Below are 101,595 nucleotides of genomic sequence, written 5' to 3'. Positions count from 1 at the left end.
TAATATTACATTATATCATCTACACATAACATTTTCATCAATATTAAACCAGTATCAACATCCCGTCAATCAAATTAGTATCAATTTATCAACGTCAATTAAGAATTTGAGACTCGGTATTAAAGGCGCGTTTTCTCTTTATGAAACCTCTACTTTGATTTTCCTCTTTATCATTAAGAATGTGATATTTCAAATAGATGACACCACTTTTAACTTCTTCCTAATCCATTACTTCAACCATATTTGAAATATTATTAACCTCGGTTCAAAAGGCAACAAACCCTAGAATATATCAAACTATCAATTAAGCCTTCGAGATGGCCATTCTCCCATTTTTCTTTCTCTTACTTTATAGTTTTCTTTTACGCTATTGTAAAATAAATAAAATTCAATAATATTGTTTCTTGTCTCAAAAAAAAAAAAAAAATTGTTTGTCTCGATCAAAAGCTTCAATGATATTATGACACGTAGCGAATCAAATCCCATAAGTTCCATCATGTATGTAATGGCTTTAATTTTATGCAACATATGCGTATGGTATGCATTGCTTTTGCGCCCATTATTCTATCCACAATACTCTGCGCTTATAGTTATCGGCTGTTAGAAACTAACAGTTGTACGAATAACCAAACTAATACTATAAGCCAAAAATAACTAGTTGGTTAGAAATAATTACAAAAAAATTACCTCATAAATCAACATGAATAACTCCTAAAAGTTAAGGACAGTCCCCACACTAGAAAGGTAGGTGTACTTGGTTATAGGCAGGGGTTTTTTTTCTGTAGGGTTGGAATTTTTGCATCATGTGTGTTATATGTACATTAGCATTATATATAGGCCTAATTAATGACGACATTTAATATTAGTGCAAAAGGAAAGAAATAAAACGGGAAATTACTGAAATGTTGTTTTCAAAGGTGTTCTAAATTTTTCTTCCTCTTTTTCCTGTGGTACTACAAATACTACTTGTGTAGGCTTGTGTCTGGTGTCTCTAAATACTATCCATTCTCATCATGGTGTACGCTCTCTTCGTCTCAGATTAATTGTTACAGTTACACACTTACACCATCCTTTTTACGAGTAGTTTTATATGAAACAATTACACTACTATATTTGAAATGTATATAATATTCCTTTGTTACAAATAATAAGAAATAGAGGTAGTATTTAAAAAGCAAAAGGACGCGTGTAATTCACTCCATTCCCCTAGAAAGCTTTATACATTAATACATAATTATTAGTAGGTTTTTTTTTTATTTTTTTATTTTTAATTTTGCATTGCATGGACCACGTTGAAAATTTGTTCTCAATTGTAATTGCGCCCATCCTATTCTCGTGAACCCCCCCCCCCCCCCCCCCTTTCATCCTCACCTCTCTTAGCTTAAGTGTTGTACATATCGTCCCCCGTAAAGACCACATGTAGTTACCACACTATTTGTCTTGGTTGAATTTGGACCTTCACATGAATTTATTACGTTATCGATCTTCATTTATACGTCTCATAAGAATTTAATAATCATTTCTTTATTCATGCTAATCCTATATATCTATGGGGTGTCTAGATCATATAGCTTAGCTTAGTTAAAAGTTTTTGGAAAAAAGTTATCCATAGTTAACTTAATAAGATCTTATTTGATTTTTCTCTCCCTTACATTTTTAAACGGAAATGAGTAATGTTTAGAAAAACGCCAAGAAATAACGTGATGAGTGTCCAACAAGATGATTGGTATAACCTGCACTAGTCAGGTCCAAGCTAAGGACTAGGCTATCAATTCTTCATAGCATTCTGAACAAACTAGTTGTCTGTGTTGATTCTGTGATGATAGCTTTAATTTATACGGTAATTTAAATTCAATTTGAATACATCGATTCTAGTGTAAAACAACGTGATTAAATTCTAGGGATCATAAATTATTTGAATCGATACACACTAGCTATCTTATAAACGAACTATATGTGAATTGCAAATTCTACCCCTTAGACATGGCAAGAGAATGAGTTGTCCCTAAATTTCATAACAAAGCATAAGTCCTAAGACCCATTTGAATTCGAGAAAAAATTCAAAAATTCTTTTTGTAAATCATCTAATACTTGTAGTACATGAAGTTCATATTTTCTCCTCTTATGTATGTTAAACTATACTATTGTATTTATATGCATGTAATACTGAAAAGCAAAATGATCTTGCATTGCGTTTTATATTTTCGTTTTGCATATAGTTTTTATTGAACCCTGTTTAATTTTGAGCATAAATTAGTTGTTACTCCGTATAATCATTCATATTGCTCACAAATTTGCATGCTCACAAATGTTATTAGTTTATTATCGTTAACCTCCTTTTCTAGCTAGATTTTACACTCCTCCTAAAATAGCAAAGATACTAAATTTTAATGATGATTATGAGTGTGATTAATTACTAATTAGTTCTTAAATTTGATGGTGATTGATGGCCCATTTGTCTCGAATAAAATTGACGACTTGTTTGTAAAGCAACAACTAACAAATTTAAGCCATGCTATCACTTTGGGGACCGAAAGCTAACTATCTATACATATATTAATTACATAAGTAAAATAAAAGAAAAAATCCAAACAAAAAAGAATGTAATGGAACTATCAACTACGTACATAAATTTCTTCTCACTATTCTTTATTCAATTTTTTGTCAAAGAGATACATACTAGTGTATATATTCCGATCCTTTTCCCTATTTTTGTGAGGAAATCTTTATTACTCATTTATTCGTATTACACTATAACTTTCACTCCAGAAAGTAATCACATGTATCAAATAACATTAATTAAATCACTTTGTATATATTTTGGTACGTGACTTAATAGTAAGTGGGAAAAAATTATTGGAACGAACGGGATGAGTAGCGGACTACACATTACTAAAAAGAGAAAAGAAACAACATTAGGGATCGAATAGCTAGAAAACAATCGAGATTGTATCAGTTATATAGTCAAACAAAGTAATCTAGGTATGGGATGAAGTTTGTAAAAAACTTCACCATAGTTAGAAATTGGAAATTAGGTTTTAATGCAACAGTACAAAATTTTCAAAAGCAAATAAGAATATAATGAACAGTGTACTACAATGTCATATTTTAGCAATTAGGTATACCTCATTTCTACTGTATACCCATGCATTAAGAGAAATGAACAGTGACCCTTCAGAGAAGAAAAAAAAAACCACACTTTTATTATTTTCGTCCTTGATTTATAGTAATATGTTGCTAGCTTTCCAAAAAAAAAAAAAAAAAAAAAAAAAAAAAAAGTTGCTAGCTAGCAACACAATGCAATAACTCCGTAGATACTTAGTTGTCGATTTACAATTTTACTTTGGAAATTTGGTTGGGCTCTCATTCTCTGTATTGTTTCGACTTTTATGACAAAAGAAATTTAGCACGAGCTTAATTTTTGAATTGCGAAAATTATAGGATATACACGTATATATGATATATCCTTCACATGCAACTCTCTAATCAAATACTCCCATGCATCGATCATGACTTCATGGGATAGTTGAGGTTGGATTATGTATGAGAAATTAGTCATTAAGTATAGGTGTGTGAGTATTAAGTGCTGGACATTAAAAGATATAGTAAAGAATGTTCACTTTACAATCCAAGTGGGTGAATTATTTACTTTTCCTATTTTCAATTGGTTTCATGATGGAACCTTAGTATAATGGGTCCTAGATGCTGTTGGAAGTTCTTGAAGTAAAACCAAGAAAGTTACGGTGTTTATTGTTTTGATTGTTGGGATTTAATGGCTGTTGGAATCCCTTAATTTTAGCTTCCTCTTATTGCTAATTTAATGGGCATTATTGCTGATTAATGTTGTTACTTAAAACTAGCCGTTACCCTTTTAATGTTGATTAAAGCTAGCTCTTATTGGGGATTAATGGGTGGATGTTACACCACTTGATTGATGACCATTTTCCCCTTAATTGCTGGTTGTTTTTACTCCCTCCATTGCCTTATAAATCAACCTTATTCACCTCCGAAAGATATGACAACAAAACCATCCATCTTTAACTTTTTACCTTCTCTTAAAATATATCCCTTCGGTTTTTGGGCAAGTATTCTGAATTCCAGTCGGGTTTGTGAGTGCACACAAATTCCGGCGCCGTGCTTATCCTGGAGGGCGACCGCTTGATGTCTACTGCACCGGGGTAGCGCGGAATCGTCTTTTAGGTCAGTGGTTTACCACGACGCGGCAATTTTCAATTGGTCTACACAACATTGAGATAAGTATTTTTTCGTTTAATTTGCTCATATACTAACAATCTAAAAGACGATTGATATGATTTCTAAATACTTGAATTTTTGATATGTCAAATTTAGACAATGTTGTGATTCGGTTTTATTCCGACCAATTTTTGTGTATAATGTTCCTGCTGTTCATGATGATGAATAAAGCAATCCTTATTATAGATGGTGATATTATTGCTTTATGTCCATATCATGCTATATATATGATTGTTAATTTTATTTACAATGATTAATATAATGGCAATTATGTTGCATTGGTATTAATTTGTTACATATGTAAGCCGCCTGCTTGCTGCTTCAATACCAACTTTGGTTAGTAGAGAATTGTGAGTATGTGTATACTATACATTATGTTATGTAATATGTATGTACTATGTAGTAATAATTGGACACCTATTTTTAATACTCCAAGATCCTTAGTATACTCTACTTTAGGCGATGGTTGGGTGATTTTAAGGATTTATTTTTTGCTAATGTTTTGAGATGGTGAATGTTGGGATGTTAATAAGTATACAATTTTATTTTATTTGGAGCAATTTTTATGCTGCGTAGATATGTTGTTAGACTGATGATGAAATAATTTCTTTTTATAATTGATTGTCACTTACGATGAGAAGGGTTGCATTGTATTCTGGAAAGTTAGGTTGGGATAATGGGATTTTGTCCTCTGAACTTTTCAATTTGATGGTTCGTTGTTGCTGGGACTTTTCTTGGGTAATACCAAGCATATGTTTTTATTTATTTATTTATTATTATTCATGAATTTTTATGAAGTATTGTGATACAGTATTGCAATGAAGGTTGTATTGTTGAGATGATTGTAAGCAATATTTTAGATTCCTTGTTTTTGTATTGGGCCTAATGTTCTCATATTTTGTATCTCAATTTGGATTGATTTTGTTTACATATGGTTAGTGTGTATTTCCTAAACTTTGATTTTCATATTGGTTTAGTCCAATTACAAAGGAATGTTTCTTCCTTGTAGTTATTATTTTCTAATGCCTTTGCAAATATTTTTGAGACTTTAGGACTTGTTTGTTATTCGCGGATTTCCGGGAGCAGTCCCAAAGATCACCCCCGATCAAAGGTCATCCTTGGTCGGTTTGGGCTGAAATTTTAGGAGCATGTTTGGGACACATGAGGCTTATTTTTCAACGGTTGGATTCTCACTAGCTGCTCAAATTAGTGAGTTATGATGACATCTTGAGGCCCTTATTTACAATGAAGACGGTTGGACATCTCATAGAGGTCTCACACATGTTACTTGATTTAATTCAAGGGAGGTTCATTCTAAACCAAGTCTCATGATATTATGTTTATCATTTGGATTAATTCCTAGTAATCATCTTAATGAAATATGCTTTTGTTGTGGTTGACAAAGTATGTTGAATGTTGAATTTGTCAATTAAATATTTGTTGAATGATTAATAGAAAGTAAAAGTTATAATGTTGATATTTTATGAGCATGACATTATATTGCATATAATCAGTTACCTTTAATTTGTTGGTTCTACATTTTGTGGATTAACTTGTTATTCAGTAGGATGTTTTGAACAATGTTTTTTAACATGTTTTTGAGGTGCATGTATGTACTCTAAGTACTACTTTTTAGCATGATTCATCTATGGTGTTGAGTATGGAGTTGAGACATACTATGTCCATTGATTGAACCCATGATATGCAATACTCGTATTGAGAAGCTTTGTTCTCATTTGATTCATTACCTTATTTTCGGTATTTCATTAACATGTGTAAAATTTATAATTCTCAAACTAGTTGAGTTTTGTGAAGGGAAATTATATGATAATTTTTCTGTAAGGATATTATATGACTTTCTCTTTGGAGGATTTTCAAGTAAAGTATATTTTGGGAGTTAGACTACAATTTTTTCCAATTTTTGTGATTGTTTAGTGTTACCGCCTATAACTCTTTATTGTGTTATAATTCTTTATGGATAAAGCATGAGTAATTTGTAAACGCCCTGAATTTCATATGTTGGCATGAAAATTTAATATTTTGAAGTGTTGTTGAATTATTATCTTTAATTAATTCAATGTTTTAAAAATCTATTTTTACTCATGTTATTACTCCCAAGTTCTATGACATAGTTGTGGTTTTTTTTTTTTGGATTTGGACCTTATGTTTTTATGTGGGGGTTATAAGTTTTTGAACTTATAAAATTTCTATATAAGGAGTTTATGTCATCATTAAAGACCCCATATGAATTTTGGAGGGAGTTTCATTCATTGAGAATGTAGGTTTTAGGCGTACTGCTAAGGGCTTTGATCTGAATCGGACTTTGTTGTCCAATGTGGGGGAAATAATAAAGAATTAGTGTTGGACTCAAAGTCTAGGCTCAGTTTTTGCTTGGTAATTGCATTTTAGTTCATGACTTTTTATGCGAGTCTTGGAGTAATTTTATCCTGAGCCTGATTGATCCTTTATATGGATAATTTGTCTTTGAGCATATATGTATGTTTGTTAGCACTATGTTTCAAGTGATTAGATATGCACAATGGAATGCCATATGTCTTTCTTTCTTCTTTGAGCAAAGCCTGAAAATGCACATTAATGTTAGAGTTTTCTATTGTTTAATGCAAAGCCTGAAAGTGATTAATTGTGCTAAAGACGGGTTTTAATTTGATGGTGTTTGCCTTACAAATTTGTTTTGGTGTCTCTATGTCTTTAGAGTATCTACTTTAAATCAGTGGAATATCATGAGTGATTGTTTCCATGGAAGAAGTCATTGAATATTAGTTAGATTATGTCTAACTATGTGTAGAATATTACAATCTTTTTCCTGGGATTGTGATGCTTAATATCTCTTCTATGGATTGTGTTGCTAATTCACTGAGTTCTCGTTGGAAGTCTTTAAGGCTAAACATTTTATTTGGATGAGTCATTGCTATCAGATAAATTTTTTGAATTTATTGATTATATGGGAGCAATTTGTGTCCATTTAGTAGTGTTATATATGTTTCTTGGGAGCTATGCTTAATCTAACATTGCTTATTATGTAAGTAGATTAAGCAGGTCGAGCAATGATTATTAGATCGTTTTGAGGAGGTTGCATAGATACTTGAAAAGTACACAAGATTAGAGTTTGCACAAATGCAAGTTTCCATGAGTCTTGGAGTTCGACGATGAGTTCAAACTCAAGCGGTTATGTCTACACCACTAAGTGGTGGAGCTATGTTTTGGAAATTGTGCAAAGCAACCTTGTTTTGCTATATTCGTTTTGGAATAATCTAAATTTATTGCTTTTGAATTGACAGGTTATGAGGCAAGATGGTCAAGGGTATATGGCTCTTATGAGCACATGTGCTTGCAAATGTCCCATTGAAGGAGAATTCCTTGTGATTTGCAAGTCGTGGTTACTTTTGATTGAACCATGCCTATAATGGTTGATGTCAAAGATAAATTGTCGAATAGGGTGATATCACTAGACTAGAAAAAGTCTAAAAGATATGTTACGGATCCGTTAAGTAAAGGCCTTGTACAAAACTAGTTTTGGTAACATCGGAAGGGATGGGACTAAAAGCCCAAAGTATGAATTATGAGTAATCAACTCCTACTCATCATGAGTTCAAAGGGGAACATTATGAAATAATTCGGAAGCACAAAATTTTATTTTTGTCCATCCCTAGATGTTTGATTTGTGCTTGCTACAAATGGAAAGAGGATGAGCAAATGGCTCTTAATGAACCCATATCCATATTTTTGGTGGTGTGTTGTAGCTCACACTTGATGGGATTCACCTACTTAGGTGTGGAAGTGTGGCCGCTTCCTATGAGTATTGGGTGGGCTAATACTCTAGAGCACCTATGAGCATCCAGGCTGGACGTATGGCCAGTATAATGCGTCACCTTTATTCGCGGAATTTCAGAATATTATACATGTTCAATTGTGTGACTCAAAGTGACGGGTCCCTAACTCCCTATTCAGTTCAAGACGAAGGTCACTTGGTAGGTGAGGGATCATAGCTTGATGTCCACTATGTGTTAATTCAAGTCGCGAGACATTGACACTTATGCAATTGTTTTGTTTTGCCCAAAACCAATTTTCTCTCTTTCTTTCTTTTCACTTCTTCGAACCTGTGGGGGATTGTTGGAAGTTCTTGAAGTAAAACCAAGAAAGTTACGGTGTTTATTGTTTTGATTGTTGGGATTTAATGGCTGTTGGAATCCCTTAATTTTAGCTTCCTCTTATTGCTAATTTAATGGGCATTATTGCTGATTAATGTTGTTACTTAAAACTAGCCGTTACCCTTTTAATGTTGATTAAAGCTAGCTCTTATTGGGGATTAATGGGTGGATGTTACACCACTTGATTGATGACCATTTTCCCCTTAATTGCTGGTTGTTTTTACTCCCTCCATTGCCTTATAAATCAACCTTATTCACCTCCGAAAGATATGACAACAAAACCATCCATCTTTAACTTTTTACCTTCTCTTAAAATATATCCCTTCGGTTTTTGGGCAAGTATTCTGAATTCCAGTCGGGTTTGTGAGTGCACACAAATTCCGGCGCCGTGCTTATCCTGGAGGGCGACCGCTTGATGTCTACTGCACCGGGGTAGCGCGGAATCGTCTTTTAGGTCAGTGGTTTACCACGACGCGGCAATTTTCAATTGGTCTACACAACATTGAGATAAGTATTTTTTCGTTTAATTTGCTCATATACTAACAGATGCGAACATCGTTCAATTCTAAGCATACCGTTGATTCCAAATTTCCAAGCATCTCACAAGTTCACAATATAGAATTTTTTTTTTTTTGCTGGAAATGATACCAAGCCTGGGCTGATCTCAATATTAACATGTGTAGAAGCAAGCAGAAAACAATCGTCAAATAGTGGACTATAGCTTGGGCCTAAATTTCTAAAATGTACTTCGTATGGATTTTCTAAATAATGGGCTTATGCAACTCTTCGCAATGAACGTGCAGTTTTGGGCTCGAATCACTTGGGCTTACTGGACCCTCATCTCATATTTGAGCTTAAATTAATGATTTGGTAGAAAACATTACCATTTAAAAAAGTATACTGAACTCCAACGAAGTACCAAATATACTGTAATATATATACTCCGTAATTTTATATGTAAGAAAAAACATTATCATGTGAAATCTAGGTACATTTTATTTCAGAGTGTACGGTCATAGTATCAACCTTTTATACTAAGCTAGTAAGTTCTATTAATATTATAAAACAGGAGATAATGTAGTTAATGTACTGTACTTATTAAAGACCAAACAAATTGCAAATGATAAAAGTTACTTAGAGAAATGGCGCACTGACTCTACTAGCTCTCGCTTACAAAGTTAAAAGATGCAAAATAATAGCTTAATATATTGATTTTACCAATAGGAAGAATTACCCTATGTAGAAGCTCTTGATGATGATCAGCACTCAGCTATATAGTTGTTGAGCCTTCATATAATATGAGGTTTCTTTTATTTACTCTTCTTTAATAATAATTTTAATTTTCTTTGATGCTGATATATCCTGTTAAATGTACATTGTTCAAATATTTCAACATCAATTATCAACATCCAATACCATTTAATTGTTATTTTAAATTATGACTATCACACTCCATTACTTCATTTTTGAATATAATACAAGGTTTCTTTACCTTTTTGTGACCCTATCAAATATATTATATGATCTTAGAAGATTTTTTTCCCCTTTAGTTCATTCAATCTATTTTTTTTTTTTTATAAAAATAAATAGATATTAGATGTATAGTCCCTATAATTCATCTTTGGACAACATAATGATGAATTTCTTGCCGTCCTCCACAATTGAGTGGAAAAATTATCAATTCTCATTTATATGGATTTAATAACCCAATAATTCATATCCTATCCAAAATAAATTAAATAAAACAAAATACAAACTTTTAGCAAACTAAAAAAAAAAAATCAATGCTGTAAATAGAATGAATAGAATGAGTAAGCCCACTAGCATCCTGACCCTATCCAGCTCAAAGGAGGAGCCTTTGGCCCTTAGGTAGTTAGGTCCGCACCTTAGAGGCAAGATGTGGGCCGGTGTATGATCTTTTGTTGACGAATCAAATCACAAGGATTATTATACAAGTATAAGCTCTTTTTTTTTTTTAATTTTTTTATTTTAAGTACAATTTGATCTAATCTTATTTGAATTTTGAATCATAAATTTTTATGTGTGGTCAGTCATCATGAGGGTTACTTCATTACTGTTACAGGGGTTACTCGGTCTGTGTCAAAGTTACTTGAATGGTGTTATATGGGTTATTTGGCCCGTATTAAAAGGTTACTCGATCAGTGTTATAAGGGTTTTACAAGCGACCACATGGTATAACCAACTACACACAAAACATGTTAATATTGGCATTTTTTGGTGAAATCTTTTGTTTCAGCCATAATATAACATCCCAAATCAAAATCATTTTTGTATTTCACCCAACACTCACTTTTGTATACACCCGGTTTTCAGTAATTTACTGTACATCGAGTTCACTTTTGTCAAATTTAGTGTCACTTTTGTCAAATTTAGTATCACTTTTGTCAAATTTATCAATGAAGCATAAATAACTCTTATATATGTCAGAGTAACTTTTGTGCGTTTTAGTGTAACTTTTGCACCTTTTATTTTCACTTTATAACGGATGTTCAGTAATTTACTGAACATCCGTTTTATTTAAAAGTTTGTGTTCACCCAAAGGTGGGTTTGGTGACAATGTAACATACATATTAATCAAGAACATTTTTTTCTAAGTTGATCAACAATAACACCATACATTTTTGTCACAAGAGATGCATAACACATAACTATATAGGAACTAAATATTCCTAAACTCCTATGTACTCTTTTCTTTTGTTTATAAGAGATCTATAGGAGTCACAAAGACTAGTACATCATATAATACATACAAGTAGCTAGTACATATACATGATCCTTAGCTAAATGAGATAATAAATAAAGATGTTACAACATTATTATAACTACATGACGGTGCAAGCATTGACATTATCATCATTAAACATGTTACTAACTCTATCATCTCCACGAGAAGAAATTGGAAGGGAGCCATGCTTATCACCAACATTGTAACCATGTCGATAATAATTGTAGGTCTCTTTGTAATCATGGGTCATGTCCTTAAAGTAGTTGGTGGCAGATGTGAAATAGAGAGGAGGATTCGGGTAGGGCCAAAACTCGGCCCGCTTCCCCGCCCTTCTTATAGCTTTTAACACCTTGTTACGATCCACATATCCTATAACTGTCACCTTTTCCATTGGAAGCTCCACATCTATCGAATCCACTCCTGTAAATCAAACAATATACGAGTAAGCTTATAGTCATTATTTGTTACCTAATCACTATTTAAAGAAAGTATTTAAGTTCATCCTTTGGGCTAATCCAGATTTGGGATTCAGTTATGAACGATTAGGTTTTAGTTCTCAACTGATTAAATATACAATTATAATTATATAGTAGATTATTCGAAAAACTTAAGTATTTTACTAGTCAAACTATAGTTAGCTACTTGCCCCCTTATGTTTTATATATGAGCCCACTAGCCGAAATGTAGACATTAGTGATTTAAATAGGAAGAAGTGGATATGATCATCATTCTTCAATCCACTTATTAGTTACTTTCCAATTATATTAAATAGGAGGTTTCATTCATAACCCTATAATAAGGAGCTTTTAGTCTAGCCATTTAGTTAATTATAATAAACTATTAGGCTAACACTATTATCTAGGCATATAGTAGTCTAGCACTTATAATTATCTGCAAATAATAGTCGTGATTTTACTTTGTCAAATCTATTAAAAAGGAGAACTTTATTTGAAAAAGGAATAGTAATTTGAATAACATGGCACAACTGTTCTTTTTGGGTTCTCATTTTCTAATCCCTCTATAATTTCTTGCCAAAAGTGAAGGAAAAAAAAAAAAAAAAATCAATCACTTATTATTTTTTTCATTGTCCATAATTTATGTGAACTTATTATTCTAGTTGTATACTTGTATTATAAAGAAGATAATTCTTTTGTGAGAATATATGTTGCATAATCATCCTTTAAAATTAAAAAATGGTTTATAACCAAACATAAGAATAAAATAATTGGATTTCATCGTGATAAGAGGGAAGTCACATTGCACGCTTATTTCTTAATTTCTTCCTTTATAATATCTTATATTATCACAAAGAATAGCCCTCAATATTAAACTCTTTATTATTTGAAATTTTGAAGGAATCTTTAAAAATGGTCTTTACACCAAAATACCTACACTAAGAAGAATCAAATTAAAAAAAAGACTAATTTTTGAGATATATAACAATGTTCCTAATCCAAAACAAAGTATATGCAGGAGAAAAATATGTAAATGTTGCATGGAATCTATGCAAACTTTTTTTTTTTTTTTCTCCAAAAAAAATTACTAGTAGAACATAAACAAATGTTTTTCTGCTAAGAATAATTTTAAAAAGGACAGTTGTCTTGTTGTCGATCGTACTTGAATGGTAGAAGATTCTAATTATATATACTAAAAGTGTAATTATAACATAGTCCATTGATCTGTGCTTTATATATATGTGAGATTATTTGTGGGGTTTGTGTTCTGTTACTTTCGGTAGGCAATAATCATGATCTAATTATTTAATTTAGTCTTTGCTTAATAATATTTTGTACTTGAATTGTATTGGGTATTTCTAAGGAGAATCTATTCTTTGCTTTTGGTTATACGTTTTCTCCCCAAGTGTATGTACGTGTGCGACTGATTTAAGAATTTGTAGTCATGTCACGTACTGGCTTATGAGGTATACATGCACGGGTGTATTATGTAAGCAAACTTTTAATAAACATAAACGACCTTATACGGTGCAAATAAAGTAGAAATACTAAACATTAACGTATATAATTTAATGTTTATGGTATTACCTCTAAGTTTCAAAACGGCATCCTTGACAACCCTTTCACATCCGGTGCAGCACATACGGACCTTTAGTTCCACGGTCTGCGAAACAAAAAGTAGGATAACAAGTGTGATGAGTGTCGTGTGACATACTCTAAGATGCTTTCACAAATCAAAGTTAAAATTCTTTATTTGGATTCTAATAGTAACTTTGTGCTATGTTTGCTTAAGTCCCTTTTGAGTTTGCATTTGGCAACTACCATTAACCCTTTACTTCTATGATTCTAGAACAATTCGGATAATATTTGATTCTTGTTTAACTTTATAAGCTCTATGGTACGTGACTAAAGGAATGAAGAATTTGAATATGATTCTTTACTACTAAATATGCTCTAAATCTAATTTATTCATTAGGTTCTAATTAATTATTGTTTTTCTTAATTTTCTGTTGCACATGGACATTAATTCACATTAAGAAAATGAATAACTAATCTCTCTTTGTTACCATAAAAGGAAAAAAAAAAACATTGCAACATAAAACTAGGTAAAGTTCAATTGTAAGTACCAAGCAATTATCCACAAACATACAAACTTAATGCTAAGATTTTGAATATGCAAATAATATATTTATGTTATAATCATATAGTGGAGGGTAGGAGGTAGAAGCATATGACTAGTAGACGCGCCTCTTGTACATGTCTATTACTTAAACTTTTTGCAACTTTCTCCATGTATTTTGGCCACTTAATTAAGTGAAGTTCAAAGTAAATATTTTAGTTTGCAACATACTAAAGGTACTCACGGGAAAAAAAAATTGTATAATTGGTCACGGCTATACTTTTGACATTCAATATATATATATTTACTATTACACGACAGTGTATTTTTTAATGAGAATTATATTACTGTTATAAAGTATATTTTTATTTATCAAGTGATGGGTGAATTTAATGTAAAGTTAAAAAAAAAAAAAAAAAAATTATGCCGTCATCGTGATGAGTAAACAATAGATATACTAGGTACTAACTAGAATTTTTATGGAATACTTATTGTATGGTAAAATATCCAAAATTAAAGTCCCTAGTATATAATTGCATGAGAGCAAGAATAGCTTAGTATAGTATTTTGAGGAGGTTAAGTATATATGAACAAATAAACAAGATAGATAAAAATGACTCCGTACAACATACTACAACGACCAAAACATGCACAATAGAGTTAAAACAGCTTAAAATTTTTAGGAGGTTATTGAAGAGGAAGGAGGCAAACCTGCAGAGACAACGGGCGAGACGACTTAGGCATGTCGTAGGAGAAGTACCGAAAGTTGCTGGTAAGGCGAACGCGATTATCAAGACTATGTGTACGACGATGAGTATGCTTGTAACCAAAGAAACAACAAGTAATGGAGGAGAAGAACAAAGAAAGGGCTCTTTTATAGGGTTTTCCCATTTCTAAACGTGTAGGAGGTGTTTGTATTTATACGTACGATTACGAATCGTATAAATCTAAGTTAAGTAAGCTTATATTATAAACAAAACATAAAATTATGGGCTCACGATATATGCTACAAAGATAAAGGTTAGACGACGACAACAACGACAAAGACGATGACTGCGAGGCTGAGGATGAAGATATTCGATCTTTTCTCCTGAACTTGCAGAGTATCGCTTCTTCTTCCAGCCCCTTTAAATTTTTACCTGTAATTTATATTCCAAAAGTCTTGTCAATTTGAAATTTGTAGTAATAATAAGTTGCTATATATTGAAGAATAATAATGCAGAGAATTGAAGGGTGTTACTTGTGTTGGTTTTAATTTGGGCTATTTTTAAAGTGGGGCTCCCACGTGGGCCGTGTTAGACAATTTATTCATTGTGTTTGTGACATTGTCATGGCCTACCTCCATGGTATGGCATGATTCCTCTATTATTTATTGTGTACCCTTTTGGCTATTATGTCGGAAATTCGACTATTGGTCTTGTTTAATGCATTTTTGTTAAAAAAAAAAAAAAAACAAGGGTTCTATAAGTTATGATTGTATCTTTGTAGTCGGAAAAAATTTTAGATAAATTGATCGATACTGTGTTCTATAGTGTTTAATTCTCATTTATAAAAATTTACTAACGTATGCAAAATATCGTTGTTTGTCTTCTGAAAAAATTATGTTTGAATTTTGTGAGTCAAACATTATTCTCACAAAATAAATGGTTAAAGTTGATGTAGTTGGTCAACAAATACTATATTGACCTATTTTCAAGGAAGGGATAAATTTTTTTAATTTTAAGGTATTTAATTTGTACTAAATTTCTTTCCATGGGGTCATGCAACCAAAAGAGTGGTTTAGCACACGCAGGCTAAACTCGTGTTTAGGGCCTTAATTGATTTACTAAACTGAGCTGAATTGAACTGAACTGAATTGATTGAAGCTGAACTGAACTGAACTGAATTCTTTATGAGAGAAGGAAATTAAGAGTTGAACTAAACTGAACTGATTGGAACTGAACTAAATTGAACTATAATTAAGCTGAAGAGAACAAACCCTTAGTCATGTCATGTTTTAGGCTGGACCAACCTAGTGCTAACTCGATCTTCCTGATTAACATAACTAATCGATCCGAATTGTACAATACATACACAACACTTGATAAATAGACCAACATTAAAATTATTTGTTTCAAAATAATCTAATGATCAATAGACCTAAATTTAACCTGACTTTAGTCAATTTAAGTAGATTGGAATGTGGCTACTTAAAAACTGATTCATCAAACTAAACTTAATCCGAAAGACCTACTTACCACCGATGAACAAGAATCAAATACATGAGGAACGTTATCATCTCTTTTGATAACAAAAACTGAATATCATCTCCCAAACGTTTGATTATAGGCTAAGTAAACCAATAATAATATTGTTTCCATCCAAATCCAAATATAAAAAAATTGAAGAAGTTGATCAAAAAGTCCTAAAGAGACGGCAGAAAAGAGGGAACCAAAACCCCTTTAGGCAGGGAATAGTATCCCACAATAACGTTATATGTATATAAATTATACTTCGTATTTTTTTTTTAATTTAATTAAGAAATAAATCAAATTAAAGTGGTGTGACAATGGAGATGGGAACAAAAGGGGTCACAGAATATGAGGGTCTTGAAAATATTTAAGATATGAATGAATAATAATAAATTAGTAAATAAGAAAAGAATTTATGAAAGAATAATAAATATGAGATTCGGAAGTGTAACATATATATTCTTTAATATCTCTTTTAGGCGACACCTATCAATAATATTTCAATCCATGAAACTCACTACACTTAACAAGCACCATCTATATTTTATCTACTCACTCTTAAAAGGTAATATTCCAATTCTTTTTACAAAAATAATTTCACCTGTAAAAAAGGCTTTATTTTGTACTATTATTGTTTGTATTTCTACTAGAATTGATCACTCAAGTAGTCATGTTAGATTCTTATTCTTCTTCTATATGACTTTGGTTTCCTTATATAAATATCCAACACATTTGGTGGAAGAATGGTACTTTAACTAGTAATCAAAGTATGTTAGAATGTAATAATTGGATGGTGGATAAGTTTATTACCACTCTTTTATCTATGTGATAATGGTACTGTAATCGAGCAAAATGTTTTATAATTGATATAACAGGGTTTTAGTGTGTGGTCTGAACGATGTCCCAAGTTATTACTTTAAACATCATATCGTAGTAAATTCGATTAACATTTCTAAATTCATAAAGTGCATAATAAAAGTATTTCCTCGATCATGTCTCACTAGGTTTAAAGACAGACGCTTTCACAAAAGCATAATTAAAAAAATTGTACAAATATAATATCGAGTAATTTTATCAACATCATCGACCACAAAAAATCATACTCCGTAAGTCTATAATGTCCCACGCAAATCAAATTTATGCTACATAGTCACTTGGAAGGAACATAGTACTCCTTTGTCTATATTACAATATATAGGGTGCAAGTGCAATAATTTGAGCTGAGAAGCTTATATAGATGGACAAAAACTCCAAAAGAAACACTTGAATTTTTACCATGCAAGTATGGAAGAAGCTAGGTTTGGTGCAACAATATGGGCTATTGAGAATTTTTAGGCGCGTAATTATAGTATTGAACTAGTCGTCATAGTTGTCAGAAATATAGGATTACCATTTTTTTAATTAATTTATTATTTTTGACAAAAATTATAAACTTGTAATGCTATTTAGATTAATTTTTCCTTCCTAAAAATGGAAAATTGGATAAAAAGGAAGGAAAAAAACTAGAGAAGGAGCGTTTTTTGTTGCGTACTTATAACTTGATTATATTACTGCCCTCTTATTTTTTTCTTCCTTCCTATTTTCTCATTATTATTTTTGCCACATTAATCCTCTCAAAAAAATTTACTCTGCTAATTATTATCCTTTGTATACATTTTTTTAAAATATTGTTCTTAGAGAAATTTTAATTTTATATGGAAAATTTATATATTGGGTATAGAAGTATCAATTTCTTTTTTTATTTCTAACATGATCGCGCCTTGTACTAAAATCAATTCCAACATACTGAATTGAAATGGAGTACTTGTATATGTTATAGCGAAAAGAAGTGATTTTTTCGGAGTTTTAAGGTATGTAAATATATTGGTGTTTCAATCCATTTTTTCATATGTTGCTGAATTATTAATTAATAAAGTTTTGTATTAATTTCAGCAAAAAAATCATGGAAATTGGGTTATAAATATTTGTTTTGAATAATTTAAGGCTTGTTTGGCATTGTTTTTTGCTTTTAGTTTCCAATTTTTTTGAAAACAAAAAACTAAAAACAGGAAACAAGAAAAAGGTGTTTCCACTTTTCTGTTGTCAGTTTTCATAATTATCATGGTTTTAATAGTTTGTACTAATTTTTTATTCATTATGTGACATATATCATATGATTTTAAAATACAAAAAACAGAAAACCACATTGATGCCAAACAAACCCTTAGCTAGCTATCTTTGTTTCAGGGTGCTAGTGTTTTAATTGATTTGTTTTATATCTTTTCGTTTTTGTTTTATGATGCTAGCTAGAACCATACATTCCATTTCCTAAGAAAACTAACAAAGAATTTTTTAAAAAAACTTTCAGTGTATGATAAACCTTACGCATTACATATACATGAAAATCATTAAAAGCTATTGTAAGGGGAAAATAATTATGTTAGTTTTGGGCCATTGGCTCACAACGATGTGAGCACACAACAGAGGTTTCAATATTTTTTTTTTTTTTTTTTCATCTTTTACGTAATTTTGTGTGGTGTCATAATTTATAGATGGGAAGTATGTGAAATAAAATGAATGGACATAAATCCTAATGCATCTATGTACTTCATATTAAACATTGTAATTCTATGCGAGTCTACAAAAATAGTTATTTACTTCATGTATTGTAATTTTGATATCTTCACATATTTATTGAATGAAATCATGCGCATAAAATTTTAATATCTTCACATATTTATTGAATGAAATCATGCGCATACACTTAAAACTTCAAACGAAATATCTCATGCTAATTTCCATAATATGATACTATCACCGTGTATCAAATGGTTTTCATTATACATTTTAGATACAAATGAAAGAATCAATTATATCATTTGGCAACAGAGTAATTGAGAAGTAGCTCACTATCAACTTCACATATTTTTTTACATAATTTCATGTGATCAATGTCCTTTTCCTTCTAAAATCTCTATATAACAACAACATTTTTCATTAACATTGTTTCAGAATCAATGCACAAGACTTGAAGATTTTGAATAATGTTTTGATCAATTCTTGTAAACAAACAAAAGTCAATAATATCTCTTCAAGCAAATCATAATATTTGTTATAGAAAATGGCAAGGGAGCATGGAGGAGGATCTCCAAAACCCCACCATTACATAGAGGCTAAGAGAAAACGCCTTACCTACATTTTTATGGTCAGTAGCCTTTGTGTCCTGTTCTACATCCTCGGCGTTTGGCAAGGCAAAACACTGTCTGTTGCTAATAAGTTTCAACGGTTAAACAACAACAATGGGAAGATTGAGTGCACAAATAACGCGTCCCCTGAAGTTTCTAAACTAGGAACCAATTCTCCTTCAACAGGAGTAGCAAATCTAGACTTCGAAAGCCATCATCAATTACAAATGAATGATACTAATGATGTAGAAGTGAAAGAGTTTCCGCCGTGTGACATGTCTTTAAGTGAGTACACACCTTGCCAAGATCCTAGGAGGGGAAGGAAATTTGATCGTTACATGTTGAAGTATAGAGAGCGACATTGTCCTAGTAAAGACGAGTTGATGCAATGTCTAATACCGCCTCCTCCAAAGTATAAGACTCCTTTTAAGTGGCCTCAAAGCAGAGATTATGCTTGGTATGATAATATTCCTCACAAAGAGCTTAGTATTGAGAAGGCTATTCAAAATTGGATCCAAGTTGAAGGTGACCGTTTTCGGTTTCCTGGAGGAGGCACCATGTTCCCTCGTGGTGCTGATGCATACATTGATGATATCAATAATCTCATTCCCCTTACTACCGGCAAGATTCGAACTGCCATTGACACTGGCTGTGGGGTATGTTACACAACCTTCTTTTGTTTGTTGAGTATATCATATACTTGAATATAACTTGCATTGTTTTTTTTATCATGATGCAACTGTGTTTTAGAAATTCTCTGTTGTATATTATGAAAGGTTTAAGTACCACACCGCCTTTTTGTTACAATAAGTGAGACCGAGCTTAATCCTATAATTCAGCAAGAACTTAGAAACACTTGGAACTAATCAACTAATAACTGATAATTATTGTGTAGTTTGTTAGAAATCTGGAAACTGAAAGCAGTTTACATACATCAATTAGTGCCATTATAACAATAAGTAGAGCATATTCTATGATAGTGTTAAGTTCATTTCTACTTGATTAAACAATTTTATATATGCTACAGAAGAACAGCCTGAATCATTTATTTGTTGGATGATGAAGGTTGCAAGTTGGGGGGCTTACTTATTAAAGAGAGACATCATTTCAATGTCTTTTGCACCGCGAGACACACATGAAGCTCAGGTGCAGTTTGCCTTAGAGCGAGGAGTTCCTGCTATGATTGGCATCATGGCTTCCCAAAGGCTTCCTTACCCTGCAAGGGCTTTCGACATGGCTCATTGTTCCCGTTGCTTAATACCCTGGAACAAGTATGGTAAGTTTTCTCTTAAACTTATCAACATATGTAATAAAACATCAAAAAAAACTGCAATTCAGGCTATTGAGAATACTAATGCAATATCTTTTAAAAAACTAGTACTAAAAAATACATATATGATCTGTGTATTTGGACCCTTGCAGATGGATTGTATCTGATGGAAGTAGATAGAGTATTAAGGCCAGGAGGCTACTGGATTCTTTCTGGACCTCCGATCCGCTGGAAAAAGTACTGGAGAGGTTGGGAAAGGACCCAAGAAGATCTTAAACAAGAACAAGATTCAATCGAAAATGTTGCAAAGAAGTTGTGCTGGAACAAGGTCATTGAACAGGGTGATCTGTCCATTTGGCAAAAGCCTATAAATCATGTTGAATGTATTAAGAGCAAGAAAACTTATCCCACTCCACATATTTGCAAATCAGACAATACAGATGCTGCTTGGTATACATAACTATAAACATAATTTTCGCTATCTTTTCCAAGTTTATCTCCTAAGTAATTTTAATCTTAGTTTTTTTTACCCCTTGTTTATGAAATAGGTACAAAGATATGGAGTCTTGCATAGCCCCATTACCTGAAGTAAGTAGCTCAGACGAAGTAGCAGGTGGAGCTGTCGAAAAATGGCCTGAACGTGCACACGCCGTTCCTCCTAGAATAAGCAGCAATACTGTTCCAGGAATTTCTGCTGAGAAATACAGAGAAGACAACGATTTGTGGAAGGACAGAGTGGCATATTATAAGAAGATTGTCCCTCCTCTACCGCAAGGAAGGTATCGAAATGTGATGGATATGAATGCATACTTGGGTAGTTTTGCTGCAGCTATGGTTAAGTATCCTGTTTGGGTTATGAATGTGGTTCCTGCCAATTCAAATCCTGACACTCTAGGTGTAGTTTATGAGCGCGGTTTCATTGGTGTATACCATGACTGGTGTGAAGCATTCTCTTCATATCCAAGAACTTATGACTTAATTCATGCTGCTGGAGTTTTCAGCATCTACCAGGACAGGTAAATTCATAAGTTGATTGTATTACGTACTAAATTCGTTACACAACCATGTAGGCATGTAGCACTAAGTCAGCTAAGCAATTTCTTGTTGTAGGTGCGACATTACCTACATATTGCTCGAGATGGACAGATTACTGAGACCGGAAGGGACAGTGATATTCCGAGACACAGTAGAAGTTCTAGTGAAGATTCAAGCGATAACAAAGAGAATGAAGTGGAAAAGCCATATTGCAGATCATGAAAGTGGTCCATTCAACCCAGAGAAAATTCTTGTTGCGGTTAAAACATACTGGACAGGCGGAGATGCGCAGCAAAGCAGATAAAGATTTGCTCTTAAACAAACTCTTAATGCTGTTGCTATTGATTTAAAACGTTATATTGACAGTATCAGATTCTATAGGTTTACTGATTTTTGTATCTCCTATTGGAAAATCATTCTTGTTAGATGTTATTTCACATCCAGTAAGTGATAACAGATTCGAGTAGAGTTAGCCTATTCCAATCTCTATTAAAAGCATAAATAAATGCTTTTAGGAATTGATGCTTTTTTGTTACACAATCTTTGTTTGCTCCATTATTTGTAACATTCGCGATGTCTAGTAAAGAGATTTTTTTAGATCAACCCACTTGCTATAGAAATGTGTACACCCCTTAATCCTTATTTCGGGGTGTGCCAAATTGCCAATACGTACCCAAACAATTAAACTACGTAAAAGTAAAAGTATACCTAGAGAATAAAGATATGCGTATCAGTCCTCGTCTAATCGTTTATATATCACACCATCTGACAGTCGCCACGATCGATGCCAAATCCGTCAAATCTACTCCATAGCTAAAATCAAATAAAAAGAACAAAACCTAACCTTTCTTTTCTTTGAATGCTCCAAAATAAATTAGCAGCAATTCTTTTCTCAGGTAAGTAATGCAGAAAACACTGCTCAGAGGAACCAGGACACTTGACAATAATCACCTCCAAATAAACTCTCTCTTTCTTCTTTCTCTCTCCTCAATTTCTAAAATTCCTCTCAATTTCATCCGTAGATATCATTCTCATGATACTAGAATTTCATTTTCTGGGGAACCTGCAACAATCAGATGGGACACCAAACCAGATGGTCTTACATTGGTGCAGATTATTCGAAGTTGTATCAATAATGGCTGTGTTTTTCATGGTAAACAGCTTCATTGCTACTGTTTAAAATCTGGGTTCACTTCAGATGTCTATGTAAATACTGCTTTGGTAAGTTTTTATGCCAAAAATGTGTCTTTAGAAGATGCCCACAAAGTGTTTGATGAAATGCCTGAACCAAATGTTGTCTCTTGGAATGCTATGATTTCTGGGTATGTACATTCTGGAAAGTTGTGGAAAGCTCTGACACTATTTGTTCAGCTCAATCAATCTGACGTTCGAGCTAATGCATACTCTTTTACTTCTGCATTGGCTGCATGTGGTCAGTTGATTTTGCCGCAGCTAGGCATGTCCATACACTCGAGGATTGTCATGGATGGACTGGGATCTAGTGTTGTTGTTGCAAACTGTTTGATTGATATGTATGGAAAGTGCAGTTCTGAAGATTGTGCTATCAGTGTGTTCGACGAGTTGAAAGATAAGGATGTGATCTCATGGAATTCAGTTATTGCTGCGTGTGTCAGAAATCGAAGGCTTGAACTAGCATCTGACTACTTTTATCAGATGCCTGACCCTAATACTGTCACCTATAATGAAATGATAAATGGGATTTCGCAGTTTGGTGACATAGATGAGGCTATTAAGATATTGAGGAGCATGCCAAAACCAAATTCATCATCATGGAACGCAATTATATCAGGATATGTAGTTAGGAGTAGAATAGGGGAAGCTCTTGACTTCTTTGCTCAAATGCATGCTGGAGGAGTCATATTGGATGAATTCACATATTCGAGCATTTTGAGTGGGATTGCGTGTATTTCAGCTCTAAGATGGGGTACCATAATCCATTGTTGTGCTATCAAACATGGTTTGGTTACTTCAATGATCATCGGGAGTGCACTGGTTGACATGTACTCAAAATGTGGACAGGTAAAAGATGCAGAAATGCTATTTCAGTTCATGCCTAGAAAAAACATTGTTACTTGGAATGCATTAATAGCTGGTCTTACACATAATGGGGAATCACACAGGGTGGTCCAATACTTTGAGGAGTTGAAGGATGTGAAGGGATTGAAACCCGATGATATCACCTTTGTTAATGTTCTGGCAGCATGTTCACATAGCCAAATGCCATTGGAGAAAGCTTATGAGTATTTGACATCTATGTACTATGATTATAGAATCAAACCAAATCCTGAGCATTTAGCTTCTATTATTAGACTTATGGGATATCATGGGCAGCTATGCAAAGCCGAAAAGTTGATTTATGAGCTAGGGTTTGGGTCATGCTCATCCGTTTGGAGGGCTTTGCTTGGTGCCTGTGGAGCTAACGGGGATTTGGATGTTGCCAAGGTTGCAGCTGCAAAGTTAAAGAGATTAGAGGGCAATGAGTTAGGCTATGTAATTTTATCTAGCATAAACAAAGACCGAGGCAATTGGGTGGATGCAACTGCAGTTTGGGATCAGATGAGAGGTCAAGGGGTGATGAAAGAAGCTGGGTTTAGTTGGGTTGAAGAGAGAAGATTCACATGACGCATTATGTTATGAGAGCTGGAACGATTGTCATGTGGACTTTAACAGATGAAGGCTGAGAAAGGCGTCTTCATCTGATTAAGTACCAATCTTAGATACTTTTGGAGCATGTTTTGCTGTAACCATGTTCTACATAGGTGAGTCCTTAATACAATGGTGAAGCCATAAAGGCCACAATGTTGTTATGGGACAAGCAACGAGACAATTGAGTAAGAATCTAAAGGTTGGTGGGCATATGCATATAGTCAAAGACGAATAGGGATTACGTGAATCCTGGGCTTAAAGTACCAGCCAAAGTCGGTCAGAGGAGGATGAGTCTCATTCTCCTGTTAGTGAATAATCGGGAAAGTTCCCAAGCGCAGGGCTAAAATTCTGTCAATGTTCTTACATTATTTATACTCTTAACCAAAAGCTAACACTAGCTTAAAGACCGTGTATAGATAAAATTTTTGTGGTGATGTTTGGTCTACCATGTTCGACAAATATAATTTTTGTAGGACTGGAAAGTCAAAACAAAGAAAGCATGTACGGAGTACGTAGTAATTGAGATTGAGAATAAGACGGTGACAAATTATGCTCAGGGTAACAAAACAAAAACCACATTATTTCATGATTTAAAATTTCAAAAATAAATACCTTCACATCCAATATTTGACCGGCAAAGAAATTCAATAATGCTGAATGCTGATAAGAGGATTTGTACAGTTTACATTTAAAATTTTGGCAGCAAAAAGTTGTGTTTCCAATCACATGAAGACGGCTTCTTGAATTAGCGATGAACTGCTAAGTCACCTGGGTACGGACAAACCAAGCTCTAGAGCAAACAAAAAATAAATTTTGATCAGAAACTGCTATGAGAAGTAGCACTTCAATATGCTAATTATGCTTGAATGTATTGTTCGACTTAGATCGAGTAAGCTGTAGTCACAAAGAACACAAAAAGGGTTTCATCTGCATTGATACAAATTTGCTCCAAAAAAATGTACACATATGACTTTTCCATCAGACATACTATATCCGTGTTGTAAAATCATTATAGCTAAGGAACATGGAAGCACTGGTGAAATGAGCAACCTTCAAACCTCTCACGTACCATCAGTTTCATCTGGGAAAAATAAGCAGGTATGTCACTACAACATCCTCATGGATCTAAGATCAGTTATTTACAGTGAAAACAAAATTTCAACTACATTTAGTACATAAGAGGATGCATTTTGATTTATTAAGGTAAGTAGTGTTGGAGGATTGAAGAACGGATTGTCTGCAGAGAGGGTGCAAAGGCATGTGAAGTTGAAATAAATTGTCAACCATTGCATTGATAATTTTACTAGGAATCCTCTTTTCCTTCTAAAGATAATGATAAATCGGAAATTAATCAAGTAATCTACCTAATTGCCTTATCCTCATCTGAATGATCTATCCTAGATCAAATAAGAACTCAACAAGCCAGTGTGGGAACAGCCTTTGCATTTTTCACACCTTAGACACATCTAAATCTCATTGAGAAAATATTTCTTTAATGAAACTATGACTATGCAATTCCCAAATCTATTTAAATCATGCAAAACATAAAGCTAATCTAGTTTATTACATTCCAAGCAACATGATTAAATCATCAATCAAAGAGACAAGTATAGAATCGAATATGAATAAAGTTCACCAACCAACAAAATAAACTATACTACCAATACTATCAACTGCTCTAAATATGAGCCATTCAATTACAAAATAGAAAGGGTGTATTCTTATATAAAATGACATATTTTGTCTCTATAAAAAAGCATTTATAGTTTCATACTTGAGAACGATGCAGGGATTCATGATTGGCAAGCCCCAGGACCCATACTATTTCTTTCAAGCATATTGACATTATGTGCCTGCAGGAACCAAATACTCTAGTCAGCTTGACATATGAATTTTTGCCCTCCCATCACAATCAAAATTTACTCCCTCTTCACACAAAAGTAAACAATCAAAGGCTTGCAGCCTAAAGCTAATGCTAAACCCAAAACGATCTCACTATGGAATGTCAATCTTACTTCACCAAAAATCACAAGGCACAGCATTGCTTTAGTCAGAAATGATAAGTTACCCACACATTTTGCTCTCAAGTTGCCATTTCCTCTCCCCAATAAACTTCACAAATCCGAAAATAAAATGCTATGCAAAGTTTTCACTTAATTTATACTCCATACTGGCTAAAGTATCATCATTGGACAAAACCACAAGAAACAAATGCACACATCAAATACACTCATTCATTAGATAACATATCAGATATTACACTTCACAGTGCATACTCCAAATAATGCAACAGCATCACAGTTTACATGATGCAATCAACTAAGCTAAGACCAGCTGAAGAAATTATCAAAAGGTGGTTTCTTTCGATGAATCGGGGGTTGTAAGACTGTTGCAATGCTAATGTGATTCGGCTGATTAATGAGCAATGTCCCGGTACACATTACTCTCTTATCTCAAACATCAACCATCTATCTTATAATAAGGTAAACTAAGATTGAGTCCCCTACAACAATCTCAATGCTGATCAAGTTCATTAATAACTAAAATTAACAATTATATGATTATTTTTATTAGGGGAGCAAGGAAAACCTAATCAAATTGAATTTAATTATATGAATTTACCACATAATCAATCAAATCCAAGATGCACAAACCTAAAAATAAGAATATTAGAGGTCGGGAGAGGTACGGCAGAGTGTACCCTGAGAGAGAGCTCTGGAACTCCTCGAAGTTGTGCTTAAGCATGACGTCAGCCTCGCAACTGCTACGGCGCTGTGCAGCGGCAACAGCGACTGCGCTCCACCCAGTTCCTTCGGCAATCTGTCGATCGGAAAAGTATAAATCGAAAATTAATTCAAAAATATGAGAGAAAATCATAATTAATTCGAAATTAGGAGAGAGAAATTGACCTTGTGAAATTGATTCGAGGAAGATTTGAGGAAGTGGATCTAGGAAGAGCAGATGCAGCAGACCTTGGAGCAGATTTAGTAGCAGAATTAATGGAGGATTTGAGAGAAGATAGTGATGCTCTGTTCATGAATCTACCACATTTCGACGCCATTGATGAATTTTTGATTGAGTTTGAGCGAAGGATTGAGAGATTTGATAATGGAGATTGAATTGATTTTGGAAGATGAGAGAGAAAGAAAAGAGGGGTTTAGGGTTTAGTGGTTGTTGATTTTGGGAATTTTGTTATGTGGGCTTAGTTTAGAAGAAGAGCCCATGTTCAATTTCTTATGTAGCCATGGGCTTGAAGACTTGAAGAGATGATTATCGGTCGTATAAACTGGTTTGAGTGTGTGACTAAGGGTCTGTTCTCTCACGTTGAAATTCAGTTCAGTTCAGTTCAGCTCAACTCAGTTTAGTTCAGTTCAGTTCAGTTCAGCTCTGCTCTTAATTTCCTTCTCTTATAAAATAAATGTAATGCCAAATTGAATGGCTCCACAGTCCACATAAATGAGGGGTAATGCGAAAATGCACTTTGGCCTCATGAAACATCACATATGATCGGATTAAAGATGAACCTTACATGTGAATTGAGAGAGAATGTTGATGCATAGTCTTTTTAAACAACATATGTAGTTGTCTCACTTTGATTAAAAAAAAAAAAAAATTAGAGAATAAAACACTTTATAAGGCTAAGGTGGCCACTCCTTATATTGTCATATGGTTATGGGATGAAATCTTCTTATACTTGTAAGTTGACGCTCTCTATTGATTATGGGTGCGGCCAGGCGAAACTCAAACTCAAACTCGTATTTAACATAGCAAATATCAAGTGATGAAGAAAACAAGGTATGTTATTCGGGTGAAAAACTCATTTGACTTGAATTAAACTGTACACTTATTTATCACTTTTTTTTTGTTCTTATATATCCATTATATAAGTGTCCATATTTCTTCTTACGAGTATATTTTAACTACCTTTGTCTCAAACCCTCTCGCCACATTAGTACTCTCTTTATCTCTCTCGCTCTTGCTAGAGGTGTATGATATTATGGGCTTTATAATCGGGAAATATTATAGTTTCCGAATTTTACCGATAACTAGTTTACTATTTTGAGTAAATACTTAGATTTTTTTTTTTTTTACACAGAATAAATACTTAGATTGGCTGAAAAATATATAAAAAGAAGTATTTCATTGCATTTTACCTCATAGTTATCAATTAAAATATACTTCGTATCAATTCAAAAAAAAAAAAATATAAAAAAAAATATATATATATATACTTCGTATCACACAACTATAAACAGTATACATCTTCCGATATTAATCATATCTCATACTCTGTAAATTTAACAAAATATGTAGCATTAATTTCAACCACATTCAAATTTATTCGGTGTCACTTCCATGTAAATGAGTGATGAGTTTATTTGCGTCATAATAAACCATGTACGTCCACATATGATTATATCACCGCTATGGCCTTACGTCCTCTCCCCCGCCAGTCGTCTCCATGCATTCGATTGAATACTGCTCTCATTAGAACGTTGACAATTTGACATGACTCATAATTCATAATCCAAACCAATTAATTGATACGGAGTAAGTAATTACTAAGAAACTTTTCTTTTTCTTTTTTTTTTTTTTTTTTTTTTTTTGACAAGGATTATTAATTAAAGAAACTTTAACTAAACTAAAATTAGTGATGATTTTTTTGCAAGGTCAAATTTGGATTTTAATAAATTCACTTTTAATAATTTGTTATTAATAGATTATACAATAATTAAGAAAATTTTCAATCACAATTCATTCATCTCTAATTGTATGAAATGAAAACGACAGTACACTTGTCAACTCAGTTAGAATATTCAAAGTAAATTCTTGAAATCAACACGCATCAAATTAAACATTCATAATTTGTTACTTGTATTTGACTTATTCCAAATTACTAATTGGAGTAATAGTAAATAACAAAAAGCGTGATGGATCATTATTGATCTTTGACTATAACCAGATTAAAGATGAGACTAGAGGAAGGATCAGACATGAATGCATGCTAATTAGATCAACAATGAAGTATACACAAAAAAAATAAAAATAAAAAAAATAAATAAAAAATAATGTAGAAATCTGTACATGTAAACATCAATTTGATAAAGAATGAACTCCTATCTCTTTTTTATGTACTTCAGTTTATATAACAAATAAATAAGATTGAAAAATTCTATAATCCAAAATCTGTAACAACTATACGAGCAACCAACATCAACTAACCCACGTATAAAAATTAATTAAAAAATTAATATTCACATTCGATCCTCTAAAACATACCAAGTATAAGTATGTCTTTTTTTTTTTTTTTTTTGAAGGCCCTAAAAATAAATGAGTTGAGTTAAGCTAAGAACAATAGTCCAAAACCACCACGTCGAAACACCGAAACCTTTCCTATATCCACCACCGTCACCGGCACCGCTGTTAGAAGTTTCCCGATCGGATTCTAACAACGACCCGTAATTAAAATTCGGGTTAGACCCGTACAAAGCTTGAACCCCTTCAACATCATCGACACGTAGGTCCACTTTCCGACTCCTTGGTCTTAAACTCGGGTACATAATAGCATCACTAACAGAAGAATGGGCTAACCCAAGCACGTGACCAATCTCGTGCGTTGCCACTGATTCCAAATCAATGGCTACATTTGATCTTTGTCTTCCAAAATCAACGGCCCACGTTTCAGCTGCATCTAAATGAAGTCTTCCATTCTCAGGTGAAAAAGCATGTGCTAAAACTCCGAGTTCGCCGTCGAATGGCTCTCCGTCACCGTGATCGCCACTATGAAAACCGATACGAATATCGGCTGTTCGATAGCTTTGGGACTCCGTAAAATTTACGGGAATAACCTCGGACCACCGCGTAAAGGCGCGTGAGAACACCGCCTTGATTTCTTCCGGTGAGATGTAGTCTATCATATGGTCCGGTGAAAAAGCATAAGTCAAAGTCATGGGAGAGTTATGAGTCCACCGTGGTTGGCCGTTAAAGTAGGCGTAACGGCGTGTTTCGTGTAGGTTTGTGATGGTGGTGGTGTTGTGGCGGAGGTGGGAGTCGTCGAGGCCGCAACGTGGAGCCATGATGAGGTCAATAGTCTCGGTGTCGAGTTTTCCGGTGGGAGGTAGACCGAGGTTTTTTTGATAAGTTAAGATTGCGGATTCGAGGTCGGAGTCAAAGTCGTTGGAAAAGTTCCCCGGCGCCGGCGCCGGGAGGTAGCCGAAGCGGTTGAGGTAGGTCTTGAGATCACATATCCCGGTTACGTGGCTGCCCTTCTCGAGGTTGGCGAACTTCGCGAAGTTCCCCCACGGGGTGGAGGAGGAGTTAAAGGCGGCGGCGACGGAGGAGGAGGTGTTGTCATTGAAGTTTAGGATAGATGGTTGAGGGAAAGTTCTGGCGGGAAAGGCTGACGGTAGTTGAAATAGGAAGAGCAAAAAGGGTAATAGAAAGTGCATGGCTAAAAAATGAACAAATAAAAATAGAAAAGTTAGTTATGTTGGGAGTTGAGCCTTCAAATCTAAATAAATTGTTTGGGTTTATTTATAAACAAGTTAAAAAAATTAAGGGAGTAATATAAGAGAAGAATGTGGGGAGGGTGGAAGCAACCATTTGGAGTTTGAAGGAGAGAGAAAGTTTGGAAGATTCTGCCGTGCTTTGAATAACATTTCAAATATGGGGATTAAGCAAAGTTTGATGATCTAATGTACATTGGGTGGGTGAACAAACTACTGTTTGCAATTTTGTTTAATCCACTTCTTTTTACTTGCTTTTGGTTGCTTTTGTGTAGTAGCTTTATGTCAACTTAGCATCTTTAATCATTAATTCATTCATTAGCATCAAGATAAAACAAATAAATCAGATATATTACATATTTATAGGTCTAATCAACCAGTCTTAATAAGTCCAGTTCAGATAGAATAAAGTGAATAGATCATACCCTACATATATACGTAGTGTTATATGGAATCACGGAGTATGTTTATGAACAAGAAATCACGAAAAAAAGTTGATGATATAATGAACGTTGAATAAAGGAATGGGATGATGAAATCATGAAATAACTAATACACGGAGTATATATGTCTTAAAGTTTTTAATATTGATTCTTCTAAGATTGTATGCTATAGAGTATGTGTCAAATTGGAATAAGTATAAGAATTAGTAAATAATTAAACAAATATTAGTTTAATATAGTTGCATCTGACTCTGTTTATTGTTGACCAAACATATTAAAAGAATGACATTGACAAATTCTAAGACTTATTAGAATTATAAGAACATACATTTGGGAGGTTAAAGAAGACTTTTGTAAGAGGGTTTAAACTTTAAAATGTAGGGTTTAGACTTGTCAGGTTTAAACTTTAAAATGTAGGGTTTAGACTTGTCAAACACGATAATTTGATTGGTCTAAGAAGGGGTATACCTTTTTGAAGACTAACGGAATGTCTGAATAAGTTTGGTATTTTTGGAGGAAGATGGGATCACCGAGTCAATAGGCACGAATTTGATTGATTTTTTCTCAACGTACTTGTAAATTTCCTAGTCGCATACCTTTAATATTTGTTGTTTGTTGATAGTTTGCATCTTATTACTCGCATGAGTAGGAGAAACTTCCGAGAGATGTTCTAATTTTTGCATCTACTCTTACTTGATTGGCTCATATTAATAACTAGAGATGAAGATTTAGAAAATTAGATCGATCTCTTCAACCTTAAACGTTAGATCCAATCTCGCGTAGTTTTAGTAATTTGTACTGGGTACTCTTAGTTAAGTTTTACAAATGACAAGAAGAGATAGATATACCTTTGTAAATTTAATAATAAGGGTTAATGCATTCTGATAAGGGGTAATTAGTGATAGAGAAACTTATTTTACAACAAATATATACTTTAAGTTTTAATAATAGTGTGATCAAAGTATTTTTTATTTTTAATTTATGGTCACATTTAAAAGTAATTTATATCATACCATTGTTATGATTGTAAATTTGATGACAAAAATGTCTTAAAATGATATCATTGATTCGTTTGTGGTATATACACCACGACTGGTCAACAATTTCAACAAATCTAAATATATCTAATGTTAGAGTTAATTTGTTTTGATTATTAATTACTTACTAGTTACTACTTAAATTTTTTATTACTGTATAATACATACAATACTTAAAATTTAGAGTTAAAACTTCGATAATATTTGAGTAAATCTTTATAAATAGTACTTTTCATACAAGAGTATTTTATTATTAGATAGAAATAAACAAGAGTGTATTGTTATTAAGTCGTTAGTTGGCATATAGTGTTGTTAATCAATAAATCATCATCATGCATGTCAAAGTCTAGCTCTTGCACTTGCACATTTCACTTTTCAGCTACCAAAACCTACCAGTAACAAGTGTTTAATGTGCATTTAATCTCATCATGTTTCTGTCTGAATCCGATTGCCTAAGAACTCAAGCTCGAGATCCTGATACTCTTATCGGCAAGCTGAGAACCTACACAATGAAGAGAAGTTAGCTAACCCCGGGGTGATCCAGGGATAACCACTCCAATGATAAAGTCAGAATGTATTTAAGAAGAAAAGAAGATAAGTATGAGAGAGAAAGTAGAGAGAGAGAGAGTAGAGTGTAATTAATACCCTCATTAATGAGGTCTTACCTACTATTTATAATGATCTCCCTTGACAGGTGGCTCTCAACCATGCAAAGCTTCTTAAGCCAAGTGTTAAGTTTCTGTTGCCACGTGCCGAATTCCGACAGGCCGATATGTTTGCTTTATGGTACATATTAGCATACTTTAGTAATTATCCTGGGTTTGGTCATGTTCTTTAGGATATCGGCCTCGCTTCACATATCATCCCATACACATCATATACTAATTGATTTAATTTTTGCGACATATATATAATCTAATTGGTGGATCACCTGTTTTTATTTCATATTATTATGTAACTATCAATTTAGTATTGCTGCAAGTTGAAACCATAAAAAGACCTGAAAGAACAACAAATCAAATCAAAGAAAAAAAATTGGCGGCTCTTGTCTTTGTGGATATTATTTTCACTTTTATTTTACGGAACTAATCAATATAGCGATCTACATTTGTATGTGTCTCTTTCAGTCAACATTATTATATTAGATAGAAAATGTCAAGTTATTTGGTTTATTGGTGATGTATAAGAAAATTCTATTAAAAAATTATTATTGGTCAGAAAATTACCTAATTAACTTAACTGCTCTTCTTCTCAAATTTCAATTATATTATTCAAATTAGTTATGTGTGTTTACATTATTTATTAATAAGTCCGTGTACAATTATAAAAATTAATCTATATTCATAGCTATATCTGATGTAAAATTATTTCTAGATGCATATTGGTTGTGTCTTCATCATGAGGCCATGCCACTTCTTTCAATTCATGAGATCAAGAGTTTGAATTACAGATCAAAATCGACAAGTCAAAATAATTATTCTCATTTAGCTTTCAAATATATACCATGATCTATCCATGTTAATTAATTTTCTGGTTTACAACTCTGATGGAAGCAAATTTTTACTATTAGGAGTAATAAATCACAGTGTTTCGATATAACATATTGCATATGTCCCAAAATTATAGAGCATACGTATGTTTTACTTATTTTTTTTTTTTTTTTTTATCAAATTAACTCGTGGACTTCAATATTTGTTTTCAAAAAATGTTTACCATGCAAACCTAAGCTAGCTGATACGTAGGGTCTGTTCTCTTCGGCTTAATTTCAGTTCAGTTAAGCTCCAATAAGTCCAATTCAGTTCAGTTCAGCTCTTAATTTCCTTCTCTCATAAACAATTCATTTCAGTTCAGTTCTGTTCAGTTCAATTCAGTTGTGTTCGGTTCAGTTTAGCAAATCAGATTAGACCCGTAATAGTCATAATTTTCTAATTCATCACCTTCTATTCAGAAATATAAACAAGTCGCGAACTCATGAATTATGAGAAACTGAATAGAAAATGAAGCGATACTTAATAAGTAATGGTGTACTAATGATACAAGTTAATTGAAAGAAGAAGGTTTGGAGCAAGATAAGTTTAAGTAACTCATATCATCACGAAAATGAATCAGTTCTCTATACTCTAAGAATATCTTGGCAAGCATTACATCAAATTACTAATTTTAACAATTAGTAGCTTAGATTGACAAGTAAGAGATATGAGCTTCAAGTTAAGCATTTAACTTTTTTGGACTGTCATAGCCGTTGAATCTCCAACTAAATTTGGTGCTTGCTCACAAATCAGGAGTTAGGAATTGGGCTGTTTGATGCATTTTAAGTTGGGCCTTTTTTTAATAGGCTATCTAGCGCTGCCTAAAGTAATGTGTGGTGTTGTAGATGTGGATCAGTCCAAACGAAAATTGGGCCATAAAACTATTATCCATTACAATGGCAAGCCCATTGAATCATGTACATGAAATGTAAAAGGAAGTGTGAGTAATATTTTTTTTTTTTTGAAACTAAGCTGCGAATTTCATTAAAGTAGATCAATTTCCGCCAAAGTGATCAAGCTTTGGGGAAAAGACCCAAGAGATACAAATTCATTACATCCTCTAGTATCCCATCTAGCAATGTGATGGGCTAAAGTATTACCCGCACGCTTAATATGAGAGAACGAAAAATAATTAAAACATGAAGCCAAGCTATTTATATCATCATAAATTAAGAAAATAGGTGAGAAACCCTTTGCTTTGGACTTAACTGCCTTCACCACTTGCTCAGCGTCAGATTCAAGAAGCACCTCTGTAAAACCCAATCTCTTTGCCAATTGCAAACCAAACCTACAAGCTGTAGCTTCTGCAACATTCACCTCCCAACCTGCTCCCACCTGGCGTACTGCAGCAGCAAGAATACCACCCTGCTCGCTTCTTATAACCACTCCCAGCCTTGTGTTTGCTCCAATATGTGCGTCACAATTAACCTTCACCATACCTGCATTCGGGCAGCTCCAAGAGCTCGGGGCACGACACACCACAGCAGCAGCCCTGTTGGTGACTTTCGCTATATATTCATTGCTAACTCGCACATAATTCATCCAACCTCTAGCAACATCAACCGCATTAAAGCTCTCATGCTCAAACACACCCTTATTTCTACAATGCCAGGATGCCCAAGCTAGCGTAGCCATAGATAGGAGATCGTCCCTCGAAAATTTTTTTGAGCACCATAGAAAGCGTTCCACAAAGCTAGTAGCAGGGGCAGATAGTACCTGATTTTGTAATGGACTAGCAGCCCAGATTTCAGCAGCCGCGTTGCAATCGAATGTGGCATGAATTATTGTCTCCTCAGGGCCATTACATATACTACACGTTTGGGTTGGAAATGGGTGTGAAATCAAGGTTTGGGACGAAGCTTGGCTACCAGGGAACTCTTCTGCCATCGTTCCTACTCCTACTGCTACGAGTGATATGGAGCTTAGAGTATGTGATTTAATTAACCATGATTGCGGGGAGTGGGATATTGATGCAATAAAGAGCAATTTTGATGATGGTGATGCTGCCAGAATTCTTGCGATCCCTCTGTCAACTCGAAGCCTCCCTGATAAAATGTTCTGGTGGCCTTCAAAGGACGGTATGTATTCTGTAAAATCTGGCTACTGGTTGGGTAAAAATGTATCGATTGAGCAAGGGCCTGACTTGAGTGATGTTTGGAAGCTGATTTGGTCTATGGGGTGCCCCCCAAAGTTGAAGCACTTTTTATGGAGGGCTTGCAAAGGCTTCTTGGCTGTTAAGGAGCGTCTTTTTCATCGCCACATTGTCTCCGATAAAAAGTGTGAGTAATATTGTACAAGTATAATCAATCCAAAATTGGGCCAAAAGAGAATTTTTTTAGGATTGTGCTCTATCATTTGGGATAGCAGATCTTTGGTTCTTTGCAAATTACTTACTTGTACAAAGCACTCGATACTCTCATCAGAGTCATCACTCATCTTTGTAGCTCTCTAAACATTAAAAAAAAAAAAAATAATAAAATAAAAATAAATAAAAAAATCACTGCAAATGTATGAAGTACTATTTTCTCGAAAAATTTGTAAAAAAGTACTTATTAATTCAAGTTTTTGTGAGAAAAAGAGAACAATCTTTCAAAAAAAAATGGCAAGAAACTACCTTTTAAGACATTTTCTTTGTGAGAAGGCGCCCCTCTAACCCAACTTTCAAGCATTGACCATGGGTGGGTCATATGACTTCACCAAGACCCATTTTCCCCCAATTCCTCACCCTTTCCCCCATTTTTTTTACTGTTCTCCTCTCCCTACATTTACATCTACATCTACATCTTCCCTCTCATGGGCCGCCTTTATTGTCGTCCTCATTAAATTCATATTCTCTTTGTTAACTATCATCATAATATTTACTTTTGTTTTTATACTCTATATATTTAGAGTCAAATTTGTGCATTGATAAATAGTTCTATATATTATCAACTAGTTTATAACATGTGTACTAAAACATGTATGTATGTACAAAATTCAACAGCAATACAATGTCATGCCAAAACATATACACACAAATAACACAATTAATAACTCACAATTCCTATCCAAAGATTATTATTAAAAAAAACACAATACTTCTTCCATTACATATTATAAATCAATTAATAACATGTATATAGAATATTACTAATATGTACACAATACTTCTTCCATTATACATTATCATGCCGAAAATGTACTCGTATACACAATTAAAAACACATAATTCTAATCTAAAAGGTTGTTATAAAAATATTATCGAAAATAACTTTGACCATGGAAGGACCAACGTTTTTTTTTATGAATTTATGAGTCTAGATGCTCCTACTTCCATTACTTATTTACTTGCATGCATACGGCCAAAGTAAACAACAAGTTCAATTTTGTCTTCTCTACTGCCATCAAAATATAATACTCAGTAAATAAATAAAACAAATAAGATTTGTCTCAAAATCTGTATGGGATACGTAACTACTTACAAACAAGATTAAAATATCCTGACAAAAAATAATAAAAATATGTAAGTTGTCTATTTTTAGAATAAAAATTTGTAAGTAAAATATAAAGTAGGGTTTATGTGATAGTGAGATTGTGTGAAAAGAGTCTCATACTTCAAGTACAATGATTCGATGACGAAAGGAAAAAGACACAGACACAAATTATTGTAGAATAAGCTTGATATGTCTCATACTTCATGTATATATTAGACTCTAATTAATTGGGCCGTCAAAATCATCTTACTTACTCCTTAGAAATTATCCATATATAACCCTATTAACAAACTCACCTTTATGTTCAAACTTACTTTAGAAAATTTTAGAATTGACCTAATAAAAATACATTTAAGGGTATGACGAGGTTAGGTTCCATGTCATTTTCGCCTCCTTAATTTCATTATCGATAATTTTTTTTATACTCTAAATCTTATAAAAAAAAAAAAAAGTCACTCATATTTCATTTTATATTATATGAATCCTCTTACCAAAAATTATAATTTATACCGTATATGAATATTTTCAGCTAGAGTATGTTTACCTAGTTATGTCAAAATAAAATGGTTTAAAGTACTTTAGTGTAGGTTATGTGCAAGACTTTGTTGACAATTATAGAACACGGGTGAACAAAATTGACATGTGTTTCTATATAAGTTTGTGAACAACTATGTACATTATATTCAAGGTAGTTCATCACATTTTGGAGTCATAAAGCTTGCAAGTCCTACATTCCCTCTATCCTAAAAAGATGTTTTTATAATTTATAGTTATTTTATCTTAATAATGAAATTAAAACTCCATTTTTAAAATCTCACACATCAATAGGGTCTATTTTATATATTTAGGGCCCGTTCTCTTCAGCTTAATTTTAGCTTAATTCAATCCAATTCCTAATTTTCTTCTATCATAAACAATTCATTTCATCAGGTCTATTCAGTTCAATTCAGTTTCAGTTCAGTTCAGCTCCAATAATCAGTTTAATTCAGCTCAATTATTCAATAATCAGAATAGACCCTTAATTAAAAAATACTTCATACATGTGTATCTGAACACTTTCTCTTTTCTAGTTTTCTACCAAAAAAAAAAAGTAAATAATACAAATTAGATTGAAGTAATCCATTTGTTTGATTATATTTTTTGTGTGTGTAGCTATTGGTAAAAAGAAACATATTTTTTCCCAAAATAGAGAGAATAACCAATGACCTTAAATTATAGATATACGTGTATTAACTAAAAATACTTTACACTTCTATAAATCTTATTAAAAATCTTATCGACATTGTTTCAGCTCTTAAAAAAGTCATGATTATAAGATTTACAACATGACACAATCTTATTAAGAGCTTAAAACTTTTACGTATGATTAAATTATGGATGGATATTTTATTTTGAATTAAAGATCAAATTACTACTATCTTAAAAAAAAAGTCAATTTTTTCTTGGACATCATAATACTGAAATAGTATATGTACAAAACTACACTAATTGGATAAAGTAATATTCAATTGGATGGAGTATTCTATGATCATTCAACCTAATAATTTATGTGACTAGTAATCCGTATAGCTTATAGATCAGATAATGGAATTTTGAAGTATCCACCCAAAAAAAAAGTACTGGTTCTGCAAGCTTTAATATGCAATTCATTACTTCACCAGTTCACCTAAAAAGTAAAGATAATATTAATATTAAAGCTATAAAAATTAATGTATTTTTTCTAGAGGTATCATTATTATAGAGAAACAGTAAATCATACAAAAATTATTGCATGTGGACATACCAAACTTAATTAATTTCAGAAATTACTACTACTAGTTCAGAGCAAGCTTAGAAAGTGACCCATTGACCCTATTTCAATGGCCATTGGGTCTTTTGCCCATGTTGTGGGTTCCTCAATCCCCACTGCTTTCTTTTGGACTTTTGGTCCCTTGTATGCCACTATTGTTTCTGTCTCAAGTACAAAAAAAAGTTCTACTCACTTGTTATTTTAAATATTTTACGAAATACAATTATACAAGGTTTATTTTATTTTTCGTGTTGAAATGTTTTAGAAAGTTTAACTCATTATTTATTAGTTCATATTTTATTCTCTTTATTTTTTTTCTTACACCAACTATTTGATTTAGAAAAATGCTATACACAACCCTTAGCTACAAATAAGAGTTAAAATGGAAAAAATAAATTACAAATATAATGTTAATTATACTGATTTACGTGTGATTTTATCATGTACATTGCTAATCTTTTTCATATTCTCACTCATTTTTTCTCATAATTTTAATAAACAATAATAGTACAATAAAATGAGTCATAATTTCGAAAATTGAGTAGAATAATGTTAATGTGTAATCACTTTCGTAATGTTTTGGCTCCAAAACAAAAACAAAAACAATATGGGACTACTAGAAAAGGGACAAATTGGGACCGTATGACGTGATTGGTTGATCGGTCACTTGATTGGGTCACATAAAAAGCAGCAGTAGTACTCATCAATATGAATATGAACCTAAAGATCATTCAAAGTTGTTTAAAAACATTAATTATGGATTATGTTAATATGTTTAGTTATATCAGATTTAACCTTTCATAGCAACATTAGTACTGTATGTCTGTATGGTCTGTGTCTATCTAACTGACGTATTTGTTATCCAATTTCGAATTTTTTTTGAGACTTATGTAAGTGTGCGTGTTTATATTTTATAATCTATCTTGTGCTTATTAATATAGTACTCAACTACTTATGACTAAATCAACTACTCCGTATAATAAAGTATGAGATCGACTTTTATACACCTTGGAATTAATACGGGGTAATTGAGCCACAATTTTAGCGTTTTGTCACTAAGGAATAATCCAACGCAATCCTTAGTCAAATGTCATGCATTGTCTACTTTCAGCCTCTCATCCTCACCATTTAGGCATTTATACTATTCCCACCTGGCTTTCTCAAAGCCCGACTACCACCCCCCCCCCCCCTTCACTCCCCACCTCCTTTTCCCTCGTCCCATTTCCTTCTCTCCAATCTCCATTATCAGTTGCCAGCATTCTACAAAGCACAGCGTTGCTAATCCACGTGTCACCAAACCCTAAATTGCCCACATCTTTAGAATTTTTGAGAGGACAAACAAAATTAGAGAATTATGACATTTTGCCTCTAGGATAGACGGACTAGATACAAGTCCCGCCAATGTATCAAATTAAATATAGGTTTGGTATGTCAAGCCTCGCTAAGAACCAAACTAAGGGCCTGTTCTCTTCAAATTATTTTCAGTTCAGTTCAGTTCAGTTCAGTTCCAATAAGTTCAGTTCAATTCATAATTTCCTTCTCTCATAAGATATTCAGTTCAGTTCAATTCAATTTAGTTCAGCTCCAATAAGTTCAATTCAGTTTAGCTCAGTTCAGTCAATCAGAACAGGCCCTAAATATAGGTATCACATGTACTTGACTCTTGTGTTATACACGCATCACATTTTTCCATCCTACTAAGTAATTTCCTTTCATCAATCCGCCTCGTCCAACGGTCCGAGGATGTTGTACAAGATGGGTTTTATACTTTTATGTCATCTGGTTTAGGAAAAATGATTTTTGTACCTCTGTTTAGTTGCCTTGTAGGAGTTGTAGCGATGGACTTAGTTTAGTGCTTAAGAGGAAAGGACCACCTTTTAGAGGGTACTTCTTCATACAACGTCTACATAACATGGAAAGTCAAACTATTTATTACCCAAAAAAGTCAAACTAACAACTAACATGGAATAATAAGGCCTAATATACCGGACATGATTGTAAACCCAGCACACTGTACATATAAAGAACATGCTCTATATGACTATATCTATATCCATTATTTTTATTTATTAATTTTTATACAACTATCCATTTTTTTAATAAAAGAACATGCATTAAGTCCAAAGCAATTCATCAGCTTGACATCTATAAAACCACATGCACCAACACTATAATATACTCTGTAAGTGCGGATGATTGAAGCAAATTTATATACTATGATATGATAATTATTTAAGTTGTAACATGATTTGGGATCTAAATCGCATTTTTCAACCTTATATGTGATGTAGATCTTCATCACGTTTTCACATCTTAAGGATCCTATTCCTATACCTAAGTTACTAGCTGTTGAAAATGTAATTTGTACACCATACTTGAAATATCCCATTTTCAATTCTTTATATGGCTTGTATAATAATGAACATCCTTGTTAAGATCTTAAAATGGCATCTAATATGTATCTAAAGGTTGAGTAAAGTTATCCGAGAATAACCCGACATCTAACTAGATAAATAGAGCAACATCACATATAGATAATGCTTTTTTTTTTTTAATTAAAATTGAATTTACTAACCATTTTGTAATTTGATCAATATAATAATTTTGTAATGTAACTGATCATGTGACAATATTGATAATCAATGTTAAATATTAATCATAATATCCATATAAAATATTCAATATCCGATTCAAAAATTCAAGCTATCGAAATCTTATTGATTTGATTCATACTTATCATTTTTATCGTAATGGGTTATCATATAGTCCGTGTTCATCAATTCAAAAACAATAGCGATTCGGGTATTGGATTCATGCAAAGCCCTACCTAACACTCAAGAACAAAACCAAGTCTTATTAGGACTCCTTAAAAGGTTACACCTACACCCAACAAATAAAAATGACCATCACCTTTTTCAAAAATATCCCTTAAATAAATGGGAATAAGCATAACTTCCACCTTGAGTTATTTCCAATTTGCATCAAATTAAATAAATCTCCTTTATATTTACACCTTTTTTTTCTTACTTAAATGCGCCTCTTTCTCTCTCCTCTTCCAATTTCTACACTCAACCCCAGCTCCTTCACTATAGATCATCTCCATTAAATTCAAACCCACAAAAACCCAAATTAATTTAATAAATTCGGCAGTTGTTTAAACGCTCTTCTTCACCATTTCAGTGCCACCCCCCAATTTCATTAATTAGGGTTCCAAATTCCCAGAAAAACCCAACACATTGATAAGTTTATCAAATTTGGAGGAGAAAATTGATTAATTGCAATCTTTGTTGATTTGGGTTTTGAAAGATGGGTGTTGGGAGCACTAACCAACCCTCTGTTGAATCTGGGTTGGTTAATGCTACCACAATGAATGGTAATGTAAATGTTAATATTAATATTAATGGTAATACAAATGATCCCAATTTCATGAAGCTTCAAAAACATCATATTTCTTGTTGGAGATCTCAGAGAAAGCCATTATCATGGTCGTTAATTTGTGGGATTATGTTGTTTGCTCTTGGTTTAATCTCTTTGTTTACTGGGCATGTTGTTTCTGATCTTGAATACTACTCTCAGCGTTTGATTAAGCCTCACTTGATCACCAAATGGGTAATTTCTCTCTCTAAATTCTGTGTGTTTTTCACAATTTTTTTTGCTGGGTTTTTGAATTTTTTGCCTTATACCCTAATTTTGGTTGGTGGGGTTTAATTGATAATTTGGAATTTTGGAAGATTGAATCAATGTAATGCTTAGCTGCTTTATTGTTTCTCTCTCTAAATTTCACTTGATTTTGTTGTATGTTTTACCTTTTCTGTTTCTGCGGTAATGTTTGTTTTTTTCTTCAATTTAGCTTAATTTTATTTTGTAGCTTCTGAATTTTGAATTTTGGGTTCTAGTTTGGTTAATATATACTGAATTTACTGTTTATGGCAATTTTAAAGTAGAATTTATTACCCAAATAAGTCTTTACTTGTTTAGAACTGATTTGGCCAGGCATTCTACAAATTGAAATTGAGATTTTCTTTGCTCCAGTTAAGATATACAGTATGAAATAAATTTATGTATTTACTTATTATTAATATTATTTTCATTTATTATTTATTTATTTTTTATTTTTGTTTTTTTATTTTTTATTTTTTTTTTTTGTGGGGAAGAAAGGGGTGGGGTTGGGTGGGTGGGGAGCTAGGAGTATTGTAATAAGTATTTTACAAATGATTAAACATTTTCTGGAGTTACCTGAGTTTGATGATCCATTTTCGCTCTTGCTAGAGATTCTTTTGTGTTGATTATGGAGAGCAAGCACATTGACTGGTTTTGGTGGGTTAAGCAATGTGTGGTAGTCTACATGCAAAAATGTGTTTGAGGGCGTAATGTAGGCTTTTGAATGCCCTAGACGGAATCTCTTCCTTCATTTAGTTGGTTAGCTGATTCCAATTGAAGCAAAATAAGAGAGAATGATGTAGTCTGAGTGTTTGACCTTGAGACATACTTTATTTTTTAGTCTATCCACAATGTGCATGTCTTTTCCAGTGTTCAGCCACTGATCTACATCTAAATTTATTTATTTTTCTTACCATGGACAACTCAATCTAGCTTTGCAAGGGGTTGTGAGTAATTATTTTGCTGTGTTTTGGAGGCAATGTATGTACAAGTTTATTTAGCATTTTAGCTTATGAAAAATTCTTATCAAGGGGATAGAAGTATACTATTGTTTAATATAGCCTTGCAAGAGTTAGACTGCTATGTACAAGTTTATAATGTAAACCTCTTTTGCTTTGTTCTCTAGGCTGCAAGCATTCATGAACCAATTAACATATGGAAATCAAAATATATGGATGCTTACTATGGATGTAGTAGAAGAGGCCGGCATTTTCGTTGTAAGTTTTAATCATTTCCCCAGTAAATTTGTTTTGATTTAGCTTCTAAAGACTTAAAGAACGTTCACTCTATAACCAGTCATTTTATTTACATTTTTTGGAAAATGTACATCATATTATGGTTTTGAACTAACTGGAGGAGCACATTGGTTATTCCTGCATTTATTCTGCTCCTTTTCTCTGCCTCTTGTTTTCAATGTTTATTGCAAATGAGGGCAAACTACAAATATTTGGTTCCTTTGTAAAACCTATTCATTAAGTTTATGTCTTTGCTATGAAATACTCACTGGTTATGGTGATTTCACCATGCATGCAGTGTAGATTAGCTGACACATCTGTTTGTTTTACCTATCACATCTGGCATAAGCCTCACGTATATCTATGTATCTAAGCTTTTCTTTCAGCACTTGGCAGTGCAGATTTCTGTTTCAATAATCTGGCTGAGTTGGTTTTTTATGAATTACGATTGTTAGGGATGCTATTTCACTAAGATTCTCTATTTTTGAGAACTTTGTAATGACATTTGTTAAGTAATGCTCCATATATTTTTCAATGATGATAAGAAACAGAGGATGTTGGAAAAATATCTTCTGGTAAAATAAAGCCTTGCCCTTTTGTTTGTGGATTGCCGACTTTAGCTGTTTGATTTCTTCCCTATCAATTCACCCTGCATCATTTGAACTTAACTGTACAATTTTCATCTTCAAATACCTCTTTGGACTTGGATTATTGTGAGTTTTCTTCAACATGCTATCTCACATAGTCTTAGTCTCATAGACTTCGAAATGGCTGCAAGTTAAATCTGAAATCGTATAAATAGTTATTATGAGTTAAGTTCGGGTTTGATCATTAATGTACCTCCTTTAATACTGCCTGGTTCGATGCAGCTGCTATCCCGCAGCGATTTTCAAATGGCTATCTGCTTATCGCTACCAGTGGAGGGCTGAATCAGCAGAGAACTGGGGTAAGTGGAGATCTTTCATGCTTTACTCGTCTTGTTTCCGTATGCAGGATATTGATTATACTCGTTTACTTTTCCTATTATTGTTATTCTCCTCCTATTGGGATTCATAGTTTTCTTTTTGGTACAGATAACAGATGCTGTAGTTGTGGCTAGAATACTTAATGCTACTCTAGTTGTTCCCTCACTGGACCACAATTCCTATTGGAAAGATGATAGGTTCGTGGGCTTTTTTTTTTAACTAAATAAAATGAAGTTTGTGTCTTTCAATACTAATATGACCATTAATTGATTTTCTCATGTCTAAAATCCTCCATGTGCAGTGACTTTGCAGACATTTTTGATGTTGATTGGTTCATTTCTTCTCTTGCGAAGGATGTGAAAATTGTGAAAAGAGTTCCAGATAAAATCATGAGATCTATGGAAAAGCCCCCCTATACGATGCGAGTGCCTAGAAAGTCAACCCCCGAAGATTACATAGAGCTAGTCTTGCCAATACTTATGAGACGACGTGTAAGAAAGCTTCTTCTATCTTCTGATCCCTGCATGTTTTCAAATCATATTTTCCATTATAGCTGAAATAATAACAATATATTGAATGAGTGTTTTTTATGATTTGGAAGTTTCTTTGTTTCCTTGTTTTTTAGTTATAAGGGTAGCCCAGTAATGTGCATAATATGTGCAGGTTGTTCAGCTGTACAAGTTTGACTACAGACTAGCAAACGACCTTGATCCAGAGCTTCAGAAGTTGCGTTGCCGAGTTAATTATCATGCACTGAGATTTACCAAACCAATACAGGAACTTGGTTCGAAAGTCGTGTTGAAAATGAGTGAGATGGCTAAGCGATTTATTGCAGTTCATTTGAGGTTTGTTTGATTTGTAGTAAAACGTTCAAAATGGAAATGAGGCTTTGTATGTTTGTGTGTGCGACTGTGCTCCTTGAATTCTCTTGACTCTGCTGGTAAAACTAATCCCGCCATTAAAATAAATCTCACTGTTGGAGAAGGTCCCTAATAGCTGCTCATTTCTTCCACAGAAAGATTTCACACTTAAAATCTTTTCCTTTTATTCCTGATTTTTGGGAAGAAAAGGATTTTTTTGCTACTTCTTTGCAGCCTTTGGTTTTTATTGATTGATATTAGTTATTAGTTTCTTGATAGGGTAAAGTTGAGTTCATGCTTTGCTGTGCTTAATTGTTTGTGTTCTATCCTTTATGGCCATAAATAAATGCTTACATCAGTGACATCTTGTCAGCTTCTCTTTGCTCTTTTATGCTAATAAAATTAAATGTGAACTTTAATCGAGATGATGCTATTTCCTGCTACCAATATTCAATTATTCAACATGTGCAGGTTCGAACCTGATATGCTTGCATTTTCTGGGTGCTACTATGGTGGAGGTGAAAAGGAAATAAATGAACTTCGTGAAATCAGAAAACGATGGGACACATTACCTGTGAGATTTCTTTCTTTCTTATTGCTTTCAACTTCACCATTTTCATTTCTTGTTTTTGTCCTTAATATCACCTACTTGGGTGGTAACCCCTACTATTAAGTTTTGCTAGTACCTATAAACGGTCAGTTACCAACTGTTAGATATGAACTATAGGCAACTCTGGTTTCTTCACATACAGTAATTGAATTATGCTTTGAAGTGATTCCAATTTTGCTTCCATGGGCATCATACCCAGTTTTAATTCCTGAAAACCCTGTCCTCGATCTCCTATATGGTGTGTTGTGATCCTGTCCATCAACATATCTTCTTTAGTAAAGAGGGAATTTAACAAAGAAGCGTGACCCAAGAATTACCTATATAATTGCGTTGGAGTTCATTTAGTGCATATAAAACCTGCAGTTTCTGCAATTTGATAAATTACTCATCCATGACTGTGTGTTCGTTATTGACAGTCAGTGTAATACCCTTTTTTATGGCTAACAATTTAAACTAACCTTAACATATTTAGATGCTATAGACTACATTTCAAGGTTTTATGACCAGCATATAATCTGTAAAACCTGATACATCTTGCATATATAACTTATTTGCTCATTAAGTTTTGTGAAGCATGACACCACTGATAATTGCTCTTAAGTGTTGGCTACGATTTTATCTTGATTCGTCTCCTTAATATGTTTCTTTATTTAAAGGTACTTGACTTTGTCACAAATTTTGGTGATCTATGAATTCAGGAGTTCATCATTGTAGTGAAACTTACTGATTCTAGTAGAACCAAGTGACCATATGTCATGCATTATAATTATAAGCATTACCTGGTCAACTTACTTAGAATGTGGATATTGTTCGTTCTTGTCATTAAAATTGAATTATGACTTTTCTGTCTTGGCCATAAATCTGACTTAATTCTAACCTGCTTCTTGCTAATTGCCTCTGTTGTTAGGATTTGAGCCCTCTTGAAGAGCGTAAAAGAGGAAAATGTCCACTTACTCCTGAAGAAGTTGGTGTAATGCTGCGAGCACTTGGCTATAGGAATGATACCTACCTTTATGTGGCGTCTGGCGAAATATATGGTGGGGAGGCAACTCTACAACCTCTTAGGGAACTTTTTCCTAACTTTTACACCAAGGAGATCCTTGCTGGTGAGGAGTTGAATTCGCTTGTGCCTTTCTCTTCTCGTCTTGCTGCCATTGACTACATAGTATGTGATGAGAGTGACGTATTTGTGACCAACAACAATGGGAATATGGCAAAGATACTAGCAGGTCGCAGGTAAGATTCAAACTTTCCAACTTATAGGGTAAATAAAAATCTTGAATTTCTCTGAAATCTTTTGACGGAGGCTTTTTTGTTTTGTGATTTGCAAAGAGTTTAAACTGCTGATAGTGTTGACAGCAGATGCTTGCAAGAAAATTCTTAAGGCTTATAGTATGCTTGTAAACTTCTCTCTCCGTATCATTTTTATAGTTAGGTTTCGGATTTTATGCAGGTATTAAGAAAAATGCTTTGGGGGCAGGTAAAATGGGAATATTTGTTTTGGGAGTTGGTAAATATTTGGTAAATGGGAGTACTCCGTATTTGCTTTGTAAGTAGGTAAATATTTTGGTAAATGGGAATAGTTGTTTTGGGATTATGTAATTAGTTTGGTCAATGAGAATAGGGGTGAGTGTGTAAGAACTTTTTTTGAAGTAGAAGCGTAACCAAAGAGAGGAAACGCTCAAAATGGAAACGTAGCCATAGAAAAGAAACAGAGGGAGTACTTTGCTTCATGAAAATGGCTTGGGGAATAGAAATTTTTTGAGTTCCAAAAATACACCCTAATAATCAGTTGGCGCAGCCTGGGAGTTCCGTATCACCTTATTAATCATGACTTGTGGAAATATATTTTTATAAGAACTAGGAAAACACCTCTTTGAAACTGATGTTAGGAAATGCTCTAATAGTAATAACTGGACAATTTTTGACATGGACAATCACATAGGCTAAGATATAAGCTCGCAAAGTAATAACAGAATATAAAGGGAATAAGCTCTCAAAGTAATAAAAGAATATAAGCAAATATAAAAGGTAGGAGGAAGAGAAGGGGGGTATAACATATAAGAACTTTGGACATGGACACCTCACATAGGCTAGGAATTGTATAGGCAGTTGAACTAACCTTATTGTCCAATTATACTAGATTATTTGCAAGCACTTGGCCATCCAATTCAAATGCTACTTATTTACCTTCAAGCAGTTGTGTGACCTCTTGTTTGACAATATGTGCATTATAGTTTCCCTCTATGTAACTAAGGTTACCCAGAATTTTTGTGGAATATTAACTTAAATGCTTATACTGCATCCTTTTGACTGTACTTTTCTCAGTGGTTGACTGACATAGAACTAATGTTTTCTTGATTGCACCAATAAAGGTTTTCTTGACCATGCAAATAGAATGTTTTCTTTGCATGTCATCGTGTTATTGTTCATAAGTTGTGTGCTATTATGAAAAATAATGTTTGTTGTCTATTATATTTTTTTTTTTGGAAAACTATTATTAGAATATTATTTGATTACATATAGAAACAGCATAGTCATTGACATCTGGTGCTGAAGTAGTTTCAGCGCAAATGAAACTTGATGAACATTAAAATGTTATGAAGTCTTTCTATGTTTAAGCAATTTCACCTTGTAGAATATGTCAAAATCCTCTGTTCGCTAGTTCAACTTTTGGTATGCAACTTTTCATGCAGTAAACTTGTTTTTTACCCTCAAAGACCTTATTTCTAGCAATCTAATTTCTTTTTTAGGAGGTATATGGGCCACAAGAGGACAATTAAACCAAATGCAAAAAGGCTTAGCGCTTTATTCATGTCAAGGGACACAATGGATTGGCGTACATTTGCTAAAAAGGTCAAATCAGCTCAGAGGGGATTCATGGGTGAACCTGATGAAATGAAGCCAGGAAGGGGTGAATTTCATGAATTTCCAGCCGCTTGCATATGCAGAAGGCGAAGTCGGAGAACTACTAACAACACTAGTGAAGAACTTGACATTTCTGAGAGTGAGAGGTGGCGAAGATCAAACAACACAGATATTACAGAACGGTTGGGGTCTTCAGAAGATGATGAATTTTTGCCTAGATTGTGATTGTGTTTAATTTTCATCACAGCCTCACGGTGATATCATGATAGATTCAATTTCCTTTGAGTGGATATTGGTCAACAAAATTCAAGCTAGATTGATGTAAATATCAGTTAGAACACTCTGATGACCTCCAATTGTTTATAAATGTTTTTTGCAGCTTATGTAGCTAGATCTGAAACTGATTTTTTTATTTGTGATTAGATCCAAGATGTGTGACCTAGCATTAGGCCTTTCTCTCGGTTGTTTGACATACTCGTTGCTAAAGCAACATTTTGTATTGATGTGTTCATTCTTCATTCTTTTAATCCATGGTTCGTTAGTTGAATTACAACTTCTTATTGGTCCTTTCTCTTCAAATACGATCAAAAAGTATGTTTCACAGTGCGGCAGACGAAATGATTCAGCAACCGACCCTCATACTCAATGTTGTTGTCATAGGGATTTTTTTTGATTGCTTTTAGTTTTAGACAAGCCCTAGAACTCTGTAACCTGTCAAGGCTTAGCTTTACTGCTTTAGCTTACACGTTTTTCACTTCATCAAACCAAGGCAAATGCATTGTTTGGCACAATCATATTAACAACACCTTGGCCAAGTATAGTCATATGGTATCTACACAAACAAGTAAAATCTGTTGGTAATTCATAGTCTTCTAATTAGGTCGAAAGTTTAAACCTTAGATTTCAAAATTTACTAATTATAGAATTGATGTGAATTTACAGTAATTTGTAAAACTGTCGTTTGAATTCCAAATGGATGATTTTATTTATACCAAACATGGATAATTATTTGCATACTTCAGTTCAGTCAATTATCAACAACCAGCTATATAGCGCAAATTTAGCACTACTTAAAATATATTATGCAATTATTACACCCGTAAGTCCAACCTTTGCCTGATTTACCATACCATATCTTATACTCGTGCAAAGTATATAATTTAGGGCATAATTGACCCAACACATCAACCTTATTAAAGGCCCACCCATTCTCAAAGATATAAAGCTTCGAATCCACAAAAATATACTGAAACATGAGATGACAACCATTGAAAAACTAAAATGCTATAGAAAGGCATCTTCAAGCCTTATACCAAGCTCAATCATGTACAAATGTCTTTGAGTGAGGAACCCGAGAGTAGGATCCACATTTTAAAGACCTACAATCAAATATAAACATCTACAGAGCAGATTTTACAACCAAAAACTAAACTGAGAAACTCCAGTCCTAGCTCCTAACAAAGTAACTATAAATATACAGACTGCCTGTGGACTAATAATCAATCAGTAGCCTTCTTCGCTTCCAGAATTGGGTTGAACCTCACGATAGAATATCTCCTAAAGTTATTTTCCTGTAACAATGGAGGTCAGTTTCATCTCATTAAGACATCGTACAATTTTGCACTGAGAAACAGAGAATATACCTCGCAAATTCCTCCGACCTTTGTCATGTGAAACAGAAGGCATCTTGGGAATCACCATCGAACTTTGTAGACCTTCTAATAGCTGCAAAACAATAACTTCAGTGAGCCAAGCAAGTCTTAAGCTCATGCATATTCACATGCAGCCAGCCATAAGTAAGAGAGACTTATTCAAAGTCGGTGCTCATATTTGGATGTTGAGCACCATCACGTAAGATACAAACCAGGTCTGTTAATGGCTATACATAATCAGCAAGGAGTAAGCCTTTTGGTTCACCACCAACCCAAATACCCAATCCACAAGAGAGAGGTATGCCCTTTAGTTCGGCTAGTATCGGCCCTCTCAATCTCTCATGGACCAATAAAGAGCAAAGGGAACATTCACTTTTGCTCAATTCCAAGCCTTCCTGAGACCAAATAATCACAAAGAAAAGTGTACTAAAAGCCAACAGTGCATTTTGGTGTATAAAACTACATACCAGTGAAATATACCCTATCAAAAGGCTAGGATCTTGTTTTCACTATAATGAAATCTAACTATAGGAGACAACTAGCAACACAAGAATAACACCTTTCCAGATTTTGATAATCAAACATCTGAAAGATATGTCAAATCAAAAATACTTTACAACAGGTCTGTTAGACATGTATCTAGCTCCTCCCCACTAAAAAACATCAATCAATCACCTTTTAACATTCATAGAGCAAGTAATCAAAAACACAATGTACCTTTAATCGTGCATCCCTCATATACCCTGTGCATACTGATGAATTAAAATGCACATCTGAAGCACACAGCTCAATGAGCGATTGCCCCCAGGTCCTCAACGTGCTGACATAAAAGAGGGGTACCTCCTAGCCCATTCTCATGTTAAAAAACAGTGTCCTATATTTAGTGATATTACAGTGCATAACTTGAAAATATTAGTGTTGAATATGATTCCACTTAAAATAAAAATTACTATTTTGTTCCTGAATAACCATGTATAGCTGTAACTAGGTTCCAGGACTATTATCAATTCGGTAAACCAAAGAAATGAATACTAATTTGACATTAAGGTGACAGATGACCTCCTAATGGAAGACCCCACAGAGTATAAAGATGCAGCCGTGTAGGCAAACAGTATGGTATGGATACTAGAAAAAATTAGACTCTCCAGTCTTCAACTACAGAAAACTATATAGAAATCTGAGAAGCCATAAGATTCCCCTAAATTCAACAGCTCATGTCCAGCAGATTGGACAAAAAAATGGCCACGGAATACATTTTCCCTCTTCCTACCGATAAACTAGTCTTCAATTTTGCAGCAATGCACCAAACCCCATTGCAGAAGAGTAACAAGAGATTATAGCAGAAGGCTTAAAGACCACGATTTGAAATAATATTCTAGTTAAAAGAAAAAACAAAAAAACCCGACTTCAGAGAATGTTAGTGAAACTCCATCTTCAGAGGAATCAGAACAGCTCACACTTATCCATATATTAGTGCAGAATCAAGTTTGTCTGGGTCATTATTTCTGGATCTGAAATTTTTGGTTTCACAATCTGAGGCATTATATTTTCTATTGTGTTGCGTTAAGGATATTTTAAGAACTTTCGCCAATACTATACCCACACCTGATGCAGAAATAAACACAGTTCGCAGAAATGCAGAACACAAATTCGGATACATTTTCAATCATTCTCTATGGATGCAACTATGTATGTATGTATGTAAGAGTTCCAGTATAGAAAACTTACTCTATGTGTTGGCTGGATTCTGCGATTAGATCTACGAGGCTCGGAACCATCCATGTTTGATTTATCAGTATTAGCAGAGTAGGCTTTGTCCTCCTCAATTTTACTCAACTTTCCACCAGAAGGCCCTAATTTTCCTCTATTTAGTCTATCAGGCTTGGTATTTGATGAAGGGATCTTCTTAGATCCAGTGCTCTGAGAATGAGGAAGTAAAGATGACAAAGGAGCTTCTGATGTATCTTCACAGGCATCCGAGCTGTGGTTTATCAACTTTTCTGATGTATTATCATGACCAGCAGAATCCTCCACATCAGTTCCATGATCTATCGAATTCTCAACATCGCGAGTCAGTGTAGACCTAAAGTTTTCTTTAAGAGGCAGGGTGCGATGATGAGCATTACGAGTGCTGAGAACTCTAGACTTGGCTTCAGCTGTTCGTTTTTCCTTGGAATCATTTCTTGACGGACCTTTCCATCCCCGTGAAGCAGCTCCCGCTGCTCCCTGTGGCACCAAGTATTTTGTGAATTTGACCTTGTCGTTTACTTCAATACTCTTATTGCTTTTAGTTGCAGGAAAATGTTTGCTGACTTCCATGAATTTCCTCTTCTTTCCAGTTGGCTTAGGCACTCCAAAAACTACTCCTCTAGATCCCTCCTTTTGTTGGTTTGTTCTCAAAGGTCGACGCACAGCACGCTTGCTATCATCATTTGTAGTTTTACCAATGTCAAAAGTTCTATCACTAGTAGAAAAATTAAAAGACTTTGACAGTTCATGTTCCCCCTGAGCAGCATCCACACTATTTGATTCTTTATCTTTAGCTTTAGTAGCTCGTTGTGGAATTTCTAGCTTTTGACGTTTCTCCCGTGGTGTATCATTCTGCACAAAAGTATTAACGAATCCATCAGAACGATTAAATTATGATGACAAAAATTGAATCAGAAAATATCACTCAAAATTAGCTTTATTGACAAACAGAATTTTGTCACATATTTGCTTCTGACAACGCGGAGGAGAAACTAACAAATGGAATAAAGCAAGAGCAAAAAACTCTCTATAAGGTTTGATTGATAATAAAAATAATCATCATTGCTCAACATTATTTCCCTATTCATGAATTTAAATTTTTTTTTGCTAACTACACCCTAAGTCCCTAACTTATTCCCCAAGCTACTCATAATTAAATTGTGAAGATACAGCCCTGAGGGAATGAGGTTTAAGGAGAACATCAGATAAATATCCTAAAATAGTTGGAATTATGACATTAATTCATATGATATCGCATGCTTAAGTATTCATAGGCATAAGAGCTATGCTTAGAAAATCATTAAAATAATACCTGTTCAGAAGCATTTTGTCTTCTTGAAGAGGACCATTCAATCCATTTCCCATTACTCCATGAAAGTGATGCCCGTAAATTCCACGCCCTAACAGTTGAGGTCTCTCCTTGGGCTGCAGCAAGTTTAATAGTCAGAATAAAGTAATTTCCTTAGAAAAAACAAGGCAACAATGACATATAAATACAATAAGAACCTGGAATATGGACTTTTAATGTAGTTTCATCCTTTTCATTTTTTTCAGTCACCACACCTTCCCACCAGCTGAAAAAGGAGGGGTAATAAATAAGCATAAGAACCTATCGTATTAATGACGGAGATTTGCACTAACAAAACATAGCACAACGGGTACAGCAACAAAATTAATACAGAAGCTAATGAAGATTTGTTACCAGTCATCAATCCACACATCAACTCTATCTCCAACACACCAAGCATAATCTCCAAGAGCAGCCCTGCGTCTCTTTCGTGTTTGTTGATATTGCAAAGCAGTCGAAGGATGGGCAGCACGTATAAGAGGCGCTTTATCCCCTTCACCTTCAAGAGGTACCCATTCCCGGAGATTTCCAGATCCTAAATTAAACAGTTCGCAGATGAAAACTACAATATAACAAAAAATACAATGTTGCTAAATAGATGACAGCTTAACACCTGAGAGAAAGAAGAAAATTTTTCAGAAAAACACTTAATTAAAAAAAATATATATATAAGGGTTGTAATATAGAGAAAAGTTGTTTCAAGATTAACTTCAGGAATAATATGAACAGAATACAGTGGAAATATACTCCATTCAAAAATTTATCTAGCTTCTAGCCAATATGTGATCAGCCACTGTGAAAGTTCAAAAACATTTCACAGTACAGCAATTAAAACCTAAGATTCATGCTTTAGTTATTAGGCTAATAAGTACAACTGTATTATATTAAAAATTCCTTAGTAAAATATTAGCTTTCCAAATACACAGAACCTTTATTTCTTAACAATCTAGTGCAACTAACAAAAAAATTGAATCCCTTGTATGACGAAGTTAATAAGATAAGGTACTTGATTAATCATGCTAAGTTGCTGATACTGCAACAGTATTTTTACATAGCCAACATGGAAAGAAAGGACGAAAGGAAAATGGAGGTGAGGTGAGGGAAGGAATGAGCATGCATCTTTCCGTCCAAATCATTCCAACAATGGAAGTTTGCGCAAGGTCCCTACTCCCTAGTAGGGAATGGAACATGGATCCCTCCCATTCTCTTCCCATCTCCTCCTCCAACCGCCCAAATAAAATAAAATAAAAAAAATAAAAAAATAAAAAAAAAGTCATCCAAAAACATCATCCAAGCACACAGTATCTAGCAACCAATATACAATCACAACCTTCCTTAAACTAGCACCATGTGCAAATCTCTTAGGCCCACAGAGGTGCTCATCTTTAACAACATCACATCTACACGCATCAGATGCAAAGGTTTTAGGTGTTTGCTTGAGTAGTTCTCGTAAATTTTCTTTACCTCTCAACACCCCACCGCCCCCCAAAAAAAAAATATACACATTTCTCTTGCCACTTCTTAAAAAATGACCCAAAAATAAGAGCATTTTGTGAAAAAATATGCAAAATAAGATTACAAGATATATGGTCTCCTCTGCCACCCAAAAAAAAGATAGAAAGAAAGAGCATCCGCATAATTGATGGACTTGCACATATTAATGCAAAGACTACCATCGTGACCAAGACTCTTGCCTCATTATCTAGTTGCACACGGTAGCCAAATCCTTTAACAGATGTAGGTACTAGAAGCAACTGAGACCCATATATCAATATATTCCACATTGAATCAGCACAGAGCATATATTATTCGGCAAAACATTTCATTTTCCATAGTCAGAGAAGCTCTTATCAATATTGTTTCTGCCAGGGAAAGTAACAAAAGACATAGTGTGATACGAGATATAGGGTATACCTTCCTCGGACAAAAGATCGTTGTAACATACATAAGCTTTTCCATCTTCTAAACTCAAGACATTTGCAGAGTACCAGGCAGACTTGAGGCCATTTCCAGGCTTGAACACCTTTCAAAAAGGAGAAAAAGACAGAAATAAGGAAAGCACAGAGAGGAAGCTAAAACAAGCCAATGGCCCACAAAAAAAAAAATTATTAGTGATTCTAACAAGTGCAAGTTACTCAAACAAAAAATAAGGGTAATCTAGATTGCTAAACATCAGAAAGCCAGATACTTGGTATTTTCATGCATATGCAACAAACGAGAAACGAAACTCTAATTGATACAAACCTCAACAGAAGAACCCTCCTTGAATTCTTCCTCAAGGGTACCCACTTCGCACACATTCTTAAAATTAATGGTACCCTGGGAAGCATCGGGTTCCGAAGCCACTCTGCCAGATTTTGACGCGTCAGGAATATTACGGTTTATCCGGGACCTGAAGTCCATTTTATCCGTATGTTTGGAGCCCATTATGCCAACTGGTGAACTCAGGCTGACATTCAAGGAATCATTCAATCCCTCTGTAGAATGTATATCATCCATACCTACAATCCTGGATCTTCCCATCTCTACAGACTGTTCTGCAGGACTACAGGCAGGCACATCAGCATTGTTTTCAAAACTAACAGTACCTGACTGTTCAGCATTCCCATCCCTTGCCTTTTCCGCCAACACTGCAGAAGGTTGAGATGATTTCCAGCAGCCTTCTGGACCAGCTTCAATCAAGTCGCTCAAAGGTAAAGGCTCGCCCATAGCAACAATTTTCCCAGCTTGGGACACTGCAGCTGCAGCAAGCTCTGCAGCTTTCACTATAGCATTCAAATTTTCAGCTTGTCTGGATGCTGCTGAAGCTGCTTCAACCCTCTTCTTTGCAGCTTCCTTTGCAGCTAGAAGAATTGAGCTTGATTGACTACCGACATTATTACTCTTTAAAATAGATGTTGGTGTAGCATTTCCTATATCGTGCACATCATTAGAAAATTTTCCACTGGACGGCTCCAAACCGCCAGTTTTACTGGAATTAAAAGCCTCATCAGCCATAAGCTTTGCTTGCAGTGCAGCATTACAAGCAATCTTTGCAGCCGCTGCAGCTGCTTTAGCAACTGATGCAGCAGCTGCAACTGCAACTGCTGCCGAAGCTAATTTAACTTCAGCTTCTGAGGTCAATCCAGAGTCCTTCTTCTTAGCCAATTGGCTCCATAGATCTTCACAGTGATTAATAGCAGCAGCGGCAAGATCTGCAGCATTCTCTGCTTGACTCTTAGCTTCTGCAACCTTACTCAACGTTTCTTGTGAGCAAGAGACAGCTTTTCCTGTGTCTCCATCGACTTTTTTTGGTGGTTCAATGGAAGAAACTCTAGAAGCATCAACAACAAATTTGCTTAGAATAGCATCTGTAGATTGACAAGCAGGAGGTGAAACACCTATAGATGAGGATGGAAATGTAGCCACGTCTGAAATTACTACTCCTGTTTGAGTCTCAGAGACTGAGGAGACCTGGCCAGGATCAGAAGCAGGGGCCTTTTTCCTCTTCCTAGGCTTTGAATCTACAATATGCTGCTCAGCTGAGGCCATTATCTTTGGATCTTGAAGTGGCAACACTCCTCCCAATAAAGGGCTGGAACTCACATTTTGAACAGCAGGACTAGAAGTTGTATGCTTCGCAGTAGAAGTTAACACTGCTGAAGTATCATTGACGGGAGTTAATTTCACTGTTTCAGTCATAGTCACCGGATGAAATCGAACACTTGAACTAAAGGCAGCAGTTTGTGGAGAAGCCATCCAGGGAGCTGGGAAGCATGTCTGAGGTGGCCAAGATGTATGAGCAACAAAATTTCTTAGCGGTGGAGTCTGAAAAGAATGCACAGGTGTAACTGATTGCTGAAAATCCACAACAGGGCCTTTATTCATAGCATTTGACATCAAGCTATCACGAGTTGGTGTCGAAATGTTCCAAAGTGGTGATGATAGAGGAATCATTGGATTAACAACCGCTGCAGGGGTGTCTTTGTTGGTGCCTCTACTCACAGGTGTAGCTAGCACTTTGCTTGAATGTGAGCCATGTTTAACACTATCTGAGCCTCTAGCACCTAAGGTGCTCCATATTAGCATCAGCAAAAAAAAAGGATGAACTTAAAAGAACAAGAATTAGAAAGCATTGACTCTAACTACTGTACCTGACTGTGAACGGGAAGGTGTTTCAGCAGCACTGGAACTAGATTTTTGATTTCGAACCCTTTCAACAGCAACTCGCCAAATTTGTTCCCAAGAACTACGTGCTCCATCTATAAGAGACACGTCAAAAGCAACATGTCAGAAGCCACTATAATTCTATCGACCCATGAAGCTATATTTAATATATTTGTATGAGAACCTACCAGATGGTCCAAAAGCCGAAATCATACAGGCCTCATCAGGAGCAGTCCCTTGACTGCAACAACCAAATTAACCATATTATTTCAGAAACCAGATGGTAATAAAAAGCTCTTTTTTTTTAAACCATAAAAGTTTATTTAATCAGAGTGATCTGTAATTAGATGGGCAGAATAAATAGCTTCCAAAATTCATAGCCCCAAGCATGGCAATAAATCAACATAAAGCATAGATGGAACATATAAAGAAAAAGAAAAGAAAGAGAAAGAACCAACATTAGAGATCCATAAACAAATATCTGTGCGCGCAATTGAACTTGTTGCATGTCTGTGAAAGACTGTCGAAATGAAGCTGATGGAGAGGCAGTATTGTTCAAAGCTGAAGTATTCAAATCTGGTAAACTTGATGTAGGAACAGCAACCACCCCAGAAGGCTTTTTGATACTTCCTTCAATATTACCATAGGCTTGCATTTGCCCAAACTGAGCAAGTGGACTGCTAATTGGTGAGCTCAACTGCATATTGGAAACGTTGTCAGCGTTCATGGATGCATTCTCCTGAATTGGACCCTTCAATTGATTCCCCTTCTTAGAATTCTCTTTGGCAGTTCCTCTTGCAGATCCTCGACGTCCTTTACGTTCAGATGTGCCTCTAGAGCCCCCAGGTCCACTTTCTCCATCAGATACTCGAGCATTATGGCGAGGAGTTTTCTGTAATGTCGTTCTTTCAGTCTTACCTTTGCTAGGAGGTGCAGTCTCCTCGACAACCTTATTAGAAATTTCAATAAGCAAAAAGGTAATTAGTTGAACTTATTTTTATTTTTTTTAAGGCCGAAAACATGTACCTTTCAAGGATTCTACAAAAAAAATGATCTTTTATAAACTCTTCCTAAAGAAGCTGATATTGAAAGTATGGCAATCCAATAGATACACTTGGAAAATAAAAGGTGTCATGGACCGTGGTATTACCTTGCGTTTCTCAACATCAGGGAATGGAGACCAATTCTTTGCAGGTTCTTTCTCGGTCGTATCTGGCAATACGTTGACTTTAAATGTGAAGCTGCTATCTTCCACTAATAGATCTTTTCTTTTTGGATCCTCAGAAGTGGATTGAATATCTTTGAGAACCTCGTCAGAGATATGACTCCTACCTTCCTCATGGTTATCCTTCTCCGTTTGAGATGGCTCACTTGAGCTGATGATGGTCGGAGAACCACAGGAAGTCTTATCAAATTCTGTGGAAAAAGATTTCAAATTTTAGAAAAGAGAGTCAATTCACTTGAGAAACTGTAAAAGACATCCAGGCATTTAGCTATCCATCATGGAAAGGTTTCACTTCAAGTCCACAGTAGGTGCACATTCAGATTTTCAGAACATGATGAGGACATTTAAAGAGGCCTAAGCAACAAGGTGTAAGGACAACAGGCAATAAGTGTCCAAGTTATGAGCACAGCAAGGTGCACATTTCTATGCTCAAAAACAGTCTTCAACACAACAAACTTTAGACAAACAATAAATAAACTAAAAAAATCACATGATGTGCAAATATATTAAAAAGGTCACAAAACTTTCCATAATAATCCATCAATATGACACGGAATAAAATAAGAACACGATCTTGTATCTTAAAAAAAATGAAAAGATGGTCGATTGTCACCTAACAATACACTTCTCATTTCTAAGGCAGCCTGTAGCACCCAACATATACAAAGTCTCAAAGCGCATTGGGACAACATGTGTGCGCTTCATCAAAAAGTAAATTTTCTTATTAAAAAAAAGTACTTGTGCGCCCCAGAGCGCCTAAGCACACCACATCTAAATCACCTCACCTAGAATAAAGAATAAAATTAATATGCATGGCCCAGATCCCCAAACACCACAGTGTCTAGGCACGCCATTAATACACTGGTTGCGCCTGGAAATCACCCTTTGTGCTGCCGTGTATTAGCTGTGTGCTTATTTAAATACTAATCAACACATTTTTAGTGCGCGGTTGGATGTGCAAATCACCTATTCAAGGTCCAATGTCCAAAACTTCCAAGCTTTCACAAAATTACCTCACTGAAGGAAGATAATACCAGATAAATAGTATTGTATATGGGAGTAAGAAGCATCACAGCAGTTCATTCTTGCTGCATTGTTAAACTCAAATAGTAAGCAAGAAGCTAAGGAAAATTCCGATAAGCTTAAGAATATTACCCTGTACGAAAGAATCTGTCTCCATTCCCCAACTAAGACCATCTCCAATGGTGAGACTCATTGAAGTTTTTATAGGAGAGACAGAGAGAGAGAGTATATGTTAAATAAAGAATACCAATACGTTGGTATTTAAACATAGATATCCAAAAAGAAAGTTGCTAAGTTTACATATTCCACTTTAAGTCTCAATTGACAAATATGTGGGCCCTTATCAATAATAAATATTTTTTTTTTAATTTAGTTTCTAGTCACAAAAATCATTAATAAAAAATATAAAAAAAAATAAAAAAGAAATTGGATATGATGGGTCATATTGAAAAGTGACATTAGTATACTTAAGAGAAACACACCATTGGGATATTATATATCACATGAGTTGTAACTTGAGAAGTGGGTTGAGCATCACCATTGGGTGTGAAAAACAACTCATCCGTAATTCAATACTCAAAGTTGAGTCTCACCATTGGAGATGGTCTATTGAAGTTTGAAAGACGAAAGGCTCCTATTAATTGCATAATTTTTTTTTACCATCAGCATGGAAAACAATCAAAGATAATATACAAAAGCAGGTAAATTGATCCACAAATGATAGAAAGCCAACAAAGAATGCTACCAGCTGACCCCATTCCTTTTATGGTCAAAGGGTTCAGGTTTCATTCAAAGGCTACAGTATAGCTGGAGTGAAGTGCAACTTAAAAAATAAGGCAGCCAATTCCTCTCCTTTTTTTGTTTATAAATGAGAACTAAGGCGTAATATTGGCACTTGGTTCTTTCATGTTGCAACACAGGAGAGCTGCACAAGTATTAAAGAGACAGCGTGATGAGGAGAGGCAGAGTGAGATATTTGTTGGGGTGCTTTTTTTTTTTTTTTTTTTTTTTGGGGGGGGGGGGGGGGGAGACCTGTGTGATGCCGAGAGAGAGAGCCAAAATCCAAAGGAAGTAACTTTGCAACTGTTTTAAATTTACCAAATTTCCTAAAAAAGAAAGTATTGCTACATATATAATCTGAGGGAGTATTCATTAAATTATCAAAAAAATTATATATAGAGACACAAAACAAGGCATGGCCCCAAAGTGGGTATAAATTTAAAGGAATATCTCAATGTGTCTAAAATCAATGACATCCCTTATAAAAAAAAGGGGGAAAAAAAAAAAAATCAGTCTAACAATATGTAAAACATAAGAATGTTTTAACTAAATTCACATAGGGAAAGGGTCAGGACCAAAAAGGTGAAAGGAAGAAAGTAGATTAAAACTAAGGAGAAAGAAGTGCACTATAAATTAAAAATTATCTAATATAAAGTAGTACATATGAAAAATTTCCAAACCCTCCATATCACTTGTCGGCAATTTTAAAGAGACCACGAGATATTATACTCAAGGTGTTTTTACAAATACATCCCACAAACAAACCGTAAGCAAAACCCAATGTAGGACTTATTCATCGAAATGAAGTGTTCGTCAAGATTGTTGAAGGATGCTGTCAAAAAACCTTTTTTTTCCTAATACCAACCCAATATGGCCATGTGCTCCAACAAAAAATGGATAAAGCTCTAAAGGAACCAGAAAAGTAACTAAACAGACTACTCTGCAAGGAAATTGACAAGATAAAAAGGACCTAGCACAATTACAAAATAAACATACAAACCTGAATTTGGTGCAGACTCCCTTTCTTCCTCCTTAGACATTGCTTTCTCATGATTTTCACCGCTGACCAAATGAGTATCAGCACTCTCCTTCAAACTTGACTTCATATTGCTATCAGAAATAACCTGTAGATGATCTGAGTACAAACAATTCACAGCTTCTGCTGATGAATGTTCACTGCTGCAAACATCATCAATTTTATTTACAGGTTGCAAAGACTTTGCAGCCATTTCAGAAATCCCATTAGAATCATCAGCCACTCTAACTTCAACATTAGAAGTGCTATCAGCTTCAGCTCCTATATTTGTATCATTAGATTCTTTCGTTCCGGCTTCTTCACAATCATTGGCTGAATGGTATAATCCAACTGCTGTAGGCTCCCTTTGTCCAATTTCAGGGCAATCATCTAGTGCAGTGGAAGCACTGGTTGTTGCGAGAGGAGAAATGTTTTTTGCTGAATCAAATGAGCTTAGGTTAGCATATGAAACTGTTTAGGGCCATAACCGATAGCAATTCATCGTACAAATATTGCCTAAACACTTGTTAAATATGTTGAAATACAATAGTGTCAGCACATAGTATCATACGCTGTGTGGTACCTGATTCCGGTTCGCCTATTTCAAGAGATTGAGTTCTGTGGTCATATTTTGCAGTTCCGGCATTCTCAGACTCAATATTCCCAAGTTCAGTAGACACTTCTTTTTCTGCCTCTTTTATTTTACAATTATCCTTCTCACTTGCAGAAAAATCAGCTTGCCTATGAACTTCCTGAATCCCAATGGAAACATCCTTATCGTGAGAAAATACATTAGCGGCAGATTCATCTCCAGTGACTACAGACTCTCTATGACATCCTTCAACATCTTCGGTATGCTTGTGATCAGCAGCATAAGACAAAACTGCCACATCAGATGAATTACCTAGATCAGTTTCACCAATAAAATCAGTTTTTTTCACTGAAACTCCGCTGTCATCATTGGAAAGCAAAGGCATCCCAGACATACTCTCATGATTCAATGGTAATGCTGATACATTTTCCTTGTCATTGTCCTTTTTGTGAGGCAACTGCACAGTAACATCCATATCTTGCTCAGCACTTGCACAATGTCCAGAATGTAGGCTGCCTAACTCAGCAGGATGCAGGGTAAAATCCATTGATGACCGACCCGGATGATCGTCAAATGGCTCATTCACCTCATTACTTGCAGAAAACACATCCTCACGTCTCGAAGTCTGATTTGAAGTGGAAGTGTTTTCATCATCTCCTTTCAAAGATTTCAGCTCAGACTCTCCTTTAACTGAGTTATCTGTAGAATCTCGGAAAAAATGATGGCTTGCTTCCTGACAGTCCCTTCCAGATTCTGAAGTCAAACTAGGAGAGTTGCTCACAGTACAGACATTTATACTAGTGACACCTGCCTTTCCTTCCAAAATAGCAGTGTCTTCAAGTGCAGTCATGCTGGAAATCTGACTTTGTTGTCCATCATTACTGCAGCTTTCATGAGAATCATTAAGTCTTACTTGTTGAGGGGGTTTTAAGGTGCCCATAATCCCAATATTAGGAGCGACATTATTAACTTCATCTACCAAACTCAAAGAATCTCCTACGGCCCCAGAGTTCATAGTCTTCTCAACAGATATTTGGGATTCTTTTATTTTTTCACCGACACATAAATCATGATAAGAATGCACAACTTCATTAGTTGATGTTCTACCATTGTCACACAAAGCACTTTGATTGATATTACTAGAATCTCCACATGCAGATTCCATCTGTGCATGGGTAGCTGAAGGGTCCTCCAACTGCCCTACCATATGCCTTCCGGAAGCAGGAGAATCTTCAAGAACATCACCAGGCCGTAATGCAGTATCAGGGTTATCATTGCTTTCTTTTAGTGTAGCACCTGTTTCCCCATCTTTACTCAGAATACCTTGATCGTGAGTGGCATCCGATTCTGGTAAAATCGACGTCCCAGGCATCATCTCTTCCTGACCAACAGATTTTAAAAGCATTTCAACAGATTCTGAGGATGTTGCCTCGGACCAAACATTATTTCGTCTAGATAAAGAGCATGAATCAGCTGGAGTTGAATTGAACTCCATTCCATTACTGTCTCGAGAGAAATCTTCTATCCACTGGTTATCTTCTTGACTTTGGATACCCAAAAAAACCTCAGTTTCAACTAGACTATCAAATCTCAAATGTCCTTGAAGGCTGTCGTCAAAATCAAACTTTGGAAAATCATATGGTCTTAATGTGGAAGATCTAGATCTACCTTCACCAGCTAACTGAAGATTATGGCGCGAAGTATCATTGTCATCATAATCCATTGGCATATCCCTGTGTCACAGAAACTGTGAGGGACAATTCCACAGAAGATTGACTAATGCACTAAAGATCCAAGTATACATATTGAATTCAAAAGGAAAAGCATGTGCAAGCCACATCAAAACAGAAGATAAGACAAAATTTAAAATCTATAAATCATGTAAGCCTGCATGAAGACTTCATAGCAGCTAACGTATTCCTCATCGCACTTACTTCAATCCAAGTATTCACACAAATTTCAAAAAAAACAGTAAATAAAAGGAATTAGATCTAATATTTATTAAATAAATTTATTTAGTTTTAAACAGCCTACGCGCGGTCCCACTATGTAATCACAACCTTCAGAGAAAGCGCAACCAGGATATCTCAAAGAAAGTTGAACCCATTAGAAGAGTCAATTGATGATCCACATCTCTGAAATTTCCTTAATTTTGCTCTGATCAATCTCTAATGTGTTAATACAAAACATTGTGGTCGTTATGTGGTTGTAGGAAGTTACACTACCCTTAAATTTGTAATTTCAAGGATTTTCACTTCACTTCCTAGTAAGTGATCAAAATTGTTTGATTGGCCATAGGAAGATGAAAGTCCCATGGGAAGTTCTACTTCCTAGGCGAGGCTAAGTAAGCTGTAAGCTAATTCTCCTATTTTGTGGGAAGTAGAATTTCCTAGGAAGTTCTATGCTAGCACCAACCAAACAACTTCTTGAAACTTAGTTTCCTAGAAATTTGTACTTCCCGTGCATTAGACAAAACAATATCCTTATCTACAAACAATAAAACTGCCAGCTTTTACAGCAATAAAACTGCCAGCATTTCTCAGTAATCATGGTAAGGAAACAACATAACAAGCTAATATGATTTTTCTCCTGGTAATTTAATCAAGGATAAACCTCAAAGATTTTTGAAATATGCTACACGCCTGTCCTTGATTCCTTGTTTACAAACCAAACAACAATTATGGTAATGGGGTTAAGAAAAGGGGAACTTTGTTTAGCTCCTAAAATTTCAGGGAGCTAAGGGTCTGTCTAGCCATATTTTATATGAGCTAAGGGCTCATTGGTACAAGCAGCCCAAAAAATAAAACAGATAATTATGAAAGTCATGTTTTATATGAACAACTTTTCTCCTTTTCTTTAAGCTACTTTTATGAAGATAACAGACAGATTGATCCAGCACTCACAGGAAAATACAATATACATACATCTTTCGCCTGTAAAATTTAATCCTACAATTTTAACATAACCTTTTAGATTAAATAAAAATTTCAAATCCAAAGTTCTCACCTACCCCTTCAAACTGTGGGAATCCTTAATCAGAACTTCAAACCATCATTTGCGCTTAGATAACATACTATTCGGTCTTTGAACAAATTAAACAAGTTGTTTATTAATTGTACCGTGTATAAAAAGGTTAGATAGACTAAAAAAAATAAGTATATTAAACAGCTGAAACGAAGAGTACTCCGTACAAAAGAAAGAGCACAAAGTTTTTTCCAAACAGCAGTCAAACTTACTATTACCACGATAGAAGATAAATATCCAAATCCAACGCAATCAAGGTTCTCATGCTGTGACTCGAATGGTAACTAACAAATAAATTCAACTTACTATAGTAGAATTCACTGCATTAAGTATAGCAGCATATTAAGGAAAAATACCTTTCCTTCAAAAGAAAACAATGACGAACCTATATAGGACTATCCTTCCTAAATACCCAAACCAAAGCAATACACGTGAATTTGGGCACTCGGCACACCAAAAGAAAACTCCCCAATTTGGTCTATAAATCTACAATTCATCTAAAATCTAAGAATGCAACATATATCTGCACATGTGCACACAGTTACCTTATAACTTGATTCAAAACCGAAACGAAAACTTTCAAGAGAAATTAATTATAGATTCCCGCAAACTCGATCAAAGCGAATTTAAAACAACCACCCTTTTCCAACCTAGTCGCAATTCATTAGTTAATACTTCTACACTACACTAATAGCAGTAGCACTAGCAGCAGTGTAGTATAAACACTCAGGACAACCAAATTCGACGAAAAGACGGCATTTTTCATTAACAAAAGCGCCATTTGAAAGTGAGAAGTGAAATCAATCCCAGCGAAATTAGCGTACGCTTAAAAAGGAGAAATGAACAGTACCATAACAAATAAGGCAGTAGAGACGCTACCTCCCTCCATTCGGCGACGAAATCCAATCCGTTGAATTCAATACTCTGCTAATCGAACAATCATCAGCCAAAACCCTTGAAACAAACAATCAACAAAAACAAAATTTCTAGGGTTAGCCGCAAAAACTACCAAATTCAAACTCAATCTACAAATCATTAACAAATGAATTGAATAAATATAATAAATTAGAAACCCTAATTCAGTCACCGGAGTAGAAGAAGGTTCCAGTTTGCGGCGGCGAAGACGGCGGAGCTCCGGCGAAATCGAGGAGAGAGAAAGTGAGTGTGAGAAGGGGAAGAGAGAGAAAGTATTTGGTGAGTCGTTTTCGATTGGAAAATGTTAAAATGAGAAAAAAGGAGGGAGAAAAGAGGAAATAAAATGAGTGAATAATATCGAATTTGAAAAAAGTGAGGAAAATTTGGAAATGATCTAACGGTGGAGAGATGAAGAGAATAGGACACGTGTAAGGGTGTGGATCGTTGGATGAGAAGTGTGAGGAAAATCAATGGAGTCAACTTTGATTAACAGGGCGGTGACGGAGTTGTGTAAATGACGGTGAGAGAGTGATGTGGTGGAGGGTTTTGATTGGGCGGTGAGAGGGGTTTGGTGACTGGGGTGTGAGTTTAGGGTTTTAGTTTCTCCGTAGGTTTTAGTGAGTGTAGTGACTCTGTGTCTTGTTGATTCTTGAGTTATCCTATAGGGGGTATCACATGATGAGCACGTGGTTTTGGATTGGTGGATGGATCACGTAAGTCTTAGCCTCCTAGGACACCTTTTTAAGGTTTGAGGGGGTCTTGTCAATCCTAATTTCTAAATTTTAAAAATAAAAATAAACTATAGGAGTAAAAAATATTAAGTGGGAAAAATTAAATTAGAAGACTTGTCGGCCTAATCGTGGACAATAATGAGAAGATACATTTAGAAGATTTGAACTTTAAAAACTTTACCCATAACGCTTTTAAATGCATCTCTTATAAATCTATAATTACACGTGCGCTAGTGTGTAGTTTCTGTTGTATAATGAGGCGACGATTTAATAAAGAAGTGTAAAATCTAACTAAAGTACTAAACTACAAGTTATTATGGAACATATGAATTCAGGGTCAGTTCTGTTCGACTTAATTTCAATTCAATTCAGTTCAGTTTAGTTCAGCTTCATCTAGTTCACTTCAGTTCCTATTTTTCTTCTCTCGTAAACATTTCAGCTCTATTCAATTTAGCTCAATTAGTACAATTCAGTTCAATTGTTTTCAGGTATATCAATAAGTCAATTTGCCATGACAATTTATGTTATACATATAGTTATACCTTGTAATGTACAATCAGTTATCAAGTTTTACCATTCGTACAAAACATGCTACTTAATTTTACTCATCATTTGTGCAAAAGAAAAAATGTTACAATTGTTTCATTTAATTTTTCTTACGTCCACACGAAGATCAAATTTATCAAAGTAATTGAAAACAATAGCAAATTTGATTTGCTTGTTTATGCAATTGAACAAGGACAACCAATTGCAAGGTACATACAATTAGTTGTATATGAAAATGTTGATTAGCTAGTATCTATGATAACCTTGCGTATTTACAAATATAATGTATATACCAATAAAAAACATTAGCATGCGTGTGATATCCTCAATGATAAATTTCCTATCAAAGTTTTTTTCCTTCCTTTTTTTTTTCTACCAATTTTATTGATTGAAATTTTTCAGTACATTACAATAATTTTCTTCCTATCTGGCTAATGTATTTATTACATATGCATTGAACTAATATATATTATTATTTTAATTTTTATTCCTTTTTTCCCTAGCTAATTATTAGTATAAAACTATAAATCACTCAATACATTACAAAAATCTCCTTCCTATTTGGCTAATATATTTATTACATATACATTGAACTAAAATATGTTATTTCAATTTTTTTTTTCCCTGGCCAATTATTTCAATACATTATATTTCCTTCATATTTGGCTTATATATTAACCACATGTACATTGAACTAAAGTATAATTATTTCATAAATTACATATCTATATTCTTTTTTATCTACCTATACATTCATTATCATAGCTTACATATTAGGCATCTGCAATTAAAAAAAAATATATAATAATAATAATAAAGGATAAACTAACTTTGATAAGGTAATATATCATAAAATACACACACCATTACATGTTTTTAAACTTAATCTATTATCTTTTAATAGGTAATTGACAACTAAATAAAAATAATAATATTTCTCCATATCCTTAATATTTTCTCAAAATCAGAAATGAAACATCTTTTTTTTTATTACTACTTATTTCAAAGTAAAATAATTCCACAGTTGAGTTGTGTGATATTAGAGAATATATTATGTGCAAACATTCTAGGAGTATATATAACTACAAATAAATACAATTAATAAAGCAAACAAAATAAAATTTCAATAGGGTGTATTTTATTCACCCGATGATCCACAACTTATCAGAATTTTAGTTGTAATGAATCTAAACATGGGTAACCCGACTTTATCCTTATCCGAAATTATTTTTACAATTTATCTTAGTTAATTGTTATTGAATTTATCTTATTTAAATAGCAAGAACAACTCCAATGGTTGTAGTTACTAGTTAGGGACTTGGTTGCAACTTTACTAGTTCCTAGCCACTAGCTTGACTATTGAAGCTAAAATATGAAATTAGCTTGAAAGAAACTTGCCAAAAAGAAAATGCTAATAGTAAGTTAGTAATTATGATGAAAATAATAAAATAATAATTTAAATAGTTATTATTAGCTAATGCCTAATAGTCATCCATTACCGCCATCAAACTAGCTGGAAAAATTATTAGCTTAAAGGCTTATGTAGCATGACAATCTAATTTGACAATTAGCTTGCCGTTAGAGTTGCTCTAAGCTAAATTACTTGGAAAAAAACTTGCTAAAAAAAGAATAAATTAAATAAAATTCCAAAAAGTTAGTTAAGGGGTGGGATTCATATAAATAGTAAGCTATAAGCTAGCTATTGGTGCTCAAAGTAGTAAAATAATAACTAGCTTAAAAGCTTACGTAGCATGCATGCTAATTTGACAATTAGCTTGCCATTATTGGAGTTGCTCTAACCATAAAATCAACATTGGAAAGATTATTACATGTAATATAATAAAGTCACGACTAACATAAATTTCATGTACTGGTTTACATTGTTCTTGCTAGACAGCACAGTAATTAACAAAATATATATACTAGTACTTGTATTAAGAAAAAAAACACTTAAGCACTTTTATAGTCTTCACTATATCACCCTTCTCCTTTAAAAAAATTAAAATAAAGTATACACCTTACAATTGGTAATGAAATCAATATTCTTTCTATTTTCAACAAATGTAAGTACAACCACGAGATGAGATTATATAAAGAATAGAACATTCAATTACCAAATTTATTTAATAAAACAAATAAAATTACAACCACAAATTAATATGAGTTCAGTTAACAAATTGTAAAACAACAACTCCTAATTTCCACGGTTAAACCTAAAACAACCCTAGATAAACAAAAAACAGACGGAGTAGTTAAAACACACCCCGTGTGATGACCAACAATGAATTAGCATATAAACAAAAACTAATCTAGGGAATCAATATGCAAAGAATACATATTAGCCTATTAGGTGATTAGTAACTAAAATTAGAATTGGCATATATGCAACATATATATGTTGGACTTCTAAAACAACATCGTATAATTAACAACATTGTTAATGGAGAAGATCCTTGATTTGTTGTTTAATTGATGGATCTGCCTCATAATCATCATAACGTTCTTCAAGTATTGGAAGAAGTTCTAATGGAAATAAGCACTGCTCCTTTGCATAGAGCTTCTCTTGAACTAAACTTGATGACAAAATTGGAAGGTTGCTTAAATTGGCTTTTATGTCGTTATCCTGCAAAAATAGACAAATCCAAAAACATATTCCAAGTAAGATTACAATTTCATAGTGTATACTAGCGAACAAATTCAATTTCAACAAACTCGTAGTAGGGGTCGTGTTTTTACCACTAATTTCTCTTCATCAACATTAACTAGATGAAGTAGTTTGCAAAATATTTACAAATCATATTGTTACATGCATATAAATTAAAAAAAAATGGTGAAAGTTACACCTCTAAAGTGACAAATAAATATCCCAAAAAAAAAAAAAAAAAAAAAAAAAGGAAAAAAGAAAAAAGGTGACAAATAAATAAATAATTTAGTCAAAATGGTAACTGTTTTCCTATTATTATGCCTAAAATAGTGGTTTTATTTTTGACAGCTAAATAATTGATAACAAATTTTAACTTTGGTCACAAGCTTGTCTAATAACTGCCATAGCAGTCAAAGCACTACCAAGATTAGTAAAAAAAAAATAGCTGAAATGCAAAATCAATTTTATAACTCTCTGATAATAATAATCTATCTCTAAAAAACACAGACAATAAATTAAATATGGACAACATATGTTTGCAAAATCAACTACTAAATCGATAATGTTCCAAAAGAAACTGTCATGTTAGTACATATAATGTTTCATTAATTGTTACAAGAGAGCAACCTTTGAAAGAAAAAATAGGGGAGCAATTAAACATGTTTTGATAAGATATAATAACATGACTATTATATATAGTGAGTCACTCTCATTATTGTATTCTTGCAACAAATAAATGACTCGATCATTGTTCAAGCTCAATCGATACACTGACACATTAACAAAACTCAACTTGACTCAATTCAAAAAAACATAACACAACACTTCATACTAATGACTCAATTCGAATGATTTGTTTGTCACCTTTAAGTCGTGTCTAAAAACAATATTATATCATGCGTGATTATCTATTAAAAAAACAATAAAAAAGAGCTAAAATTATTCAAATGAGTAACAATTAAATTAAAATTACCTCTTGTAATGTTTTGATAGACTGAAGAATACCCATTTGAGCTTGCATAAACTTGACATATTTAGCAGCAGCTTGAAACATTTCAGCAGTGTTCATCTTATTACCTCCAGGAATCAACTTCCCTAATTCCTGAGTCTTCTCAGTAATCTTCCTCCTCCTTTCTCTAGCTGCCTTACTCTGAGCCGATACCGGTTTCGCCTTATTTCCATTATTACTCCCATACCCTTCACTAAAATTAGCTCCACCATCATTACCATTACAACAATAACCATAATTATGAGTATTGTTAAAATTATCATTCACATAATCCAAATTAAACTCCGGCACTGCGAAAGCTTCAGGAATAGTATAGGACTCATTGAAACAGGGGAGATGAGCTGCAACCCTCTGTTTCTTGTAAAAAGGGGAGTAATAATCATCCTCAAATGAGAGGATTTCCTCGGCCGGCACGATCATGGGAGGTTGAAAATCGACATACGAGAACGGGGAGAAGTTGCTACTGCAATTCTGAATGTTGCAATCATAGTTAAAATCAAGCTGTTGTAAAGGGATTGGATCAAACAGGGGCTCATCGAAGCCGAAAAGCGAAGGAGGCAGAGGATCAAAACAGAGGAGCTCTGTTTCATTAGGTGATAAAAGAATGTCATTAGGATCTTGGAAATGAAATTGGTGAAAAGGGTAAGATTGGTTAAGAAAGTAGTTGGGATTTTGCCAATCTAAAGCCATAATTATGGTTAGGAGATTTGTTGTTGTCTAAGCTGAGGAAAAACAGGGGATTTAAGAAAGACTGAGCAAAGACTAGAGAGTAGAGAAGAGTAAGAGAGAATGAGAGGAGTAACTGCTATAAACTGCTAGAGAGAGAAAGAGAGGAAGAGGAGAGAGAAAGAGAGAGTGAGAAGTGGGAGAATAACTGTCACTAAACTTTTGGAGGATCCGAGGTTTGAGTAGTTAGGGTTTTCAGGGGGATATTACATTTCTTTGCCGCCTTTTTTTTATTATTTTATTTTTCTGAGGTTTGGGGTTAATGCAAAATTACAATGTGTGATTTTTATTTTTACTAATAAAAATATTCCGATGATCTTAATTAAAAGATAAATAAAATAGTGTAGGAAAATGATAAAAGGATTATTTTATGATATTAGAGCTAAAAAATAAATATTAAATCAAATTCCTGTAAAAATAAATAAATTAATTAAATTAGACATTAATTACTCTGTAAATTGTTTGATGCTTTATTTTGTCACGCATTATCAAATAGAGTTTATAGGTAGCCATATATGCAATTAAATGTTGTATTTTGTTTTTTAATAGAGTATTAAATAACTTTTATTTGGTTCGTTATGAAAGGTCTGAATTACAGGCCTATATTGCTAGAACTTTATGTCCCATACATCATAAGCTAAATTAGTAAATTTATTTCACTTCTCACAACTAAAGTGAAATTCATGTTGAAAATCCAATATACTATCTCTACCATGCTTTAATAGATGGGCCTCATGTAATCTAATATGGAATACATTTTAACAAAGTCTTCTTCAGTTCTAATTATTGGGTTAAGTTCTTTGTAAATTTACGCAATTGAATTTTGTACTAGTTTTTCCTATCTTTATTATTGGGTTTTCTTTGTTTTTTTTGTTGGACTAGTAATATAAAAACTCACTTTTATTTGAATGATAATGTAAGGGCTTCAAAACTCAAAAAGCATGGATCATGAGCTAGAGATTACTCACGGCCGGTCCAATTTCATTTTAGATTTATGCCCATACAATAAAGTAAACATAGTACTACTTGATAGAGTTTAACCCATTTTACATAATTACATTCAAGTGATTCAAAAAATAAAAAATAGGAGTACTGTTATGAAATATCGTATGGATGACCATTATCCTCCTTTGTATTATTCCGGAACAATCTAGATAGGGTTTATATTCTTATCCAATCTAGCTCTAACTATATTGTATGTATATATATACCTTATCATATGGAATGAAATACACAGATTAATTCTCTGTCAATCTCTCTCATATTTCTTCTTATTTTATAACACGTTATCAGCACCAAAGCTCTTAGCTTTCGATTAAGATTATAAATCTACCCTAAAATTAAAAGTTTTTGATTCCTTCCATGCTGATTCCGATTTGAAAAAAAAAAAAAATAGGATGTAAACAACCATTTTTATTACGAATTTGGAGATGCAAATATCCCACATGATCTAAAGCAATATCAACGAAGTTATGTGATGTGAGATTTGCCAATTGCAAAGCCCTCATTCGAAGAATCTTCGTACCCAATTATACTAATTCTTATCGTGAGGGAAAATCAGTTCAAGTTGATGACAAGAACACATCCAATATTTTGTTCTTAATCAGGTAAAACTCCCTAATCCCCTATATAATTCATTTTAATTTAATTCGTATTTCAGATTGGATACGTGTGAATATAAATATGTAAATGATAATCGGCATTAATTCATCAAGTTGTCTGTTGGGATTACTAGAATTGCATGTCTACGACTACTTTGTATTTACAGAGTTTGTTATTCTACCAGTATATACTCCGTATCTCTATTAAGTATTATTTTAGTGATATAAATTAATGGTCTAAACTTATGAATTGAGCTTTAGATGGAGTTTAACTTGCTTACTTGCAATTGGTACTCTAGCCAAGACAATTTCAGGGTTAAAGAAAATTAATATCGTTTCATCTGCTTTGTCAGGTGATAAATCGATTATTTGATTATTGACGAAATGTCGACATGCTGTTATTAATATGTGGTTTACTATTTTGTATGTGATTGAGGGCATTATTTATGTTAATAGCTATGACCATTGACCAAATAATATAAACCTATTTAATAGCTAAAGCAACTCCGTATAAATGGCACTTCACTTTCACGAAACTCAACTGCTATTTGTCGCTCCCAAATTACCAGGTAACGCTCCCTTTTTGACTTGAATGGACCACTATTCCCTTTATGCAATTTGGGTTATAAAAAGGACCTTGTTCCCCATTTGGACACAATACATGAAACGGTCCCCTTACTTCACGACATTCTTGTCCCGAGCTTCCCAAAATCGGTCCCCACGACCTTGTAACCAAATCGGTCCCCACGACCACCTAAATTTTCTATTTTCAAAAATCGTTAAATTTGCCGACGGGTCTTGGGTTATGGACGGCGAGTGGAACATACGTACGCCGGAGAATGCGTCAGATCATTCTGTAAGTTTTTTTTTTATTTTTTTTTATTTTCGGTAATTAGGACATCCGCCTAAAATTTCCGGATGTCCTAGGTACATCCGCCTAAAATTTCCGGATGTCCTAGGTACATCCGCCTAAAATTTCCGGATGTACCAAGGAACATCCGGAAATTTCAAGCGGATGTACCTAGGGACATCCGGAAATTTTAGGCGGATGTCCCTATAATATTTTTTTATTTTTTATTTTTTATTTTTAAATGTTAAGTACGTTTATTAAGTTTTTTTTTTTATGTATTTTTTTTTCGTGGTCTTGTGATTATTGTTGTGATTTAGTATTTGATAATTAATGTAATTTTGTTGTATTAATATGATTATTAGTAATATGTTTATTTTTTGTTTCATTATTATTATTATTATTATTATTATTATTATTATTATTATTATTATTATTATTATTATTATTAGTAATATGTTGATATTATTGTTGTTGTTGTAGTTGATATTATTATTGTTGTTGTTGCTGTTATTTTTATTGTTGTTGTTGTCGTTGATATTGTTATTATTAATTAGTAGAAATATAATTTTAATATTAATATTAATATTATTAATATTATTATTATTAATGTTATTGTTATTATTATTATTATTTATTTATTAATTAACGTTATGGTCTTATAAATTGTTTTGTAGTTGTTGTTATAATTTTTTATTATCATTAATATTGTTATTGTTTTGTATTTGTTGTTATTATTATTAGTATTGTTATTAGTATTGTTATTATTATTATTATTATTATTAGTATTGTTTTTATTATTTTTATTATTTTAATTATAATTATTATTATTATTATTGTTTTTATTATTATTATTTTGACATAAAGCATGTTTTGTTTAATTTGTATAGGATATGGAATCTGAGGAAGGTGGTGACGGTGTGAATTATAGTGGGAATTTTGTCACCGATACGTTTTTTCCTACATTTGACGATGCTGTTACATGGGCTGATGGTGTTTCCATAAAATTGGGATTTATATTGGTGAAATCGTCTTATAACAAAACCAGATATGGTCGGCCGTATCGGTATTTGCGATGTGATCGGTTACGAAGGAGCAAGTCGAGAGATTTGGAGAACGCGATACGGAAGGACACCAAAACCAAAGCTAATGGTTGTCCATTCTACATCAAGATATATTATGATGTCAGCACCGAAAGTTGGAAGATCATTGCGAAAAATGATCACACCGGGACACATAACCACCCAATGATTGTGTACCCAGAGGGTCACCGTAAAGTGAGCGGATTGAGTCCGAGTGCAAAACAGGTTGTGCGGGACATGACAAAGTCCAAGGTTGCTCCCCGTAACATCATGTCCACTATTGCCGAGCAATTTCCTGATGATCATCCAAACATCCGACACATTTACAATTGCCGAAATGACTTCAGGATGGAGATGTCCGAAGGAAGAGGAGTTGTTCAGCAATTTCTTCATCTGGCGAGAGAGAGTAAATGCATTTACTGGTTCACGAATGATGATCACAACGTTTTGCAACATGCATTTATGGTGCACCCGATCATGGTCAACATACTCCGCACATACCCACATGTCATAGGTATGGATTCTACTTACAAGACCAATCGATATAACATGCCTTTCTTTGAGATAGTAGGCGTGACACCGACAAACCAGAATTTTCTAGTTGGATATGTTTTCATGCGCGACGAGTGCACGGCTAGCTATCGGTGGGTGTTGCAGAGATTAAGGGAGTTGATTGGGTTTGATAAAGAGCCATCTGTATTTATTTCAGACCGTGATCTTGGGCTATGTGCGGCTTTGAGAGAAGTCTTTCCAGGGACGTCACATTTACTCTGTCTATGGCACATCAACAGAGATGTGGAGGCTAAGGTGACGAAGATGTTTGGAAACAAGACGGTTGGTGTCAGTTTTAGAGCTGGGAGATGGTTCAAAATCGTGAATGCAACAACACAGGCGGAGTATGATCGTGCTCTAACTGCCATGCAAGTGAGGTGGGGAAAATATCCGGAAGTGATTCAGTATGTTCAGAGAACTTGGCTTTGTCATAAGGAGAAATTTGTGAAATTTTGGAAGAACCAGGTTCTTCATTTTGGTAACACCACCAACTGCAGAGTTAAGAGCCAACATTCAGCAGTGAAAACTTGGTTAGAATCATCCACAGGTTAGTTGTATTATTTTATTAGTTGTTCTCGTTGTTACGTAATTGTAATTGTATTAATTGTAATTGTATTTGAATTTACTAATTAGAATCATTGGCAGGTGCTTTGGATACCGTATGGGCCCGAGTCCATTGTCATATCGGTAATCGCATCATACAAATTCGTAATGACTTGGAGGCATCAAGGTCTAAAATTGGTCAGATGTACAAACAGTTGCCACTGTCACGTATAAATGGCAAAGTGTCTCAACATTGCTTGAAAGTTCTGGATAACGAGACGAAAAGGATGCGGGATTTGAGTTACCAGGTCCATGAACGGTGTAGATGTGTTATGCGTCTGACCCATGGTCTTCCATGTGCTTGCCAGATACATGATTCGATAGTTGCACAGACGGGATTGTATAGCAGCCAAATTCATTCTTTCTGGAAGACATTGGTTATTGGTGATGGTGTTAACATTCCTGAAGTGGTAAATGATTCGACCGAGGAGGCTGCACATTTTCGGTCCCTAATCGACGAAGTCATGGAAAGTGACCCGGCCGTACGTCGAAATGTAACGCGAATCATTGAAGAGGAGCTACATCCAGATCATTCACACCTTGAAGAACCGTGCCCAGTTGCCGATACAAGTAGGCCAGTGCAGCTGTTCCCCAAGCATACTCGTTAATAGGGACATCCGTGTGACATAGCTCGTGGAGGAAGGAAGGATGCGTACGGTTACCACTCTTGTCTACAAACAGTGTACCTCCAAGCACTAACCACAAGTATGCATCAAGCTGCTCACTAAAATCCCAGTCGACCGCCAATGTCGACTCAAAAATCTTATCAGTCAACACCCCACTACCCTGCCAAATGGTCTTTCACTACTAGAAAAAGGGTCATTTCCGACGGAAAAATTCCGTCGAAACCACCCCAAAATCCGTCGGAAAACACCTTTCCGACGGAATTCCGTCGTAACCGGTTGTCGGAAAAGCCTTTGTAGGAAATTTGTCTTTTTCCGACGAAAATTCTGTCGGAAACACTTTTCCGACAGAATTTTCGACGGAATTTTCCGTCGAAAAAGATTTTTCAGCACCAGGAAAATCCGTCGGAAACGCTTTTTAAGAAATTAAAAAAAAAACGCCGCGCCACCACGGCACGGCGTATCAACCACCACCAACCACCAAATACACCCTTACCCAAACATCGAACCACCGCCGCTACCACCCACATCGAACCACCGCCGCTACCACCCACATCGAACCACCGCCGCTACACCAGCCTACACCACAAACCCCCTAACCCACAATCGCCACTACACCAGCCTACACCACAAACCCCCTAACCCATATCCTTAGCCCTCCTAACTCGTCCTGTTCCACCACCCACACCACCAAAACCCCTATCCACCTAACCCTAACCCACACAAACGAGCCAGATCTACCACCCCACCTAAGAAAACCACCCCACCACCACGCACCTAAAACCACCACCACCACCAAAACAAAGTATCACAACCCAAAAATTAAAAAAAAAAAAGAAAAAAAGTCAAAATCCCAACCCAACACCCAGAAACCCGAAAAAAATCCCAACCCACCTCACCCTAAAATACGACCACCCTCCTAACCGACCCAGATCTGACCAAACCACCATGGCACCAAGCCACCACAACCACACCGAAAAGCCAACAACCGAAAGTATTAAAAAAACCAAAAAAAAAAATTCAAGACTCGAATAACATACCTTATTAGTTGAAATTTGCTTTGAATTCTTGAATTTGGTTTAAATAGGCCAAATTCGACCATGAAAAGTGTAGATCTACACTTTTCATGGTCGAATTTGACCATAAAACCATTAGTTTCGGCCATGGAAATCACCAATTAAGAGAATAGAAATGAGGAATTAGATGAGAGAAGGAGAAGATGGTGGAGAAAGAGATGGAGGATGAGAGAGGAGTAGAAGAGAAAGAGAAACTGGAGAAGAGAAGGGGCGGAGGAAGAGAGAGAAAGACAGGGGCGGAAGAGAGAGAAAATGGAAATGAAATGTAGGAGGAGTTTAGGTCTTTAGGGTTTTAAAAAGGGCTGAAATTTTTTATATATATATAATTTTATTCCAACGGAAAACTCCGTCGGAAATTTCCGACGGATTTTAATTCCGTCGGAAATTTAACTTTCCGACGGAATTTTCCGTCGGAAATTTCCGACGGATTTTAATTCCGTCGGAAATTTAACTTTCCGACGGAATTTTCCGTCGGAAAGCGTATTTTTTCCGACGGATTTATTTTCCGTTGTAAATTTACGACGGAATTTCATGTCCGTCGGAAGCATTCCGTCGGAAATGACCCTTTTTCTAGTAGTGTTTGTGCCGCAAACCTCAGACAGATCATCTGGAGTCATATCCATGGTGACCGAGCATTCGTCCCGTAACACGTCCGTGCTAGGAGTAGTGGACACCATATTGCCTGCAACCCGTAACCCAAGTATGTTGTACACGTCGTGCAGCAAGATCGTAATCTCCCCAAATGGCATGTGAAAGGTGTTCGTATCTGGCTGCCACCTCTCAACAAAAGCAGAAATCAACGGCCAATCAAGTCTCTTAAACATCAGGCCGGGCAAGTGAGACAACCAACTAGCATCAATCTCCGCAATGTCCTCCACAGATTGACGGCCTCGCCAAGTACACAAGTCAGAACATAACTTTGTCCTACTCAAACAGCGTAAAACACTACGCTCCTGCTCCATCCAGATATACCGTGCCACGTGACCGCCAAAACTAGGGATAACTGACCCATCCTCAGGCCCACCCGGCATCGGTTCCTGCACTAACCATGCCTCTGCAGAGCTGGAAGTAGGCTGACTCGACCCACTACCAACAAATCTCCCAAACTGACCCCTATATACCATATGAAAATCCTGAGGATCCTGTTCTTCATCCCGGTCACCAGCATGACTAGCCGAACATTCGTCTTCCTCGTCAGATATGGGTGCTCCACTTGCAGAGTACAAGGGCCGACTACTACCAGACTGTTGGTCTCTCGACCAACCATTAGTAGACCCGTATTGCTGCTGCTCGGGCTGAACCGGTGAAGATCGAGATGTCTGTCTCCTAACAGACGCATTCAGACGCCGTGATATTGCATGTCGAGCACCAGAACCCTCGATCTACATAAAATTAAAAAATAATCCGATTTTAGTAATAACAATAACAATAACCATAATAACCATAATAACAATAACAACAATAATAATAACAACAACAAAAACAACAACAAATACAAATTAACAACAACAAATATAACCTTAACAACAACAATAACTAACAACAACAACAACAACAAATACAAATTAACAACAACAATAACCATAATAACAATAATAATAACACTAATATCAACAACTATAATACTAATCATAATTAAAAATATTAATAATAGTACTACTAATAACACTAATAATAATATTATTATAACAACAACAACAACAAAAAAAAAAAAAAAAAAAAAAAATTAAACAACAACAATAACCATAAAAACCCTAATATCAAATTAGTTTAATAATAATACTAATCATATTTTTAAAAATAATAACACTAATAATAATTATAATAATAATAATAATAATAATAATAATAATAATAATAACAATAATAACAATAATAATAAATAATATCAACAATAATAATAACAACAATAATAATAATACTAACCATAACACTTCAAAATAACAACAAAAATAACAAAATCCAAAAAAAAAAAAAACAAATTAACAACAACAACAATAACCTTAACATTAATAATAAAAACCTAATATCAACAAAATAATAAAAATTATCATATTTTTTAAAATATAATAAGCACAATAATAACAACAACAATAATAAAAATATCAACAATAATCACCATAACACTTCAAAATAACAAAAAAAAACAAAATCCGAAAAAAAAAAATAAAATTAACAATTTTATTAACGGGCCAAAAAAAAAAAAAAAAAAAAAAAAAAAATTGGAACTTCCGCCCAAAATTTCCGGAAGTTCCATGGAGGATCCGCCTGGAATTTCCGGATCCTCCATGGAACATCCGAAAATTCTGGGCGGATGTCACACTTCCGCCCAAAATTTTCGGATGTTCCATGGAGGATCCAGAAATTCCAGGCGGATCCTCCATGGAACTTCCGGAAATTTTGGGCGGAAGTTCCTGGGATCCGAAAATAAAAAAAAAATACCTCGTCTCCACCATCGCCGCCTCCGCCCCTGCCACCAGCGCCGCCAAAGGTCCTCCCTCCAAATCTCAGCCTAATCCGCCTCGAATCACCCATTTTCTTTTGTGTTTATGATGATTGTTGTTTTTTTAAAAAATGAAGAACAATTTTGGAATTTTTTTTTTTTTTAAAAAAAAATTGTTTTAGAGAGTTAGAGAGTAAGAGAGTTTGAGAGTAAGAGAGTTAGAGAGAGAAGTAAAGAAGTGAGAAATGTTGGTCGGGAAGGAAAAAACCGTATTTATATATTAGGGGTAAAATTGGAATTTCAAGAAAAAAAGGGAGCGTTACCCGGTAAAATGGGAGCGACAAATAACAACCCCCTCGCGAAATTGTTCTCTGTTATTTGATTTCTTTAAGGTAAAATATTTTATTTTTCTTTAAGGTTGACATAATATATTTTCTCTAAAGACTAAAGTGTTTATACATAACGTGATATATGCTGAATCATGTACTGCGAATTAAATAATGGTATTTGAGAGTATTGAGACTTAATTATAAGTTAAGTTTATATCTTATACTATGTACTATAGATGACATGTTTTTGGCATATTCATACATTAAGTGCTAGATAGTTTTGATTTGTTATGTAGTATGAATATTGGTTATAAGTCTAGCTCTACTCGAGCAACCTACTAACTTTGATTATATTATTAAGTGATTATGATGAGCTTGGATAAAATTTAGTGGACTAATATATTTTTATAAGAATGCATTGAAGTCTTTAATGATGATCGTAATACTGTTTGAACTTTATGAGTAATGACATTGCTTACTCTTGAATGACGACATAATTTCACTGACCAAATGGATAATTGTTTAAAGATAGTTGATGTCAAAATCAAAAACTAATATTACGAGTATGATCTGGTTATTTTTTTTTTAATGATATATAGCATTGTTTTTAATAAATCTTATGAGTGAGATTGCTAATATAAGCATGATGTTGCATATCAAATTGACTAAATTGATATATTCTAGTTGACCTTAAATTATGTTGATCACAATCTATCTTATTTTTCACATGCAAGGTTGATTATCAGTTATAAATGAATGTGGGGAATATTTATTTATTTTGTTAATTAGATGGAAAAGAGTTGATTGTTGAATTATAGTTTATGACGATACCAATAACTATTACCTAAGATGCATATGGCTTCCTATAAAACAGGGAAAACTAGTAGTGTACAGCTAGTAACTTTCAAGTAATACTCTATAATTACATACTTTTTCCACTTTTGGGCTAGAAGTTCTAGATTTTATTAGTTAACTTTATATCTTTGTAATTAAAGTATATATTATGTTGATTGATGTGTGATCAAATTATAGTATTATGTATCTACTTGAAGTTTGATTATTGGAATGAATGTAATTTGAATATGATGTGCGGACCTGAAGTTTCTTATATTTATAAAGAGTATTCACACATATAGACTTAAAGTTCTTAGATTGAACTTATAAAGGGCTCAAAAGCCTTAAGAATAATACAAAGAAATATGCATGATCTACAAAGCTAAAGCATGTTGCTTAGATATCCTCTACAAACGTGATTTTATAAACACAATGTCATGAAATAATACTATACAAAAGTTTAGAAAAGTTGACAGTTTGAGTGAGTATTGATGATTCGAATATTACTAGATCCTTATTCCCAAAATGAATGAGAAATTATTGTATAATTGAGATGATGCATGCATGTTTCCATAATGAATATAATTCATGCAAAAGTTATACGATCTGCAAATTAAATATGATTGCAAAATATCTATTTGAGCAATAGATAGATGACATTGTGGGAAATGTACTTGTAAAATATATATATATATATATATATATATATATATATATATATATATATATATATATATATATATATATATATATATATATGTATGTATATATATGTATGTATATATATATATATATATATTTTATGTCCATGCTTATAAGAAATTAATATAATTGGACAAGAGTTACGAGTAAGAGTTTATAAGAATAATTTTATTATGCTTGATACATGTCGTTTTAAAAGAAATTATTCCTTAAAAAATGGGTGAGATATAAAGGTTGTTGGATTCATTTCATGCCCCATATGCAAGGATTAGGGGGAGATTGTATTTATTCCCATTATATTATGTAATCCTTGCACATAAATAATATAGTATATTGATGGTCAGTTTGGTACATACATTAACTTAAATATCAACAATTTATTTAATAGAAGTGGCCACATGTTATTTAAATATTTTGAAATGATATCATCTTGAAGATGGATATAAATGTCATTGATCATATACTAATTATAAATGCTCCAACTAAAATTATTGTCCCAGAAGGACAACATCGATTACTAATGAACCTTAGACTCGTCTGAAGCGTTGAAGTCCAATAGAGTTAAAATATAACAACCCTCGGAAAAGGAATGGAGCAACTATTGACAATGACAAATTTGTGGAAATGATAAATCTCATTACATTTCTAGAAGAAATCACTTTTAGTAAGATTTATATGTTTCATGATTATATAAAAGACTCCAGAAGAGTATGAAATATCCAACAAGATTAACATGTATCAAGATTATAGTCAAAACTCCAGCAGAGTATGAGTAAATTATTGGATAAAATATTTGTTAATTGTCTTGCCAATTGTTTAAAGAAACACATGTTGGTGTTCAAATATCACATCACATTCATGGCCATGCATAACATAAGATTAATAAAGTGATCACTAGTGTTGGAATACTAACCAGAGTTCATTTAGAGAAGTGATTGGATGTGATAATTAAATTAGGCCATCCGGGTTGCATAATTACTCGTGATAAAAACTTGAAGTTTCATTTGATAATGTGCTGACACTCTCTCAAATGTTAGATATATGAAATGAATTGAATGGCAAGACATAACATTGAGATTGAGCTATATTTGGATTGTGATTTATTTTAATAATTTGTGATAAAAGAGAAGTTCAAGAGATAATACATTGGTTATGCTGAATAATTGGTGACCAGAAATTCACCAGAATAATTTATATGTTGACAAATATTAGGTGACCAGAAGCTCACCATGTACAAGTTATATGTGGAAATTTTAAATAACTAGTATCATACTATCAATGTTTCTAGTGATCCCGAAGATCACCACCTAGTGAAATTACAAGAAAGTTTATATTTATATAACAATTCTCTTGATTGGGGCTATTGTATGTCAGCACATAAGAAATAGAAAAGAAGGAAATTCAACTGCACGACATATGTCTCCCCATTGATGTTGAATTATTGATCTCAAATTATGAAAGATTTATAAATAAATACATATGTGTTATGCAATGTATAGTTAATGAAGAAATGATTTAAAAATTTCTCTCTAAAAGACATAAAAGCTTGTTTAATACAAATCTTCTGAGAAATAAATTTTGATTGTGATTTTCCTAGTGAAGTGAATTTTATTAATGCAAATTTATCTACTAAGTTGGTATATAATAAGACGCCAGTTGGTATATAATAAGACGCCCCCTATAAATGAGATATTTTACCAACTTAGGGGGAGAAGAACGAATTAACAAAAGTTGGAAAAATTAAATAAATAAAAAATATTTATGATCCCTATAATGGTAGTTTGAAAAGTTATATATATGCCAGCTTTTGTATATATATTATCAAGATATGTTGCACATTTATGATTTGATTTGTATTTAGTTATGACTCATGTTGCATAGCGTTGAAGATACATTTTGGTCATATTATGTGTATACATTGAGATAAAATCTTGCCAATTGTACTTGAATCACTACACCTGAAGTGTAGGTTGTATATGATCGGTTCCAAAATAAAGATATGTTTAATAGATATGATATTTGGCAAGATAGTGCAGTTAACACTAATAGTGTAATAGTATATAAATACCATAGTGAATGAAATACCCTAAAAGTGGTATAGATATTTGAATTATTATAATAGATGGCCTATGATGTAAGAAAAATTATGATGGTACCAATGAGAAATGTATTCAGATATCATTGTCAAAATAGCATGCAAATTAAAATTGTACCTTGAGGAATTATATGATGATACTGGTATATGATGGAACCGATAAATAATGCATGTGCATGATATAATGGACTAGTGAATAAGGGATCTAGAATATATGTCCATTTTAATGTCGACATAATGATAATAATAAAAGTTTATCATGGACCAGAAGTCCGAAGAAATATGGATTTTCAAAATCCACACTGTACAGTGTCTTGCATTATTTCGAGTCTTATTTATATTCATATGCATGTGTGAGTCTTAGGTTATTGGATTATTCATTACATATGTTCGAAGTTGTAAATGCATTACTCATTGTATAATTTGTTAATTATGTTATCATATTTTTATATCTCATATTGCATGCTTTAATTAATTTCTATATAATAATTGTGGTGTATGTCAATGTTCATTCAAAGTATAGTAAGACATATTTACAACTCTGATGGAATATTAGAAAGAAATACTTATGTTCCAATGGGCTTATACTTGTGATGAAAATATTGATGACGTCGATTGAATAGCATGTTATGAATCATGTAAGAAGAGTTCCTGAAGAACTTATGTACGACGTATTTAAATATTCAGCCTTGCAAAGTTTATATCTTGAATATTGAAATTCAATTATTATCAAACTCTTGATAAGTCAATGTGACTACTGACATCTCAACCTGAAGATTGAGAATATGAAAGTTAGTGAGAATTACTATTTGTATTTTCAAAAGAACTATCATGTCAATTATGAATATTCTAAAGAATATCAACGAGATACTTATGTGTGAAACTATTTTATTATGGTCTAGAAGAACCATGATAAATGTATATAATTACATGTGTTATATTAATTCATATGAAATTGAAGAATGGCATTAATGATATCAAGTTTTGTCATCAAATTATTATTAATGAAGTTTGATCAAATAATGATCATCTATTTCGATCATTAACGACTTCCAGAAGAAGTCATAATCGTATTAGTTTAATTTTTAAATCAACTACTAAACAGATTGAGATTTGAAATAATGATATTAGAGATAAACACATGTATGGTGAAATGAAGACACTTCACATGTTCACGAGAAGAAAGAATTGAAGATGCAACTTCAGCTTATGAGAATTGAAGATCAACTAATGATATTTTACTTACTACATATGAGAAGATATGCAAACATATTGGATACATTGTTGCGGCACTAGAAGATCTCAAGTTATGTATTCATTAGGGGGAGAAAATACGCGTTGCACTCTTTTTCCCTTGACCATGGTTTTGTCCCACATTGGGTTTTCCTGGTAAGGTTTTTAATGAGGCAGCATATCGAGCGTATTACGAAGAATGTTGTACTCTTTTTCCTTCATTAGGTTTTTATCCCACAGGGTTTTTCCTAATAAGGTTTTAACGAGGCACAGTCTTCGATAATGGACATCCAAGAGGGAGTGTTATGAAATATCGTGTGGATGACCATTATCCTCCTTTGTATCATTCCGGAACAATCTAGATAATGTTTATATTCTTATCCAATCTAGCCCTAACTATATTGTATGTATATATATATATACCTTATCATATGGAATGAAATACACAGATTAATTCTCTGTCAATCTCTCTCATATTTCTTCTTATTTTATAACAAGTACTTCTATTTTGTTAAAAGAAAGAAAAAAAAAACCCTTCTAAGTGAAGTGAAAAATTGCATAAATTATCAACTTAATGGCATTTTAAAAACATGTATCTTGTATCAATTGGCTATTGCTTAATCATAACTTAAATATTTAATTTTAAACAAAAGGTTTTGTGTGAGACCGGGCTCAATAACAAAAGTCCAACAAAAAGGCGCGGGCTAACTAAACTACCCGATCGCGAGGCCCGCAACACCAAATACATGACAGTAATATTCTAATGCCTGACAAAATATTCTTATACATGACACTAATATTTTAATATCTGACAATAATATTCTAATACATGACAATAATATTCTTATACATGACAATAATATTTTAATAGCTGACAATAATATCCTTATACATGACACTAATATTCTTATACATGACACTAATATTTTAATATCTGACAATAATATTCTAATACATGATAGTAAATTGTTGCTAAAATTTGCTTATTTTGTTACAGAAAAACAATTAATTGTTAAGTAAACTCAAGAATTACAAATTACAATGGGTCGATTTCATCATGTAAGAATTTATCACTTATTAATACTACCCTAAATTAATTGTTCTTTTCTGTAAGAATTTCATCATCATGTATGGGATTGTTGGATTAATAGAGGAAGAAGTAGGTAGTTGTAAAGCCAAATGTAAAGAAAATTTCATCATCATGTATGGGATTGTTGGATTAATAGAGGAAGAAGTAGGTAGTTGTAAAGCCAAATGTAAAGAACCATACAGGGGGGTGATTGCGAGAAGGGCTTTCGAACTCGCGGCCGAGTACCAGCGAAGCCGCCGCCGCCGCGGTAATTCCTAGGACTACGGTTGTGGTCCACCAGAGGACCATCGAAAAATCGAGAAGCACGGCGTTGTTGGTGGTGCAAATTGTGATCTCGCCATTTTTATGGTGGAGAGAGAAAATATGAGTTGCAGAAAAAGGGGAGAGAGATGGTGGGTTGTTGAGGAGAGAGAAAGAGAGGAAGAAATGATGGGTTTAATATCTGACCATTATAATCTATTTTCTGATATATTTAACCTATTTTCTGACAATTATTATATAGTACTTCGTATATGATATTTATAATCTAATTCTGACCATAATAATATAATTTCTGACCATTATAATCCAATATTTGATTATTATTATCTAATTTCTGACAAATAAGATTTTTTTTCCTCAATTTTTTTTTTCTGTTTGTATGACCGGACTCACGTGAGTCCGTTCTACACAAAACTTTTACAATTTCAAAAGTACAATAGATGCATTTTTCATGAATATTATAGTACCCCTTTTTATTTAAATGCCCGTCAATAATAATTTAGCGTTTTTTTAAGGCAATGAAATTTTACGTTAACCTAAAAGTTGGTGTAAATAAAAATTAGTCATGTTTAAAAAGCAAATACAGCTACATCTATCCAATGGATAATACAATAAGGGTTAATTCTCAATTATACAATAGTTTAATTAATTTATGAAGTCATTAACAAGATTACAAACTTCATTAGCATAAGCAACACAATTTTAGTCCACAAAATTTACTACGAGTATTTATTTTCCCTTCATTTTTTTAAGAAAGTTGAAAATTAATTATACTTGTATCAAAAAAAAATAAAAAAAAAAAATAAAAAATTCTTGCTGAGTACGATTTATATCTTAGTAACATTGTTTAGTGGGAATATTCCTTAACTAATTCCGCCAAATTAATCTCTCAAATCATTCCTTAATTTTCTGTCTTCTTCCCCAATCCACGTCTTCTCTAATTTGACTAGTCCTCTTTCCTATAATTTCTCCCTAAGATGTGTTTTTTCTCCTTTAATTGTATTTGTATATTAGGGTTTGTCACACAATACACAATGTTAAAAAAAATTAAAAATATTAAGATTATAAATGAAATAAAAATAGATAAATTGATTCGCAAATAAACAAAGGGCGACAATGTCTACAACAGAAAGGTTGTCGTAATTTGAGTGTCGTATTACGCATGGTCATTAAAAATATGTCAGCGACAATTTTGTAACAGTCGCAAATAATAATCAATGACGGCCCAAAAACCATCACGACGTTTTGATGGCCAGAAAACCGTGAAAGACATAGAGTTTGGATTTTAGGGATAGATTGTAACTGAAAGCATGTGGATATGAACTAAAAAGGACCTATAAAACTCCTGTACAAAATAACTAGGCAGAAGATTAGTAAAAGTTTAGGTTATGCAGCATCCTAATACATTTTTCTGGGAAAATTGCTCTTCTAAAACATGATCACGGAACGAGCTCGATATGCTCTCATCATACAGGCAGAGAAAATCAAAAGTCATTAAACCCACCAAGGTTTTGTAGCTAGTCCTTCTGAGAATACATATCTAAATTTAGAGCTGTATGGTAACCACTCTATTATCTGAGATGCTTTCTTGCCGTTCTTAGAATCAAGGCATCGCTGAATTGAGTCTTGCAGCTTCTTATCGACATTGTTGCAAATCCACTTGAGAAGTTCGTCAGATCCCATGGAAGCTTCTCTCGAACACCTTTCGAGCATCTTTGGCAGAAATACCTTCTTTGATTTCTTTATGATAATGTTGGATACAAGAAACTCCCTCTTTGCCTGTTCTAACTCGTCTTTGACATTGGCTGCAGTGTAGACCTTCAGCTGGACGTCATAGATACATAACTTATACGTAATAATACATAATTGAGAGTTGGAGTAGATTAAACCACAGGTGATCAGGAAAACAGAAACAAACTGACAGAGCTAATTATAACTGAAAACAGTTTCCATGGTTTAGGAACACATTAATTAGAATTATCAGAGCCCAAATGTTTCAGATAAATGTCTTGGATAATTGTCCTAAACCACATGATAGACCTTATCTTTTGTGATTGATATATTAAAGACGGCTGACATTTGTACGACAGTAAAGATTGAGACTCGTGTTTATGCTTTATAGTTTATACCACATCAATAAATAATGGAGGTAGTCCAAGAGCAAGGAGATTACCACTGGATCAGAAAAGGCCCCAGTGCAGAGTGCAAAGCAAACAAGGGATTGTGAATCAGGAAGACTGAGTTTTGAGCTAAGGAGTTGCTTCTCATCTCCAGATTTCTTTCTGAAGGCAGTCGATAAAAAGGTTTCAACCCACTGCACAAACAAAAAATATTTAGTGAAGGCATGTTTTTCATCGACTTCTCCAATGCAACTGAATTAATAAACAGTAAGAAAATTTTTTAAAAAAAAATTGTGAAATTTCAAGAATATCATCCAAGCAGACATAGGAAATTATCCTGCAACCAAATACAAACACCGCACACATCAAGGAATCTTCTAACTGGTGAATTAGAAGCACAATAGAAAGGAAAAAAAAAAAATCTTTCAGCAACAACTCTATATCTAATCTTTTTCAGTTAAAATTTTAGTTTGATTTCACACCACTGTTTTTTCTCTCCATGTTTCATCAGGAAATGGAAATGCAGGATGCTCCTGTACAAACTTATTCTACAAGGGAATGATGCCAGTTTACCATTCTCTCATTCAGCTCCCGCCAATGCAATTTGGCAGGCATATAATTATTTTCAAAGATGTGAGTACTATCAGACTAACAGGATAGAGGAGGTGAAATCAATAGATGATGAGCAGGATATTACTCCATTCCAAAAAAGAATGTCTCTTTATGTTAGAGGTTGAGTTTAAGAAAATATTAAAAGTTACGAAAAATAAAATTTTGTTTCTGTACGGATATCGGAAAGAGAAAGAAGTGCGTAAATAGGAAGGTTCAAATAAGTACAGAAAGTTATACACATGCACCACTTAGGGACAGTTAAGTCACTTAATTTAAAGACAGCCAACAACAAATAGTGATTCTTTAGCATTATTTTGAGTATTAACAAAATTTTGAAGGTAAAAGCGTAAAACGATATGGATCAAGTATCAGGACACAAGCAGTTGGTCAGTTACAATCTGGAGACCACAATCCTTAAGCTACATTACTGATAGAGAATAGCCAGAAGCAATTACCCCACCAACTCGAGGTGTACGAAAGCAGAAGATTGAGTGTTCTATGGCATTTGCAGTGACAACTATGCCACCAATGTTGTAGCCCGCCTGCACTACACAGAAAAACCTGTCAATTCATCAGGTGGTATAGTGTAAAAATTTGTGAAAAAACAGAACTATTATTGAATCATTAAGCTAAGAGATTAATAGTATCATTAAGAATTAGAGACTTAGCAACCCCTTTTATGAATTACATATTTTATTTTCAGCTATCTGAGAAGCCAACCTCTCTTTTTTACATAGTCTATTAGTCTATCAACTAGTAGTGCCAACCTCTCTTTTCAACTAGTAGTGTAGTACAGGTTCTAGAATAATAAGTTTGAACAGTTTTCATTAAGGGTCACCAAAGTTCAATTTACAGCTAAAATAAGTTACAGTAAGAGAGAATCAAGTGATTTTTTTTTTTTTTGACAGGCAAGTGAATAATCTCAAACCAACCTTTTAAGTTGCTTAGTTGGGTTGATCACAATGTTGCAATTTATTATTTGGATCCCTTTAAACAGCAGGATCTAAAAGAACCCTTGAAAGGAGGATGGCATTGAGAATTGCAGGAAAGGAAAAAATGTTTCTTTGATATTAATGCGACTTTGTTTGCAAGGGACACATTGTTTAACATACCAAATAATTTCCCTTATCATTAAAGGTATATTAAAGCATGAGTTGATGCATCAATAAGAACATCATGTAATTGCACTACCTTGTGAAACAGAGCAAGTCTTCTCAAAGAGCTATGGGGGATTCCGTACGCTAAATATGCCTGCAAAATACAAGGATCAAAGAGTTACAATGAATATATATAACATTCAAACTTAAAATACAATTTCATATTGTAATCCATACATGCATTATGAGTGAGTTATAGATGTTGATCCAAAATGCAATCTGGGCTTCGACTTCCATTTGGCTCACATTAACCCTTTTTAGTTGCTCAACGAGTGCTCTGCAAGTGGAAATAAAGGTTTGCAATCAAAATTTACACATACTTTAGAAGTTTCATGTGTGTACCATACACCAGAAGTAACAAACATTTACCCCACTGATAAGAGAAAATATAGTGACTTAGTAAACCTGAAATTCACTAGTATTCATGGATCTAAGATCCAAACCTTTAATTTGAAAAAATAAAATAAAATAAAATAAAAAAACCAGCGGAATGCCAGCATATCTATCCTAAGTTCCAAATACCCTTTTGCAAAGCAAAAGAATTGCAAAACACAAACTCGTACACAGCACATTACAGCCATTGCCAGTTTGCCACTAATGAGGGAACTATTCTCTTCCATCCATAAGGGTAATGTTTAATAATGGAACCCACCTATAGCTGGTGATTGCATGAGATGCACGAGAAACTTGTTTTTTGTCAGTTGGCATTGAGGATATCTCTAGCATGGATTTTGAAGTATGTTTTTTCTGGCTGCCAAGCTGGGGATTAAAATCACCACAAGACTTTGAGACACCAGATGATTGATGAATCCCTAAATTTTCCGAGTTTGTTGATGCTGCACTACAAAACCAGCAGTAAACTGCAGCCATGCACTTAACCATTTCCTCAGACAGTTTGCTAGGGCACTGATGAAGGTAGTCCTTCAATGTTCGCACACCAGAATTCTTCACTATGTCTGATGACTTCCCATGAACCTGAAATATACAAAAAAGAAATCTAAGTAGCAAAAATTATCAAAGTCCAAACTTCGAGGGGAAGGAAGGGGAGGAGGGGTGGGGGGATGGTGGTTCAGGCATAGCCTGATAAGAAAAAATTACAGCATGTTGAAGACAGCCAGGACAGTGGCAATTGAAAGAGCCTCTGACTAATTCAGACATTTAATTCAGCCTTTTGGTAGATGACATCATTACAACAGGACAGATAAAATAACTCTAACGAATTCCTCATCATACATGAAGGCAGGAAATTCAATGCAACGTGATTAAAATAACAACAAAAGCAACCCAGGTGCGTTCTGTTGATGCTGGTCTAAGGTCTAGCCTTTTTAGAGGTTAGGGTCTGTTCAGCCATCTGAAAATAAACTTTTGTTTCTGAAAAGCACTTTTCCTAGAAACTAATTCTAGAGAAACATTTATTAGGAACAGAAGTTCTTGGCCACAAAATCTTACAAACACTTATGAGAAACAGAAACAGTTTTACATTGTTTGACCAATTGTTTACTAATAATAGTTTTTGGCATGCTTTGTATATCCTAGTTGCTCAACAAAAAAAGAGACAAATACATACAAGGTTACCTAATATTACTCATTTTCCCCACCCCTACGATCTTTTTCTTATGTTATTCACCAACACTGCTAGAACCTTGTGTCACCTCCCACGTTTTCTCCCACACATTCATTCAACATACACATCTTTGCTACTCTCAAATTCCTAACATGATCCTTCCCAAATGCCCTGCATCCGACCCATATGAACCCAAAGCACCTATTTGATCACCTCAATTCATCTTTGTAGTTTTCACTTTTTTAAAAAAGTGTGGAGGCCAAGTTTGAGTATAAGCGTATAACTAATCTATATAGCTAGATTTGCATGCCTTAGTTTAATAAGCCTATCCCAGCCCAAGAAGGTTAAACACTTGTTCCCTGGCATTGATATCAAAGCAATCATACGAATACACACTCCTGTCTCGAGCTCAATTTGCTGGGGTGGAACGGGGGCTATATCAACAGAAATTGAGGGCCAATTTACAAACAGGCCAAATAATTATGTATTACTTCGTATAATTCATAGAATTCATATCAAACCTGCCATACCCCCCTCCCTTTGAATATCCATTTGCAGCTATTATATCATATGAACATCAAGTGACAATGTTAATGCATGTTACATGATGAGAGTTTCTATGATTAGAATGCATATGTAGATATTGATGTGAAAGTGATACATCATCAGTCTCATTACATCATTTCAAGCATCTAAAACCTACTCGCTATAAAGAGAAGACTATAAATTGAAGAGTTGGCAATTACCTTCAAATGTAATTTATGACAATGATTAATATATGTGCTACATGATGAGGGGGTTGTTACAAAAAATGCACATATAGCTATTTATGTTTAAGAAATAGGTCATCGGTCATCACATCATTTCAAACATCTAGCATCCACTCACTAATCACTACAAAGAGAAGGAAATCAATTATAATTTGGCAATTTCTTTTTTCATTGTGTTGACCAAGACAAGATTTGATAGGGACTCTAGATAGAAATTATTTTTTTAAACATGGTACTAATTCATGATTTCATGACCCCAAAAAAAAAAAAAAAAAAAAAAAGTGTTTAGATTCTAGAACTACCTTGATCTGGTTAGAACAGGGCTTCTCATTATGGATGTCTATTTTTCCTACACATAATGAGCCATGTTTAATCTTGCCATCTTTCTTTGCAGAAGTGTTTTTTAAAGAAAGACCTCGCAAAGGGAATTTATTCGAGGAACAAAAGGCGCTTGAAATTATGCTGGGATGCTTTCTTGGTTTATTTTTAGTATGAACAGGAGAATTCATGCTAGAGGTTTGCACAGAAGATGGCTGACTGGCACACTGCTCAAAGATGTTCCTGTAAAGAGTGAGAACATGCTGCTCTCTATTGGAAACCTCTTCTTCAAGTAACTCAATCTCGGCAATCAGCTCCTTTGCCTGATAAAACTCAGAGGCGTTAACAACAGTAGTTCCCATTTCCCAATATTAAGACGCCTAAAAGACAGAAATAACCATTAACTTGCACCTTCTACTTTCTTAATCAAAAACATTCAACAAAGTACAGGTAAGCAAAAGGATTAAAGCTCCTAAGTCAACTATGCCACTCGTGGATCAAGACATGGTTTTATGGGGGATCCTAATGCAATTAATTACTCACAAATTCATGTTAATTAAATTCCTATATTTTAAGATCTATGTTATTCATCTGTATTGATATTTGTTCCAAGTTTCCTCATTGATCAAAGCTAAATATGATTTCAAACATTTCCACAAGTAGGAGTCATTATGCATCAGCAGGTTTAAAGAATCAGAGGCTTTGTTTTACCTGAGAGGCAAAATGCCTATGACCAGGTGACAAAGCACTAGAAGCCCGACCAATTGCTTTCTCCAGCATAATGCGCATAGACTTCTCTTGCTGCAAACGTGATTGTAGCATATATACCTGCATTTTGCATTACACCATGCAGAACTATGTTAAGCACATTATATAACAATCCTGTAACAAGTTGAGATTCCTATTTCATAAGCAACATTATCACAAGTTCAATTGGTCCTTGCCCAAGACGCACTTGTAAACTCAAATACTTCAGAACAAGACATCTATCCCTTTCTCTTTAAAATGAGATTAAATATTTTTCAAAATTAGGATTTTATAGTTAAATTCATTCAACAAAGTAACTTACATCCTTTTCCAAAGAGGCACGGTGATTTGATGAGCTTGTACTCGAATCAATGGATCGCCCATTACGAGGGGTTTCAGAGCCAAAAGTCCTTGTTGAAAACGGTGAGTCCTATGAACAACAAGAACCCAAAAAAACCATGTAATTCGTCAAAGTAAACCATACTCATCATCTAAAAACAAATAGGCAGATAACAAGATTTAAAGTTTCAACATATAATTAAGTAACAATTTTAACATCTTATAGCCCGTCCATCATACAGTGAAGCTGGATTCAAAACTAATAAAGAGAATATGTGGTCTTACAAGTGATAAATCATGGTTACACTCAATAGAATAAGGAACTCCAAATCTTGATATATCAGCTTTCTTGTCTGAAGCACTGAAATGAGAAAAAATGGAGACATTTAGGCAGCAATATAAACTCCCCAATATGGTATACTACTCTACTCATACATCAATTTGTTTTCATCTGGAGTAATACTACTAGATAGCATCCAAATTAGCATCATGTACATCACATATCAAACAACCTTCACACACAAAATTTTTCTAATATTTCCATGCTAAATTGATAAAAAAAAAAAAACACCCATCAATTACTGCATGTCAGCATTGCAGGATTACCATGTATAACAACTTCAAAGCTATAACTTAACCAAGATCTAAGAACAATTCACAGCTAATGATAAGCAGAGCAAAGTCAGAACATTTTAACTTCAAGCATTGTCAACAAATTTGACAAGCAATCCCAGCAGCTATAAAGGTAAGATAATTCAGACTCACTTCAAACTGTCATATACCAAACCTTATACTAGTAAATAGAAACTGGCACAAAACTACAAAACAGCAACAAACATATAGACTAAAGTCCTGGCCCATGAATATATGCATAAGTGCACAACTAATTAAGTACCATATAGTAATTCAACAACCCAATTGGACAAAATAAACAATTAAGCCAACTTCACTTGATTTCATCAGTTACAATTATTTTAAAACATATTTAAAACATAACCCAAGTAAGTTAACAATAAAATAGTGGGCATATAATAAGCAATGTTGTAACCTCCTTGAACGTCTATGGTGAATTGAAACCCCATTCTCTCTCCTCCCACCAACACAATCATCTTTACCTATGCTCAAACCCTCCATTAAAAACCTCAAAAGATTGAATTTTTTTTCCTGGGTTTCTCTTAAACAGTCAAAATTGTACTAAAAAAACCCCCATTTCCAATTCCCAACAACTTAAAAAGGTAAAATAGGTGAATAAATTGAATCCAATTCACTGTTCTCCAACTAACAAAATTGAAGTAGAGTTAGTGTAGTAAATGCTGAAGGACAACTGATAAAGACTACTCAAATCAACTTTCACATTAAATATAAAAAAGTTGGAGGTAAAAATTTGAAATTGAAATTGATTAAATTTATTTGCTTTTTTTTTTTTTTTTTTTTGGGTGATGATTTAGAGTTGAGAACCCAGTAAATAGATAACACGAATTACCACAAAAAAGTGGGACAAAAGGGCAAAAATTGAAGAAAACAGAAGTGCAGATAAATTGAAGGAATTGGGGTAAGTTGTGTGAAGTTGGGAGCATTAAATGAGAGAGAAATTGAACAAGCATTTAATATTTTCACCTGCAACTGCGTGTGAAATATTTCTGCGGATTTCTCTTTGAAAACGGGTATATGAACAAGGTGATAATGATGATTGATGATAATATTTTTTTTTTTCTAAATTTTTTTTTGAAGTGTGGGCAAAACTGCAAATATCACCCGGTCACTCTGGTGAAACTTGAGCATGAAAATGTCATTAAATTCAGGTCGGTTTTGAGTTTGCCTAGTTTTCTTTTTTAGTTACTCTGACTAGCTATTGTAATCTCTATCTATTTTAATTCATGCCGTAAGTGCTAATAGATTAGAGTGTCAATGAAGTTAATACAAACAACTTTTAAAAAATGAAAGTTGAGATATGAGGCAAACATTAAGGGACAAATGGAGTATACGTGATGACACAAAAATATAATGTTACTTACTCAGATATAATGTGTATGGGAGATTGGTACGTATTGTGAAACATTTATAAGGGAAGATTGAACCCTTAGAGGCTTAGACCTAAACCCTTGTATGTAAACAATGAACAGGGCCGTCCTAAACATTTTGGGGGCCCTGTGCTATTTTCTTAAGTCACAAATAACATTTGAAGTACTCTAATTCATACGAAAATTATGTAAGACACTTTACATTCATAACTATTTAAAAGACTAAATAGTTCACTTTTAAAATGTAGATATAGAAAATACGAAATATATTATGTAGAGGTAACTATTTAAATTTTGGAAAAGGGGAAAAAAAAAAAAAAAAAAAAAACAGCCAAAAAAATTTGAAGAAACCCATACGGAGTGATACTTAGAAGAAAAAGAAAAAAAAAATTCAATGTACAAGTACAACTATATAGGCAGCGAGAATCGATCTGTGGTCCAGAACAATCTTCTAACGAGCTTATACCAACTATACCAAGTAAAATAACATGATTTTATTGGCGTTGATTTATAATTATACTATGTTTGTTTGTCAGACTTTTGGGGCCCCAAAAATTGTGAGGCCCTGTGCTATTGGGCTGTTTGCACAGCCTAATAGCCGGCCCTGACAATGAAATTAAACATCTTTATTAGCTTGAATCGCACATTATAACACTAGGCCTTAGTGAAATACAGGGTATTGTATAAGTTTATGTATACTTTTTCCCTTAAGGTTCAACATTCTTTTCTAGGACAATTACAAATGCTAGAAAAGCATACTTAGGTAATCAAGTACGGTTAACATAACACCAAAATGGTAAAACTGTTCTTGGTTGCTACCTGGGTGCCTACTTCGGCCCTCATATATCACTCGAAAAAAGCTAACTACATGCACATTTTTGAAAAAATGAGCAACAAATACAAAAATTTGGGAGCAAGGTTCCTATTTAAGTCATGCCTACATTAATTCAAAGCAATTATGAAACCCTTTCCTCTTAATTTCCATTATATTAGACACCAAAACAAAAATGGATACAATGCATGAATATTTTCTAACGTCAGCAAAAAAGACAAGAATGACAACTCCTATATATTTTTTTTTTTTTTTTTTTTTTTTTGACGGGAACTCCTTTAATTGCTTAAAATAAAATTTGTAAACCAAATTGGGCAATGTAAGGAGGCTAGGACCTAGGGATTTATTAACTTCTTAAATATCTTAACCAAACTTTTTTTGCAAAACTTGGGTGGAAGATCCCCCTTTGATCCAAATAGGTTGTTGATCAAACTTAAGTACATAATTCGAGAAAGATACCTACTTCCTCCGTTAACTATTATTTGCAACATATACTATAAATGAATGCTAAGTTTTAAGTGCAACAAATGTTTTCTTTCCTTTATAGGTCATCATTTCTCTCTATCTCTCTCTTCATCACATGCACCCAACTTTTTCTCTCTCCATTTTACACTCACAAACAAATTTTGTCTAGGAGTCCGCAAACACCCCCTTTGTTGCAAATAATAGTTAACAGAGGAAGGGCCTGTTCACATTTACTTAAGTTCAGTTCAGCTCAGCTCCAATCAGTTCAGTTCAGTTCAGTTCAGTTCAGCTCTAATCAGTTCAGTTCAGTTTAGTTCAGTTCAGCTCCTAATTTCTCTCTCTCATAAAATATTCAATTCAGTTCAACTCCATTCAATTCAGTTTAGTTCAGCTCCAATCAGTTCAGTTCAGTTCAGCTCAGTTCAGTAAATGTGAACAGGCCCGGAGTATATATTTATGTAACTCTTGTTTAATTTAATTGAATATAGTCCTTATATATAAAGGAAAATTGGTTATGAAAAAAGATATCTTATTTTGGATAGACAATCGCTTGGGCAACCACAAGCCTCGTAAAGCTCCTACATTTCTATTCCAAATAATTGAATAAAATGTTGTTGTTATGTTAATTACTAAGTTAGTGAGGGGGTAGTGGACTAAATGAGAACCTAGTGTCGTAGTTGGTAGGTGTTTGTAAGTTAAATAGTGGGATCAATAATTATATAATAAAACAACATAGCAAATATAGAAACATAAAAGGTTATATAGAGATGCTAAAGAATAAGAAAAAAAAAATTAGTTTCAAACAATTGAAGCAGTAATACTTGCATTCTTTTTGTTTTTCGTACAAAAAATAAAATAAAAAATTGTACAATGAGTAATTTGTAATTATTTTATATGTCGATATATGTGGTATTCTAGTAATATGTAATTTTATATGTCGATATATTACTCTAAGGGCCTGTTCACATTTACTTAATTTCAATTCAGTTTAGTTCAGTTCAGCTCCAATCAGTTCAGTTCAGTTCAGCTCCAATCAGTTCAGTTCGGCTCTTAATTTCCTTCTCTCATAAAATATTCATTTCAGCTCAATTCAGTTCAGTTCAGTTCAGCTCCAATCAGTTCAGTTCAGTTCAGTTCAGCTCCAATCAGTTCAGTTCAGCTCCAATCAGTTCAGTTCAGTTCAGTTCAGCTCCAATCAGTTCAGTTAAGTTTAGTTCAGCTCAGTTCAGTAAACGTGAACAGGCCCTAATTTGAAAAGAACAAAGCATAAATATATCAATAACGAACTCTTTGAAAGTAATCATTTAACTAAGGACATGTTCTGATTTACTGAACTAAGCTGAACTGAACTAAATTGAACCGAACTGATTGGAGTTGAACTGAATTGAATAGAGCTAAATTGAATTGTTCATGAGAGAAGGAAACTAGGAATTGAACTGAACTGATTGAAGTTGAACTGAACTAAACTGAAATTAAGTTGAAGAAAACAGGCCGTAAATTATATCAACTTCACAACCTTATTAGCAAAAGCTTACATGAGCAACATAACCATCACATTATATTATATGCAAATTATTTGATCTGAAAAATTCTAAATTTCATAAATTTAATTCAAATTAGTGATTTGGACCTGCCATATCTTAATATCCTAACAAAAAATTAATGGGGTAGCATATGGTTGATCTCAAACTTTTAGGGAGAAAATTAAAACTCGATAGGTGAATTTTTTTGAATTGGATGGAATCACGTTGCAACATATTTAATCGAAGTCTGATAATGTTTGAATTGAATTCACATACTATGATTCATTTAAATCCAATCAATATTTATGCAACTCTACATCAAGCTCCGTGTATGGACTCTATAAATGACATTATTCTTTTACGTGGTATATGATATTCATGATGGGTTACCCTAGCCTCGATCTCACATCCTTGTAGTTGGTGAGGATCGAGCCCGAGGCAAGCCCTAGGGCCGGGGATGGAAATAGCTACCATGAGGCTACCTTCTCATGATCACTATGAACAACAAACTAACAATATATACGTACGTTCATCACCACTAACTATATAATAGGAGTAAGTAATAATGAAAGTCGTTATTTCATGTCCAAAAGTCCACCTAATTGTAACATAAAAAATTACTTGAAGATAAACCACTCCATCATATGATTAGATTCTTCTTCATCTTTTATTGCCATTTGCCTAGTCCACAACAAAGTTTAGAGCTTAATTTAAGATTATGGATAAGTGTTACAGCTTTTTTAAGATTAAAATAAACAACATTCTTTGTTTGTGACATGGATATTCCAACGGACCAACATTAGAAATATACACCAAAGTTCTATATTAAAGTTCATAATATTCTACTATTGTTTTGTGTTTTGAGATTAGGTAAGCAAGGCTAGTTTAAGGGAGAAAATACAAGATTATGCGCCTCATAATGCTCTATAATCAAAATTAAGGGCGGTAGGCCGGCGACTAATTAAAGAGTGCCAGGTCATTACGTGGGGCCGTTGGACGGTGCCACATGGATCAAGGGCATATATAAACAGTAGAAATTCATCTATTCATCATCACAATATACAACTTAGAGCTAATTAACTAAGTAAATAAGCCCTTTAAATTAATTAGTGTTTTGTGCAAAAATGGTGAAGTTGGCATTTGGTAACTTTGGTGACTCTTTTAGTCTTGCTTCAATCAGGTGTTATGTAGCTGAATTTATTGCCACCCTACTCTTTGTTTTTGCTGGAGTAGGATCCGCAATTGCTTTCAGTAAGTCTACTACTTGTACCTTTTTTCTTAGGCTATTTATTTCATTAATGAGTTTTTACTATGTTCGAATTTAAAAGATTTCTACTACGCATGAAGAATTTTTGTTTACAAGAACCTGTTCTCTTCACCTTATTTTTACTGACAACATAATTTTTTTTTTTTTTTTTAAATTTATAGGTTGAAACTTATTTTTATAGGTTAAACTTTTTAAACTGATATATTTTTTACAGAAGACAACAAACTAAGGTCTAAACTTACGAAGTCATAAGTAACACTTGTTCTTAAAGGAAATATT

At 33.8% G+C, this 101,595-nt stretch overlaps 10 protein-coding genes and 1 pseudogene across 17 annotated transcripts in view; 4 read left to right on the top strand and 7 right to left on the bottom strand.

The window, feature by feature from the left end:
* Positions 1-11,078: 11,078 nt before the first annotated feature.
* On the bottom strand, positions 11,079-14,870 carry LOC145598888 (heavy metal-associated isoprenylated plant protein 30-like). Its single transcript, XM_081655289.1, has 3 exons — positions 14,455-14,870; positions 13,212-13,287; positions 11,079-11,589 (listed from the first exon to the last, which is right to left on the bottom strand). The coding sequence occupies exons 1-3, from the start codon at positions 14,632-14,634 to the stop codon at positions 11,267-11,269; spliced, it is 579 nt and encodes a 192-aa protein (XP_081511415.1). The 5' UTR covers positions 14,635-14,870; the 3' UTR covers positions 11,079-11,266.
* A 4,204-nt stretch (positions 14,871-19,074) lies between these two features.
* LOC145599231 (putative methyltransferase PMT17) lies at positions 19,075-21,747 on the top strand. Its single transcript, XM_081655633.1, has 5 exons — positions 19,075-19,794; positions 20,204-20,414; positions 20,561-20,858; positions 20,957-21,424; positions 21,519-21,747. Exons 1-5 carry the CDS (start codon positions 19,075-19,077, stop codon positions 21,745-21,747), a joined length of 1,926 nt encoding a protein of 641 aa, XP_081511759.1.
* A 599-nt stretch (positions 21,748-22,346) lies between these two features.
* On the top strand, positions 22,347-24,086 carry LOC145596588 (putative pentatricopeptide repeat-containing protein At5g47460). Its single transcript, XM_081652779.1, has one exon. The coding sequence runs from the start codon at positions 22,347-22,349 to the stop codon at positions 24,084-24,086; it is 1,740 nt and encodes a 579-aa protein (XP_081508905.1).
* A 583-nt stretch (positions 24,087-24,669) lies between these two features.
* LOC145597932 (uncharacterized) lies at positions 24,670-27,296 on the bottom strand. Of its 8 annotated transcripts, none has more exons than XM_081654207.1 (4): positions 27,020-27,296; positions 26,765-26,930; positions 25,885-25,963; positions 24,670-24,900 (listed from the first exon to the last, which is right to left on the bottom strand). In XM_081654207.1, the coding sequence occupies exons 1-2, from the start codon at positions 27,169-27,171 to the stop codon at positions 26,780-26,782; spliced, it is 303 nt and encodes a 100-aa protein (XP_081510333.1). In that variant the 5' UTR covers positions 27,172-27,296; the 3' UTR covers positions 24,670-24,900; positions 25,885-25,963; positions 26,765-26,779. The 8 variants fall into 8 exon arrangements, with proteins under 8 accessions (XP_081510333.1, XP_081510339.1, XP_081510335.1 ...); XM_081654213.1 differs by having other exon boundaries at positions 26,812-26,930; XM_081654208.1 differs by lacking the exon at positions 24,670-24,900 and adding an exon at positions 24,939-25,191.
* Positions 27,297-28,836: 1,540 nt separating this feature from the next.
* LOC145599003 (metalloendoproteinase 1-MMP pseudogene) lies at positions 28,837-30,584 on the bottom strand (annotated as a pseudogene).
* Positions 30,585-34,609: 4,025 nt separating this feature from the next.
* Positions 34,610-35,512, bottom strand: LOC145599230 (uncharacterized). Its single transcript, XM_081655632.1, has one exon. The coding sequence runs from the start codon at positions 35,510-35,512 to the stop codon at positions 34,610-34,612; it is 903 nt and encodes a 300-aa protein (XP_081511758.1).
* Positions 35,513-41,869: 6,357 nt separating this feature from the next.
* Positions 41,870-49,604, top strand: LOC145597487 (O-fucosyltransferase 29-like). The gene is made up of 9 exons (XM_081653668.1): positions 41,870-42,496; positions 43,674-43,764; positions 44,652-44,728; positions 44,856-44,944; positions 45,049-45,238; positions 45,411-45,592; positions 46,079-46,181; positions 47,125-47,453; positions 48,971-49,604. The coding sequence occupies exons 1-9, from the start codon at positions 42,194-42,196 to the stop codon at positions 49,308-49,310; spliced, it is 1,704 nt and encodes a 567-aa protein (XP_081509794.1). The 5' UTR covers positions 41,870-42,193; the 3' UTR covers positions 49,311-49,604.
* Positions 49,605-50,353: 749 nt separating this feature from the next.
* LOC145599100 (protein SWOLLEN 1-like) lies at positions 50,354-66,843 on the bottom strand. Its single transcript, XM_081655512.1, has 16 exons — positions 66,713-66,843; positions 66,519-66,593; positions 62,607-64,348; positions 62,009-62,461; positions 59,131-59,396; positions 58,439-58,929; positions 58,169-58,221; positions 57,968-58,075; positions 56,079-57,880; positions 55,749-55,857; positions 54,189-54,369; positions 53,993-54,060; positions 53,799-53,911; positions 52,466-53,338; positions 50,729-50,810; positions 50,354-50,656 (listed from the first exon to the last, which is right to left on the bottom strand). The coding sequence occupies exons 3-16, from the start codon at positions 64,342-64,344 to the stop codon at positions 50,649-50,651; spliced, it is 6,345 nt and encodes a 2,114-aa protein (XP_081511638.1). The 5' UTR covers positions 64,345-64,348; positions 66,519-66,593; positions 66,713-66,843; the 3' UTR covers positions 50,354-50,648.
* A 3,425-nt stretch (positions 66,844-70,268) lies between these two features.
* On the bottom strand, positions 70,269-72,174 carry LOC145599227 (transcription factor bHLH53-like). The gene is made up of 2 exons (XM_081655630.1): positions 71,449-72,174; positions 70,269-70,454 (listed from the first exon to the last, which is right to left on the bottom strand). The coding sequence occupies exons 1-2, from the start codon at positions 72,172-72,174 to the stop codon at positions 70,269-70,271; spliced, it is 912 nt and encodes a 303-aa protein (XP_081511756.1).
* A 16,603-nt stretch (positions 72,175-88,777) lies between these two features.
* On the bottom strand, positions 88,778-96,383 carry LOC145598575 (uncharacterized). Its single transcript, XM_081654947.1, has 11 exons — positions 96,257-96,383; positions 95,494-95,569; positions 95,192-95,299; positions 94,834-94,950; positions 94,107-94,445; positions 92,123-92,445; positions 91,648-91,747; positions 91,505-91,564; positions 90,769-90,855; positions 89,755-89,895; positions 88,778-89,405 (listed from the first exon to the last, which is right to left on the bottom strand). Exons 1-11 carry the CDS (start codon positions 96,340-96,342, stop codon positions 89,076-89,078), a joined length of 1,767 nt encoding a protein of 588 aa, XP_081511073.1. The 5' UTR covers positions 96,343-96,383; the 3' UTR covers positions 88,778-89,075.
* Positions 96,384-101,173: 4,790 nt separating this feature from the next.
* The window catches only part of LOC145596597 (putative aquaporin TIP-type), a 1,873-nt gene continuing 1,451 nt past the window's right edge, over positions 101,174-101,595 (top strand). Inside the window, exon 1 of the mRNA XM_081652789.1 lies at positions 101,174-101,300. Coding sequence (XP_081508915.1) covers positions 101,174-101,300 — 127 coding nt within the window. The remainder of the gene's footprint in view (positions 101,301-101,595) is intronic.

The sequence above is a fragment of the Chenopodium album genome, chromosome 20 (assembly GCF_948465745.1).
Source record: "Chenopodium album chromosome 20, dcCheAlbu1.1, whole genome shotgun sequence".
Classification (NCBI taxonomy): domain Eukaryota; kingdom Viridiplantae; phylum Streptophyta; class Magnoliopsida; order Caryophyllales; family Amaranthaceae; genus Chenopodium; species Chenopodium album.
This window is presented reverse-complemented; position numbering and strand designations above follow the sequence as displayed.

Excerpts from the sequence above, each read along its gene's own strand:
- LOC145598888 (XM_081655289.1), bottom strand. The coding sequence starts at position 14,634 with ATGGGAAAACCCTATAAAAGAGCCCTTTCTTTGTTCTTCTCCTCCATT. Across the intron at positions 13,288-14,454 it reads CTCGCCCGTTGTCTCTGCAG|ACCGTGGAACTAAAGGTCCG; the intron begins GTTTGCCTCCTT and ends TTTGTTTCGCAG. Across the intron at positions 11,590-13,211 it reads TGCCGTTTTGAAACTTAGAG|GAGTGGATTCGATAGATGTG; the intron begins GTAATACCATAA and ends TTTGATTTACAG.
- LOC145597487 (XM_081653668.1), top strand. The coding sequence starts at position 42,194 with ATGGGTGTTGGGAGCACTAACCAACCCTCTGTTGAATCTGGGTTGGTT. Across the intron at positions 45,593-46,078 it reads TTTATTGCAGTTCATTTGAG|GTTCGAACCTGATATGCTTG; the intron begins GTTTGTTTGATT and ends CAACATGTGCAG. Across the intron at positions 47,454-48,970 it reads AAGATACTAGCAGGTCGCAG|GAGGTATATGGGCCACAAGA; the intron begins GTAAGATTCAAA and ends TTTCTTTTTTAG.
- LOC145599231 (XM_081655633.1), top strand. The coding sequence starts at position 19,075 with ATGGCAAGGGAGCATGGAGGAGGATCTCCAAAACCCCACCATTACATA. Across the intron at positions 19,795-20,203 it reads CCATTGACACTGGCTGTGGG|GTTGCAAGTTGGGGGGCTTA; the intron begins GTATGTTACACA and ends TGGATGATGAAG. Across the intron at positions 21,425-21,518 it reads TTCAGCATCTACCAGGACAG|GTGCGACATTACCTACATAT; the intron begins GTAAATTCATAA and ends TTCTTGTTGTAG.
- LOC145598575 (XM_081654947.1), bottom strand. The coding sequence starts at position 96,342 with ATGGAGGGTTTGAGCATAGGTAAAGATGATTGTGTTGGTGGGAGGAGA. Across the intron at positions 92,446-94,106 it reads CCTGTTCTAACCAGATCAAG|GTTCATGGGAAGTCATCAGA; the intron begins GTAGTTCTAGAA and ends TGTATATTTCAG. Across the intron at positions 89,896-90,768 it reads GTACACCTCGAGTTGGTGGG|TGGGTTGAAACCTTTTTATC; the intron begins GTAATTGCTTCT and ends TTGTTTGTGCAG.
- LOC145599230 (XM_081655632.1), bottom strand. The coding sequence starts at position 35,512 with ATGGCAGAAGAGTTCCCTGGTAGCCAAGCTTCGTCCCAAACCTTGATT.
- LOC145597932 (XM_081654207.1), bottom strand. The coding sequence starts at position 27,171 with ATGGCGTCGAAATGTGGTAGATTCATGAACAGAGCATCACTATCTTCT. Across the intron at positions 26,931-27,019 it reads CCTCGAATCAATTTCACAAG|ATTGCCGAAGGAACTGGGTG; the intron begins GTCAATTTCTCT and ends TCCGATCGACAG.
- LOC145599100 (XM_081655512.1), bottom strand. The coding sequence starts at position 64,344 with ATGCCAATGGATTATGATGACAATGATACTTCGCGCCATAATCTTCAG. Across the intron at positions 58,222-58,438 it reads TTTGTTTATGGATCTCTAAT|TCAAGGGACTGCTCCTGATG; the intron begins GTTGGTTCTTTC and ends TGGTTGTTGCAG. Across the intron at positions 54,061-54,188 it reads GATGTGTGGATTGATGACTG|CTGGTGGGAAGGTGTGGTGA; the intron begins GTAACAAATCTT and ends CTCCTTTTTCAG.
- LOC145599227 (XM_081655630.1), bottom strand. The coding sequence starts at position 72,174 with ATGGCTTTAGATTGGCAAAATCCCAACTACTTTCTTAACCAATCTTAC. Across the intron at positions 70,455-71,448 it reads CTATCAAAACATTACAAGAG|GATAACGACATAAAAGCCAA; the intron begins GTAATTTTAATT and ends CTATTTTTGCAG.
- LOC145596588 (XM_081652779.1), top strand. The coding sequence starts at position 22,347 with ATGCAGAAAACACTGCTCAGAGGAACCAGGACACTTGACAATAATCAC.